The 111,611-nt window shown below is 38.7% G+C and overlaps 5 protein-coding genes across 9 annotated transcripts; 3 read left to right on the top strand and 2 right to left on the bottom strand.

The window, feature by feature from the left end:
* Window positions 1-3,137: 3,137 nt before the first annotated feature.
* On the bottom strand, window positions 3,138-32,455 carry scml2 (Scm polycomb group protein like 2). Of its 2 annotated transcripts, none has more exons than XM_042492433.1 (14): window positions 32,388-32,455; window positions 26,550-26,638; window positions 26,185-26,250; window positions 24,502-24,572; window positions 23,407-23,641; window positions 22,628-22,716; window positions 21,919-22,162; window positions 9,665-9,981; window positions 9,221-9,350; window positions 8,869-9,075; window positions 7,588-7,761; window positions 6,522-6,737; window positions 5,730-5,884; window positions 3,138-5,178 (listed from the first exon to the last, which is right to left on the bottom strand). In XM_042492433.1, exons 2-14 carry the CDS (start codon window positions 26,569-26,571, stop codon window positions 5,053-5,055), a joined length of 2,052 nt encoding a protein of 683 aa, XP_042348367.1. In that variant the 5' UTR covers window positions 26,572-26,638; window positions 32,388-32,455; the 3' UTR covers window positions 3,138-5,052. The 2 variants fall into 2 exon arrangements, with proteins under 2 accessions (XP_042348367.1, XP_042348378.1); XM_042492444.1 differs by having other exon boundaries at window positions 9,221-9,347.
* Window positions 32,456-36,269: 3,814 nt separating this feature from the next.
* On the top strand, window positions 36,270-72,111 carry cdkl5 (cyclin-dependent kinase-like 5). 4 transcript variants are annotated; one of them, XM_042483502.1, is made up of 21 exons: window positions 36,270-36,354; window positions 38,927-39,265; window positions 43,726-43,760; window positions 53,381-53,426; window positions 53,510-53,646; window positions 54,732-54,852; window positions 55,014-55,073; window positions 55,997-56,087; window positions 57,508-57,610; window positions 58,926-59,012; window positions 59,468-59,548; window positions 59,675-59,850; window positions 60,883-61,727; window positions 62,519-62,859; window positions 64,485-64,586; window positions 64,924-65,029; window positions 65,378-65,519; window positions 66,879-66,984; window positions 67,246-67,407; window positions 70,236-70,496; window positions 71,260-72,111. In XM_042483502.1, the coding sequence occupies exons 2-21, from the start codon at window positions 39,229-39,231 to the stop codon at window positions 71,701-71,703; spliced, it is 3,483 nt and encodes a 1,160-aa protein (XP_042339436.1). In that variant the 5' UTR covers window positions 36,270-36,354; window positions 38,927-39,228; the 3' UTR covers window positions 71,704-72,111. The 4 variants fall into 4 exon arrangements, with proteins under 4 accessions (XP_042339436.1, XP_042339379.1, XP_042339500.1 ...); XM_042483445.1 differs by having other exon boundaries at window positions 36,270-36,516; XM_042483566.1 differs by lacking the exon at window positions 64,485-64,586 and having other exon boundaries at window positions 36,270-36,516.
* Window positions 72,112-77,293: 5,182 nt separating this feature from the next.
* On the bottom strand, window positions 77,294-83,114 carry rs1a (retinoschisin 1a). Its single transcript, XM_042485327.1, has 6 exons — window positions 83,057-83,114; window positions 82,676-82,701; window positions 82,371-82,497; window positions 79,111-79,252; window positions 77,588-77,783; window positions 77,294-77,477 (listed from the first exon to the last, which is right to left on the bottom strand). The coding sequence occupies exons 1-6, from the start codon at window positions 83,109-83,111 to the stop codon at window positions 77,325-77,327; spliced, it is 699 nt and encodes a 232-aa protein (XP_042341261.1). The 5' UTR covers window positions 83,112-83,114; the 3' UTR covers window positions 77,294-77,324.
* Window positions 83,115-87,657: 4,543 nt separating this feature from the next.
* On the top strand, window positions 87,658-100,214 carry ppef1 (protein phosphatase, EF-hand calcium binding domain 1). The gene is made up of 18 exons (XM_042487525.1): window positions 87,658-87,798; window positions 89,147-89,179; window positions 89,434-89,561; window positions 89,816-89,876; window positions 92,273-92,436; window positions 92,535-92,649; window positions 94,324-94,370; window positions 95,119-95,285; window positions 95,381-95,417; window positions 95,570-95,719; window positions 97,209-97,360; window positions 97,453-97,684; window positions 97,776-97,961; window positions 98,041-98,183; window positions 99,259-99,365; window positions 99,451-99,614; window positions 99,817-99,901; window positions 99,988-100,214. The coding sequence occupies exons 1-18, from the start codon at window positions 87,744-87,746 to the stop codon at window positions 100,212-100,214; spliced, it is 2,253 nt and encodes a 750-aa protein (XP_042343459.1). The 5' UTR covers window positions 87,658-87,743.
* A 3,298-nt stretch (window positions 100,215-103,512) lies between these two features.
* On the top strand, window positions 103,513-109,532 carry LOC121943891 (signal peptide, CUB and EGF-like domain-containing protein 2). Its single transcript, XM_042487492.1, has 7 exons — window positions 103,513-104,447; window positions 105,393-105,545; window positions 107,318-107,440; window positions 107,558-107,686; window positions 108,219-108,434; window positions 109,136-109,252; window positions 109,378-109,532. The coding sequence occupies exons 1-7, from the start codon at window positions 103,796-103,798 to the stop codon at window positions 109,530-109,532; spliced, it is 1,545 nt and encodes a 514-aa protein (XP_042343426.1). The 5' UTR covers window positions 103,513-103,795.
* Window positions 109,533-111,611: the final 2,079 nt, after the last annotated feature.

Below are 111,611 nucleotides of genomic sequence, written 5' to 3'. Positions count from 1 at the left end.
AAAGAAAAAAGTTTTTTTTTTCAAAGTTTACATGATTATTTCCAAGCCTTTGTATATTTTGGAGCTGTGCAACACCTTCAGTCTTGTATTTATTTTTTTCGGGGTGGGGGGGTGAAAACATTGTGAAAATTCCATTATTATTATTCTATATCTAATTCATTTTAACAGCTCATCAGGCTGCTTAGTAACTGTGCATAGAAAAAAAGCCAATAAATGTGATTGCGTTGAAACGGAAGGCCTTTTGTGTGAAGCTTCATTTTCTCCCCATCAGAACAAAGTGCACTGAGAGGATCTCTCCACGAGATGGCGGTGTTTGAATGTTGTCCAGTTTCAATCTCACCTGTATTTCTCCTTGAGCTGAAGCTACTTTTTTGATTATATCTACAAAGGATTTAACAGCGTCCAACTCAGGTTCATTCTGGTTGAACTGACAGATACTGCAGACAGAAAAACATTCACCGAGTTGAGTTAGACTGAAGAGGGAGCTGAGACTTAGACTACTTGACTCTAAAATCTTAAAATGAGAGAGCAGCAACATTTAGATGAAAACTATTGAGGTGGTGAAATCTGAAAATATATAACAGCAGGCTTTACATAATCTCACGTCTCAAATATCTGGTGGGAAGTAACCAAGTAATGTACTTAGGTGCAAATTTGAGATCTTACATAAGTATTTTTAATCTCATGCTCTTTCTACTTCACACTTTTTTTACACCACTACAATTATTTGATAACTTCAGTTACTGGTTATTTTACAGATTGAGATTTTTGCACACAATCCATATGAAAATATACAAGCGTAGCTGAAATGATTATTGATTCAAAAGTTAACTCGCAACTATTTTTGATAACATTTAAGTGATTTTTTTTAGTGATTTCAATGCAAAAACATTTATTATAAGGACATGCTGCATTTTTCTTTTATTTGGCTGTTTTCAATTTTACTTTCTTTTTTTTTTAAACTACATTGAGCATTTTTTACTTGTAATGCTTAAATGTATTTTCCTGATCATAGGACTAATGACATACATCTACTTGAGTTATATTTTCAATGCAGGACTTTTACTAGCAACATAGTATTTTCACAGTGTGATATAAGTGCTTTTACTTGAGTAAAGACACTAAATACTTTCTCCATCACTGCTTACTTTGGCTGTGCATTATAAGGCCTTGGTCTGTGTGTCAACTGTGCAGAAAAAGTCGAAATGAAACATCCTTTTAATGCTTATCAGACACCATACAAGTCTTGCAAGTGACTTGCATTTTCCAGGTAATCGTTTTACAGCTTTATAACATATTATTATATTTCTATAGTTTGCTCTAAAGTTTCACACTATTTGATGACACCTGAGCTGATGCTACCTTTAGCAACCCCTCCCCGCAGGACGACAATGACCTAAGATTATCACTCCTGTTTTGTCTTGCTTTTAATTTGCAAAATAACATTTGTCTAAGAAATAACGAAGTTAACAAACTTTTGATTGCTTCTAAATCGGCTATGATAATGTTACACAGTGGGTGTTTTCAAGGTCTGTCAGCCGTAAACAGTCTCCAAAAGACCGATGAGCAGACTAATGCTAACTAACTAACTAACTAACTAACTAGTGTCCATGTTCAAGAGGTCTGCTGTGTGTAAGTTTGACTTACTCGGGGATGAGGACAGATGTCTCTGAAACCTCTTCACTCTCCGTTTATTTACGTGAACACGCCGGAATACACTGCAGCCTCATCAGTCAGGTGCGTCTCTACAAGGGACCCGACCGTCAGTTCAGCTCATGACTAAAGTTCCTGTTGCCTCAACATGCAGGCTGACATTATTAACTCAGTAACAGTGCTGGAGTGACTGGTTACATGTTGTTAGTTACAGTGATTAAATTACAAAATAAATGTAATTGTAATCTGTTACAGTTCATTTGAAAATGTGTAAATAATTTTATTATTTTTTATTTTATTTTATTTTTTATTTTTTGGCATGTGCTGAGCAAAGCCCTTGAGACAAATTTGAGTGCAACATTCATGCACTGTTTTTAGGTCTTTTCAGCTTCATTGCGCTGTTTGAAACATTTGTTAGAAAAGTAATTACATTTTTTTTTAATTTTAACAGGACAACTAGTAATCTGCAATCTCTTATATTTCAAAAGTAACCTTCCCAACACTGGTGATATGCAATAGTGTTTGATATTGGAATGATTGCATTACTTTAGAAAAATAAACATTAAACTCAGTTCTGATTCAGTTCTAGATTAAAGATTAAATTCTAGATTAAATAGAGCCCCTGGCAGGAGGCTGGTTTCCTAAACAGACTATTTATTTACTGTTGTTTATCAGACAAATAATTGTAAGCATCTGGTGGGGTAATGTGGTGGCACTAGCTCGCTTCACAACCAGAAATGTGCCCCAGGACAAAGAGTATATATATGGGACATTTACCATTCCTGAAGAATCTGCAAGATGAGTCATAATCAGCCTGTTTATTCTGAGTGCTGCTGTAGAGCTATTTGAACTGGCTGATCTTTTCAACAATGATCCCTATTGGACTGTCACTTTCACTAAGTAAGACATCCATGATCCTTTGACCCCTTCAACCCCCATACCCTCCAGACACACACACACACACACACACACACATTCACCCATTCACACAAACAGAGCTGAACAAAATTAAAAGGACGTGAACCTCTGCCAGTGCTCTTTTTCCCTATTTATGTGTTCATTTATTTTACTCATTCTTTATTTTTTCTCTTCTTGTCTTCCAATTATGTTTTTAGTATGGGAATATATTTGACTCACTCAGCCAGGAGCTCATAACTTGGGGTCAGGACCCTCTGAGGAGTAACATGAAAAAGTGTGTTTTGAGATGATTAACAAGACAGGGCAGAAAAATGCCTTTATGCTACATTACTTCCTACTAAACTTTGCCTTTTCTCTATGAATTCCTGATTTTTTTCCTATTCTGACTTCTAAACATAAAACCAGTTATAAAATCCTCTTTGGGTGATTTGGTCATAACTCATAAACAAATGCAACTAATGATGATGGATGGACATTCCTTTGTTTCCAGGGGTCCAAAGTAAGTGGGCAAAAACTGTGCCAGAGGCTACCATGGCAACCTTGTGGTCAAGTCTCAAACACCTTGATTATGTAAACAAATGTTTAATTGTGTGAATGCATATCAAACATATTCAACAAACATTTCTTTGTTGAACAAACAGTAAAAAGTTGTATACATACACAGAGCGATAGATGACAAGGCATAAAAAATATACATAGTTGGTTATTGTGCAGTCCCTCTATGTCGTAGTAGCCTAATGAGCACAACATGCTAATGATGTAAAACATCTTCTACAAAAGAACTCCCTACTAAAACCTGAGTTTCACATTAAAGCGAGACGGTTTCAAGTTCAACTTGTTACCACTACAGGAGAGCAACAGTGTGAAATGCAACTACAACACACATGATTTGGTTTGAAAATGGTTCTGAAATGTTCAGAAAATGAGTATTTCTGCCATTGAAAAAACAGATAAATACTCTAAGACGTGTGAATAATTAGTCAGACACAGCATCATCCTGTAGGTAGTTATTTGATGGTGCACACATAAACTATTCCAGGCAGAAAAAAAAATGATTACACTTACGCTTGATACAGGTTGATACACTTTGTTACAGTACAAAATCATATCAAAAGACAACCTTTTGGTTCAACTTTATACAAAACAGCTTCCCCATTGTGTACTCTCTCAGGAGCACTTTAATGTTCTGTACAACACTCAACTAAACAGCTACTGACCTTGTCTTTATTTTCAATGTCAATACTTACAGTATACCAGTCATTTTATGTGTATATCTCGTGTGTGTGACTGTCCGAGCAATGTCCGTGCTCAAGTTGATTCTCTTCAGCTTGAATATCTTCCAGCACACGAAACAGACACAAATAAAACATAAATAACTCTTCAGTAACCCATCTTTAAGGTTTTCCTCCAAAGTAAGATATCCATCCTTTGAGTTGTTGTTAAGTTGATATTTGTCAGAAAAAATACTAAAGTGTTTGAATCATCCACGTAATGATTGACTTCAAGGAACAATACAAATTCTCCAACTTTGTGAAATGAAATCCTTAAACACTTCTCATTTACGTCACTGTGGCACTCCTGTTTAGTACCTGTTAGTAATAACGCTCATGACTTCATACATTCATCAACTTGCATAAACTAAAATTTGACAGCCTGTAACAGACACAGTCCTTCAGAAACTTTTATTGCATTGTTAGAAATGATGCAGTGAGGAGCTCACTGCCAGTACCTGAACTAACTTCCTTAACTTTTGGAGAGAAATTCTGACAGAGGAAAAAATACTTAAGCAGCCTGCTATCTGAAGAAATAAAGCTGCAAAGCCTACAGCATGTGTCTGGTTAATTAAAAGTTTGATAAATGATGGCCTCCAGTTGTTCATAATAAGGAAAAGAAAGACAGGAAAATGAACACAACATATGCCTGTGCTCAGATATCTGATACTAATTACTCTTATGCAAATGATGGATTCATTAACTTCGGATCTGTTTTACTGTTAAAGTTAAGTGTGGTCTGTATATTAAAAAATAAATGTCTTCAGATCAGGGCCGTAGCCAAGGTTTTAAAAATACTGAGGTCATAAGTCCCCTGGGGCACACCACAAAACCTCAAAACTCACCAAAAACCAGTAAGAAGACCTCAAAATATTATTCAACTGCTTTACGATACTTTCTGTTGTTTCTATTTCCCAGATGGTCTTGATGCTTTTTCTAAATCTTACAAGAATAAAATTCAATGTAGGCTATTTATTTGCTGTTCAAAAAGAGTAAAAATTTAAACAACTTGATTCTTAAAATACTGAAATTATGTGGAAGTTTGTATATGTTGACTCCCTGTGAGTTGCTAAAACCCCAGATTCCCAAAAAATAAATAAATACGGAGGACCTGACCTCAGTGTCCTCAGTGGTAGCTACGACCCCGTTCAGGTGGATTTACACTGCACCTCATCCCTGTAGAACGATATTCAGAGAGTGTCTTCATCCTCTACTGTTTGGTCTGTTTCAGCTTCTCGATGTGATGACAGAGTTTGAGCGCCGGGCCCAGCTTCAGTCCCATGTATTTCATAATGACATCACTACGCAGCAGCATCAGAGCTTTGCCATCAATCTCCTGCAGAGAGAGGAGCACGTTACAAACACTTCCTCTCAGAACAATTCGATCAGAATGACGATGACTTGATTAGGGCGTCGACACGCGGAAATTCCGGTCTGATATTCTCCAGAGCATAGAAATTAAAAGCTCAGGGAGAGTTTATTTTACAAAGTGACAGCGTGATACAGAACAGTGACTGAAAACCACTGTAGACTGTTGGTCAAAGACATACTATGAAGTATTTTCCCAAAAAAAACAAAAATATATATTTGTGTGAACAAAGGGTATTTTTCTGCAGAGACTCTACCCTTTTGCTTGTTTTTTTTTTTTTAATTTCCTTTTATTGTCTGTGTTTGGGGTATTTATGGGCCTGTACACCCACAGCACTCAGGTGAGGTCGGGGCTTTATAAAAAGGTAGAGACCAGGTGCCAGACCGTAAGCAGCACGTGTCCACATCGACGCGGCAGCAAAAGAATGCAAATATTTTAACATCACTTTCGCTGGCGAATGTGTCAACTTTAAACAAAAGAAAGAAGACAGTTCACAATAAGCTCAATACAATACTCACATGTTTCCTAAACAGTTCGACATGCGGGCCGAGAGTTTGTGGATCAGCTTCTTGGACAAACCGCATGACCTCATCAACTGACCAGGCTGAAGCATCGTTTCCTGAACCCTCCTTGTCCTGTTTCACGTGGTCTGGGCCTGTTGTTGAGCTCGCTGCTGTAAAGTGTGAGAGACAAGAAAAATAAAATCGTACTTACAAATTTTTTCTCGTTAAATGAGGACAAAACTAAGGTCGCATTCGGGATTTCAGCTTGTTTTCAGAAACAAAACTTGGAGCTGTCTTTAGCTTCTGCACCAGAAGACCTTAGACTGGAGACGATGTTGATCACTTTCAAATCCAGGCCAAAGACCTACCTGTTCAACATTTCTTTTTTAATCAATTTTATATCAGATTTGCTGTATTGTTTTTATGCTATGTCCTTTTGCTTATTCACCTTGTTTTGTTTTACTCTGTGTGCTTTTGGTTGCATTTTTAAAAATTGTTTTGATCATTTGTCTTTTGTGCTTTTACCTGTGTAATATGTAAAGAACTTTAAGTTTGGATGTGAAATGGTGGTTTTGGGTTAAAAATGTCTTAAAGTTGAAAAATTTAGGCCAAATTAAACTGAAGGAGTGGGGGATCCCATGTTAATTAATTAAAAGTACTACTATTGATCCCTATTATCCCTTATTTAGACATAATTTAAAATAATACAATTTCAGGATACAAACTTAAGGATATTTGCCAATGTAGAAAGTAATATTTCTTGACGAATAAATGAAATTAAATCTGTATATGTGTGTTTAACCCTACCTTCCACTCGTCTGGGTGGACACACCGGGCTGAGTTCTGTCGGGTTGGAGCTCACGCGTCGTAGGGGTGGCGGCGTGTTTGCGTGTCCAGAGTAATATGGCCGCTCCTTCTTTGCTGCTCTGTAGTCTGAAGCAGCGTGAGGGGGGCGCGTGCTGGGAGCAGGATCCTTTTTGGAATCGTCCTTGGACAGGCCGTTCTCAGTGTGGGACAGTGGTTCTGTTTGAAGAGAGGGTGAGAGAGATACTGTCAGGACCATGAGAACACACACATAAAACAAGAACTGCAGCACAGTTCTGGACTACGCACACAGCCATAAAGTGACTGACTGAATAAGGAAAGACTTAGGAGGAGATTTACTCAAAAAGGAAAGAGGTCATATGATGGCGGTAAACAGTAAACATAAAAGACATTACTGACAAACTCCTGATGCTGTGCTATCAGAGTGTGAGTGTGTATAGATGGTTACTGAGTAGCGGGTGGCACCATGCACGGTAGCCTCAGCCACCAGTGTGTAAATGTGCATGTGAATGGGTGAATGCCACATATAATGTGCAAGCGCTTTGAGTGGTTGAAAGACTCGAAAAGCGCTATACAGATGTAGTCCATTATCTGCTGATGAATCCAAACACCAAATCTCTGCCTTCAAAGTTTTAAAATAATTCATGTTACAACTTTTTTTTGCATCTTTGGTCTGAATTTAAAAATTGACTGGCTGAACATATATTAATAAATAATATTAATATAAAGGCTGGCAGCATGCATGCTTGATTGACTGGGGTCTCAACCCATCACAGTCAGCCATGATGATTGCTGCTTACTTTTGCTACCTCCGCCCCCATCAGGCTTCCATCTGTTTAGGTAAACAGTAAACAACACTCCAACGTTTAACATTACAGAAACTACAGTACATCCAGGGGTTTCCTACAGTTTATGGGTCACTGATTTGTTTGGAACAAATGTATAAATAGGATAAACACTATTAGCAATGACACTGGATTTGTTTAATGAATAGTGACCTCTAATATTTTTCTCCTGTTACAATTACTCCGTTGACACATTGTCCCACCTGACTTGGTCCTGTTGTAGAAGCGTGTGTTGTTGTTGAAGGAGCTGAACGGCTGCGAGCTGAACAGACTGTCGCTCTCTAGATGTTGGCACATGTTCTCCAGGAACCGCAGCACAGAAGACGCACTGGAGGCGGAGGGCAGCTTCACGTAGCGGATACCATGCTCTGACCGTACTGGGGGGTACAACACAAACGAGCTATTAGTCTGTGAGCTGTATGTTCACACACACACACACACACACACACACACACACACACACAGTATGCATTCACAGCTTAAGAAAAACAGCAGATGGTTTAGGGGTACCACCCTCCCTTTATAAGCACAAACCCACCTTTTCACCCTATCACACACTGCGCTACATCCCCCCACCCAAGCCAAGCCTTCACAAATCCACAAATTAACCCCCCCTCCTCCTCACCCAAACTCACCCACAGACCTTCCCACCCCCAGGGGAGACCCAATCCCAGCATCCCAAACCAGGTTAGACGCACATGTCATATCTGATTACAGACACAGTGCTCACATCAGTTGCTGCCACAGGCACTGTCTTTTATTCCTCCTCTCTTTCACTGCAAACACACACACACACACACACACACACATGCAACATGCATGACCCATGAGTGTGTGCTTAAACCAATTTCACCTGGCTGATTGCTTATCTGGGCTTTATGGCATTTGAAATACTTGAAAATTTATCCAGTACTGCTTTTCAAGAAGCGACCTTTGAAGCAATAGTTCAACATTTGCTTCCCTTCCAAGAGATTAGGAGATAGACTTTCTGGTTTGTGAGGCAAATATGAGGCTACTAGCAGCTGGTTAGCCTAGCTTGGCATGAAGACTGGGACCAGGTGAAAACAGCTGGTCTAGCTTTGTCCAAAAGTAACAAAATCTGCCCTCCAGCAACTCTAAAGCTGGCTGAAGCGACATATATACTTCTGCTCGATTTATCTGTTAACCATGTGAGTTATAATAAAGCTAAATTTTGTACTTTTGTTGCTATTTAGCCATGTTTTACATGTGCTAGTTGAATCAAACTCCACTGCACTTCATAGAAACTCTACACAGTCGCACAAAAGCCCCAGCGCCAACTCTCAAGTAGTTTAGTTTTCTAGGGAGAAATATCCAATATCTATAATTATTTTAATAATATATTTGAAAATATTTTACAGAATGATTTTCACACATTTTTCCAGGTCATTTCCTTGTTTTTTATTGTTTGTTTTTGCTTTTCTTCCCTATTTGTTTTTATTTCAGTTTACGTTCACTGCAGTTACCTCTGATAACCTCTCCTCCTGTGTGGGACTGGCTCTGTAGGAACGACAGCATCACAGACGGCTGGTACGTACAGTCCACGCAGGCCTGCACAGCCTGCTGAAGCACTGCGTTGACTGGAGCCGGACCGAAGTGGTCTGGGAGCTGCTGCACTAGTTTTCTGTCGAGATGTGGGCCATAGTTACCGTGCTTGTTCACATAGACACACACTGGAATGACACAAAGAGAGGATGGAGAAAATTAACCGAAAACAAACACTGTTGCATTCTTTCTGTTCTGATCTTTGACGCTGAAACCAACCATATATCCTCGACTGCACATTCAGGCATCAGTTGTATCTGTTAACCAATTTACCTGTGCAAACTACATTTGAGCTGTTGCTATGGTTGCTGTCAGCTGAGACGTGTCCGGAGCTCAGTCTGGTCTCTGGAGGTGGAACTGTGACGGCAGGTGTCCCCAGTGACTGCACCACCCGAGGCTTCTTCTGGAGCATGAAAACAAACAAACCCTTTATCATTAACTCTCTGTAACCTACAGAGGCTGTTGGTTAATGATTTAGTAAAGGCGGACTTTAACTCTTTCACTGCTACACATGAACTGCACTACAGCACATGCAGCAGTTTTTACAGCAACTCTGTTCTCCTCATTTAATGCAAATAAACATCCTCAATGTCTGCTTTTTCTTAAACGGTCCACCTCTGACCTTTTCTCCTCTTTATCAAAATCACTTCTGCCATAATAAAATGACAGGGTCACTGGACCGCAGCGTAACAGATTACAACTCTTGTGACATCTCACCTTGCTCCTAGGCTTAGGCCCTCTCTTCTTGTGTGGTCTGGGGGCCAGTTGAGTCTCAGTGCTCGTTCTGGCGGGGCTCTGTGATGCTCCATTTACTGCTGCTGCCGCTGCAGCCTCTGCCGCTGCCTTCAACAAAGCAATCGTCTGGGATTTTGGACGACGACCTCGGACACCCTTGCGCACAGGGAGGGGTGGCAAGGGGTTGGGCAGTCGATATGAGGTCTGCATGGAGGAGGAGGAGTTGGAAGAGGAGCGACGGGTAGTGAGGGAGGCTGAGGAGGAAGACACAGGAGCAAGGAGTGCACCAGGGAGAGTAACTGTGGAAAAAAAGGGATATGGGAGGAAGAAAAAGAGAGACAGAAAGAAAAGGATAAGGAAGATTAAAAAATACATTCATTTTTTATTCTCATGTTGGGTTACTTTGCACCAAAGATGATCAGAGAGGCAGATAACAAGACATTCATTTGGTTATTTTTAAGTGAATAAATCTGTAGCAGAAAATGTCATCGTGCAAGCACACAAACTAAGCTTTGCCCCGTCCACACACAGAGGCTTCAAACAAAGACATGTGCACAGAATCAACTTTGCTGTGCGTCCTTGAGGGGAGGCATGGTCTGCATAATTAGAAATGTCACATTTTAACCCTAACGACAGTGTTTGCCCAGTTTTTCCATAAAGGAAGGAGGATTTCGGGAAGAAAGACAAAAGACAGAGGGGAAAAAGAACCACTGAGAGATCCTGCAGAGGAGATTTGTTTTGATTTTGCAGAGTCCCCTGAGATTGGCAGGTCCTTTGTGTTTCGCCCCTCCCTCTGCTGAAATCAGAGTCACAAGTCACGAACCCCCAGAGACCTGCCTGCTCGATGATTCCTAAAACCTTCTGCTTCCAGCAACATGACAAAAATAGTGATTATGGTGATCTGACTTTAACTGTTTTCTCTTCACTACTCTAGATAGTGGATTCTTGAGGCTGATGTCAAATTTGGATTTAAAGCTTATACTTTTCTTTTTAACATAAACACTTAGCATACCCTAATATCTTAAAAGACTATTTTGAATTTGGTTATGAAAGACCTTTGATTGCGGCATGTACTGACTGGGGAAAGAAATAATAATATTAAGTGTAACTAAATATTTTTAATAAATAACCATTTTGTGGATATTTTTAAAGAAATAATGAAATACAATTAAATATATTATAATAATAATAATAATAATAATAATAATAATAATAATAATAATAAGAAGAAGAAGAAGAAGAAGAAGAAGAAGAAGAAGAAGAAGAAGAAGAAGAAGAAGTATTATTATTATTATTATTATTAGCTACACTTAAAATTAACATACAACATGTACATATATACACATACATATACAACATACAAAACACTGTCCCATCCTGGGACATCTCTTGGTGGTCTAGGGGTTTTGGGACACTGATTGTGTAATCATAATTTCCCAGGTTTAAATCTGGCTTTTCTGTGTGCCATTCCTCCCTCCACTGCTGTCCACTATACAAATAAAAGAATGGAAAAATGACCCCCCAAAAATTCAGCAATCTTCTTGATGGGTCTCTGTGGATCACAGACACCCCTAACTTTTAAGTCTTTCCTCAAAAAAATATAATTACAAATTGCCAATCAGCTTAGGTGTTGGAATATAAAGAAAGCGACAATAAAGTGAGAAAAAAAAGAAAATGGCTTTTGTAAGAAAGAAAAAAAAACACATAAAGCAGTTGCACCACCACCCCCTTCTGTCTTCATTAGCCCTGAGTGTGACTCTGTGATATGATCGCATAATTATCACAGTGGATGTGTGAAAGAAAGAAAGGCCAAATGAGAGAGAAAGAACAAGAGGGAAAGAGAAAGATAAGCATCTCCAATTTCAAAATAAACGTATTTCTTAGTGAGAGGGAACTGAGAGAGCATGTGGAGGCTCTCATGGGGCCGAGGCTTTCATTAGAGGCTCCTTGACTGAGGCGATATGCAGAGACTATGGAAGGTTTACAGTATTCTCTGAGGGGCCAGCCTGGGCACCCTGAAAGCTGCTTAATTGGGAAATGAGTCAAAGTAGGCGTAGAATAGAGCAGTGTTTTGTTTCAGAGGGCGAGGTCTCTCTCGCTCACCAGGGGCGGTCACACAAAGCGTGTTCACAGAGGAGCAGAAATACCAACCTGTGCGCACAGTGGCACGCTTATTCACGGTGAGCTAGAAGCCATAAGCCCTACAAAGGCAGATCAAAATTTGTTTGCAGGGTACCAATCAGTATCAGCAGGTTTAAAGTCACCAAGGGAAATCTAAGTTGGGGGGCCCTCGCTGATCTCCTCCTGCTGTAAAAAAGAAAAATCTAATCCATTCACATTATGTGACAGCCACCAAAGCAACACGTGCCATTTCCATATTGGTGATTAATGTCACCAGTTTATCATCTCATGCATTTTTAAAATAGTCTAATCACCTTTGCATTTTTTACTACAACTTTCAAGAAGATCGGCTTATGAATGCATTTCATTTCACACTGTCTGACAGTATCACATATATTCTGTATCCATTTGTTCAAGCTCTTCATTGAAGCAACTCTGAGAGAAATAGTCAAACCCAAGTCTCTCTTTTTTAATCAAATGGATATACTACATGTTTTCTGCATCATTTTATAAACCGTTTCCCCAAAATATAGCCTACATTTGGTATCCATGTAAACTTCTTCCACTTTCATTTCAGTTAAAACACTGTTGGACTGTACAGTTTCTGGCTGCACTTCATGAATGACCAACAACTGGAAGGCTGCTTATTAAAGTTTAGATTCTTAACTACAAGTTATGTACATTCTATCACTATTATTAATATATCTGCCTATTACTTTCTTGATTAAAATAAATAAAAAATAAATAAAATTTGGGATCACGATTTCCTAGAGCCAAAATTTCCAATTGCTCAGCCGTTCCCAGAGCGTCCAAGGGGGCTGCTTTGTCCCACCCTTCAGTATGAAATATGGACACCAAAGAAAACCATTGATGTCTGTATGAGATGCCCCGTGATGATCACCTAACTCCAATATAAACACATCGGCAGCAATACTTGATACTGAGACCAACTGATATAGCATAAAGACAAAGAGAGTCCGCGTGAAGAAGGATAATGGTATGGTCGATGCATCAAACAAAACAAAACTGTCAAATGTGAAAATAAAAGTAAATTTTGTTATGAATATATATATATAATGTTTTATATATATATATATATATTATACACATTTATATATATATAATGTTATGAAGTTTACATATGACCTTCATGCACCGTGACAGCTTTACATTACAAATGTACTTATTTGAACTCAAATCATGATCCTTTCTCTAAACCTAACTGCGACCGTTTGGAAATTTATCACATATAACAATGTGTTTAAGCTGTGTGGCCTGTGTGCCACTATGAGATGCCAAGGGGCGAGAAAATTTGGGGTATATGTCGACCTGGGATGAGAACAGGTTGTATGGCATGTCTTAAGTTATGCCCTAGAATCAATAGTGTCTATATTCAATACTTTATATGGATTTTTTTCCCTCCTGTTCTTGGCAGCTGTTGGTTTCCATTCATTTCTGTACTGTGTCAAAATCACTAGTATCATATGGCTGCCTGGTGTGCCAGAAAAGGTGCAGCATGTTTAGATGTGATATAAAACGTGTTTTGCAGTTAACTGGCTAAAATAAGCAAAATCAAGAGGATAAACAAGAGTATGACATTGTACAAATCAAAATCTGCCAAATTCAGATAAAAAATTTTCTTAGTTCTAACAAGAAGCTACAAAACATTTTTAGCATGGCATCCCCAGCATGCACACAGTGAAACAAAACAGACATATGGTACTGATCATGACTATGTAATTCCAAGTCGACCCGTTGACCTGTGTAAGCCGCAGCCCGAGGAAACGTGTGCATTTGCGAGTGTCTGTGAGAGTGTGTGAGTGTACGTGCACGTATGAGAACCAGGTCGCTGAGAAGTGTGTCTGCTGTCTGGGGGGTGGGGGAGGGGCTTCACAGAGTTGCCCCTCATCTAATTACAACCAGCCCCCCCCCTACACTCTCATGCATGCTGAGCACCCTCACAGCAAACAGTCCGTTCATGCACACACACACACACACACACACACACACACACAGACAGACAGACAGGTTCCTTGAAGCAGTATGAAACTATAACGAACTGCAGATTCAGGTGTGTGTGTGTGTGTGTGTGTGTGTGTGTGTGTGTGTGTGTGTGTGTGTGTGTGTGTGTGCAGAGAAGGGGAAGTCACTTAAATAGCTTCAAGGCAGAGAGTATAAACACAGCAATGTCTTCCTGTACACACTTTTCAGCACGACACACCAGCCTTTAAATAAAATCACTACCGCTCTACTGACTTTCGCAGATGTCCACCTCTGAACTGACAGTATAAGTTCACGTGAGAAAAAAAAAACGAGTACATAGAATGAGTTTCCTGAAAATACTTGATATCCACTAATCCGTGCCCAAGCCTTTTGCAAACTAATTCCCGATGCTTTATAACAAAAACACATGATCAAAAACACATGGAGCTCCAAACTTTATCACAACCAGCAATACTGTCTAATCTGCAGTTTGCAGTAGCAAAAGCAACTAGTCTCTTACTGTGTATTTGACTGAATGCAAGTCAAAAGTCTTCGTGCTAAACAAAGAAAACAGTGTTAAACTGCAGCTTTAATCATTAACACCAGAGCGGGAACCTGCTTCAAATCTGAGACAACGTGCAGTTTTAATCTCAACAGCAGATTTAACTTTCACTTCCCTCTTTTTAAGTTTTACCAAGACAATAACACAAAGGCAAGTATCATTTTTTTAGTAAATAATTGCAGCCATGCAGGAACAGAATTGTTCAATCTAAACAAGCAACATTTTTCCAAAACCACCACCACTACTACCACTTCCTGAATTAGTCATTGAATAAATAATCTGAATGAGTGCAGTATTGATAGATGTTGATTTGATACATTTTAGGGAAGTTTTGGTGGAAAGAAATCTCTCATATTAAAAAACAAATGTACATAGATACTTCTACAGAAAATCTAGTCTCATGGAATGTGTTGTTGCTACATAAATGTACCAACAATTTATTTCAATATACTGCATCTGGCAGATCTTCTCATAAAGCATCCTTAAAAAGTAGAATCCAGGTAAAATACTGAAAAAATGAAGTGTGAAACTTTCGTTAAATTTATGAAAAAGAGAGAAAAAAACAACAACTTGGTAAATGTTTGAAACTCACCAGAAAATCTTGACCAAAAAAAGCAAAACTTCGCTGCTTCAGCTGTGGCTTTTGTAGTAGTATCAGTAGTATTAATAGTAGTAGTGGAGGCAGCACTAGTGACATGAGAGCCCGTAACAATCCTAGTCACTGAGTACAGCTGCTAACTGGTTCTCTCTTATTAGAAGCAACTCTTTCTCTTTCTCTTTCAGCTGTTGTTGTGTTTCCCCTCTAACTTCCTCTTTAAAAATCTCCTCATCTGCACTTCATTGTCTGTTTTCTGTTTCTCTATCAGCTGCTTTCTCAGTTGTCTCTGCCCCGTCTCTATTTTCCGGTAGTAGTCCACAACAAAGCCCACGCTGCTGCTTCTGCTGCTGGATGAAGCCGCTGCAAAGCTTCCCTCCCAATGAATGGGCAGGGAGGAGGAGGAGGAGGAGGGGGGTGTTTAGATTTGCATAGTGACTGGGGAGGGGTAGAGTGAAGGAAAGAAGAGTGGGTGGGTGGGTGTGGTGGGGGTTGTGGGAGGCAGAGGGAGGGAGTTGAGCTCTTTATTCATGTTATCTGTAGGCCATATCGACAGTCTACTACATTTTTCAAAATTATCATGTGTATAGATTTATTGCTGCCTTTTAGTATAACTTTATAGCTCTTTTATTTTGAAACCAACAACCCGTAGTACATTTTGGCCATCATAGACTTACAAAAAAAGCCAGAAATTCTCAGTAGATCTCCTGAAAAGAGTGGACTTTAATATTCACTATAAATGCAGGAGTAGTGTCCAATAACTGTATATCTATAAGACATGTCTCTCTAAGACACACACACACACACACACACCACACACACACACACACACACACACACACACACACACACATACATGCACAGCCCACAAGGAGGTGCCCCCTCAGTGTAACCCTAGCCTATTCAGACATTCTCTGATGAATGATGGCCAGGTCCAGCGTCAGGAAACAGTTACCCAGTCGGATATCAGCCGGACTCTGGAACAATGTGGAGCAGAGAAGTCAGAGGAAGCCTGCATGGGAAAAGTCCCTTCAGTCACAGATATCTGCTTCTGACCACACCAATGGGAGCAAAAACTTTGCTGATTCAAGAAAGAAACTATTTTAAATAAGCGTGTGCAGCATGGTGTTTCTTAGAGAGACATGTCTTATAGATATACAGTTATTGGACACTACTCCTGCATTTATAGTGAATATTAAAGTCCACTCTTTTCAGGAGATCTACTGAGAATTTCTGGCTTTTTTTGTAAGTCTATGATGGCCAAAATGTACTAAGGGTTGTTGGTTTCAAAATAAAAGAGCTATAAAGTTATACTAAAAGGCAGCAATAAATCTATACACATGATAATTTTGAAAAATGTAATTTTGAACTGTATGTGGATGTAGTTCTGTGTATGGATATTTGGATGTATTTTCTTTTCTTTTTGATGTGTTTTAACAGCCTCCCGTGGACAGGTGTTGCAAATTAGCAAAAAATAAAATAAAAATAAAATAAAATAAAAATGCATTGGTTTCTGTTTACATGAATCAGTTATTTAGAAAATTAAATGCATTTCCTCAAGGTCATTTTTGCTTAAATATAGAAAAAAAAACAACTACCATGTGTCTGTATCTGCTAAAATACAGACATGCTTTATTATTCTATGCATTATTCAGAATGCACTATTCTGCATTCTGACCCAGTTTATTAACAACAAGCACAGACAAAGATGTATCAAAAAAAATGTAAAATAAAGAAACAAAAAAACTGTTTTGCATGATACTGTACAAAAAAGGGGAAATAATTAGACACCCAATCTTGGCATCCTCTGTAGCAGGGTCACAACAGGACAATTTTGATGAAAGCTAATTAGAATTGTTAAATACGATCGCAATTACAGAGTCTCTCACTCCTTCTCTCACATATACAGCTAATTATCAGCTCATTAACACCTCAGCCAAGTCATACTTATTCACTTACTCCCATACAAACATAGCTGGCTGGTAATTGGTAATTGTCCTGCTTTTTCCCTCCAAACTGCACTCGCACACAACCAGCACGGGACCTGGTTTCACAAAGATAGACTTTGGCTTGAATTGAACTAGTCAGACTTCAGACAGATTTCTCAACAAATCCTCTGAACAAAGCTACCTAGTTCAAAACTGCAGTCAGACTAATTTTCTATAAAATTTGGGTAAATTAAGCCTAAATCAAACGGAAAAAAAACATGGCTGACCAGATCAAACCTCTCTGCTCCTTTTAATCCAGCAGAAAATCATTGTCTTCTGGAAGATTTCCACAATTGTAAGGACATTTCACTGAGAAAAATCAGTGAAGAGTAAAACAATACAAAAACTTTCAGTGGCACAATCCCTCACTGCACTGCAGACCTGCGGGAGAGCTGAGCTGCTGCAGCTTCCTAATGTCGCAGGATGCAGTGCTTCTCCTAACCCATCACTCAGGCTCAGGACAGTTTCTTAAGAACAGGTTACTGTGCTCTTTCCTTCCTTACCACTACGGCACAATTTTGTCACACAACAACATATTATGAGCCATGTCTTCGTTTTTGGTTTTTGTAATTTGGTGCCACTTGCCAGAATGGGTCACTGGTTCTTGCCTTGGAAACCTAGGTCCGACTGGGGATAGGGGTAGCTAATTTCTTTAAGCTGTAAAGGGATATTTCACCCAAAATCAAAAATACATATAGCAATATTCATTAAGCCTCATTCCCACTGCACAAAAAACCTGCTAACACAATAGGTAGTGACACCTGGGTCAAATAACTCTGCAGTAGACACAATATTTATCGCCTCTGGCTCCAGTCGACTTTGATGGGAACACAACACCCAGGTGAACGCAGTAATTTCAGCTCCTTAACTGGCCAGATACAATTACATGCCACCAGTTATTACTGTCATTTCCTCCTAAGCTGCGCTCAAACACTATTCCAAGTTAGTCACTTATTAAGGGAGACTTAATAAGTAAAGAGATTATGACCTGGTTACTCATGATAATCATGATAATCCACAGCAGTGACATGTAGGGATCTATCTTCTTACTATCAAACTACACCCATCAACAAAATCACTGCACAGAGGGAAACATGCATCACCTCACATTCCCACTGACAGTCATTATTCACCATAAAGCACACTCCTCCTCCCCTTCTCTTGCCAGAGTCCCTTCCTCCAACAGATTGGCATTTAGAAAAGGAGCAGCTTGGCTGCATGGCGCTGTGCAGGATTTAGCCAAGTTTCTGTGAGTAAAAGTTCCTGATAAGCGCCTGTACAATGGTTAGCAGGATGCTAGTTCATCTTTTACTATGTTTATATATGAAAACATCATCCTCCTCACCTTCTCTCTCTCACTAGAGTCCTCTGATTTGTAAACTCTGCAAATAGAAAGGGAGTCTAGCTAAATGGCACTGTCCAGCATTTAGCTGGTGTCCATGCTTCTCCATCTTTTACTTGATGTTCAATGTAGGGGTCGACTCATAGTGATTTTTCAGGGCCCATACCGATACTGATTATTAGTAATTAATGAGACTGATAACTGATATTTGGAGCCGATGTGCACTTACAGTGAAAATGAAAATCTTTCTGTCAATATTCAGAATTTGTAATATAACAAACTCCAACACAAAATTTTATTTAAATGTCTTTAGTAAATGTTTATTAAAAACTGAAAAGCACAGCAAGTTCCCTGCATTTTTTTAATCAAGTCAAGTAAAAATTTAAATAAAAATGAATAAATAAAAATATATCCTTACAGTTTTACAAAGTAAAAGTTTATCCCATGCTGACACTTCTTTTTTGCATTAATTAATTAATTAATTCTATTGGCGATCATTAAAATAAAATGTCAATACAGATAATCAGCAAAATGCCAAATTCTGGCCCCAATAATCGTCCAGGCCGATAATCTGTCGACCCCGAGTTTAATGATGTTAACATTTGAAAACTTGAACTTAGTTAGCCAGCAGCTAGCCAGCAAGAAGTCGCCAGGAGGAGATTTTTCAGACTGGCAAGCTGATTTCATCATCCTGATGATACAGCCACACGCCACCACAGTCCAAAACCAACCACAAAAAGCACCACCAGTTCTGGCAAAATAGATACAAAAGCCTAATTTTAGCAAAAGTTTAGGGGAGCTGACAGAAAGCCAGCTGGAGATGACTTTATATAGATTGAAAAATAGCACTACAGCTGAGTGGAAAAATATGTAGTTTTGATTTTGGGGTGAACTATCCCTTTAAAATCAGTCAGTCTTTATTTTTGTGAAGCAGTCATTAGACTAATCCAAGAGCAAAATGAAACTTGCCTAACACTATAAACCGGCCCCCAGTGAGCTCTAGAGGCGGATATAAAGATGTCACATCATGACAGCTCCCTTTACACACAGGAATTAGCATTTTGTTGGCCAGACCGTCTTGTATGCAGCTACATCTGAAGCAGACATTAACATCTCTCTGGTGTACCGGTACATAAACACGGGGTGGAGGCTGAAGACTTGCCCGAGGACTGACGACACGTAACTACTGCCATCCATCAACAAAGTGGAGGAAACCCAAACACACACACTCACACACACACACATTCAGAGCCATGTGTTTCCTGAGCACTGGACACCAACATCGGGGTAAAGGATATGGAAGCTTGGGCGCTAATGTAACGTAACAGCAAACATGAGGATGATTGATATTTACTGCACCTGCTAAACCCCTTTCAAAGGTTCAGAATCCACAGATTCCCTCCAAAGCCATTTTTCAAAGTGATTTTGATGGATGACAAACGTCGACATATCTGCTGAAGAAACTAAACAGCTAAACCTTGAACATTAAGCTTCAGCATTAGTGCTAATCACATGGTGACATACTCCTGAAACTGCTGAGTGTAATTGCCATATAATTACATCCTGATTGATAATTACAGTACAATAGTTCAATACTGCCTTCACACATTAATAATATCAACTGAGGCTCCAATTTGGGCAGACACGTACAGGGAATGTTTTGCATAAGTGAGGCTGAGGGCTCCTGCATGGGGACCGCAGAAAAATTAAGAGTATATAAAATAACAGAGATGAAAGTGGTTAACAGTTTTTGTTATCTGAGAGGACTCCAGACAATTTTGCACATTTTATACATTGTGATATATGGCAAGAAACTGCCTTTAAAAAAATGCTCAAACCAGTTATTTTACAAGCATTTGAACAGCTGATATTCTAAATATTCCTTGCCAAATGTCAGAGTGGGTTGAAATGGCAAAAGCAGAGGTTAAATCTGCACATTAGTTATAATATTCATAAAAGTATTTGAGTCACCAACCACATTTAACATAAACAAATAGTAATCGAAATGCTACAACGAAATAGGAAAACTGAAAAGTTTCTGATTCATTATTCCATTTAGGATGATGGCATCACCAGCATGTCGTCTGTGCCTAAACCTAAACACGTTAATCACAGTGCTATTGAAACATTAGGTTTCAAAGCAAGAGCAAATGTAAAATATCCGTAGTTTGCAGAAACATACAATGCCAACATTTTTTCTGATGACTGGGTTTAACTTCAATCTGTACTGCATCTTACATACGTATTTTCTTGGGAAAAAACAGCTTTTTGGATGCAAAACGGGTGATATAAGACTTCCTTTATGTAGACCGAGACGTTTCTCAGTTAAATTAGATGACACCAGCAAAGGCAAAACTATTCAGAGGTTTATTATAACCTGATTTTCTTTGTTTCTGGGCATACATGAATAAATGTGTATCTCTGTGAGAAAATCTGTGATTGTTGTTTTGCTCCAACTGCCAAGCTGCTTTGCCACATCTTTCAAACGGACAGCATGGAGCCAAAAACAGCCCAAACAATCACACATTAAAAAAACAGCCTGTGGTTATGTAAAGCAGTGGATTAATATATGAGAAAAAGATAAGAAAGTGGAATCTATTTAAGCCGGCGTGCTGAATCTTCAGGGAACTCTGCAGAATGAATGTGGAGGTCAGAGCTGCGGGTCACAAACGCACCAACAAAGACAACCGAACCAACACACAGCGGAGGAAAACTAAACATATAGACGAGATTCACAAATAAAAATCAGATTTCATAATTAGCAAACTGACTTGGTTAATCTTCATTTCTTCAGCATTTTTAACCCACGGTGGATTTGCCACATATTTATCGATAAAGGAGGCTAAATCTGATCAACTGTTTGAGACACACTGTGATGTAAAGACTCAGAAGCTCTGAGCGAGGCCTCTCTGTTTCGATAATGGTTCGAGGCTGCGGCCGAGAACTATGACAACTGGTATCAGGGATGACTAAGGAGAAGTGACAGCTCCCAACAATCGACATCTAAAGTGGACTCTACAGGTATGAGCTGAACTGTCCGCCGCAGAGTTCACAGTTTACAGCTTGTAATGATGAAACAGACAACAGAGTTTGCACTCTGCTGCTCTCTAGTGGTGAAAACTGGATGATGTTACATAAGATCTGAAATAAAACACCTGTTCACCACCAACACACAGACAACTAAAGAAGTCAGCGTGATAAACTAGCTTAATATTGGCCTGAGTGTCATACATGAGCATCTTTTGACTGTTAGGATGATAACCATAAAGATATCTGAGGGATTAAACAACCTGTTCTGGATTTTATGATTTTTCTTCTTTTTTTATTTGCAAATAATATTAAACATTATTATGTTTTATCTCATTTGAACATGAGTTATGTTTTCACATAACACACCCCATTGTTATAAATATGGATCTTAACATTAATTAAAAATGTTTTAAATCAAGAAAAAGATCCAAACTATAATCACATAATCTGCTATATAGTGGAGACCTGTGGTATCAGTGTAACTTTTATTGTATGTTGTCTGTTTGTTGTTATTGTGACACAGAAATTGATCAAAACATAAAAATCACAATTTCCAGAAGGCTAACTCCCCATAATGCACAGAGAGGAAATCACAAAAATGAAATGAGCACTTACAGAAGTTTCCAGGCGGCTGTAAGCTGTGTTTTGTCAGGGCACACCAGCCGACGGGGAAGATGTCTCTGGAGTCGAAGGGGCACCAGTAGTCAAAGGCGCCTCGCCAGCCGTCAAACATGACGAATATTTCCTGACCTCTGACCTCTCCCACTGTGGCAGGGCAAATCAGGTAGGGGTTCTTCCTGTCCACTGCCTCCAGCTTCATACCAGCCTGGAAGTAGTTTTTTGGTGGGGTGGGTGGTTCCTAAACACACACGCACAAACATATGCATAAGCACGCAAATTCAAACAGTACAATCACAGAATCTCTGTTTTTTTTTTAAGTATTTGTAGATGTTAACTAATAATTAAACACAATTCGTATTGAACAAAAACATCTGAACAAAAGCTACTTTTCTGTGTATTTACTGGCATGCATGACGGCGACATATAAGTGGCTCCCCCTTGTGAATGTGCTGATTACTGCAATGATGACATTAACAAAAAGAAAACTAGTTACTTTTAATATATTTAAATCAAGATTTATAGTTGTATTAATTAATTAGAATCACATCTGAAGAAACAATTCAAATAGTTGACACACACACACACACACACACACACACACACACACACACACACACACACACATATATATGGAATGGGTGACTTCAATACAAAAAAAAAATCGTAATACTGGCCTTCGGTAGCTTCTTGTAGTTGTCATTACCTTTTTAAAAGCAGAGGCAGGGGCCATCTCTGCTCCACTCAGCGTCCGCAGGAGGAACATGGGCCACGAAGAGGCATTCATCCTGAAACCTGAACACAGGATCAGATTTTTAAAATTGAAGACAGAGGTGATGGTGGTGTCTGTCAATGAGCACAACTTGCTATGTCTACTGGACTGAACTACCCATACTGTGGCTCAAGAGGTCCAGCAGGTCGTCCACTAATAGGAACGTTGGCGGTTCAATCCCCGGCTGCTCCAGTCTGCATGTTGAAGTGCCCTTGAGCAAGACACTGAATTCAAATTTTTTTTTACCTGTGTATGCATCTTTCAATTGCTGCGCTCTCTATGTATTTAGCAGGGATCTTTACTTACTTTTCTTCATTTTTATTTCTTTCGAAAGTGTTGGTGTATTTTTATCAGAGTTGACTGGAATTTGTGCACATTCATATAAGAGGGGGGATGTTCTGTGTCTTAATGGGAAGCTAAGCATCTTATTTATCCTATTTCTGCTTCACTTCTCTTCTCATTCTGGTATTTTCTCTGGACGATACAAAAAAACTTTTATACAACAGAGACTTTAAGAATGTTTTGTCTCAGTTTGATTTCAGCAAGGTTTTTGTATAACCATGTCTGATGCCTTGCCATAAAATGCGGAAAGGCAGTTCCAGAAACTGTGGTTCTTGGTCTTTATACACAACCATTAACTAAGAGCAAGATATTTATTTCTCCTATCAAAAAAAGAGACAAATATCTTTGTCTACCACTTCAGAGACACTCACCGAGTGGTGGCTGCAGCATGTCTCCGTTTCTCTCGCAGGTTCCTATTGGCTGGATCTCTAACGAGTCGACCAGTCTCCAGAAGTCATTGGTGTTGTCACTTCCATCCAAACGCAGGCGCAGACGAGTACCCATCATGCCCATCACCGTTGCGATGCACACAGAGTTAGAGTTGCGAGGGTCCCGTGCCTCCAGTTTCATACCCGCTTTAAAGTCATTGGAGGGGGGGACTCTGGACTGCAGAGGGACACACAGGGACATTCAGTCACTGTCATATAATGTGAGGACACTTATGACATTAAAATTTACTCCAATATGATCAAATATTAAAGGAGACATGAGGGATCGGATTTAAGACAGCACAGTTAACACATTTCGCTCGACGTCAGCTCCCTGATTGATATAATCTGACAGGTTAGAGTACCATGCACACTGAGACTTCAACTTAATTTACAATGAATAAAGACTAGCTGGAGACATCTTCAGCTGCTGCACTCAGTCCATTTGTCCCTACTAAAGACTTAAAAAGGGTTCAAAGATATAAACTTTCATTTAAAAAAAAAATCTAAATTATTTTCTTTCTTTTTTTAAAAAAAGCTGGGCGTTAACAGGAGTAAATACACAGTTTGTCTGGGTATAATTTCAGCCATGGCTTTACAGTACAACTTTATTACGCCATACTTAAAAATAATGGCCATGCTGATCATAATGAAAAAATGTCACTCACTACAATTGTGTGTCTCATTGATGTGTTTTTAGTTTTTGGACAACAAAGAAGCCATGTGGCACAGAGGAGTAAGCTGTATACAAAGCTGTATATCAGGCTGTAGCTCCGCAGACAACAGTTTTTAACAGATGGGTGTATTTGTTGTTGCTTTTGGTCTTTGTTGACACAAAGAAAGATAAAGAATATCACCAGACCTACTGTATCAGCACACCTTTCACTTAACATAAAAAAATCAGAAATGGCATGCTTACTCTCAATCATGGCAGACTGTAACATTATTACCAATATCAAAAATACACAAATTTAAAGAAAACAATATAAGGAGAATAAATAAAATGATGGTTTAAAAAGCATCCTGATGATGAGTTACCTGTTTGAAGCAAGTAGGCGAAGCTGCAGTGGAGGATGTTTCCCTCAAATAGTCTTCCCAACTGAACGGTTCTTTCAACAACAAAAAAAAAGACAGAAACAAAACCCTAATTAGCATCACTAGAAGATTGTTGTGAGAAATTATCCATTAAAACCTTTATTTAAGGCCTGGGAAATCAATAAACAAATACATTAAAAACAATCAACAAGCAAATAAATAAGAGTTAAAAAGAAATAGAGAAATAATAGAAATAGAAATAAAATCATATAAAGCAACAAACAATAATACCAATGTAAATAGCTAAGAATAAAAATAAAGGATAACAAACATATTATGGTGTAGAAGAATAATTAAAATCATTTACACTCAATTAAAACAAGATCTGAAATAGGGCATTTGAACAGCCGTAATGGTGGAAGAGAGTCCAAGTTTAGGTTCCTTTGAAGATTATTCAAAGGATTGTGTTTCAGTTCCTGTTCCTGTTTCAGTTCTGATTTGGGGAATGTGGAATGCGTGAAATATACAGTGGAAGCATCTGTTTCAAAGCTTTATCGATGACTAAAAACCAATGCCGATCCCGCCTCACAGCCAAATGTAGCCGGCCGACCTTTTGATAAAGGTGGCAGTGGTAGGTGCTGTAAGGGTCAGCGGTTATGAACCTGAGGGCTCAATGGTTTACAGCATCCAGTGACTTTAATGTAGAGGTAGCAGCTTTCCCATATATGACTCTTCTGTATTGAAATAAACATTTTATTATGCATACTCTTATCATGATGGCTCACCAGTATGGAGACATAAAATACAATGTTTTTCAGTGTATACATTAATTCATAATGCAAAATAACAAAAATACTTGAACTTAGGGTTTATGTTCAATACATGTTCACTTTGTCAATTAAAAAAATATATTGTTGATAGCTAACTGATGAGGTGGTGATAATATTGTGCATTCCTATTTTTTTAATATATATTTAAATTAATTAATTAATTTTTTTATATAAATGGTTGTTTCATTAACTTGTATGAGAGAATTTTCTCCTCATTTAAAAATAGAGTAATAAATGGTTGAATGCCTTTAAAACAGTGCAGTTTTTAGGGATCATTAACATGCTCATGATTTGGGGTTTTTTATCATACTTTCATGCTGTCCTGCCTATATTAGTGAAATTTTTGCAAAATTATACAAAATTCTTCTGATGTGGATTTTTTTTCCCGTTGGTGTCATGTATTTTTTGCACGTTAGCTAATCAATCATTTTTCATGTAATATAGCTTTTATTTTTATAAACTTATGTGTAGGCTGCCACCAAAATCTCAGTATTTCACTACACTCAGACTTTTTTAAAAAAAAATATCATATATAGCAGACCTGTTTAGATATAAAATGAATTGCATCTTAAAAGAAAAATGACCCATTTTATGGTTGTTCATACCACAGTTGCTAAATCTGCACAGATATGATTGTTTGTAGAAGATGATGGTGATCTTAGTAAAAATTTGAGGGAACTGCTCATCAAGAGCTGCTTAAACCCTCTGAAGGCAGATCTTAACATGTGCCAGAAAAGCATCAGAAGTTACTGAAAATAGACAAAATATCACAAAAGCTATTGACTCAAAAAGCTTCAGACGACTAATGAAAGGATCAACAATGGAGAGAAAAAAGCCAGAGATCAGAGTTGCCAACCATTAGATTTGTCGAGCGGAGATCCTGCTGTGATGCTGCTCCGCCGCTCCTTCTCGTCTTTTTGATCTGAAATCAAAAGATGATTGAACTTCTCATCAGGAAGTGGGAGCTACTGATATACAGACTGTAATTACTGTGAGAATGAACACATAAAACATTCGATTGGAATAGTTCTGAGAAAAAAATGAACACCAAAAATTCAAATGATGTGTGAGGAAGCGTCACTGAGCATTTTGATGTTTCCGTGTTTGTTTTGTGATCAAATGGTGTTGAAGCCTATGAGTGCATTAGAGAATCAGTCTGTAAATGTGTAACTGTGACAGTACAGATTTAAAGAAAAAACAGCCCTGTGAAGGCCGACCTACCTCTGTGTGGTGTTCGACCCATGATGACCAAAGATAAACGTGCTGCTGCAGAGGAGCTGAAGTCACACAGGCTGTTACCCACAGAGACTCTGCAGAGGAGACAAATACAAAAGCTTAAAATGCAAGAATGCAAAGACCTATAATGTACGCTGGGAGATGGTGATCAATTCATACGAGCATGTTTTTGAACTGGTTTCTTGTGATATTTCTCGGCATTAAATGTAAAAAGATGACAGGACGATTAGGTTTAATGCTGTGATTGTTTTGACATGACTCTTTGATAAAACCACTCCATCAAAATTAAGAGGCTATAAACTTAAAACGAAAAATTAATTCCACTTTTTTCCACTATTTTGCACCAGTTTCAGCACTGGCTTAGGACAGGGGTATCCAAACTTTTTGTTAAAATGGGTACCAGATTAGATATTGTGAAAACACTTAAATTAAATTCAATGTCAGGATAAAGGCTAACGCCAACGTCAGTTTTGATCTAAAATATTCATGACAGATGATGTTGGTATTTTGTTGGTTTTAAATTGTTTTGTTAAGTTACCAAAATCCTTCAAACATCTAATGCCAACGTTATCTTGGCGATGAATGGCATTTAGTCGTAAGCAATTTTTGGAAGGTTACTTTTGAAATATAATAGGTTTCAGATTTCTAGTTACCCTGTTAGAAATGTAATAAGGTTTGTGATTATTTTAATAACTTCTTCAAAGTTATGTAACATATCACATTTGATTACTTTTTGAGTAACAAATGTTTTAAACAGGGCAATTAAGCTGAAAAAACCTTAAAACATAAGTGCATAAATGTTGTGGCTTTGCTGACCTGCCACATTGTCCAAAAATATGCCAAAAGAAGGCATTCCTACATGGCAGAAAGATGTAATGCAACAGAATTCATGTTTAATTCAACATATAAAGATTTTTTTTCATATGTAAGCTCTTTGTAATCACCAACATTTTGATTAAAAACTGTACTTTAATGACATGTTTTTTCTCAGTAACTATATCTGAATAAAATTGCATTTGTTTTGTATTTTAATTACTGTGACTAGTTACATGTAACCATATACTTCCCCAACACTGGTCGCAAGGTAACGAGAACAAAACCCAAAATCTATATAATGTTATTATTCACATGATATTCAATTCTAACGTCTGTAGACATTTAAAATATCGTCAACCTGATTTTCATTACATTTAACATCTGTCTGACATAACAGTCCACCGTCTTTCTGACCTCATATTTATCTCCAGTGCTACTTCAGCTCTTTGCTGTGGTCATCTCTGCTCTAGCAGGAAATGTCCGTTGCAACATAATCATTCATATGTTTATCTACCGTGTGTTTATGAAAAACACATTAGTTCCTCTTGTGTAGTTCCTGCTTGATGCATATCTAAAAACTGTATGATAGTGCTGCCACCCTGACAGAGATAAAATGCAAGGTGAACTATTGTGTCGCAGGCACATAATTTGAGCAACAAGCTGTGGAATATTTAAAATCAGTCAGGGCCAGAATTGGCCACCAATATGTATTACTATCACTAACCCTTGCAATGACCACACACTGTGTTGCTTCTGTTCATTAGAGCACCAAATATGCATAAATGCATGACTGCAAGCAGTCTCCAAAAAGCACCATTTGTTCCTATTTCAGTAACAGTGCCCAGCTCTAATGAAAATTAGCTTTAAAAATAAAAAGAAACTTTATACATGTATTTATAATGCGTTTCAAAAAATTTTGTCTGAGGTAGAAACGAATTGACTATGGGCATTGCTAATTTCACATTTAAAGCCAATATTCCATCTACATACTTTATTTTGCTGCAGGTTTCATGCTGTGTTTGTCTCAGGAAAATTGTTAATATTTTTCTGATTGCATTATCATAATCCTGTTGTATCTAATCTGTTGTCAACAACTTGGTTATGAACGGATAATGCTCTATAATTTACTTTAACTTTGTACATCAGAAATACAGCAGTCATAAAGGTGTGTTAAAACTCAATAAAAACAGATTATCCTATTAACCCACTCCTTCCCAAAGACTATATTTAGTGTGATAAAGAAAAATGCCACAACATTTGTTCTGATTGGTCTAAACTCTTGAAATCTGGTATGAACATACTTTGGGCGAGTATCTAACACTACAAATTTGAAATGTTTATATCACATGAAAAATCACACTTTTATCGATACAGGTCTTTTAGAAAAATTTGAAAAAAATGCTTACATTGTTTATTAAAGGCCTTCCATATTTTTTAACTGCTTATGTGTTATGCTGCTTGTTATGAGTGCATTCCAAAAACTTGATTGTGGTCCTTGCAGTTTTTGAGATATAGCATTTTTTTTAAATCATAATATATTTAGTCTTAAACATACTGTTTTGGGATATAGTAAAATAAATATTTTTTTAAAAAAACAGTCCCAGGTGTCCAAATACTGAATATAAGAATGCATCTAAACAACAGAAAAACTCACATTTCAGCCAAACGGTTTGACTAATTTTACAGATTTCTTCAGATTTAATATTGTGCTTGACCCAGAGATCACTTTCACCAACAGAAATTAAAAATTAAGGTATGAGCACAAATGAGTTTAAAAATAATATTCACACAATAATTAACATGTGCCCCCGTGCTGATTTGGTTTATTTGAAATAGCAAGTGTATAAAAATGTTATTTCTTAAGTCCATATAAACTCCTTTGGCCGAAAAAAAAAAGGATTTACTTTGCAATTTTGCAACACTACTAACATTTACTCCTGATGCACTGCACAAATGAATGAAGTGAAGTGAAATGGTTACCACAGTGTTTATGCTGAAAATCTGCCTCAGACATCCACGTTTACAGAAGCTCTGAGGATAGGCCCACACCCTGCAAAGTCCGGACATAGTGGTAGGTCAAAATGAAGGCCAAAAATAATCCAAGGTACCAGAGAATTAAAAAAAAAAAAAGTGATTAAATCCAGAAATTCAAAGTTTAAAATCCCCCCAGAAGCCGGACAATGTCTCCTTTTCCTTGTGCTTAAAAATCGTAGCATCTGCAATGTATTGTGGCTGCCCCTCCCTCTGAAGACCCCTCTGTCTCTGCAGTGAATCCCATTGAGCCCAAAGAAGCCATAAAGATTCCAAGCTGCCATAAAAAGCCATTAAGACGTGTGGATGCTGGACGTCTGCTGGCCGACATGAAAAGGATTCCAGCCCTGCTCTTCGCTCAGCTGCAGACTGGGTCAGTGTTTGCACTGGTCTGCCTGTCTCGCTCAAGAGGGTCAGACAAAAAACGCCCGGCACACCAGGAAGCACTTCATTTTTACAACCTCCATTTGCACTAAAGCAGCCACTTATCTGGGATTAGTGTAATGTGCACAAACCTTTAACAGTGAGAAGATCTGAAAAATGACCTGAGACCTGCTTTCAGGAGAGGCTGTAACTTTTTCTTGACAGGAGGAGCTGTCAGAGTAATTTTCTCATGTGAAAAAAGGGTAAAAGTTTTTACTTTACTCAAATATATTGTGTTATAATGTTGCCACATTTGAAACAATAATATAATTCACATAATTCATACTGCAGTGCATTGTGAAGCATTTTACTTTTTGATGTTCACATAAACATTTTATCATTTCACTGTTTCACTTCACATAAATTTCATCTGAAGGTGCATAATTTTCAGAGTAGGTGATTTCTCAGAATAATACAATACTGGGGCTTTAACTACTGATTAGTTTAATGATCAAACTAATGATCAGGCAAATACCCATACAGGTAAATAATAAATTAATTCTATAAAATGTCAGAAATTTGTGAATAATGTTGAGCCTGAGGTAACAGATTTAAAATCCTTGTCTCAAGTACAGAAAAATAAAAAATATTACATTTACAGTAAAATAAAACACAGGAAAATCAGCAAATCATAGCATTTAGATTCTGTTCATTTCCATGTTGCATCAATTTGATAACTTAAAAACAAAATCAAGTATTTAAAAGAAAAAGCAGCAAGTCCTAATATTTGAGAAGCTGGAAGCATCGGTGTTTTTTGCATGATAAATGACTCAAACAATTATAAAATAGTTGCCTGTTAATTTTCTAATCAATTGACAAATAATTTCAGCTGGACTTGAATATTCTCATATGGTTTGTCTCCAAAAACCTCAATCTGTAAAGTGACTTAAGTTACTAAATAATGGTATTGGATTAAAAACTATAATATTTCCCACAGAAATGTAGTAAAATATAAGTAAAAAGTGCATGAGAAAAGTTAAAGTACCTCGAATATAAATTTATATAATTTATCTGCCACATCTGTGCTCATTCTAGCCTATCCAACGTGAGGATTTGCTGATTTTGTTCATTTTATGTGACTGAATATCTGAGTTTTGAACACTTCTGCATGTCACATTTGGCTCTGGGAAATTGCAAAAACATTTTATAGAAAAACAAATTTAACTGTGAAGATAAATTGGAGGATTAATCAGTGATGAAAACAATAGTTGCAGGCAGCAAGAAGCAAATCACTTCAACTGAGAAACTGGAACTTGGTAAAATATGACATTCTTACTCAAGGGTGGAGATTTCGTTTGGACATTGGGGGGGACGCATATGAGGATTTGTGGGGTCCTCTGCCAGAAAATGTTAAGCAACAAACACTTCATTTCTTGCATTCTGATGATATATTATGCACCAATTTGTGCCTTTTTGGCATCGATTTACGGTGTTAATAATTTTGTCAAAATAAAAATCCTCTGCTAAGTTAGTGTTTTCATTGTGGGAGAAAAATCTAAATGTTTTGGACAATGAGGGGAGCATGTCTCCACTGAAATACACCTGTGGTCAACAACAACAAATGTCTACTTTACAATGATTTAAAGAGGAAACTGGCACATTCCCACAGTTAAGCAGTAATGTTTGGCATTAAATAGGCCTAACTAAAATGACAATCCATTTTGCTGCATTATTAGGCTAATCAACCAATAATTTTTTCAGCTCTGTTTGTTACTGTATCACTGCTGCAATTCATTTTAATCATAAAGACTTAGCCTAATAAAATATTGATAGAGCAAATCTTTCTGTGGTGCAGGAGAGCAAATACAAAACTGATCTCAACCTTCAAATCCAGAGTCAAAATCATCCTCACTGCCTCGTTGTGTTGTCTGTCAGTTTGGAGACAGCAGGGTGAAAGGATCACATTACCGCCGAGAGGCTGAGCAGTGTGAGCCGTTGCAGGGCGTCACCTCCAGCCTGCAAACTTGGGTTATGGTTTCATATCACAGAAAAAAACTTAGTCATTAAAGAAAAAAATCATCAAAGCTGTTTTTTGATATAGACATTTACTAGGTTGCACCACACCTTCGTGGCATCAGGTCGCACGTGTGCTTGAAAACATATTTCCTCTCTTTCATTTCCAGTATTTCGGTTCAGAGGGAAATCACTGAATCAGCAGAAGATGAAATTAAATTGGAAGAAAAGTCTGTGACGCATTTTCATCTGGTCACAGTTTGTGGGCGGGACAGTGATCATTATAAACACTGCTAACGTTACATTGCAAAAAACAGCGCGATGCTACGAGGCTGCAGGAGCACAAACGTGTTCTTAGGTGCAGTTTAAGCCTCTGCAGGAATCCAGAAAAACAAAAAGCAAATGGAAATCCTCAGAGTTTAATGTGGCTACTGTACGCACCAAGCTCTCCGCCTGCACAGAATACAGTATAAACACGCTCTGCTATCTCAGCCTGCGGGGACAAACTGCAGGAAACATCAGCGCTTTTCATCGCAAACAAGAGAGAAAGCCGTCACCGACAGCACACGAGAGTAATAATGAGACATGAGCCGTACTAACCGTTTGAAGCAGGTATTTTGATGGGAGATTCCTCACTTTCTATCAGATGCAAGCCGCCATATTCGCTGCAGCTCCGCGCATGTCCACCACGCAGTGCTGTAATTCACATTTTTCCACTGGAGGTGAAAAAAAAAAAACACAGGCAGGAGAGGGAAATTATTAATTAGTCGTTTTATTGAGGCGGATATTGTTTCCGGTTGGGTTCTGATAATAAACTGCATGTCGTATACAAACGAAAACACGAACATCGATTGGATTTCCTGTTTTGGTTTTTTATTCAGGAGGTGGGGAGACAGAGGAGATAGGTATGCAGACACTGGAAGGTCAGATTTATGTGAGTGGCTGCTAATGAAGAACAAATGGTCACCAAATAAATAAAAGTTAAAAAAAAGAAATAAAATAAAACAGACCATTTCCAAAATGCATTAGTAAATTAAATCTTTGTAATAATACAATCAATTAGCCTGTAGGGGGAGATTACTGTTAGATTGACAGTTTATTAATGCTGAAATTCTTTTTTTTTTAAATTAAACACCGCAAATACTTGTCTGTCATTCAATATTTAACTTGAAGAAGCCTATTATCAGAAAACTGTACCTAAGAAAGCTACCAAAAGTAAAAGTACTCATGCAGAAAAAAACATGAATTAATAGATTATTAATATTGACCCATTTACATGCAATCTTTTGCAACTGGTGGAGGTGGAGTTACAGTACAGTAGTGTCATATCTCATAAAAAAAACTTAATACTATGTGTGGTATTATTTAATGGTGGGTGAGCAACATTTTTTGCATATTTATAATGTTTGTTGATTAAATAACATCTTTTTTTAAGAAATATGGGTTGTTTTTTTTTACATCTTTCAACATCAGATAAAAAGACTTACTTACAGTAACTTAGGTCTGGCTCATTTACTTTTTCACTGCCAGTTCAGTGAGCACTGTGCCTATCAAATAATAAATTATAATAAAATACAAACAGTATTGGGGAAGCTATTTGAAAGTATGGCTTTGCAAGCTGCCAATTACTTTAATTACAGTGGAAGAAGTTGAACTACAATATAGTTTCGTTACTGACAGCTACTGTATCAAATTGACAATGCACATGTGATACAAGATTATAACAAAATATAATACAAAAAAGCCATAACCTAGCAAAAAAATGCCAATCATTTGGGTTTATTGCAAAAAGTGTCCAGTTAAACTGATAGTGTCTTTTGTGTGTAAAATCTTAATTTATAAAGTAATAAGTAGGATAATATAGAGCAGTAAAAGTATTTCCCTCTGTAATATAGAAAAGCATGCAATCAATACCTAAAATTTCTCTTATGTACAGTACTTGAGAACATACTTAATTACTTAACACAACTGTTGATTATTGCCAAGAGGTACTGTGACAGAAGAGTCTGTCCATACTCAAAAACTCCTAAAGGCTTGAAATAAAGAACCTCCCCCAAATGTACCAGTTGTGAAACTGTCACTGACAAACTGTGAAATACTTTCTTTTGAAACTTGATCTGTAAATATTCAAATCTCTCAAGAAACAAATGTGGCACAAATGTAGGTGAGAAAGTTTTTCTTTGGCAAGGAGTCGGACCAAATGTTCTACATTTTATGAGTGCAGCTCTGAACTAAAACTGTGGAGTTAAATGAAAAATGTCACTCTGTATCTGACAGTCATACCTCACAGTAATGAGTCAAGCTACACTTATACTGAACTCAGTTACAAATTTATGTACTTGTACCTTAACTTGAATATTTCATGGTACTTTTTATGTATTCTCCACTGTAATATTTCCACATTCTTTTGATGGTTACTTACTTAAGCCCATATGATTTTAAAATACCATGAATGATAAACAGATTGTGATGCTTTCCTGAAGGTTAATTTTTTTTTTTTTTATCACTTTCAACCAGCCACAGCATGTAAAATCTGCTTATTCGTCAGTAATATGTTCCAGCAAATAACATTATAAAAGGGGTCAAAATGCATTATGTGAAGGCTATTTTTATTTGGAAGAGACCATTTTTCTCATTATTAAGTACTAATGATACAAGACCTCAAGCCTATGCAATCAGTGTTGGGGAAACTACATTAAACTGTAGTTTAACAAACTACCAGATACTTCACAATGAAAAAAGTGAAATTACATCTTAACTATTCTAAAAAAAGAGGCTTGTCAAAGAAAATAAGTTTAAAAAAAAGTAGTTTAAATACATCCAGACTACATCACAGCAAATGATCACAATCTGAGTCCGGAAGGATTTAAGTACCAGTTTTGTTCCAGCTGTCATCACACTGGTGAACAAAATTGCACTAAACTGCACAACATCATTTTAGAGGCTGTATTTATGTTTTATTTATTTATAGTTTTTAGATTATTTTTATTTTAGGGTTAGGTTTTGTGGGCTAGTGTTTTTCATAGTATTTGTTACATATTTAACATTTTGATCAGCACTGGGGCATTTTAATTGTTTAATTGTTTTATCTTTTCTCTTACTGTCATGTTTTATATTGTCTGTGTTAATGCCTTCTACTTTATACTGATGTTTGAATGTAGTTATTTTGTTTCCCAACTCCTGCAAGTTGTAGGCTAGTTCAATTAATACTTTAACTATGTAGTTAACTGCTCACCAGCACCAGATGTAATGAAGTATTTCTTTATGTTGTGGTGTCAGAAATGATCCTTCACCGCCGACTGTTGGACAGGGATAACAAAACAATAAGTAGTTACAGGGGCATGTCTAGGGAGTGGCCTGGGGGGGCATGGGCCCCCCTAAAATCTGATTAGCCATCTCAGGTGCTGCATTATGATTGGCTATCTGCCCAGTCAACTGAATTTTCGTGTATAGGCACAATTCAGTGTTTTGCATGACTCATTTTACATACAAATAAATTGATACAAAAGTTTTTTCACATAGGCTAATTTATTTTAATTTTCTTTGTACTTTTTACTCGCCATCCTACTATTTACTTTTGGGAACAATTTCTCAAATTAAGTATGGAAGCTTTATTTTACATTTATGTGGTGTCACTCTGTCGTGTTGTAATTGGAAGGTATATTTATCTTTTTAGCTAAATTATAAACAGGAATGTAAGACACTGCAATGTTAGTAGTTTCAGTAGATGGGTAGTGGAAACAAAAATTGTAAATTAAAGCTATGCTAAGCGATCGTACTTCACGCCACCCCTGCATAATTCAGTGCCCCAGACCACCCCGGTAAAATAAAGGCCAGGAGATGCCACTGAGTAGTTAGACTGTCTTCTAAAAATGCTTCTCTAATTCACATCTGCTTAAAAGCGTCATTATATTGACATTCAATTTTTACAACTTTACCATACAGTTGTTGCAGTGAGAACATTGAGCCAAAAGGATGACGTGGAGGTCAAGCCCAGAACACATGGTGTCTGGGAGGAAGGTGCTGCACTTTATGTACAAAATATCTATAACACCTGCTCATTGTGAAACACACCGACCCAGTGTCTGAGCATCCATGAATTCACACTGATTTCGCCAATTAGTGCAGTCATGAAAGGGAGGTGTAGGTGGGATAGAGTGGAGAGGAGCTGCAGGAAGATTTTTAACCAGTGACACAACATGGATTGACCAAAAGGAGGAATCATGCAACACGACCATCACACACTGACAGTGTGAAATCTGTAGAGGGAGATGAGTACCAAGCATATGTAAAGATTGATGAGATTATGGGCTGCATTTTCATCCCAAAGTTTTATCTTATCACAGCTCATACTGGATGTAAAACCACTGCTGGAACGCGCAGACGTCCGTGTTTCTATTGGCTGTCGACGGCGTCGCTCAGAGGAATGACGATTTTTTTTGCTGGTATAACCAGCTGATGCTGAAGCTATGAACACGGAGCCTCTGAAGAACTGTTGACGGTACATGGAAATCCCGTCATCGGCGTTATGCCTGCGGAATCGGTGTTATCTCCATCCAGAGATTGAGTGAGTAGGATATTTGATCGTGTCACGACGCACAGGCCCTGGGCTTTTTTTCACCCCTCCTGTCGCTCCACATGATGTTTCTTCGTCTTCTCACATCATCATTTTCATGGGCATGATGCTTGAGCTCTCTCACCTCACACAGGCGACACATCACATCTGCAGGTAAAAAGGGGATCATCGGGCAAAGAATGGACGTGCTGCGACTGATTGTTTTTTTTAATGGGGTGTTTTTTGCGTGCGTAAAATGCTGTCTAATTATGGGTTTGTGGTTAAACGCTGTTTGCGGGTGCTGTTGTGCAACACTGTCGTGAACATGGGTCCGTGAACTACGTTATAATGCATGCACTGGTTGCTGTGTAGGCTGAGAAACGCGTGGACAGCGACGGAATGGTGGTGCGCTCCGCAACGCAGCGATGAGAGAGACGCAGTTTCGATGCAGAGAGATCAGCATTACTATCCTCTCTCCCTCTCACCTCATATACACACGCGCACACACAAATACTCTCGTGCACGCGGACGCACGCACCAGCCTATTAAATTCACACTCCAAAACTCTCTCATTCCCTTTCTTTGCATGCAGACACCAACAGGCGATTGCTGCGAGATTAATGCTCGAGTCCGTCCTATCAATATTTTCTGTACTTGCCTGACGTTTGCAGCGTATTTCCATTTACCAGCTGTCTGCCTGATGGCTGCAAGGAGCAGCAGCAGCTTATCAATAAACCGACTCTGTGCTGAACCCGTTTTTTAGGAACATTTTTCCTCGAGTACAGGAAATAATGCCTGATGTTGGCTGCTCCACTCTCAGGGTTTTAGGGTATATTTGTGTATTCAGGCAAGATACAGTATAGATCGAATCACTCCCCTGTGGCAACACCATATCCTTAAATGACTAGCCATGGATGGCCTCAACATCCACCTTATCACTTCCTTTGGAAGCTGTGTGGAGTGTAGGCTACACTGCATAGGAAAACGCCCACACAGGCACATGAGCCAAATCAACATTAAAGTGTTTTTTTTTTTTCTCACAGCTGAATAAATCAAGTGTTAAACAAATGAAGTTGGGCTGATACTGTGAGAAGCTTTGATGGTTTTAGTCCAACAGCATTCGCATCACAAAAAGAGGCATTTAATAATCGTGGTCAGTTTTTGGCTGTGTGACAGAAGGAGATCTAAGCCTTTGGATAATGTTTTTTTTCCCTTCATAAACAAGTTACTTTATATTAATAGTGTATACACCTAGAATTGGGTGCAAAGGAAAGTACATGCTTATTATCAGCACAGGAAGAATGAGTTGTGAGACTGTTAAATCATCACACATTTTAACTCATTCACTTCAACATCTTGAATGTGGAAGCAACAGAGCTATAATTACAACGAGGGATTGGACTTGAGAACCGGTTCCAGTTGAGTACCGCTTCCAAATTGTTGGGCTGATTAGAATTGTATGCCTTTTATCAATTCCTTGTATCAGTGCTTGTGTTTTTCCCAGTTGCACATTGCAAAACAATGACGTAAACTTATGCATCCGTTGCAGGCTGATTGAAACTTGCAAAAGACATCTCATGAAGACAGACGACAGCAGTGCTGCTATAATGTCTGTAAGATGATAATTTCAAGTGATGCTGGAAACACACCAGCAATATGCTGAAACATCTTTTTACCCAACATGGGCTTGTGTTTGACACTCGATGCACGAGTGCCACTGCTTCCCAGCATGTCTGTTACTCAGGGTAAATATCCTGTTATAAATAAAATTAACCCCAAACAGGCAGGCTCAGCAGATATTTTCATGGACTAAGAAAACCTAATGATAAATAGTGCTGTACAAATATTTTCTCATTTCATCTACACTGTCTTCCCAGAGAGAGGGGATGATATGCAGCAAAGGGCCAGAGGTTGTAGTCAAACTGCTGCAACAAGGACATAGCCTTTGTACATGGGGCGCCTGCTCGACTACCTTAGCTACTGGGTGCCTCCTGTACCACAATGCAAATATCAGACAGTTTTTTGAGACATTTTACTAAAGGACGCCAAAGGTCTCAAAAGCATGGATTTTTGACCAAAATTGTGTTAACCCATCTTGCTGATGATATTTTTGTGAATATTTAAAAATCTGACCGCCTATTTATGTACTAGATTATATGGGAGTACATCCAATAGTTGTAAAAAATCAGAGGATAACCAGCAGGATTCATCCTCTAGTGATCCTCTGGGTGGTGCTCCACCTGACCAACAATGACAGAACGATGCATACAGTAATACTGCTACTAGTCAGTATACATTCACTGTAGTCAATCAACCTTGCAGCCTCCTCCAGATTGAATGCATGGCTGACAGGATACAATGAGTGTGTGGAAGTCATGCTTAAGTCATCCATGATTTAAATGTGTCCTCAAGGAAATGCTGCCTTCCTGTACATGCACATGCCCTAGTTAGCCACCATCTGTGTCAGGAATACCACCAGCATGCTACTGCCTGTGCAAGGCATGATGGGAAGTTGGACCTTGGTGTTACCCCCTGAAAGCATATTATAACACCTTTCTTCTCTGTTCTGTCTCTGGTCCTGCAGGTAACCGTGTGGCGGCTTGGATGTAAGTGCGAGACGGATACTTCAAGAATGGAATAAAAGGAGCGTGGAGACGTCTGGAACAACTTGAGTCAGATCCATAAATAAAAGACATTTTTAAAAAAAGGCTGGAAAAGAGCTGTGGAGTGAGGAAGAGAGAAGTACAAGAGGTTGTGAAGATGGGGTGTGGTCAGACGACCTTTCTCCTGGACTCTACAGTTCACTCCTCAAAGCTGGAGTCTCCTCGCTAAAACCCCGAGCAGCTTGTTTCACCTGCTGGAGGAGCCCCCACCCTCGGTGATGTGATGAATAAGTTTGAAGTCCTTGGCATTGTGGGAGAAGGTGGGTGGTTTTTTTTACACAGCAGGTTTTACTGCATGTTCGTAGAACGTGAGGACTGTATGTACTTGTTGTCAACCTGCAACTCTGATCCTGGAGATCAGACGACTGTTGTTTTTCATGGGGATTTGGGTATTTTAGCAGCCTAAGGTGCAGTTTAAGTTGCACAGCAGCTGCACATTGCAGTTGTCAGGTCTTTTATCTCCAACATGTCCTTGGGATTTTAGAGGGGCTTGTGAGGCTGAGAGGTTGCAGAAGTTTCTCAGAGAGCACCATCCTTCGAGACTCTCCTCACAAGGAAAACTAAAGCATTATTCATTTGTTTACCATGTATTCTCAAATAGTTTCAGGGGCCTTTATTTACCTCGACTGCCGAGAGCACCAGGCCTTCATATGAAACAGGTCTTTATTCTTATAATTCCATGATTCATATCTTATTATCAGATTTTAGTAAGAAGGCTCCCTGTTTTTAATTAATTTGCTGTTCATGCAAAACATCCTCCATGTTTATGTTGTTGTACTGATAGTGTATGTTCCCACAGCACTAATTTAATCATTGCATTAACAGTCATGTCATAAACACCCCTCTGCACTAAGTTTCTCTTCTCTAACAAATACTGTTTTTATTCTGTAATTATTCCCATTTGCTTTCATTTTAAAATGTTTTAACCCACTGTTAAGTTACAGCAAAATTCACTTCCTGAATTGTTGTTTCACATTAAATGCTTCAGATGCCAATATCCATACCTGTACTAGTATACTTACAAGTGTATTTTTTTAGTCTGCATGAAGTTTTGTGTTTAACAGACCAGCAGCGTGGAAGCAACTGGAGTTAATCAGTGAATTAAAGTAATTGTGTTTAAAAAAAAAAGAGAAAGCTGCTCAGCTGAAAATATGATGCTGAAAATATGATGAATTTACAATGTGATCAGAATACTATCAGAGTACAGGTAATTCCTACACCCCTAAATGTTTGTTAAGCAGCCATCATTTTTTCATGTTGGCACCACCGCTGGCTATTATTTGAGAGTATTGTGAATTCTGCCTTTTGTTTGAGAGTACGATTTATGTTTGCTTCAAAAAGACCACTATTGGCCATGTGAATTATGCCCCTTGTCTGTCCGGAGCTGACAGGAGTTATCTGAAATGAAAAGGCAATGCAGAGATGCCTTAAGGCCATGCTCAGACAGACCGCATTTTAACAGCTAAGGATGGCTTTTTGTAATGATTTTTTAATGAGTGTGAAGTGTTTTGCTTGCTGCTTTTGCGTTGCTAAGCGCCTCGTTTTTTTGCAAGAGCACCCTGAACGACTCAGAGTTGTAAAAACTTCAACCCAAAGTGAAAAAAGCATCCAACTTTTTTTCATTGTCCATCATTGTTCATCTCATTTGCCAATCAGATGAATTGAGAGGTGGGCCTTCTAGTCAATGACAACTAGTCGTAGCGTAGTCATTGTGTTCAGCTAACATCAGCTCATCTCAACATCGCCTTACAAGGCAAGCTGCAAGATATATCTGAACAAATCGTCAGCTCAGCTACAAATGACAGCAGATTTTCAAACTGTCTCTGAGGGTCTCAATTACCCACACAAATCTCCTTATTCTATGACCAACATACTATTTGGGAACAGCCTCTTACCCTCAGGAAGAGCCAGAGAAAGTGTCTTTGCCTGTCCATTGTTTATGCAGATATTAAGGTACGGATCTGTGAGTTTACCTCACAACAGAATAGCAGTAAACAAAGAACAGGTGATCCTCTGGTTTTCTAGCAACAATAATTAAAAAGAAAGAAAAAACGCATCAGGCTGTCAAAAGCAATCCGTCTAATCGGGGCAGACTTTAAAAAAAAAAAAAAAGCATTGCAGTGTGCCTTGAGTTTTTCTGATCTGGACTTAAACCTGCATTATTTCTGGTGGCCATCAGGGAGCGACTCCACTGCTTACAAAAATACGTCAGATTCTATGTATGTCAATGAGAAGATGATCCCACTTCTCACTCGATTTATTACCCCAGTGAACAATTTCCTTCAAAATGTATAATCTCAATCACCAGTTTTAAGTCTTCTTCAATACAGCATGATGTTCATTTTGTAAATATTGTTGAATTACACTTGGAGCTTCTGAGGTAATTCAGCGCAGTAAATTATATTCCCATTTAGAGTAAAACAGACAATAAAGGAAGGTATGCTTTGGGGTGTGTCTACCTTGAGATTTACAATTTACATTTTTACTTGTACTTTTCCTTTCAATACTTAAGTACAATTAGATCAACTAAGACTTTAACTTAAGTAAAATTCAAATGTATAACTTTAACTTCTACTAAAGTAATTATCTGGTAAGATATCAATGAGGTCCTTCATCCACCACTGCTGACAAAAATCATTCCCTGACTAAATATTTCTGCCTAAACATAAACATTAACCCATAGCGTTGGCTGTTTATACAGTTTTAGTATTCGTAGATCACATGTTTTTGTTTTTTTTTAAAGTTTTATACCAATATTTTTTTCAGCCTCTATACATATCTTAAAAACATTTTTAAGCTATAGTCAAAGAAATTCCTTCTCCCTGTGACACTGTTTCAGAAAAATATCATAATTTAAAATAATCGTTTATTGTATACATTTCTGTGTCAATTTTTTTTTTGTAAGTATAAAAAGTTTGGTCACTGGCTCCAATGACAACATTGATGGCTGGTCAAAAAATGAAATAAATGAGGATAAAACGAAAAGTCGAGCTGTGAATGACTCTTGCGTATTTGGCACACAAAGATCCTTCATATCAAACCAGGCAGGAATGATTTCTTTCAGTCAGCAGCGTCATTTGTAGCTTGTTTCAGTGAGTTGCACTGACACGCTTCCCCAGCTTCACTCTGATGTGATAAGACAGAATAACCGAGTGTTTATTGTTCTGTTGATAATTCTCGCTAACTATGATCTACATCAATGCTTGTCAGAACGTATTAATCAAAAAGTTAGACACACAAAGAATTGTTATTTAAATGAGGATAGATTTAAAACCACAGCAGCGACATTTTTCTCGTCTTAAAGTTACAATGTATATAATTATATTTTGCTTATTGCATCTTTCAAATAGTGGAGTTTGTAAGATTTAGGTTGTTTCAGTGGCATCCAGTGGTGAGGACTGCAAATAGCAACCAGTTTAAACTTTTCCTTTTATAAATTCCTTCAGTGTTCATCGTTCCAGCGGTTTTTATTTGAAGTCGAATTATCCGCAGAGGTCTCTTCCTCTCCAAAACAAATTGATCAAGTGATTTTAATCAGTAAAAACAGTAAAAAAATTAAATAAATAAAGCAGTTTTATGTTAAAAATCAGTTTTTCTCTGGCGCCTTTCAGCATCTCACAGATGGGCCACTGGTCTAGCACTTTTTCCTCTGATAACGTTAAGGTCCGTATGTTCAAGAGGTTTTAAATGGCAAACTAATTATCTGTAGCGGTCTCTTCCTCTCCAAAATGGACTTGGTAATTTAAACCAGTAATAATAATGAATAAAGCAGTTTCAAGGAAAAAAAAAATCAGCGTTTTTACAACGCTCTGATTATTACAGTGGCTGACACGAGAATGCAAAAATACGAATATCGCTCTCTGGAGCTAGTGTTTGATTTACCCATACTAAGAAAACTGTAGAGACATGGTGGTGCAACATGGCAAACTTCATGTACAAGGACCCGCTCCCTATGTAGATATAAATGACTCATTCTAAGATATTGAAAACACAACGATTCTTCTTCGAGTGATTATACACTAAAGAAGACTTACTTATTATAGTGTATTAGATTTGTACCAATATAAACATAAATCCTACACACTGGACCTTTAAAGGTAGTCATTGTTATCACTATAAATTCACATTTTAATGTTTTATTTTAGTGTATTGTCAGTGTTTTAACATAGAAAGAATGCATGCTCCTGGATAATTTAACTGTTGTTTTATTCATGTGGTACAATTTGTTTGTTCTTGCCTCGTTCCCCAGCCGAATTAAACATTTAAACTGGAACAGGCACAATTGGGAGTTATTATGCTGTATGTGTGATTTGAATGGCAACAAAAAGCAATTTGGAAATAAAACTATTAACTTCAACCAATGCAAGTCTGACTAAGAGCCATAGACCTGACATCTGAAATATGGATGATCTACCGAACAGAACACGCCGTGCTAAGCAAAGGCAGAAACTCTGCGTGTGTGTGTATGTGTGTGTGTGTGTGTGTGTGTGTGTGTGTTGTCCAAGGTATAGTGTGTGTAGAGTGTGTGGGAGAGTACGTATGCCTCCGCCTCACCTATTAACTGTTGTTTCTGTGGTGGTTCTCACCTGCTGCTCTTGTTTTTTAAGAACCTGTTTGAAAGAGGTTCAGGAGGCCAAAACATTAATTAAGATGTTCAAACTTAAACACATGTCTCATCTTTTATTGATCTTTGTTTCTCTCTCTTTATTTCTCTGTCCAGGAGCATATGGAGTGGTGCTTAAGTGCAGACATAAGGTAAGACAGCATTTCTCATTTCTGTAGGTCTCACTGTCATTTGTATTTGGGTTCACATTATTATGTCTTTTTGCATTTTGAGATTTTAAAAACCGACATTAATGAAGATTCAAATGTTAATATTTGGGCAATAACACTAGAGCTGCAATGATAATAGAGTAATGGGTTGATTGAAAGAAAATTTATAGGTAACTATATTAAGGTGTTTCATAAACTAACCAATTAATAGAAAAAAATATTCTGCAGAATAATCAAGATTAAAAAATTGTTGCCACCATTATTGAAGCAAACCTTTTTTTCTTTCAATGAGTCACATCTTGAAATACTTCAGTGTTTCCGAGCCGCGTACGGCCCACGAAACCATTTGATCCGGCTAAACAATTCTAAAAATAAACATATAAACTTATAAACTCAGGGAAAAAATGTGACAGCAATTACTTTTCTGAGACAACTCTGACGGCTTTGCGTGTCCGAGTCAGGTTCAGGGTCAGTGAACACAACACGTGAGGTTACGTGCCATCGCGCGATAACTTTGGGGATTGATTGGCAAGTGACATGTGTCATGGCGAGTACCAAGAAAAGGAAAGTGGACGCGTTTTTCAGGAAAAATGGACAAACGATTATTTCATTGTCGAAGTAAAAGGCAAACTTTGGCTAGTTTGTGGCGCCGGAAAACATGAAAAAAGGCCAGTCTCGAGCGCCGTTACAGCTTGAAATATGCTAAACTGGACGAGTTGAAAGGATAAATGCGTTTTGATAAAATGATAAAATCTTCGTCGGAGTTGGGGTGCCCAACAATCAGCTTTCAAGAGACTGACAGATAAAATGTTTGGAGGACAAGTTTTGTGGTGAGTAAATTAGTAGCTAAGAAGCTCAAACCTTGTGAAGGAGTGTTATTTACTTGTATTAATGGAGAAACCGTGATAACTGGTTTTTCATACTATCAAAATCTATAATTTTGCATCATATGTGTTCATAAATTCAGTATGCACCTCGGAGGACTTAATAAAAATTGCAATGGCCCTTGATAGGAAAAAGGTTGCCCACACCTGCCCTAAAGTCACCAGTTGCACATGGTGTGCAAACATCAGTCACGTGGCACTGACCTGCTCTCTCACGTGCTCTCTATAGTATGTCACATTGTATGCATGAATCTGAAAGGCTGGTATATGATGTGAGTTCGGCTGGTGGCTCTTAAAAAGTCTTTAAATTCATGCCATTTTGTGCTTGGTATGCATGAAAGCGAGGCCTGCTGGTGTGACTTATCCAGCAGTGCCTACCATACGTGACTGAATGGTTCCCAGTTCATGTGTTGCTGTTGTTATTTTTTTTTAGTTTATCAACCTGTGGTGTCCTGAGTTGCAAATGCTAAAGTTGGTATGTGTCTTTTAAAAAATGTAACTCTGAAAAAAGCTTTTGAAAAGGCTGGTAATCACCAAAAGCCAAAAAAAGCCAAATTCGGGTCAGAGTAAGAAAACCGGCTGAGTCAAATACGAGTCAAAGTTAAAGATAATGAATACAGACTGTAGGGCTGAATGATTAATCAAATTCAGATCAACACTACAATATAATAGAAAGCAATTTTCAAATAGCAAAAGCTGCTTTTTTTAATGCTACACGATCTAACCAATCAGAGGGTCGGAAACACCTGGCCTCGTGTGCTTAATTTGCATACACGCCACCCTACGCTGCACATGACCAACACATTTTCACTACCAACTCGTCAAATAACGACCCTTGGTAGGAGGCCCTACATGTTGAATTGCGACTCTCGAAGTATCTCTCTAGCATCACCTTTGCATGCTAAGGGGCAACATGTCAGTTTTCACTTAAAAAAATGCACTTTTGAAGGTGAGATTAGACTTTTCAAAATAAATTTACAATTTAGGTTTACTTCATTTTAGGTTTAGAAAAAAAAAGAATGGTTTGGACCAAAATAAGTATTATTGTAACATTATGTGAAGTCATGGGACATAAATAAGTCAACTTTTACTTTTAGTTTCGTCACTGTTGTCTCTCCCCTCCAAACTCTCCTCATATCAGCAGCAACTACATAGAGATGAAACATCAAGAAGTAATTAAAGCAAATAAATGAATCTTTCCCTCCTAAAGCTCTTCACTTCAGATGTGACTGCATGGAAACTTGCCACAGACACCAAAACTATTGGATACTCAGAAATACAGGGGGCTTCCCATGTAGGTTTAATCAGCATTATGTGACCTCATTTGGTGAGGACTCAAATTCAACAGACGTTCATTTGTATGTAAAAATCCATCACTCCAGCTTTAAATCCATCAACATTGTCATGAATGAAACACAAAATGGATGTCCCAGCTTGATCAGACAGGAATGGGGTTAATGGCAGATTACTGCAACTATTATTAGCACCTGCATTCAAGGCTTCATTAATAAAGTAATGTTGAGTTTAATCTGAATTAAAGAAGCTGTTACTGCAAAGGTGACCCCTATAGAGTCAGTCACACTACCTGTAAAAACTCATCTGTGTGCAGAATGCAACATGTTCTGCTTTGACTGCACAGAATTACATATTTTTTGGTCTAATTTTGTATCATTCCTTTTGTCAGCGCATTTATGAACATAATATATTTGTGAAAAGCACCTCACTCCACACGTAGAGCTGGAGAGGACTACTGTGGGAGGAGTGACAGTCGCAGCCGAGTCAACAAGTAGAGGGAAAGACATTTTTTAAATGTTTAATGCAGCTGCCATCCTATTGTGTTTCTCAAAGAGGATTTAGCATAAGAAATAGTAGTTTTAGGTCATCATTATTGTTTATTGCACTCAGTTTTCGGTGTAAATGCAGTATGTGTTGAATTGAGTTCAAAGATGTGCTTGATAGCAAACAAATCTATGCTGCTGATGCATACATCGTATGACAGATAAAAGGGGAATTAGACTAAACTGGGCTGACTCATTATGAAGTACTGTAAGTGCTGGATGTCTGCCCTGTGGTCCATTTTCCCATACATGCAATTTGTGCATGTTTTTTTCATTTTAGGCCCTACATATGTCCTTCGACCAAGTTCCCTCACCGCTGTGCTTCATGAAAATTTAAAGTGAGCCATAAATTATATACATTCAGTGAAACTCTAAATATGCAAACGCTTGCATTCTGCAAACATGAACGAAATGACATGGTAAGCAGAACATGATGGTTAGAGAGGAAGCTGCCACAGAGGCAGATAAGAAAAGGACAATCTGTATTACAGAACGTGGTAAAATGCAGAAATCAACAGTTAGTGAATGTGGAACTTTGTTGTCACATTTCTCTCGCCTCATCTTCCAAAGATGTCTGTTTGTTGTGTTGGGAACATTCAAGTGTTTGTGCTCTGATTAGTCTTTGTTTAAAGCTGCATTTGTGAGACAAATGTTTCTTAAGAAATACTAATTTACAAAGAAACATATATATATATATATATATATATATATATATATGTGTATATAAGAAGTGAGAAATTGTGTATTCTGTGCCTGAATGACATGTTTTAATGCTTGCATACCAAAGTCAATAAATTTGAGGTCATTTAATCAGCACTGAAACAGCAAGACCTCTATTTAATGGCGGAAAGGGACATTTTTTCCTCTTTCTTCCCTTGAGCATATCAGTTTTTCAATTCAGTTTTATTGATAAAGCCCATTATCAAAAATTACAATTTACCTCAGAGGGCTTTACAGAAGACAACATCCCTCTATCTGGAGACTCTCAAAACGACTAAGGGAAAACATAACGGGGAAAAGAAATGGTAGAAACCTCAGGAAGAGCGACTGAGGAGGGATCCCTCTTTTAGGACAGACCGTGCAATAGATGTCGTAAAAAACAATTAAATTAGAATAAAAAAGGATGTATTATTGTTGGTGCCATTGCCTCAAAGACAATCAATCACTTTACATTTTCATCAGGGTCCAGCAACTGCTACAGCTGCTTTGGTTGTTCGCCTGTCTGCCATTTCCACTACTGTGGGTTATATCTGACAACCTTGAGACCTCCAAAGTAGGGAAGACTTATTTTCTGGAGTCCTCGACTCCCCCAAAAGATTGAGTTTCAGAGACTTTGTGTCCTGCATTCTGGTGACTTTTAAAGAATATAAATAACTGGACTGCAGCAGCATTTTTATGTTGAATAAATCATTTTTATGTTACATTTAATTTGGTTTAGTTTTTGGCCCATGACCCTTGTAATCCAGCAGAGTGCCAGTAGGAGGGAGGGAGAGCGGGCTGTAGGCTTGGCCTGAGTCAGGGACCTACAGCTGGCTGTCCTCCCTTGTCAACACACCCCTGGGTCTTGGATGCCTAAGCTGGGCAGAACAGGAGGCTCACGGTCTCTGAAAGACAGATGGGTACCCTGCCATTGGGCAGGAAGGCAAGCTGGGTCCCCCAACCCCAGAGGCACCCCTCAATCCCTGCTAGAGTGTCCTGTTGGTGTTATGCACAGTTCACGTGGTCAGCATGGACAAAAGGTGTCCACCAGCAGCCACGCCCAACTCATGTGGGCCTGATGGGTGCCCCTCTCCGGCTCCAGAGGATTGGAGAAGGAGGGAGAGATCGGGAAAAGACAGCTGGTAGGAAACGGTGCACTTTTAGAATCAGAGGGCTAATGCTCGCGGTTTAGTCCCAGAAAAAGGTTGTGATAATGAAAAGGAAAAGGGGGCTGTAGATTTGTCAGAAATATGGGAGAAACCTGAGAGATGTTGATGCAAAACATGAGTTTCCCAGGAAAAACAGAAGAGTAGTAACCACAAAAAACTTACACTGATGCTCTTTGGAAACTAGAGATAGCTACCGGGGAAAAGAAAAGTGCTCTCCTCTTCCTGTTTTGGTTACGTGGCGTTTGACACTGTTCATTTTCCTGGTAGATCTTACCCGGTGGCTGACAGAATTGCAAAGTGAAAGCGAGGCTTACGGGGAACCAGTATGAACGCTGATGGTGTCATTACACTGTAGCCATTACATTGTGCAATCAACATTTAGTTCATTATGATTTGTTAAAGTAAAAAAATGTCTTTTTCCTTTTTAATACTTTTTCTATCTTAAACTCCTTTCCTTATTGGATAACACATTTGATACCCAGCAAATTTCCATTCAATAGAAAATTAGATACTAGCTGCCACGTTGCGGTAATACTGAATCCTTTCTGTTGCACTAAGTTACAAATAAGTGACATGTGACATGTTTCCCTCTTATATAACAGTAGTTGGCTTTTCATTTTCACATGTAGAGCCAGAGACCATGGCAATAAAAGCTTTTTAGCTTTGCTGCGAGAGAGCAGTTATTTTTACTTTTCTCAGTTGGAAGCAGGGCAAAAGAGAAAAGGGTGGCAGAGAGAGAGAGAGAGAGTGTGTGTGTGTGTGTGCGTGCGTGCGTGCGTGCGTGTGTGTGTGTGTGTGTGATGGAGAAGAGAAGATGCAGAGGGAGGTATTGAACATGGAGACTATGCTGATGGTAAATGGGTCACCCTGTTAGGAGTCGGCAGCGGACCTGTGTACTGTTGAAGGATATCAAAGGCAGCCGGCTAAAACCCAGCCAGGTGACTCAGACGAGACTCTTAACTGTACTACCAAGACACAAGATGCATTATAAATTTGCGTTCCTGTATGAATTATGTATACTTTACAGTACAGTATGTGTTCGATGGAACATTTAATTAGTCGAGCGAATGTGTGCCCGCGTTTGTGTGCGATGTTCTGCCACTTTATGGAAGTGTTGTGTTAGCGTATGTGGGTGTTTGTATGTGGAGGCTTATGTGTTATCTTGAATTTGTGTGCTGGGAGTGACAATAGCACAACCTACACACTGGCCAGTGTTCCCTGGTGCCTATACATTATGTCTGTGCTGTATTGTTGTGCTGCAGGGATGTTAATTAATTACCGGTGGTTGGTCTACAGAAACTTCATCAGCGACTCTTTAATTGATTAATTGCCTTTGCAGTTTGTAGAAGCATTGCGTGTTCTTGATTTTAAAGTTTTAAATCTTTGTTAGCAGAACACTTTTTAGTTTCTATTGGTAAAACAATGTCGGCAGTTTAAAGACATCAAATTGGGCTTTAGTCACTTTTGATTGATAAAGTGATACAAATACATATGATACAGATAGTTTACTCTGCAGAGTTCTTTTACTGGTCAAGTAAAACTGCACTGTGCACACATTTGCAAAAGAAAATGCAAAAGGTTTCAAATGTAAGTCTTTCCAGCTACTACCACCAGGCCACCCTTGAAGTCAAGGCCAAAAAAACACTTATAAAAACTCCTTTATTCCAGCTGCTATAAACATCTTAGATCTTAGATTACAATATTATATTGTAATAAAAAAACGGTCTAAATGATTGTATTAGGTATTTACTCTGGGTTTTTTAGGAAAACATGCTGTATGTTACGTATTGTCTGTTTATTGTTTGTTTTGCACTGTATGTTGAGCCACGTTTAAGATGATTTTCTGTCATGACAGATAATAAAGTTTTCTGAATCTGAACTGGTTGAACTGCCCATTAAAGCCCATTAAACCATTTCCCCATCAGGCATAATAATTACGGCCTCTATCTAATAGAAATGTATTGATATGAAAACATAAGTGCAGCAACATCCCCACTTTTGCATTTACCACAGCACAGTAAAACGTTCATGGCAGCTGTGAAACGTTCAAGCTTTTCTCTTCTGTGTAACGTGACAATCATCGGCTGCTTGTGTCATCAGCAGAAAATTAGCCTGAGGTTATTTTTAGGTGTGCTGACTTAACAGTGACTCAAAAGGCAAAATCAGAGGAGGTCAAAGACGCCACGCACGAGCACAAACATCATCAGCACATTGTAAGGTGCTGCCACAGAGCTGAAAAATGTCACATGTGCTGTATGTGTGTTTCTTACTCTGCCTGGTAAACACTGTCAGATCTCCCACTTTGCTGTTCAGATGTACTTCTCTTTACTGGAAGTTGTAACTTTACTCTCAGGATTAAGTGTTGTTAGAGCTGTAAATCCATGTTGTTTTATTTTGCTCGTTTCTCATGTGAACGTCTCTAAAGAGACAATGTTGAATTTAAAAATGCGTGTTCAGTTAAACAATTGTGTTTGTGTGAGCAGGAGCGCTGGCAGTGGCGTGCAGCTCCTTCACCGCGTGGCCTCTACTCGACACTGAGGCCGACTCTGTTGTCTGACCCTCCGTAAACAAAAGGACAATAGAGCAACACGAGAGTAGCAGAAGACACAGGGAGACTGGCCTGTATGCCGTAATTCTTTTCGACCGTGTCATCACCCACTCCAACCTCGGGGTCCAACATAGAGACCGAATTGACGGGTTTCCCATTTAACCCTTTGAAACCTGAATAGACATCAGTTTTCTTGTGCTGCATTCAGATGCCTATTACAAGCACACAAACCTTTGAAATGTGAACAAATTGGTTTGATTTCTTTCAAAAATATGGGAAAACAGACAAACAGCAACTTGGAATGAAATGTCATGCCAAGTCGAAGGTGACAAAGTGAAAGGTGACTACAAAATAACGTGAAAATTAGCTAAAAATGAGAGAGAGAGATCAAGAAAACTTTATTTAGATTTTATTATAATTTTACAATTGAAATTAGGTTACAGAAAAAAAACATATTTATTTTTATTTAGCACTCTTCACTGGTTATTTTCCTGTTTTTGTTCTTTTACTTTTTTGTAGTTACAAGAAAATTTAAGTCAATTTGCTTGTAACTTTCTAGCTAATTTCTTGCTTTGGGTCATTTCTTGTTAAGTTTCTTATAGCTTCCTTTCATGTTTTGAAAAGAAATCAAGACAGTTTGCTCAGTTTTTAAAGGGTTAATGAGCAGTGTGGGCAAATATGTTCACATTTTGCAGAATACAGAAATTAATACAACTAGCCCGAAACAATAAATTTACTCTTTAGGTATGTGTGTACATCTGACAGCTTTAAACTTGATGCATGGGATTTCAGTAAGAAATTGCACCTGTTGGCAGCTAACTTTAACAAAGACTAAAATAATTAATTGTTATTGCAGGTGGTATTAGAAAAGGGGCAGATCAGAAACATAGGGGCTCCGCTCAATGTTAGAAGCATGAATTGTGTGTTCCTTGCTGTTGTCTTTTCCCTCCGTAGATCTGGCCAGGTGTGCTGCATCACCTAAGGAGGTGCACTGCACCTGGCTGAGGAGGGAGGGGCTTAAGAAGCTTTGACAGCAGCAGAGAGAAGAGAGAGGCTTCTGTTGTTTTGACTGCTGGTCTTGCTGCCTCTCTGCCCTTTTATTGTCGTTTGCATGTTTTGGTTAACAAATCCCATCATTTTAAATGTTTTAAAGGCATCTTATGGGATTATTTTGGGTCAACGGTGAAGTGTTGGGGAGTGGGGCATAACATTGGCCCACAAAATACAGACAACCCCAATCATGAGTCCTAAAACCCGGCAGTTGATTAACATTTCAGCACCTCTGGTTCCCTCGTCTCAAAGTCAGTAGGTTTTTTGAATGGGGTTTTAGTTATGATCTACACTGCAGCCAGCCACCAGGGGGTGATTGAGATGTTTTTGCTTCACTTTTGGGAAGATGTCATGCCATCCATCTTTATATACAGTCTATAATAAATATCATCAGTGTTCGGGGCCCTGAACAGACTGCTAGTTGTATGTACTCAGAGACATCACATTGAAATGTTAATTGCCATCAGTTAAAAATGAGAAGCTCCTTCCCTTTCGTTGCTGTAGTTTTGATAACATTTCCCTTTTTGCTGAAGCTTCTCACTGAGCTTAAACACAGTCCAGTGGGGCAATCATTAAAGCCTTAAAACCTGCTTTAAATCTTATTTTAAGTAATGGGAAGCTCATATAGCCTCGTATAGCCTGATAATTCTTTATATATTCATCTGAAACAAGTGTGTTGAAAGCATGATATCTATATAGTTGTGTTCACAGTGTTTTGCCCAGTTTCTTGATTCCAGCATGTGGCCAGTAGAAATTAATCCAATAAAACCTGGTCAAAACCTATATGAAGACTTTTGCGAGATTCCTTTTTAAAATGATAATGACCTTTGAAAAGCTGCAGCAAAATCACAAGTTTTCCGTAATACTGCTGCATGCACAATTTCACTATCAGAAACAAAATCTACACTTGTTATGTTTTCCAGTAAAACTGTCTAATGTACGTTTGGTGTCTAAGCCGTAGCCTTCCAGCTGCTGCACAGCCTTTCAAACAAAACTACTGTAAATCTCTAAATGTGCAGACACACAGGCTTATAAAATTTGTCAGGGTCAATCTTGCAAACCTGCAAAAAACTGAAGGAGACCTACTGTACGATGCATATTAACTATGCCGAGGATGAGCTGTTTTTTGTGTGCAAATGCCCTGTGGTCAAATGATTGAAATGAGAGCACGCAGCATGACTCCATGTTGGCACTGCAGGCAACTTGGGCACACATTTTTATTTTATGTTAAGAGTGGGCAGGAAACAAATTTAAATATCATTTCTCTTATTTCACCTTTAGATCTACTAATAGTTTTTGTTTTCTTACACCCAATTTTAATGTTTTATGTATCTTTTTTATCCGTCTCACTGTCTTTGTTTATCTCAATGAGTTGTTTTCTTTCGTTTTAACTCACATCCTCCTTCCCTCACAGGAAACCAATGAGCTGGTGGCCATTAAGAAGTTCAAAGACAGCGAGGGTGAGTGACGGAGCGAGGGAGTAATGAAGGAAGAAAAAAAGAGAGACAGCTGTATCATTTCTGCCTCTTTAATTTCTGCACAGAAAATGAGGAGGTCAAAGAGACGACCCTTCGGGAGCTAAAGATGCTTCGGACACTGAAGCAGGACAACATTGTGGAGCTGAAGGAGGCTTTTCGCAGGAGGGGGAAACTCTACCTTGTCTTTGAATATGTCGAGAGGGTCAGCTCATTATTTCATGCTATGCACACATTATTTCTTACATGGCAATTCTCCGCTCTGCTGTATCTAGACTCCCAAGTTTCAGGATGTCGAGGCTGCTTGGTAAAGCATAAAAAAAGCCATCACCATGGCAACATATGAACTATGCTGTTGGTGAATAATGGTATTCCCCACTGTGTTGCCAGGGTATCCAGCCAAGTGTTTATTTCATGACAGGTTTTATTTTCATACTGTATTCCGGTCGTTTTATCCTGGTGTCCCCTTTCACTCTCTGGTCGGGGTAAAAAAAAAAAAAAAAAAACAATAGGAGAGAGGAATCCCCATCCAAGTATATTTATTATATTTATTTCTAAGAATACTTAATCTTTTCAGTATCCTTTATTTTAGAAATATTACTATTAGTAGAATATGTAAAAGTGCATATGTAGGCAATTATGTGTGAATCTGTGTGTGCAAGTGTGTTGCATGAACAGTTTTTATTCCTCTCATTATTTTATTTTAAAGAAATACTTCACCTGCAAAGTGACCATTTCTGTATCAGTTACTCACTCCATTTGTTAGTTGTTTTTTTTTTTTTTTGCATGTCTCTGTGGTGAACAGACAATCCAAAAAAGACATTTTTCATGACTTTTTCATGAATAAAAGTCATTTGGGTTTAACTACAGCAAAACTATATCAAAACTTACAGACTGTTAAACAACTCGTGCAGTATAATCCAAGTCTCATTTATTCAGTTGTATGCTCAGTACTTCCCAAACACCTGCATTTTTCCCAAAACCTTTCTATTGAAAACACTTCCAGCATGCTCAGTGCTGAGGAGTAACTAACTGCCTGTAATTAAATTACAAAATACATATAATTGTAATTAGTTACAGTTACTGAGAAAAAAAAAATAGAATTAAATAATGGGATTTCTTTATTGGCAGTGCACTGGTGCATATAACACATTTCAAATTGCAGTGCTCTTTAATTGATGTAGAACTGTTCATTTTGCAGGTGAAGTATTCATTTAAAGTACATTTTCACTAAGCTAATCAGTCACACCTGCAGCTACACATCCCAGCTCTTTATCGTGTGGTGTGCAGAACATGTTGGAGCTTTTGGAGGAACTGCCCAATGGTGCGCCGCCTGATAAAGTCCGCAGCTACATCTACCAGCTCATCAAAGCCATCAACTGGTGTCACACGAATGAGATAGTACACAGAGGTGAGGAGTTTATCTTTATTTCTTAATTAATGTCACTGCCGCAAAAATATTAATCTCACTTAGCCTTGTGTTTCAAAATCATGTTTTTCTTATGTAAAATAAGTGTTTTTATATTCTGGTTCATAAAAGTGTGTTGCCTTTTGTGTGTGTCTCTCTTTCAGATATCAAGCCGGAGAACCTCCTCATCAGCTCGGAGGATGTGCTAAAACTCTGTGACTTTGGTGAGTCTTTGGTTGTCTCTGTCTGATCTTTACAGCATATATATTGTCACGCTGAGTTGTTGAGATTTATGTGTGCAAAGCAGTAAAACCTCACTCTCCCGTGCAAGTTCTCCTTGTCAAATAAAGATAACTGCCTGTAAAATCAAGGTATTTGTTTATCAGACCAGGTCAGCTTTTACTGGTGATTTAAAAGACATTTTGCTGCATGTGCAGAGTCATAGAAATACTGTCAAATTATCTTTGATTTCTGTCATTCTATCTGTGATTTTAGTTTGGTTCCTTGAGCTTTGTGAAAAATTCGACCATTAATTTGTCACCATATAAAATGTAGGATCAATTCTGCCACTGGGAAGCAGCCAACCAGCCTCTATAAAACCCACTCTGCTGGTTGTTATCACAATTTATCTGCCAAAGCTATATTTCAATAAAGTCAGGTTAATGTCAGGCACCTGTTTTCCCTGTAAATACTAATAAATTATATTGATCAGTTGAGGTTTTTTTTATTTTATAGATTCCCAGGTGTGTATTCTACATTTGTTTGAGTCTTTGTTAAATCACACGGTCAGTTAACTTTGCATAATTGGCTAATGCAATCCTACTGAGTCAGCTGGGGTGAGATTTGTTTGTTATTCACTGTTGGAGCTGGCATTCTGTTTATTGTGATTTTTCATGCTTAAAATGGACTCTCTGTACACCAGTTATCTAAAGCGCGGTCTCAGCCCGCCTGCAGTGACATAACTAATTAGAGTCTGGTCACATGGGATCATGGCCATGTTGCCACTAAAGCTGTCCAAATAGTTTGACTGTTGATTACTTCATTATTTCTACATTTATATTTATCCCTGAGTACTGGATGTCTGAAATATATACTGTAAGTGTCAGTGTCTATGTGATTTATTCATTTCCATGTTTCTGTGGTTCAGGTTTTGCTCGTAACCTGTCAGAGGGAACAGATGCCAACTACACCGAGTATGTGGCTACAAGGTGGTACCGCTCGCCTGAGCTGCTGCTGGGGTGAGTCTGTCTCTGTGTGTGTGTGTGTGTGTGTGTGTGTGTGTGTGCGTGTGCGTGTCTGTGTCTGTGTCTGTGTGTGTGTGTGTGTGTGTAGGGGACGACATGAGAAACGGGTAAAGAGAAAAGGACCTCATTCTGTTGCCTTTGACAAATTATTCTCAGTATTTTGTCTTGTGATAGCACTAGGTTTTGTGGCAATTGTATCAGACAAAGACACACTGATCCATCACTTTCCCTCCTGATAACATTTCCAATACCTCAGTTCAGGATATCTGTCGTTAGGGACTACCAATCCGATACCAGTGCTCTCATTTTCTCAAAATCTGTCAAACTCACTGCAAAAAAAGTCAGTAGGAAAATTTTATGTAACTTGAGGCCAAGGGTTGCTTTGGACAGTGGAGGAAGAAGTACTAAAATAGTACTCATGCAATGTAAAAATATTCTTACAGATAAAAGTCTTCTATTTAAAATCATACTCATAAAGTATTAGTATCATAAAAGAATTTCTGCTAAATTTCAGAATAATGTAAATTATTAGATTATATTTATTGATTTATTAATGTGTACATCACTTTAAAGGTAAAGTGTGTAGCATACAGGGGCATCTGTTGAAGGAAATGGTATATACTATTTAGACCATTTTGATTTTGAATAGTATATATGATTATTCTGAGGATTGTTTATATGAAAAAGTTTCATGAAGTCTAAAGGACAAAAAATAATGTGAAAGTTAAGACAGTGTTTAAAAAAGCACATAACCCATCTCTTTATACACTGTATCTCGCTAAGCTCTGTAATATTGTATTTTATTAATTTAGTTTTAGTTCTTATTATTTCAGAGCTATATTATATTTAAGTGTCTTTGTTAAGTCCCACAAAACATTATGTGTTCACCTTTTTTCATCAGACCACAGGGGAAACAGGTTGTACTCTTTCCCCAAAAAGAGGTGATGATTCACCGGCTTCAGCATTATGACATAAGCCATCGTGCACACACAGTGTACCCCCAGACCAAATCTCTGTTTCGAGGTTGTTTTTGTGTCTTATGTTGTTTTTGCTGCATTGAATGTCCATTCTAGCTCGGAGACAACTGAACGTCATCTAGCCTCACTGCTGTAGCCTGATTTAGTAAATGCCTTGGAACATTTATTGAGACAGCGTTTGAATGCCGCCCACTCAAATACTCTCTCCCTCCAACACCACCGCTCCTCTGCTTCTCTGCTGCCAGATCTCTCACCATTTCTCACCAGACTCCTCAGCTCTGCTCCCTTAGAAATGACCATCCTCTTTATCAAAAACGCAGCATCCTTGCTTTTGTTTGCACCACCACGACCACTAATAGCATCATTTTCATCACCATCATTCTCATAATCATCTCTGAATAATATTTTGTGTCTTTCTCTCTCTCTGTCCACCTCAGGGCTCCCTATGGAAAGGCGGTGGACATGTGGTCGGTGGGGTGTATCCTCGGGGAGCTGAGTGATGGACAGCCCTTGTTTCCAGGGGAAAGTGAGATAGATCAGGTCTGTGACCACACAAGTTGTCCATGATTAATTGTTTTGAGTAATTTGTCAAATAAAAATAACAGGTATTCGAGCATACTAGCTTCTTCACTGTTAGGATTTGCAGCCTGGATTTATCTCATATCTCTAGAACAGAGTTTTTTTAACTGTTGGCAAAATAAATGTTCCCTCTGTACCTGACAAAGAGGCAATTTGGGCTTGAAATATTTTTTTTAGTTTGTAACAAAATAGACATTTTCAAAGGGAGTGATTATTGGTGTTGATAGACGAAAGTCACAGTTGCAATTTTTTGGACTCAATACCTGGAGAAGACAGATGTGTTTGTCTTTTCTACAGTAATAGTTTGGATTAGACACAACAAGCAATTGGAAGAGCACACAATAGGCTCTTGGATCTGGCCAACAGCATTTGTAATTTTCTGAGATTTTATAGATTAAATAAGCCCATTAAATTTATTTATATTTATATGCAAGTTTGTCCCAGAGGCCTTAAAGGGACAGTTCACCCCCAAATCAAAAATACATTTTTGCTATTGAACAATCTAGATAGTTATGAGCTTGACTTTTATTGTTATTGGTTTGCCTTCTCTTAAATATAGTAAAACTAAATGGCACTCAGCTTTGTGTGCTTAAAGTGGTCATGATCTCTGGAAAGAGACACCGCTGTTGAGTTTTTGAAAATTTTTTTGGCACTTTGAGCACCGCAAGCCGAGTACCATCTAGTTCCATTATATTGGAGGGAAGGCAAACATCCCGACGGCTGATATCTCAAACACTCTGCAACTCACACCATAATTTAAACTGATAAAAAGCACTATAGGTAAATGGGAAATCTGTATTTTCCATTTGACGGTGAAAAGTCCCTTTAACAACTTGTACGACACAAAAAAGTCTTGTCTGCCAAACAATAATCGACTAACTGAAAAATTACCAAATGGGTGGATGTGTGCCAAATCATATTTATAAGCTGATATGTCAGTAGTTTGTTTACAGTTTGTTGTGTTGCCCCTAGGTGGATAAGAACAAAAACAGGCAATAGAGGTTTAAACAAAAGAAGGGTCAGCATGTTGACATGCAGCTCGTAGCAGCGATTGTGATCTCCTAAATGTGATTGAAACAAAAAAAAAGGTTAAAAAAATTACAGTCGGTCCAAAGGACAACACTAATATCCCTATAACACATGTCCTATTTTGGGCCCTAAAGTTGAGATTGATGGTTCATGGTTGACCTTGGAAACATCACAAGGGGTGACTTGTTGGTGAACACATGCTGCTGTCGCAATATTAACTGTGATGCTTCATTTTATTTACCTCCAGCTCTTCACCATTCAGAAGGTTTTGGGGCCACTTCCTGCAGAGCAGATGAAACTCTTCTACAACAACCCTCGCTTTCATGGAATCAGGGTAGGAAATGTTTCTCTTTTATCCTTTCTATCGTCTTCTTCTTTCTCCTCCTCCTCCTCCTCCCCCTCTCTGTTTTTACCTCCTTTCCTTTGCTCTCCAGCTCTGTCTCCTTCTCTCTCTCTCTCGTGGCAGTGTTCCCAGCACCATGACTGAGTGGATTGCTATGACTCATGAGATAGGTGGTTGGTGTTCAGTTTAGCAGCAAGAGAAAATGTCCCAGAAGGCCGAACAAGACTTTGTGTGTGTTTGTGTGTGTTTTGTAGTTTGTTTAGTGTGATCCAGCGATAGATATCTATTTTATTTGAACTGAGAGCTACATTTTTTTTGGCAGGAACATCTACTGTATGTTGGAAATCTTAATAGTAATCTTAAATGTACAGAAAAGTTCAGTTTTGACGCTGGTTTGATGTGTGTTTGTATATCTGTGTGTGTTTGTGTGTGTTACTGTGTGCCAGTTTCCCTCAGTTACACATCCTCAGACTTTGGAGAGACGGTACCAGGGCATCTTGAGTGGCTTGATGTTGGATCTGATGAAGGTAAAAGTACTCTAACTTTAAATTTACATTTTTGAATTTACATGTGCATGATGTCCTATCCATCCTTAATTTATCTTTGTCTATAATTACTCTTTGCATTGATAAACGTGCACGTCTTCCCATCAGAACCTGTTGCTGCTAAACGCGACTGAGCGTTACCTGACGGAGCAGAGTTTGAATCATCCGGTCTTCCAGCCTCTGAGGCAGGCAGAGAGAGAGAGGCCTCCTCCTGCGTCTCCAAACCCGCCGCGCTCCTCCAAGAGAAAAACACACCATCATGGAGAGAACACTGTTCCCACAAGGTCATACTCCTGTCTACTTCCTGTCAAAGTTTCTACCTGAAGTCATCTAACAAAGACCTATTTTAAATTCTGCATAAGCTGGGCATGCATTGTATGATTTTAGCCTATTTTTGACCCAGTTTTTGAGCTGCACACTTCATTTTTTAGAGTTATGTGTCACTTGCTATGCAATTTCGGATCTAGGACCAATCACGACCCGATCAACTGCTTTTGGATGGCCGTTTTATTTCAGAAATTATGGTCGACTGTCATCAAGATCTTTACAATTACAATCACAATTAAAGCAGAGTTACGAGTTGATTCAACATCGAGACAGACTTGTACTGCACAAAGCCGCAATCACAGTTATACTGCAGAGATAATCAATACAACAGTCAGTATAATAGTGAGCAAAAAAGGGCAATGTAATTGCACAAGGAGATAATAAGAAAAAATAATCAATGATAATGACAAAAAGTATAAAATAAAAATAACGGCAATGTTTTGCACAAGGATAAAAGTTAAGTAAAATAATGATAATAGCAAATATTTTAAAAAAGGATAAATAAGATAAAATTGCCATATTAAAAACAAGATCAGTTAAAAAGTACCAAAGCTGGGCGGGGGGTACAATTAAAAAAAAAAAAAAAAATCTTGATGCATACATGCAGCACAGTTTAACAAATATTTACAAGATATGCTGCCACAATTTTTCGTAAATACACAAAAACAATGTAAGTTTAAGGTGGCACTTGATTCAATAAAACATCATAGTTTTTGTTCTGATTTTTATTTTAGAGAATAAACCAAAGAAATTTGCTGTAATGGCTCCAATCACTGCCTCTTGACACAAGCACTGTGTCCTGAGAGAGGACGTCCTATCCAAGGGTAGATTTCTGCCAATTTAAGAGCTTTTTTCGGAGAGACCGTTTGAACGGTGGAGGGATTGTTTGAATAAGAGCTGAGGGAATAATTTTAGTGCAGGTTTTTGCAAAATTCACAGAGATTAGAAGATGAGCTCTCATATAATCTAAGTGTTATCTGTCCCTCCAGGAGTCATACTAAGAGCTCGAGCCGTCGCTCCAACAGCAAAGAATGTTCCAGCCTCCCTCGCCATGGCGACCTCCATCACCTAAGCAACAAGAGTTTCCTCAATGGTAACAAACCGGCTCCGTCCAGTTTAAGTCCGACACTCCACCCCAAGGGTCAGTACATGTCCCAGACCCTCAATCGTTCTGCCTCATCCAACAAAGACCTGGCTAACAACAACCTGCCGCACCTCCTCAGTCCCAAAGAAGCCAAAGGCAAGACAGAGTTTGATTTCAGCTTGGGACCGTCCCCAAAGCTGCCCGACCAGGGACACGGGGCAAAGTACGGTCACAGCAAAACCAGCTCCTCTCGCTCTCAGCAGCAGCAGCAGCAGCAGCAGCAACAGCAGGCCGGCCGCCACACCTTCCTGGAAGGTAAAACCAACACGCTGCAGTCTGGAGGAGAGAAACAACATGGCCGACACACCCACAGCATGGCGGACTCTGCCCACGGATCCATGTCCTCCTCCTCTAAGAGCTCAGCCTCCTATCTCAGCCTGTCCAAGAGCCACAGCGCGCTGAGTGATGCCAAATCTGTAGGGAACCTCAGCGATGGTCGACTCCACCCAGACGACCCAAATTCTAACACGTCTGCAGGGGTGGGACCCGGGGCCCGCTTTTTCCCCGCCAGCTGTTTAGACCTCAACACCCCCTCAGGTCCCCAGGGGCCACCTGGTAGCCCCTCTGCTCGACACAGCGATAGATCTGGGCACAGCCCTGCCTCTCGTAGCAGCGGCAATGTCCGCATGGAGAGCAGCACACTGGACTCCTCATCCAGACACAAATCCAGACATAAAGCTTTGGCACCAGGTGGGTTTGAGAGTCAAATTTGTATTCAAGAGCAACTTTCCACTGAATTATGGCCTCAAGCTACAACCAGGCTTTATTCAATGTTATCCAAGGTCTTAAAAATGATTTATATTTAATGCAAAGCAATATTAGGCTTGAGCAGCATCCAGTTTTTCATACTTTATCTACCTGACATTTCGCTGATATGCTACATGTTAGGATTTGTGTAAAAAACAACATAAAAGCGGAGCTACTTGTGATAGAAGTCACTGCAGCATGTATGACATTGTCAAGGGTTGGACGACATGTCAAAATCCACCACTACCCACCTCCCAAAGTTTTGCTGGGAGATGTGTTTAAGCAGCAAGGTTGCTCCATTCCACAAACTGCCTTAGTTTTTTTCTGTCTAAAACTTCAAAATGATCAATCAATCCTGATTAAATACAAATATATAAATGCAATCCTTCTGAATTCAAATTTCTCTCTCTCACCAAAATAAGACCAACTTAATTGCCTTGTTAACTCATCATAAATATGTCATTTAGATTCTACAGACACAAAAAAAAACTTGTGAAAACAATCTTGGTTAGTCTTTCCACTATTCAAACTAATAGCTTGGTTGATTAAACCCTTAATTCATCAAGTTAGATGTGAAAATATGCTGTTTCCCTGAAGTCTCTGAAAATGTCGCATCAGCATTAGTCTCACAGTTTATAGATTGAATTATTGATCAAAAAGAAATGTATAGTAATCGATAATGAAAATAATCATAACTTAAAGCTGTAATGACTGATCTTGTCGCTCTTCTTCAGAGGAGGCTGGTGCTCCAGAGCTCTTAGACCCGGGAGGAGCAGGGATGCCCTCCACTCACACTCTGCCTTCCCCTCACGAGTCTTATCACTACGGTCTGGGCTACACCTCCCCCTTCTCCTCTCAACAACGGCCTCAGCGCCACTCCATGTATGTGAGGAGGGAGCGCCACCGACCACATGGGATTGAAGGTGGGATGGCGGGTCTGCCTCCACCGGGGCAGGCGATACCAACACGTGCCAGCAGCCTGCAGCTCCTCTCCCCCCAACTGCAGCACCGGACCACCCTCACCGGACACTCAGTGAGCTCATCGAGAGAGGACTGCACTGATGACATGACGAGGGTTAGTGGCAGACAGTCCTGTGAGTGTGTTGGTAGTTAAAGGAAACATTCATCCTGAAATACTGACACTAACACTGTAAAAGAGTCCATCAGGATAATTTTTTCTAGATTTCTGGGGTAAAAGACTACTTGTAGGCATTGCATGTTCTATTATAGCTACAATACTGGGCCAAAATAGTGTTATTTCTCGAAAAAATAAGAAATAAAAAAAATCACCAGCCAGCTAGTCAGGATACATATACACATAATGCTGGGTTCCTTTTGTCTTTTGTTTTACGAGTAATTAATGAACTACTAAAATTCAACATGGCTCATCCTTAATAAAAAAACACATGATGTGTGACACTGGAAACTCTGAGGTCTATAGTCATGTAATAACATAAAGTGTCCCTTTGAGAATAATTATGGTGGTTTTAGTCTGAATTCAGATTTTTTTATATAACTGTTTCAAGGCAAAAAGAAAAATAGATGAATTAAAATAAAGTAAATGGCATTTAGTATAATGTCAACCAGAATTGCATATCTGCTATTTTGGAAAGGGGCTTAAACAACATTTAGCCCTAAATGTATAGGAAATAAAAGAGTAGTCGTTGTAGCGATCTTTTGATTTTGTTGGGTTTTTTCTTTTTAATTTAGAAATAGAGGGTTAAAGCGTAGTAGATAAAGAAAAAAAAGGAAAAAAAAATTTCACTGTTTTTTTGGTGACCAGGACATAGCATGAAAGAAGACCTCATCATACCCAAGTTTTAGGCAGCCACATGGACAAGCACAGTACCTCATAGGCTACCAAGTCTAACCTGAAGAAATTAAAGAAATCAATCGCTAACCTCCCAAACTCAGTAAAACAGGAGAAAAGGGTTAACTAAATTGGCAGCATACCGCTACTAATTCTAGCAAAACAAACCAGGTTACAATAAATATTTTGCTGCCTGGGTGGCTGGATGGGAAAGGAGGAAGAACTTATACCTTTGTCTCCAGCTGCCGCCATGTTGGCTCCTTATGCATATCAGCCAATCACCTGCAGCAGCTAGTAGCTGTGTCCACCACTGACCGCCTTGTCCCGGACCACAATTATTTGCATATTCACACACTGAAACCTGGCACACTATATTTGCACACACTTACAGGTAGAAAACAACAGCTGCATAATAAATGTGATCACAGCCATAACGAGAGGCAATAAATATTCAGATGACAGTGTGGCCAGCAGGACGGCACTGCCAACTATTATTTATTTCCTTTATTATTGGACTTCATTTCTCTGCCAATTGCACAGTCGCCATAAGAGTCCATCATACAACGCATCCACAAGAAGCTCTCCACCTGCAACAAAACACTTAAGCACCATGTTAATGCTGCTTACTAGGAGGACGCAGGGGAAAAAACGGGGACGTACACATAAAAATAATACATTTCCTGATATGCTTTCAAGCACACGCTCAAGATATCAAACAGTATTAGTGTCTAAGGGTGAATGTTTTCTTTAACAGGCATATTGAAAAGGTACGTGTGTTTCCCGAACTGGTGCGTGTGTGCAGGGACTGTCACTGTCTCACATTTTCACTGCCACTGCTTCATGCTGCTTTCCAGTCTGCTTTGACCTGCACCTGTCCATCTTCTCAACAGAGTGAGCAGTCACCTAAAGACATGAGCCACCCTTGTGCCCCCATCAAAGACTCTACGAGGGACAACACAGCTGCTTTTCATACACAACGCTCTAAAAACGAGGTCCGACTCCCCTGACTCCTCCCTACCTCCAGCAGAACACAGACAGTAGCTCTTCTGACCGCTGGTTTCCATAGCTTTTTCTGTCTCTACTCAGGTCAACAGCTTCACTGCACGTTGTCGCTGGTATAAATGTAACCTCACTGAAAAGCTCTAAGATTGTCCCGGTTGTCTTGTGCTGTGAGCCAGCAGAGGATGTGATAGCTAACAATAAGAACTGAAGTGAGATTAAATGACATGATCGATCACAAATATGACGATACTGAGGAACTGTGTGTGCTCCTGTGTCCATGTGTGTATTTGTGCGTTTGTGTGTCCACATGATGTGTGTATTTCTTAGGTTGGCATGTATCACGACCCTCATGTTGAGGATGGAAGCTCCTCCAAGGAGAACCGGATGATATTCACTGAGTCCATGCCCCGGAGAGTTGGCAGCTTCTACCGAGGTGAGGAGCAGGAATCACCAGCGATAAACTTTATCTCTCATTTTGTGGTTTTTTTTTTTTTTATTTTTAGAATTATTTATATATATATATATTACAAATATACAGAAAAACTCACAATTAAAAGATGCAAAGATATCAACTTCAGCTTTCATAGACAAGACTGACAAATATATTGGATTTGTTGGAAATGTGAGTACAGCAAAGAAAGAAAAATATTATGCAATAACTTTGAAAATACATGAAACATCACAGATCAATCACAGCCACAGCATATTGTCTTTACTTCTCAGTGAAATTTGCACAGATATACATGTTAAATTATGTTCTCTCCTCATTGCGTTTTCTCAGTCCCCTCCCCCAGACCAGACAACTCCTCTTTCCATGACGGTGTCGGCCAGGGTCGAGGACCAGTTGGACCGGTTGGACCTGTTGTACCCGGAGACCCCGTTGCCATGGTCAACCACTCCAAACGCCAGACGGCTTTTGACTGGTAAGAGGTTATTTTTTAAAATAAAGCAGATGTACATTCTAAACTGTGTCAAAGTAACTGAAGTTTGACTTAAAGGTCCAGTGTGTAGTAATCACGCGTATCTATTGGTAGAAAATGATATTAATAAATATATTTTCTTAAGTGTATAATCACAGAAAAAAATATACATCTGGCTCTAGAAAAGGCCATTTGTGTTTTCATACTGCCCCTCTACAAATTCAATTTTGCTAGATTTTGAAATCCTTTTTTTAAAGCTTTCGATAATGGCAAATTAATTTTGTTTAAAAAAAAATAGCAGTCTTTATTGTGTCAGCTTTGAAAAAAAATTATATATTTGGTCACATATCTGACCCAGACACATCACAAGGCGCAGAAACAGAATGAAAAAGAGATATCAATGCACAGAACTGTAACAAGCGGCAGTTAAAATAACCGATAACTTTTTGACTGTTTGAGCGCAGCCTGGATGTTTTGAAAAGCTGTTAAGCATGGTCAGAACTGCATCACTTGAGAAGATTTTTATTGATTTGGGAAAGGTGTGATTTTGTGTGTCGCTATACTGATCCATACATTCTGCTCATCAATATTGTGCATGTGTAACTAAACAGATGAGAAGGACGCAAAATGGTTAATTCATTAGCATATTTATTATATGCTAACATATTAATAATTTTGTTTTCATATCGGTAGCTTTTTTTTTTTTACGGGTAGGTCTGATTTTTGCATGCTGGGCCACTTGAGGGTTGCCTCTGGACCGGATGCGACCTGTGGGCTGCTAATTGAATAGGCTTGTCCTACACGATGGCACATGGGGGAAATGTCTGTAGGTTGCTATCTGCAGCCTTAACACTAGATGCTACTAAATCCTACGTACTGCTCCTTTAAAATGAAGCGTCAACATATAATGATGCAAAGCTATATTCACATTAAAGATGCTTTTCTATAGCATTTTAAATACAACATGCTCAGACATTAAATGATGCAGGAAAATGAGTGTTTCTTGAGCTACCTTCCGTATTTTCCTCACTTTCACATGAAGTTTGTCAAACATAAATTAAGATCCATTATTGTACAAGGTTACTATCACAGTCTCTAAATGACTGAGATGAAATGGATGAAAACATGTTGTCAAGTACAGTAAGTGACATTGACATTTATTTGAAAGAAAAAAAAAAGTTTCTTCCTTGTGTTGAAAAAGAAGCATTATGTATTTTTTCTAACTGTTTCTGTATCTATTAATGACTTTTCTTATTCAGGTTGTGCTATAGCATGAGACACACCTGACAAGTCACCATTTAATCCTGAGCTTGTTAATACTAACATGAGTCATATGAACATTTTTACACATTTGTCACATAGGACTGCCACAGAAGCGATGGTCATGAATCCTCCAGAGCCTGCCAAAGAGAAGGAAAAACAAGGCTTCTTTAGAGCCATTAAAAAGAAAAAGAAGAAGACACAAATAGTAAGATAATTTTATTCATTTCATCCAGCAAGCATATAAATATCGTGATGTTTTCCTTGTCTATAAAATGCATCATAGTGTGCTGATTAATCGGCTTTTCATTTGAAAATAACCAGTATTTCTGTTTTACTAACTACTTAACCTAACTGTAAGAATAAGCACTGTGGTATTTAGATGGTTGATCAGGTGCTGCAGTTGTTTTTCTGTTTGTTGTCAGAGATTTGTGTTGAGAGTTGTGGCTGTGCGTCTTCTGCCCCACAGACGGACATGGAGGACGGGAGGAACCCCAGCATCAAGAAAAGCCTTTTCCCCCTCTTTAGCTCTAAGAATAGCTTAAAGCACAACTCAGCTGTCAAAGTCCTACCTGTAGTCGCCTCGCCCATGGTACAACACCAGCCTACCGCGCCCTACCCTGCCTCACCAGTAATCTAACCTCAACACTACGGCTGCATGTGTACTCACACCGCACTCACCAGAACGAGCTGGTTTGAAATCCTCTCAAGCGCTTCATGATTGACTGATCCAGAAATATTTTCAATTGAAAGGATTTCAAATAGTCTAAAACCGCACGGTGTCTGTGCATCCATTATGTCTTTGCTACAGTGTGTGTCAAACACAGTCACCTTGTAGTCACATTGCATTGTGGGACATGTGTGCTGTTTGTGAGGCCAACACTTCTGCACGTCGAGACTCATACTTTCAAAACATCATTGTATCATATTGAACATATTTATAAGCACATGTTCACATTTATGGACTCTGGACTGTTATTTGCTTCCTTGCTGTGAGTTCAGTGAGAAAGCTGATTCCACTCCGTCTGTCAGTTTAACCCAGTCTTACAACTTATAAAATACCAATGCTTGGTCAGCGGTCAGCTGCCATCTGCGTTAGATACTTTAACCCTTTAAACCCGGAACAAATCGGCTTAAATTCTTTTGGAAGCATGGTAAAAACAAAGAAAGGTTCCACAAATTGGTAGATCGGGAAGATCATTTTTCAAATTAATTGTTTAAGTGAAAAAAAAGATCTTTACGGGGGATCAAGATATCAACAACAAAAAAATTAAAATACAAATTATAGGAGAAATGCATCTGTAGGCTAATTTAATTTAAATAAAATGTTAGACTCTACATTGTATGCAGTTATAACTTAAATGTTAAATATTGTTAAGCCAGAGCGTTAACATCTGTCTCTGCGTTTGCCAAATAGCAATTTGTTTGATATCCATAGTACCAGATATATGAGACAGGGGTCAAAGGTCAGGGTGCAGTGTTATGAAGAAGTTCTGATTGTGTGCATACTTTATGCAACAGTACATACTTTGTAAAAGCAGCTAAGTACCCGCTAAATGTAAAAAGAAGAAGCATGTGAATCAGAACGCACCCAAAACCTTTTTTGCCATTCTATAGACTATAGTATGGTAGTATGGGTAATGAAAAGCACAGCAACTTTTATCGCACTTCCCAAGTTCATTTTGAATAGAGACTGCTGGTTTTACAAGTGGAAGCTGTGCATTCTTTGTGAAAAAAGAAGTTTGTTTTGAGAAGACACAAAGCATTTAAGTGTCATGTAATGCAGAGCAGCTGGACCTAAATGCAGGAGACGGCAGTCAACAGGAACTCAAAAAGATCACTTTATTCCAGGGACACAATAACTGAACATCACATGAGCAAATCAAGGAAACAAAGACTTAACTGAAAACCAGGACTTAAATACAAACTACACTGTGATGGGATAAAGTGCAGGTGGAGCGAGGGGCTGAGAAGCTCAGGTGAGGGGAATTAGGTGATGAAGCAGAATAACTGAGGAGGGAAGGACTAACAAGGCTGATGCAGGGCAGGTTCGTAGATGGTGTAAAGGAGGGAGCAGCAGCACAGGAACACAAAGGGGGGAAACACAACACTAAATCTCGAAACCAGACAAACTCAATCATCTTAATAACTAACTGACCAAATGAAAACAAAGACAGACTAACTAATGAAGACTTAAATGAGTCTTTAACAGACACTCAGTCCAGTCTTCTCAAAAGTCTGAAGGAGTCAGGGCACAGCAGACTGTGACAGTAACAACTGTAAAATGCCGTTCCTGAACATCCAGACGTTTTCACTCCCATTTTTATTTGATGATTTAGGTCTGAGAATGTGTTGGTCCATTAAATCAAAGGTTCCTAACTGGGTGTCACAGTCCAAAAGTGGGTTACTGGTCCATTCTGAATGGACAGCAAGTGACACATGGATGTATCAAGTTTGTAAAAAAACTAAACACTTTATTTTAAAGTACAATGAATTTCTGGCACAGAGCTTTTATGTTGAAGTGCCATTTCTGTTTATTCTTGCAATATGTTTTATTTCTTTGAGTTTAAGCTAATGTGTTGTCACATGTTAACAAAATTGAATATTTGGAAAGTTATCGAACGTGTGGACCTTGAACCAGTGACTGAACTATAAAATTTCACCTCTTTGTTAACTCCCCATTCCTTTCCATCCTTTGGGTTCGGACCCAGAGCTATAACAGATAAACGTTTGAGACTTCAGTTTTGGCACACTGATTTTATTTGACATACATGTGTAATTCTTTTTATTCTCGCAAAAAGGGGAGTAGTGTACAGATGCAGAGACTTGCACAAAAGTAAAATAGAAGTAACAAACATAAAAATAAATATATTATTATAATTCAGAGCACCAATATTTCTATTTTGACTGGTGAAGCATTAATAGCACCAGTTTGGCGGACTACAAACCAACTGCATGAGTGAAATCATCTTATGTGATGCAACTCAGCAAATCATTCAAAACATATAGAGAGACAGTTAAAAAAGTACTTTCCATCCAACTAATTTCCACCCCCCCTCTCATAAATTAACAAATCACCTGCTGGATGTAGCTATCAATCTATTGGAAAAAAAAACAAAAAAAAAACAGATTAATTGATAATTAGAATGATCATTACTTGCAACCCAACTCTGCATTATAGTCTGAGAAATCACAGTCAAACACAAACTTTCGGAAAACTTTTTTTCTGTATCAAGTCATAACTAATCGTCATCACCACCTCCTTGTGTTTTGTCTGCTGCTGCCAGAGGCGTGCATGAAGAAAAGCTCACCGGGATTTGAGATGTGATTTGAGTGAGATGTGTAGTGTGATGAAGTTGAGTGTGGTGACCTCGCCGCAGGAAGAATAACATTATCGTAAAGTCAGTATTTTGCATAACTGCTAATAATGTCCCTGTGTTTTTGCTTCTGAAATGTCAGGTTCCTGGTAACGGACAAGAACACCTGTCCCTTCAGAGGAGCTCCAAGTCGTCCTCTCACCATGGCAGCCGACGGAAAAACCGTGAGCGATCCCGAGACCGGGACCGGGAACAGAGTCGGGATCGAGACCGAGACAGAGAGAGGGAGAGGGAACGGGAGAGAGAAAGAGAGAGAGAAAGGGAGAGAGAGAGGGAAAGAGGGAGGGAGAGAGACAGAGTGAATGACTGGCCACCAGACAAACCAGTGGACTCACACTCACAGGTATGTAGCTGACACACTGGAGACTTTAATATGGATTTGCTGAAACATCATCACCAAAACTACCTATTTAGTTATTTCAATGAAAAAAAACTATATGTACATTGTGATATAAAAGTTCTATGCCAGCCTCAGTAAATGTCTATTTTCTGGTTAACTTTTCACAAATATAATATCTGCAGAGGTAATGTGCACAACTTATATTTACAACATGGTAGAGGTTGTTTTTTTTTTAAGACAACTTTTTAAAGGTGTTTTCATTCAGATATCTTGAGGTCACAGATCAGATGAAAATGGCCATGCCAGTTGTTACCCCACTAAAATGTAGCCTAACTTTGGAGCATGATTTGGCCCCTTTTCCAGTAATCAGTGCCAGCATGGTGTGCACCAATAGATGCCTTATGTTGTGTAGTTGCACATGACACCTTCATGCTTTCTTAAGAAATGAGTGCACCACAGTCTCTTCAAGACAGGAAAGTCAGCCTAGAATTATGCATCTAATAATAAAAAATCAAGCAATCAAAAAAAAACATAATAATCCTTCTTGCCCTCTGCTGGCATTCAAGAGAGAGAAGTGGCCTCGCTGACGCACCAAATCTTAACATTCTGCATTTGCTGTTATGAGTTAGGCTACGTCTTCAGTAGGACAGTGTAGGACAGTGTTGAAAAATGTTTGCACTTTTGTACGATTTATGGACAATAAGAAAAATATAAAGGTCTGCTCCTTTAGACCATCTATTGACTTTATCTCTTTCTCTCCTTAAAGAGTCAGCCACTCAAGTCGCTCCGCAGGCTCCTCCACCTCTCTCCTTCTTCCTCAAACCAAGGACAGCCTCCTCCTCCTCCTCCTCCAGACCTGCGCTTCCAAGCCCCCCTCCCCAACCCTCCTCAGCCCTCCTCTAAAGCGGGCTACCCCGAGGGTCGAGGGCACGCCGAGAGCAGGGGGCACGCTGAGAGCAGGGGGCACGCTGAGAGCAGGGGGCACTCTGGAGTGAGCAGCTCTGCCCAGGCGAAGAGCCGCAAGGCCAGCTACCCCCTCCCCGGACAGATCGAGTCCAGCTGGCACGTCTCCGCTTTGCAGCGGGCGGAGGGTGCTCAGTTCACCCCCGAACAACTGGGCATCAAACCGGGGCAGAACGGACCCACCTTTACCCGAGCCTCTCGCACCAGAATGCCAAACCTCAACGACCTAAAGGAGACCGCGCTGTAACCCCCCGACCCCAAACCACACCACCTCTATGTCTCCATCCTGGAAGCATCTGCCAGAGGCAGACATCATGGTACTGTAGTAAAAGTTTACATGAAAGTCTATTTTACTGGATCCAGTCCTCATTCAGAAACATAGTTATTGTCGATGCTCATGTCTCTGAAATCTACAAAGACTAGACACTGCAAGGGCAAACACCAGTAACAGTGTTGTTTAGGGATTTAAAGACAGGGAAGTGCCAACTCCCTCTGGGAAGCCAGCACTGTATCAGTTGTATTATTCTCTCTCTACATAACAAGGCTAGAACATCAGAGTAAAGCTGATCTTTCCTGTCAAGGAGACACTGCCCACGTGGCCTCTTTGCTGCCATCTTCTGCTCACAGGACACTACAGCAAAGCAACACATCAGACAGCCGCCGTCACACCGGTGGCCAATAAACTCTAATGTTTTTCAAGCTCTGATATTTGATAAGAACAAAGAAAAAAAAGGATTTCTATCAACATTATTTATTAAATATTTATTTGTTTTAAATTCAAGGATATAAGCTATAAATGACACAGTATGTAGGCTATATGGGAATATTATAAGGTAATATAGAATTAAATGTGTAATTGCAAGAGCTTTAGTTTCGACTCAAAGAAATGCATAGATATTTATGTGTTGATAATACAATATGTCAAAAGGAATATTTAATAATGGTGAATGTCCTTTTTTGTTCAATTTGATATGTTATTAACAGATTTTCACGTTATATCATGTTTTTTTTTCACCCTTTTTATTTATTTCTTTTTTTTTTCATTCAAATGTAAAGAAATCTTGATGAATACTTGTTGCCCAAAGTGGAAAAAAAATCTCAGACATTTTATCAAGTGCAAACTTGCCCATCACTCTTATGACATCAGTTATGAAGTTTTGTGACAAGTCGGGCTATTTGTCAACAGGATTTGGTAGCAGATCAGCCGGAGTGAGACTGTTAGGCTCTGTGCTTTACATACAGTTATTGTCAGTTCACTCTTTGGTGTCACCGTTTTGAAATAAGCCCTGTTTTCAGTCACTCAGTTCATCAGCGACAACATCTTTCCAGCTCTCTGCTGCCATGTTGGTTTTGTCTATAGCCTTAAAAGCAAGAAATGGACATCAAGACTTTGATTGGTGGTGAAAACTTATCCTCTTGAAATGAGGTGTGATTAACTCATACAAGTGTGCAAGATAGTAGGACAGCACTCTGCAAAAAGGCATACCTCACCTACAACCTTTAAGATCTGAAAGGTGAAGTCTGGTGTATTTTATATTTACTTATTGTCAACAAATCTCATGAAAAGACCAACAATGAATTTAACAAGTGTGTGTGTCCAGAATCTGATATAGCTTTTTCCTCTGTGCCATTAGGTTTTGTCAAAAAACAAAGCCGCTCAGACCAAAAGAAAATTGTGCAAGCAGCTTAATATGTTTATTTTAAGGCAGGCACCTTAGATAGAGGAAGTCAGTTGCAGATGGTGCAAACATGCACAGGACTTTCACACAGCAAATCAGTGTTTGTAGCCCAGTGTCAAAGTTGGCTTCTTTTAATAACAACATTACATGGCATGCTACTATGCGTAGCATGTTACGCCGGCTACATATGTGATGTCTGTCACGTGACACAGGTGACGTTTTGTCAGTAAAGAAAGCACTTAAAGCCATGACATTTTTTCCCTATACCTTACCACCTAGTTTTCTTAACCACAAAGCTTTATAGCAGAATGGCACCCTTTTCATAACATTAAGGACATGTTTGAAACTGTGACTGTAAGAATGGTAATATATATCATTTTGGGGATGGTCATATGTTCCTAACTGCTAATTTCTCTGATGTTTAAACTGAAGTTTAAACATAGAAAAGTCTACTAGTCATAAAGTAAAAAAAAAAAAAAAAACTTTGCTCGATTTTGATAGTTTTCAAAGTTTAATCTATAAGGTTAAATGTTGTCTAAAAAAAAAATCCATTATCCCATTTTTCAAAACCTAGTATTATTTTAAATGCTTCTGGCATTTTGCACATCAAATTGTGAACATGACAAAGACTCTCCAGATAAAGGTTAATGAAAAATATTTGCTAAAAGCTTTGTTCTTAATCAGCTAGTATATTTGGTGCCAACTAGTGAGGGTACAGCAATGTTTAATCAACTAGTGGACTGACTGCACACAGCTCATGTGTTGTTTTAAATGTTAGTGGAAATTATTATCCCGTTATCTCAGCATTAGAGAGGGTTGCCAATAACTATAAAAACACATTAGTGAGCCACACTTGCACTGGATGACATGTTCCTTCATGAACATGTGTACTGTAATTTATTTTAAATCTATCCCGTATACCCACATACGCCCTGCTACTGTGGTGTACTGTGTACTATGGTGTCCAGCCAGCTGAGGAAAAACGTGGCCTTTTTTAAATACAGAAGTGAACAAAGATTTTTATTAGGAGCCAGTGGCCTTAACAGGCTGAAGAAGACAAAAAGTAGTAACTGAGCCTCGTAAAAGTAAAAATATTTAACCTGGCTTAATTTTTAACCTGGCTTAACACTCAAATACATACTGACACGTTGCTGGTAGATTACTTGTTTGTAACATTAATGCTGTATTTTATTTTGTTGTCTCACGACTGCTGTTTTGTATTTTGGCATCTAGTAAGCCTTTAAACACATTAATCTCTCGCTCCAACAGAATTCCTGGATTGTATTTCAGGTATCAAAAACAACACGCCCCCACCAACACAACCCCTTGTGCTGTTTTGGGCCTGCAAACACAGTAGGGTTGTTATGTTGTTGGGCATGTTTTCTTTCATGGGATTTGTTGACAATAAGAAAGATATAACATAACACCAGACTTCTCCTTCGGTGTGTGTTTACATTTCTCTGTGTGCATTTTAAAAGCTTGTGTTCTCAAAGTTTTTGCAAATGCCTTTTGTAAATGTGAATTTGGTTTTCCTATATTCGCATTACAACTTTTATTTTTAATATTAATATTCATGATCAGGGATGATTTTACTTAACTAGGTTATTCATAGAAGCATTTACTAGTTGTCTACTGACCTGTGGATGATAAAAAAATATATAGGACAAAACACTATTAGTGGCCTAAAATATACAGCTTAGTTTTTCTTTCAGTCTTCCCTTTATCCTTTGTTCCTTCCTCTTCATCTGTGGTTTTAAAGCTAAAGTAAAGAGCTTTTATATCACAGAAGGAGGGAACAATGGAAATAAGGCAGGATGCATTTGTGCAAAATTCAAGACATCTGTGGACTAAAGAGAGAGTTTTAGAGGATCTCATGTTTCATTTTGCAAAGGATGAAAACACACAAGCAAAAAATGAAAACACAAAACGACTACATGGCTGATTGAAAGCAATAACATTCAGAAGGAGACTCAGCCTGATGCAGGTTGTAAGAGCCAAATCAGTCGCGAGTTAAACAGGAGCCAAATATAGCACAGAGAAGGATTTCCATTAGGAGATTGTGATTAAAGCAAGAGAAGTGTCCACGTATACTATCAAGACATCGCTCTGCAATACATTTTTTATTTCCAATTTGTCCTTGAGCACGACCCAGGGCAGGTAAAACTGCCGTGTGTTGTGTTTCACTGAATAATCCTGATTGCTAATGATTGTAAATGACTGCTGATGTGGGTTTGTCTATATCATTAACGGGACAGAGTGATGACAAAGCTTGCCTTGCCAGTGACCCGAAGCCTTATATTAGCTCACTGACTCAACACTTCAGATGCAGACGGAGGCTTCAACCCCCAGCAAGTCACACAACAACTGAGATGAGAAGAAGAATTTTTGTTCACAAATATGAATGTGTTTCCTAAAACATCTTTTCTTTTTCATTAAGCTGTTTCCCACTTCTTACAGGGTGTAAATAGAAATAATAGAGTGTATCTATACTGACCATTCTACTTTAAAAATGTTAGGGTCTCACAATAAAAGCCAACTGTACATTTTTGAACGGCTCACATGTTTGTTTTTGTAAACACGGACAGACACAACATGAGAACAGACATCACATAATACAAGTGTTCGTTTAATCAAGGAAATAGTTTAAAGATACAATAAAGATCACACTTCAGAGGGACTCTGAAAAGCACCATGGGAAATTAAAATGTTACAGAAAGAAAGGAGTTAACCACAGAACAAAACCACATCTGAATGTTAGTGACACCACTTTGTAAAAATTTGCCTGAGGTAAAAAAAAAAAAGTATATATATGTGTGTGTGTGTGTGGTTACAGACAAAAAAAAAGAGAAACTGGAAATGAAGCAAATTTCAAGAAAAAATCTGACATTATTTCACATTTTTCTTATTATTAACAACTCTCATAAAAGGACCAAAATAAACAATGTGATGGTCATTTTCTTAATATTTTATGTGTTTTTGTTCATACAATAAAGGTGACCTTTTCTATGGGTCACAATTACATATTTTTATATTTTAAGAATGGTAAAACTTAGTTTGGTTTGGATAGTCTGCCTACAGATTTAGTATTTTGTAACATTTCAGCAATTCATCTGTTTGCTCTGTCTATAGATTTTTATCATTAAGTATCCTATGTGACAATTTACCACATGTTATTAGAAAGATTTATTTTAACTTGTACTGTTCACAAATAACCTGAAGATTATATTTTGAATATCTTGAGAGTGAAGTGAAACAGTTGAATCTCAACTAATAAACTGTTGAAATGTTACATGATAAACTAAAAAAAGACTGAGTGAATTCCTTAAACAGCTGGGCACTGTAGTTTTCAGCAAACGTTACTCGAACAGGAGTGAGTAACACACTTGTTAGGGACTATTTTCTGCTGGGGATGAATACATACATGATACATACTGAACCATGAAATATTTAGAGCCAAAGGATAGTGTAAATATTCTTGACTATAAATATACACCAGTGCCCATGTTATTTGTTATAAAGTAACATGTCATATATATACAGCAGTGTGGCTCGCTGGTGTGTTTTCAATAGTTTGGGAAAAAAATAACAATAAATATATTAAAATAAAGGAATACCAGGTTTTGGCAACACTTCAGTTCATTGTTGGTTTAAGTCTTTTCATGGGATTTGACATGTAGAATATAACCCGTGTTATCCTTTACAGAAAATAAGGAGGAAGCTGGCTGAAAGGTCCCGATTTATTGTTAAAATCAGGAGAAGAATTTCACAGGAGGACACACACATTTTTGGATGCAACCTCCATAGCAACGCTGCTTCTCCCTCTCAATGCCTAATTATTGCATTGAATTTATGCCATTTCATTGCAAATGGAACAATCTATTGAGAAAGCATCAAACTAAAGCCCCCAGTGTGAGACTGGTTTAACACAGACAATGAAAATCAGAGTGAATGAAAGCTTGTTGACCACATCAAACAAACATTCTCATGAAATCACTTAAGTCAAACTGTTTTGATCATATACTAAAAAAAATATATATATATATATTTGGATGTATTTTGTGGTTTTATAGATGTAGTTGAAAGGGACCAAATCTGTGGATATAATAACAGAACACACACTCTGACGATGGGGTGATTTAGATGAAGTTTTGGTGGGAGAATGCCTCAGGGACAGCAGGGGAGGAAAGGTTCAGATGCATTTGTTCATGCAGAGCAGCAGCTCCAGGCGTAGAGCGATGCGTGTGTGCCATCCGAGGGGTAGGATGCGGATGTAGCGTGCCACGATGGGTGGCCGCAGGAGGTTCTGCACAGATGAGGAGCGGTCAGAGTTTCCATAAAACACCTAATAGAAGGAGCCAAAGGTCAGGATAGATTAATATAGACATTAATACTAACTGAAACATTGTTGTCTTTTTCAATAAAGTGATTACAGTTTGACTGTGTTTAGCTGACCCTGTTGTTTCCAGTCTGGTCTTTGTAATAGATCCAGTTGAGTTTTTCATCTGTGCGGTACTGAATGCTGTATTTGGTGATCCACTCCTCCGCATCACAGCGGCCCTGAGTGAGTATCCCAGACACCACCATCACCTCCTTCAGGTCGATCTGCACCCACTGATTGTTGTCCTGGAACTTAGATAACCAGGCACACCTGCAGCAGAAACACAAACACAGGATGTGATGCAGCAGTGACACATGGACTCGTGGTTCAGTTTGACCTAATACCTGCTGCTATTTCAGAGAGCAGATAAAGATGCATAGCTGGTTTTAGGCCTTTTACAAAGCAGACATTGTGTCTACACATGGTAGAGAAAGCAAAGGTTGTACCAATAACATTAACAATGGCACTCTTGTGTTAAAGCCCCTTTGGGCTGAGTTTAAGAAAACAATACAATTCATATTTGATTAAAAAAAACCCTCTCACATAGAAAACATACATGGAATGAAATTATGTGGACAGATACAACAGAATAAAGTGAACCTTTTAAACATACAGTGTGCGGCAGCCTTGAGGTAAGTGTTAAGAACATGGATAACAACAATAGAACATATTCTTGAAACAGAAAAATTTACTTTCTCAATTAGAGACTAATTTAAGAAACAGAGTAAATTATATCCCAAACGAAACTCTTTGAGACAGGTGTGTATTACTGAAATGTTAAAATGCTAATATGTTAATATTCTGAAATGTTATCGGACAAAATGGATCAAATCATGACAGTGAAACAAGTCACAGACATCACTTTCGCCACATAAGTCTTTGGGAAAAAGCATTTCTGGGACAAAATTGCATCATGTCATGGAAGTTGTATGTCCAGAGTTGCAAAGTTTGGTTTTTTCACGTGTTTTTGAAGGAAATTAAACCAATTTTGTGAGGTTTCAGAGGTTTAATTATTCATGAAATGCACCCAACTGCAGCAAATAAAAACTGATGTCAATCTAGGCGTTAAAGGGTTCAAGCAGCTGTTTATGGCATTCAGAGCATATATATGATTCAGAATTAGAGCCAGGATTGTCTACACATCAGATAGTGGTTTGCTGCTATATTAATGCTCTGAATGTCGTGTCAAGCGCCTTCAATATTGGAAGGGAAAAAAAAAACATGCAAAAACAGATCAGAGTCTTCAGCACTGAGAATAACAGCTCCTCTGCAGTTTTATTTAGCAGATCTATTCTTGCATTGCCTGTCTTATTTATATCTAAATATTTTTAAGTAAGAGCATATTGGTGCGTCACCTTTACCAAATGCACTTTACATAATGAGAGATGGGTTACATCTCTCTCTTTGACTGCATTTTTTCTAATTCTGTGAGACATACATCACAGATGGCAGACACCCAGACATTTGTTTATTGGGGTTAGAACAGTCGACCATCTCTGGCAAAAATATCAGCATTCATTGCAGCTATATAACTGCTATTTTTGCTGACAATCTGGAAATACACTTTTATCAAGTCTGTATGTTGGCCTGGACCTACCCGAAGCCCTGGCTGTTGAGCCGAGCCTTGCTCGGGAGCCACGAGGAGAACCAGCCGGTGTACTGGTCCTGGTTGGAGCAGGTGATCTGGTCTGGACTCACCGATCCGGCCTCAAAGCCCAGCGGCTTGTGGTACGGACACTCTGCAAGAAGATCAGAGACAAATTTAGAAAACAGAGGTTTTAATTTAAATCTCCTTTGTTAATATGTTTGTTTTTAAAGACCTCCTGGCTGCATGGATTTCAAGGTCACCACCCCGACAGCGGAAAACACAAACATGTCTGCCAGGAGTTAAGCAGTAAAAACACTGAAATGTGACCAGCAATATAACCTTTTCTAGGTGCTTAATTCTCCATCTCTTCATCCTTTCCGTCCATCTCCATCCTCACACCCTCCCGCCCCCAAAGCCTCCAAAGCTCCCGCTTTTAGCAGACCCAGTGTGACCCATATCCCATCCTAAAAGCCTGCAGTTTAATTCTCCACAGTGAGAGATCAGCGATGTCCATTAGGGCGGCAGGTGGACAGATGGCCATGTCCCACTCTCCACAGCTTTGTTGCTCCCATATTTGATCTGTCAATCTGCCCTCTCACTTCCACTAAAACCACATGAGAGCAAAGTCCTTTGTTGACTTTATAAATACATTATAAATACATGAACGGAGAGAGCTACGCACAAGTTTTTCAGCCTCAAGATTCAGGTATAACATCAGCTGTGGATGTGCTTTTGTTTACTACTGGCTGAAGCGTATCTGGCACAGGGTCACATCCTGTCTAATCCCAGTATTACAACGCATACAGCAGTAGCAGCGCCTGTGTGAGTCAGGAGATAAGTGTTTACATAACAGTAATGCGAGTGACTCTATAGTCCTCCCTAATGTATTCCAAGAGTGGAATAAAACACATTCAGACAGCTGAGTTAATATCAAAACCCCAAAAGGTGAGACACAATACAACTGAGGTGGAATAAAGTCTGAGGCCGTGCAGGAAAGCCTGTCCCACTCATCATTTATCATCACAGGTCTATGTCGTGGTAATGACTAGTTTCTGTGATTGTGCAATCTATTACAAACCCTGTAATCTGAGCATCCTGTTCTGAGATAATGAATATCTACTGAACTTCTTTTTCTCCTCTCCGTCATCCGTTGCCATGTGATTTGTGGCTCAGCTGACACACAGTGAGTCACCGAGGAAAACCCTTTCACTGTACATCAGCTCTGTCTTTCTCTTCTCTTCATGATCTTCATGTCTCCAGCCCAGTAAGGCTGCTGTCAGTTGTTTTTTGTGCATTTGCTGCTTTGAAGAGATAGATCTCAAAAGTGCAGATTTCACAGAGATTTGGTGGAAACCCCAGGCTGAGTCCTTAAAGTGATTTGAAAAATGGAGATTTCCATCTGCTACTGAACATGACGTGATGTGATCGAAAGCTCCACACAAGCTACTAATGGAATTTTTTGATCATTCAAGCTTGAGAATGAATGAAAACAATCTGCCACATGTAACCCATGATTCTCTATATTGTGTGAGTTTTGATGCAGATTAATATCCACATGCAGACCACATTTTCTTATTATTGAAATAGTACATTTAGAGGATTGTGCAGCCTTAGTGGACGCTTTTCTGCTTGTTTTCATGGCTCCATCTGCATCATCCTCTGCGAGGATGTCCAATGGAGCATGTCCACCCTGTGGCGTCAAATCTGGAGTCTTATGCACTCATGCATGTACATGGACATAATATAGAGATTCCCCTTCTCTCTGCCTGTGTCTCTATAACACAGACATTAGAACTCCCTCTCTATCCACATTGAGGAGCTTGAATGATTTGTCATTTTGTTTGTTTTTTAAGCAAAATGCCCCAAATGTAATGGTTTAAGCCTCTCAAATATGAAGATTTACATTGTGCTGATTTACATTAAAATTACTTTCTTTGGATATCATCAACAAAATGATTAATCCATGAATGGAAATTTTTTTTGGCAGGTTGAAGGTGCTGTATGTGATAGTCAGAGCAGATAGGAGTCAAAGTCTGAGCCACCATTTTTTTGCCTATGGCTCTTAACATGTAGGTGGCTGAGCTAACTTGATACAACAGTTTCTATGGTATCTAACCAATTAGTGCCCTGCAGTTAAGTTCAATTTGTTTCACAATTGTTTCACGATCCCGAACATTAGTCTCCTGGAGAAAAGTTCTACGTTTGTTTGACCCATGCACTACCCCGAGCAACCCCATTATGTGGAGTTTTGCATTTTAACTACTTACTTCTTTATTCCTGTCAGCGCATTGGTCACATGATTACAGACTTCTTGATTATATAGATTACATGCAAATTACAGGCTCATGATTATGTGGTATATATAACTAATTTTAGTGCATTTCTTTTCGTAGGTACAACAGTGCATTAGAACAGCCTGAACAGCACAATCAGTGTGCAACAGTGCTGACAAAGCTAACAGTGTTAACTTATCAGGTAACCGGACGGTGGGCACTACGCTTCTGTGACAATGCTGTTCCCAAATATTGTTCAGGACAGCGCTATCAGTGGTAATTGCTGTATGAGCAAAGTGCAGAGGTAATTAGCTAGCGAGCATGAAACACACAGGGACTTATAAATGGTGATATCCACACACGGTTAAAACCTCTACCACAACAAAAAACAGAGAAGCTCGGATAACAACACACACAGAGGTAGCATGACTGCATTCTCTGCCCAGAATGCCATTACTCTATTATATCTTTACAGCAAGTCATTTTTGCTTTGTAATGTTCTGTCTAATGTCACTTTTTTTTTGATTGACAATAAAATTAATCAGTAGTTGCAGACATACTGCGCTGTACACTAGATTTCCAGCAGGTTGAAGAGTCCCACATGAAGCATTTGATTCTAGTTCTCGTCCACTCTCTCAGTGAGCTTGCGTGTTGGCAAGTTCATTATCTGAATCTAACTCTGACATCATAATTTAGTCCTGGTTACTGGTACTATTATTAGATTAATGATTCAATTTGATCCTCAAATCCAAATAAGTTGCTCAATTAGTGGGTCAATTATAAAATGATCTGTGTTCAGTATGAAGTTCAGTGCACAAGTGATGTGAAAGCCATTATGAGTGAACAAAAGATACTAAGTGCAATAAATATAAAACATTCTTTTTTTCCACAAATTAAGGGTCTATTTTTCCATGTATTTTTAATTACATCACGAAAAAATGTGTGTGTTGTTTTTTTTTTTTCTTCAGAGAGCAAACTGTCTTATGTAGTTTTTACCTGGCATGCAGTCCACTCCTCTCACCATGGAGGAGCCGGTCCCGATAGAGGACATCTCAGTCGGGGACTCTCCTCCTTCACAGTCACATTTGCAAGACCTGCTGGTCCATGCCTCAGACACTCCCGCCTCATGTAAACACACACAAATCACATTAATAGATGCAAAATAGTATCATCACAAAAACAAAAAATACAGATGGTTTGCAAAAAAAAAAAAAAAGAATCAAAATGTGCTTTCTTTTTAAACTAAACTGCATTTCATTCAAAAACTGCTGATTTTAATGCTTTTTGAGGCTTCTTCATACCTCTTGAGCATGGCTGCTGATGAACACTGTTAAGGTAGATGGACAGAAGCACAGAGCAGGAAAAAAAGAGTGTTAGGACACAATTGTCACCCAAAATCTATGCATCAGCCTGTCAATATAACCACAGTAAGAAAACGTAAATAAACACAATGCAAACATAAAGAATCAAATATGGTGTCACCAAAGAAAAATCTTGGATGATAATCTGAAGGATAACTGATGAAATCTGATGTATTTGTCAAAGTCTCAGATAGGAATCTGTTTGTCCTTCAGAGTTTTAAAGGTTTCATTCAACATGTTTGAGGAACTCATTCTGATGTAACAATTATCAATCATAATTATGTGTTCAGCAGCACAAGGTGAAAAAGACTGAAATCGTACCGTTAGCTCCCAGAAGGAGCAGGGCCAGCAGGAAACGCCGCACGTAGAGAGTCATCTTCCAACCTGCTCCAAACCAGACGACACCGACTATAGAGTGAGCAACCAAGCCAGCAGCGATAGACAGGCTGGATTACAATAATCTCCACCGGACACTAATGGCCTTACCTAATGCCATCCTTATCTGACAAAGCCCCTCCTACAGCTGTTCACCCACCACCATCAACACCATCAGTGACCACCACGCCGTATGGAGAGCACTGCACAGCAGCAGGGGTCAAGTCAAAAATCCTGCAGAAAAAAAAAAAAGCTCAAGGGGGGTCAATTGGATATGTTACATGGTGTGGGTGTGTGCGTGTGTGTGTGTGTGTGTGTGTGTGTGTGTGTGTGTGTTTGTGTGTGTGTGCAAGAGAGTGAGAGAGAAGGATCTGGAGGCGGTGATGGCTAATGCTGGGCCTTGTGATCCATATGATTGACCAGAAGGTCGACTTTTGTGTGACTGTAAATGGGTCTTCCCGTATTTGCTTCGTTTGTTATTTGCATTATCCTGTTAATTTTAATACAGAAAGAAAGAAAGAAAGAAAGAAAGAAAGAAAGAAAGAAAGAAAGAGTATACGAGAAGGTACATATTTTTAGATTTTTACATACCCCTTATTTTCTGTTTCTTGTAATTTTTTATGCTTATATATGAGAGCGACTGTAAGATCCCAGTTTTCTCTAGGGATCAATAAAGCATTTCCTTATTTATGTAAAAAGCATATCCTCTGATACACTTATCTTATATACTAAATTTCAAAACAAATGCAAACATTTGGAACCTTAAAGGGGAAGAAGGTGATATTTTTATCTTGTGTGCACAAGATGAATAACTTTTTCCAACAAGATAAAAACTTGTGTGCACACATGATTTTAAAAAAATCACCCTTTTAGGAAGCACAGCCCAAAAATAAAATAAAATAAGATAAATCTATAATTTTGCTTATATGTGAGTTTGATGAGAATTTTGTGATGAATAAAAAAAGCCTGAATTTGGGAAGTGTTTTATTCCAGAAAAACAAAATACATAACAATCAGGTTTTTACATCTTTATTATCTCAAGGTAGTCAAAAGTTAAACAAGTGCAAAGCTGTCTTAGGTTAAAGGGTTCAAACTGATCATGACTTTTGTGTCTCCTGCGGACAATCAGGCCAAAGATGTCTGAATTCACAGCAAGGGTTTCAAAGCTGCTGGGTGAAGGTAAATTAATCCTAATTAAGCAAAGCTGTCTCCAATTTGTGTTCATTAAGACAACCTTTTCCCTCCTCAGACACTCTTGTCTGTCCTGCTCTTGTTCCTGGTGACCGTCTGAAGACGTTGCTGTTGTTTTCATCAGCTGATTTCTCTCTGCGATTGTGTTTTTGAAAAAACTGATAAAGAAGAATGAAGGCTCCTATCCGAGCAACACGCAGGATTCCTCCACATACAAAGACGAGGTTTCGAGATCACTCCACTCTGATCTACAGAGCTCATAAAGAGGTCAGAGCTACAGCAGATATGTGGTGTTTGAAACTTTAAAAACATATTATATATATGCAACTTCTTATCTCTCCTGCAGGCCAGTGCAGCTGGGATGAGGAGTCCAGACTTCCTGGCCAGTTGGCACAGTTTTCCAAAGCCAGTCCTGCTCAGACTGGTGAGCTCTGAGGCGTCCCGTCTGTCACAAACCAACAGACTGAAAGTGATCACTCTGCGGGAGATCAGTGCTGCTGTCACAATTGTACGACAGCAGATTTGTACGAGAGCTGCGGCATGAGGAGCTGGAAATGTTCATTAATTTTTAATAACTTTTATCATTAAAGAGATTATTGAAATGTTTAATCTGTTGCATTTTTTAATGCAAGTTTTGGATGCTGATTGTAGGTCAGTAAGTAAAATAACATAAGTAGTGTTCCAGTTGTACAAATGTCAGTGATGTGAAGATTTAGGAGGGTGTAGGAGCAGATTTTCAGTTTTAGATGCAAATTCCTGGTGTGCTTTTGTTTTCTCTGGCTGCATTTCTCAGATTTAGTGCACTTGGAAAGCTGATATAATTTGCTTTTAGTGATATAAAATGCTTTAGTGGGACATTCCTTGGCTATTTTTGACCTTTTGGACAGATTAGAAAGTGAACTCTTACTTTAGGTTGGATCCAATAACGTCTACTCTGCATTCAAACATACAACTGACAAAAAAGGAGTGTGCAGAATTTTAACATGAGGCAGCCCAATGAGCAATGCAACATTAAAATATCAATGTCTTATGTCTGTCTTTGGATCTTTAGATTTGTCTTAAGATGTTAAGATTTTGGTTATTTAAAGTTGGCAAGAGAATGTTTGGACATCTAGTCTGAGCCAAGATTAAAGAGTAAACAAAATCTGTATTTATGACTAACAAAGTAAAAGGGAATATTCAGTGCTTTTGTGAAATATTTCTGTGTTTTTATGTACTTTTATTGAATGATTATTTTAAAATATGTTCTATAATTGGGCTATATAAAACAGATAAATCCTGGTCTATAACAGTGGTCTATTGCTCAGTGGGAGGGGAGCCTGACCACTTGCCTTAAAAGTCCAGGACTTCGTGGCATCTAAGAGGTTGAAAAATCAAAACTTTTCCCATGTACCAAACAGGTAGACCTAAGGTGGTCAACATCACATCTGGAGTGAGTGATTTGTTTGTTCTGGGCTGCTGTCACACAACATAGCAGACTCCAACCCCCTATCAGGCTGCTAGGAATATTTCACCCACAGTATGGCCATTTGTGTACCAGTTACTCATCACGTGTTACCTTGAGTTTTGATGAAATCTTATGTTGAAGAACAGCCTGAATAAGGCAAACACTTCATAAATTATAAATAAACAGGACTGCATTTAAAACATAATTTTACAAACTTGTGCAGTAGGCCTAAAATCCAAGTCTAACGTATCCTGCCATGTGCTCAGTAGCCTACCTCCTAAAAACATGCATTTATACTAGGTATGTTTTATCGTTTTCAGCAAAAAAGCATGTGTTTTGGAAGAACTGAACGTCCCGTGGTGCTCATTTGACTTCATTTCATGTTATTTACTTTTTTTTTTTTTTTGCAAGAAAAACCAAGTTTACGAATTCAGGGTAACAAACAAAGTGTTTCCGGATGGAGTAGCCTCTGTTTTAAAAGGCTGTTCACACACCTGAAAAGGGTTTAAGAAATACTTAACAACTTGTTAGAATTGGCCTGATGGTGGTGCCAAAGTGAAGGTCATGAAATCGTTAATATTAATTATGAGAACCACAAACTTTCATGACCAGCAGTTTTCATATCAACATCTTGTCAAGGACCAAAGTGCGCTCTCCATGTAAAGCCCAAAATAACATTTCGTTAGACGCATGGGCCACAGAGGTGATTTGCACGAGTGAAGTGAGTCATGTTGGTTATCACCTGGGGAATATTTCGCAGGTATTTCAAGGAGGAACAGGAGAGAGGAGGTGGAGCAGCTGGTCCTCCATTCTGTGTTGTGGTTTCTGCCTCCGCCTCCTCTGTGCGCTCCTCTCTCCTCCTGTTGCAGCAGCAGTTCCTGCAGCGTTTCAACACTCTGCTAATGGTAATATTACCTTTTTAAACGCAACAGTTATTCAGAGGGCGTGTAGCAAAACCGTTCATCTACAGTTTCGACGCAAGTTTTTTCTCATGTGTGTATCACATGGATTGTGTCTCTCATTCATGATCGCCTATAAGCTGCAGGTAGGAACAAAAATAATGTTGCTGTGATGATTTACATGCACTGGATGCGTTGAAATACCCTGCACGCTGAGGTGTGATGCTGTGTGAAAATGTAAGATAGTAATGCGCAGTAATCAACATTTTCCTTTGAGTGTTGTATTTTCCATGAAATTCATTGAGTGTTGAAGCGTGATAAGCTGCTATGCATTTGTTCAGTGTTATTCTCAGGGTTCCCTTATTGTGGGATATGTTTGGTGAGTTTTTATACTGAAGCCTATTTCTCATGCACATTTTGAAACCGTTGGAAAAAGCTGGAACAAAAGCCATTGTGACTTTAACCATTTTTCTTGTAATATAGATCATTTCAGGTGTAAAAATCAAAAAAGAATTGCTTATTGACATGCATGGTTACGATTCAATTTTGACCCCTACAGAACAAATGGGTCAGTGAGTTAGTGAACCCTGCTCCTGTGAAGTGACAAAGGGTGAAGTGTTTCCTGGACTTTAGGGACTGTTTGCTATTTATGAGTGAGGAGTGGGTGGTGAATAAAGGGGAAGGCATGTCAAATATTTTTTAAGCACTGGGGCTGACTTTTGTGTGTGTGTGTGTGTGTGTGTGTGTGTGTGTGTGTGACCACTAATAGAAGTTCCCTTTTGTATAGTGAAGGATGGCAGTCCCCTGTTATTGTACATTTAGTGTGATTATGTATATATATATATATATATATATATATATATATATATATATATGTCCTGTGATTAATAAAGTACAGTCCCTGAGAGTCATCAGATGAACTTAACCCATCTCTCCCTGTCACACCTCTGAGTGATGCAGCATGTCAACAGTAATGTTCTCACTATGTTCTCACTCTTCAGGTCTCATGGCAGTAGTTGCATGCCACCCACCAGATGTGACCCAGCTTCGGAAAAACTGACTGATGTGACCCCCTGGGACCTCCTTGTTGGTCATAATGGGATGTGGCACCTCCGTTGCTATGGAGACACATGTGAAAAGCGTGGAGACAGGTAAAGATGTATGGTGGGTGGCTGTCACCACAGTCCAGGACTGTTCTTTGTCCTGTCAGCTGGAAAATTTAGACATTGGGACATGCTGCTTCTGGGGAAAGGTGTGAAAAATTATTGGCATCAAATTTGAGCTGACGTGTTGGTACACCTGGTCTGTGGATAGATCAGCTGACCAAAAATAGGCCCTAAGTGTTGGATACTAATTTGAGTGTGAGCTCAGAAATAACTTAAATGAGGTGTTTAGGATGAATGGTAAAAGGGAACATAGTGTAACTCAGATATTTGTGTTCTCACACAAATGCACATATTCTAAATATTGAAGGGGGCGTGTCCCCTGCGCCCCCCTGAAATCTTAACGGAAAATGAATGTGCAACTGTTTTGATATTTGATTAATAATTTCAGTCATTCTTTAAGTCAAATAACCAAACATTTCTGTTTGCAGCTTCTCAAATACAAAGACTTACCACCTTTCTTTGTATATTTTTAATTTTTATAACAAAATTAAAGATTTGAAGACATCATCTAGGACTCAGTGATGGGCAGTGATACATTTTATTGACTAAACAATTCATCAATTGAAAGAGAGTAATCTGAATGATTGAAGCATAAAGAAAGTCTTCCTTGGCAACATGGCTTCGCATGGCAATATTTTGAATCTTATTGTGATAGGTATTAAATTACCAGATTTTTGCCGGTACACAGCTGTATTAAAAACTAGAGATGATTGCAATTACAGATATCTGTCTGTGGTCTTCTCATTTCTTCTAATTTTTTCCCATTTTTGTTGCTTAAGTACTTTTCTTGTTCTGTTTTCCGTCTCGTCCGTGAAGCATTATGTAACATTATCTTGCAAGTGTTTCTGAAACAGTATATTATTTGCAGTATTCATGGCAGTAGCATCATGGTTTAATATTTTTTACATCTCACTGTCACATTTTGTTGTATGAATCCGATGATAATATGTTTTTGCAGTAGTGTATTTTTGTCAGACTTGTTGCACACACATGCATGCATGCACGCTCACACACATACACACACACACACACACACACACACACACACACACACACCCCCCAGATGTTTGACAGATGGTTTTCTTTCTTCACAGTCTGTCTTCTCTCTTTAATGAGTGCTGTTTCTCCTGAAAGCTCATTTAATTTGCTTAGTTTTTCCAGTCCCACTGTTGCTCACAGCCTCCCCCGTGTCTTGTTATTTCTGTGTGCGTGTGTGTGTGTGTGTGTGTGTGTGTGTGTGTGTGTGTGTGTTTGTGTATGTGTGTTGCCCTACACATGATTTTATTCAGTTACCAGTTTCTTACGCTGAATTGTATTTTTTTTCTTTTCACAGATGACACGGTTAAGACTCCCAGCCCCGCTCTGAGTAAGATGCTGCTCATCTCTTAGTCTGTATTATACGTTACGTGTGCATGCATCTGTGTGTATGTGTGTGTATGTGTGTGTGTGTGTGTGTGTGCACGCGTGCATTTTTTGTACTGTAGTTGAAAAGCATCATGCTGTGCTAGAATACTGAATTAGAGTTCACATGTCACATTCATGCACTGTACGTATGTGACTCTAGGTATTCAAACACGTCTCCCATTTAATAAAATATAACAGCATGTATTATTGTTTTAGCTATGAAAGCAGCTGTTTTGATCCAGCGATGGTACCGGCGCTACATGGCCCGTCTGGAGATGAGGCGCAGGTACACCTGGAACATCTTTCAGTCCATCGAATACGCCGGGGAACAGGACCAGCTACAGGTGATGCTGCTTAAAAAACACTCAAGTTCACATGTATGCTAATTTTCAGAGGCGTCATAAATCTCAAAGGAGCAGTTTGTAAAAATTAGAGGGATTTACAGGCATCTAGTGGTGAGGATAGCAAATTGGCAGTTGTAGGCGATTATACACTGAAAAAACATACCACTTGTTATATTATATTCCATTTCTGCCAGTATATCCTAATAAATCCTGGATCTTTAAACACCTTTTTGCTTTGTTTTTTCTTTCCTCAGCTCTCCAGTTTCTTTAGTTTCATGCTCGACAACTTCACTCAGCTGAATGGAAATGGGCCAGGTAGGAGCTATAACACTCTTTTATCCACAGATTACTAGATAGTATTATGTGTAATGAAACCTCTGATTTCTTGTTATTTAGAAAAGTTGGTGGTAAAGTTGATTTCATTTTAGAGTAAAACATTTCTCACAGTGCTGAGGCAACTTCTTTAAAATTGTAGTTTACCAAACTGCTAAACTTTAATAACAGAAATCTTGGTTGCAAATCAGAAGGGATTTTAGACAGACAGCAGGTTATTATCAAATGACAGCTTTGGCCAATTAGCTGTAAAGTATTTTATGGCAAAATATCATGAAAATATTGATGATGATTTGTATGTAGTTAAATTGCAACCTGACCACTGCTAATTGTACTATAACTAATATTTGAACTACATGTTGTGACTTTCCAACACGGAAATGCAGTACTACAAATGTATTTATTTTATTATTTTGCAGCTTCAGGTCTGCTTGTGTCTCTGACACACTGAAACTTAAATTTGTGAGGTTATTTTGACCCATATTCCTTTTTTAAAAAAAGGGGGGAAAAAAGCTTTAAATATAATTTTTAGAATTATTTGATGCTGGGATGCTATTATGTGAAACTGAAAGATAAAAGGAGGATGTTTTTCAATATTTTTACACACATAGCAAAATAAGGCACTTTAATATTACAGTTATTTTAACCTGTATATTTGTCATCAGTTGGAGTTTAATGGTTGCTGGATTGTTGGAAGATTTTATATATATATATATGTCTTTTTTATCTTCATCAAATTAACACCACTTTCGTTAGTCATGCTGTATTTTGGTCTACATTAGAAAACCCATTGCGTATATCCCGTTGCTTAGCAACTACTGTGAATGTGGAGGCCAACGTGTTGGTGTGTTGCTCCGACACAGCTGTGGCTTAAGTATGTATTGACCCTCTCATCCAGCTAAAATGCATAACGCTCCATTGATGAGCTAATCCTTAGGTAAGCCCTTATTGCTCAACATGTGCTGTACATCCTCTATGTGGGTTTTACACTGAGTCAACAAAAGTGATGCAAAGAGGCCAGACTCTGTTGTCTGTGTTTATTACATACAGCATCTGTGCTTGTGTGCGTGTCTGTGACAGAATAAAGGACATTTAATAGACACAAAATAAACACAAAAGGGGAAATGGACAAAAGACTTACAAAAGAGAAATAGGCCTGGAGGTAGATGTCTGTTCATTCCTTGTTTGTTTGCATAAATTAGAGGTTTCATTTGCATATTGGAGTGGTTTTTTAATACAACAGTGAGGTCACACAGAGCTCGATGAGCTGCTGTGTCAAGCTGTTTAGTACAGGGAATTACAAATAACAATTTGTTCATGGGATTTTACATCAGTTGGCAAACCCTCCCTTTTTTATTCAAAAATTTTTACATCATCCATTTTACTTAAAGACACAATATGTTTGCTGCTGAAAGAAATATTCTAATATTAATACATAAAGGCATACTTCATTCATTAAATGACCAGTTGTGTATCAATTACTCACCGTGTGTGATCTGAATTCACTAGGAAAACTTTGTATTTTCTGTGGCCTCCAGGGTGAAGATAAATTCCCAAACATTCTTCATGCACTGAAATAAAGCCATGCATGAGAATGTTTATACTAAGTAATAACGTTTTTGAGAAAATGCATGTGTTTGGGAAGCACTGAGCATGCGACTGGATACAGGAGACTTAGATTACACTGCACCAGTTTTGTGAGATTTTGTAATCGGTTGTTTTGATGTAGTTTTTCTGTTGTTAAACATTGCCCCCATTTACTTTGATTTATTAAGAATGTGCCGTCAAGCTAAAATATTACAGATATGGCTGCTGCCACCTTGCGCTGGTGATGTCATTTGAGGCCACAGTCTGCACACTAGTCACCTCTGCTGTATCAAGTTCCTGCCCATTCCCCAGATGGCAAGATATTTGGGCTTGTTTGACCCCCCAATTTGGGGAGCTGTTCATCTTTATAATACAGTTCATGCCCTCCAACAACAACACATTTTCTTTTTTAGTGACGTCAGCTGTTGAAGTTTAGCCGATTTTGGGCGGCAGAAGGCTTTAAACGTTTTCCACATATGCATTGGTACTCCACAAGACTTGATGTATAAAATTAGTTTCTATTTTAAGTTAAAGTAAAGTAAAGATCCACGACGGATCAAAACACTGCAGTAATTTAAGTTATTATAGAACATAAAACAGTGTGGATTCCACTTGGTGCTGGTTGTACCTGAACTATCCGGGTTGTGCAAAGACTGTAAGGTGATATGAATTAGTCTGCCATCAGAGATTTTGTTATTCCGTCATATCATCCAAGGAATCTAATATCTGGATGTACAGGACTGTTTTATGACAGTGACACTATAATCACGGCTCCTCACACTCTCCTCCAGACTTGATCTCCCAGCTGCTGGACCCGTTGGTGGACCCCTGGTTAGACAGAGAGACCGGCTACAACTTGATCCCTGTTCCAGAGTCGTACACCGGACCCCGACTGTCGTTTCCCCTCTCTGTCTCTGATACGAATGTTCTCCTCGGTGCATTTAAAGAGCAGCAGGTACGGTAATATGGGCCTTTCTGTCTTTTTTACTTATAATTGTCTTAGATTATATTTTGGATGCTGTTAGGAACTTCTGTGCTTTTTCTTCCACACAGACTCTGCATGCCAGATACGTCCTGCAGCTGCTGTACGAGACCAAAAAGCTCCTCAAACAGATGCCGAACATCATCCATCTGTCAACAACCTACACCAAAGAGATCACTATATGTGGTGGGTGACCATAAACTCCCTTTCACTTCAAGATTATAATTCTTGTCATTTTTAATTGCATTTATACAGGTGGTAGTCCATTCTTATAGATATTTGTAATGGACAGAATGACCTATTCCACCTGACATAATGACCTACTCTACATTTTAGCACTCATAACAAACGTGTCAGTGTTACTAGGGTGATTTGCAGCTGCGATGGGCTGCTGCTTCTCCACCTGCTACATCAGTACAGTGGGCCACTGAATAAATAAATGACCTGCTTACTGTTAAATGATCACTGATGTCTGTTAATTCAAGTAAATTTTTTTTTATCAGGCCCATTATCACAAATCACAATTTGCCTCAGAGGGATTTACAGCATACGACATCCCTCTGTCCTTAGACCCTCACATTGACTAAGGAAAAACTCCCCTTTAACCCTGCTTTTATGTGGGGGAGGGTAGAAACCTCAGGAAGAGCGACTGAGGGGGGATCCCTCTTCCAGGACGGACAGACGTGCAATAGATGTCGGAAAAAACAATGACATTACAGTAGATGACATAATGACATATAGGAAAGAGAAAGACAGAGACAACAAAAGAGGAAGGAAGAGAGAGGGAGAGAGGGGGAGAGTTGCACAGCAACAATAATGGTACCAATAACATAGCAAATAACAAAAGTAATAGACATAAAATTAATAAATATAATTTGTGATAGTATGTGATTTTATATGAAAATACTGTAAGTGGCGATAACAGTCACATGTGTATATTAATAAAAGAGGCATGACTAATAATAATAGCAGGTGTGTGATGGTAGATGGCAGATGGTGTCGAGTAGGATCACGGCATCAGTGCAACCAAGGCCCAGGACACAGGTGTAGCCACAGGCAGGACCACAGCAACAGCACAGGCAGGACCATAGCAACAGCACAACCAAAACCACGATTCAAGCTTTAGCCAGAGGTTACAGCATCAGTGCAGCCACAACACGAGCACAGCCGAAGGCAAGATCACAGCATCAGCATAGCCATCACCATGATCCAGGCACAGCCAAGATCAGGGAAAACTATGAAACAAGGGAGCACAAATGCTCCGGAGAAGAAGGCGAGTTATTGTTATGGAGTAAAAGGACATGAGCGTTTGCAGATGAAGAGCATGAGAGAAGGAGAAAGGAGCTCACTGTATCATAGAAAGTGCCCCAGCAGACTAAACCTATTTCAGCCTAATTAGAGGCTGGTCCAAGGCAAGCCTAAGCAGCCCAAATTGTAAGCTTTATCAAAGAAGAAAGTCTTAAGTCTATCTTAAAAGTGGAGACTGTGTCTGGATCCCGTACCGAAACTGGAAGATGGTTCCATAAAAGAGGAGCATGGTAACTGAAGGCTCTGGCCCCCATCGTGCTTTTAACAAATGTGTTTTAAATACAGCTGACTGTATCTTAATGGCACTGTTCCAAGAATGGAGGTCCTGTTTATTTGCACACTGATCAGGTACTTGACGCCTCCTCTACGGCTGCCTCCTCCTGCAGATTCGCATATCATTAAACTCAAGAATACTTGTTGGGACGAAAACAGAAAACACACACCAGTTGGTGGTTGTTTTCATATCGTCAGGGGATTTTAGACCTCCTCTGTATACCAGGGTTTAATTAGACTGAAATAAGAGATTTTACTGTAATTTTCCTTGTGGTGCAGGTGATCTGCACGGACGGCTTGATGACTTACTTCTCATATTTTATAAGGTAAAGCTATATATTATTTATTATGCAACAAATTTCTTCAGAAGCATTCACAACCTATCTTATAGAAAATGTTTTATGCTGATACACCTGTTTTCATACAAATATACAAAAGATTTAATGGTCCAGTGTGTAGGGTTTCGGGGTGTCTCTTACCTTGGAATGAGACATTTATCAATATATACCACTCCAGAGTCTGCCATTTTGTTCTACGGTAACCTACAATGGACAAACCAAACACTGGCTCTAGATAGGACCGATGTTGTATTTGCATCTGCTATCTGCTAAGTTCTACATGCTTGGCACACTTGATACGTTTTTGTCCCGTAAACTTACCAATAGATGCCACTTTGCATGGAATAATGCAAATGGTTTTTATTTAATTATTATATTTTTTTTTTTTTAAACAGTATGGCATCACCATGGTAAAATTTCATCATGCATGTTTTGTTTTACTGTCCTGCCACTCTGTTGAACTGTTTTTTTCAGAGCCTCCCAGAAGGTGTTGCCTGTCTTCCGGCCCAAGTCTACTTGATTACATGTGAACGCACTGGACCCTTAAATCTTTTTTTATTTGTATAAAAACAGATGTATCTGCATAAAGAAATCTTTCAGAAAGGTTGTGAATGATTCAACTTCAAATGTTCATGACAGTTAAAGCCATATCAAACTTAGCTGAAGCATGCTCTTAAGACTTCCCTCAAATCTGATTTTAAGTTTGTTGATTTCATTTCATGTTTCTGTTGTGAAGAATGGCCTTCCCTCTGCGGAGACGCCATATGTGTTCAATGGGGACTTTGTGGACCGTGGGAAAAAGTCAGTTGAAGTGGTCATCCTCCTCTTTGCCTACCTGCTGCTTTACCCTGACTACATGCACCTTAACCGAGGAAACCATGAAGACCACATAATGAACCTCAGGTGGGTTCGAGTGAAGAGTAGAAATGAAAGATTTATCCATCTGAGTTTACCACAAACACAAAGGTAGTAAAGTTTTTTTTATATTGTTGTTTCAGATATGGGTTCACAAAAGAGGTCATGCAGAAGTACAAGGTATCGTAGTCCAGAAACACGTTATTCTGATTTTATTATGTGCAGAACTCAGATGCAGGTTCTACCATGTCACTGGTGGTGGAGCCGGGTGGATTAATAATCTGGATGAGTGACCCAGAGTTGTGACATCAGTTCCTTTTCTTTGCACACAGACTCATGGCCGAGAGATCCTCCAGCTGTTTCAGGATGTTTTCAGCCTTCTGCCTGTTGCAACGGTCATTGACGGAAAGATCCTGATTGTTCATGGAGGGATATCAGACCAGACCGACCTGGACTTCCTTTGCTCCATAGAGAGGCACAAGGTCAGTGAAAACAAGCAGACTTTCATCCTCCATCTGGACTCTTTCAACCGCAATAATCAATTTCGACTACTAGAAGTCAGAAAAACATTTTATAAATGCTGACAAATCACAGCCACTACACATTAATGTAAACATGTCACCAAACAGTTCTATATGTTTATATCCAACAGACAATACCCATGCTAAATACCTTAGAGTAATTGTTTTAGTTATTTTCTACTTTATGGTTGTTTTAGTCTCTTGAATAACTGGCCCAAGATACATGATTATTCATCAAACAGAAAAATTACAAATAATATGGGTTTTTCTCATTGGATTATAATAGAATGCATGTGCTCTGATCGCCTACAGGTATTAAAAGTAATTGTTAGCTCATAATAGTCCATTTGCCAGCCTATAGAGCCCCATTGTGAACCCACAAATGTTGAGTACCCAAGAGTTTTACATTATAAATGCATAGTATGTGTCCTCAACATTAGGAAACTGCCGGATGCTAACTTGCATATGTTGAGGAATTTGCATAATATACCTAATTTCCATAAATGTGCATTATATCATATATTGACGGTATTTCAGTCTCTGCTTGGCCAATTAAGACATTGTTTTGGGCATTTTTGAGGATGATAAATCCATGTCTGAGATTTTCAAATTCAAAATGTATGTTTTAAACTGGAAGTCTGCATATTTTAACTGCATTTGGGCTGATTTTGAATTAATTTTTATTCAATTTAGACGTTTACGAGGACATTGAATTGACTGGGTAACTTACTCTGTATATTCAATATATTTGAAATAATTGAAATTACTTCAAATTAGTTATAGATAGTACTATATTTATAAACACATGAATAGAACAATGGATAAAGTTAACATTTGAATTCACGGGCCATCACACTGAGTTGATACACAGTTGGTAAATGTTGGTAAGAACAGCAGGTAGCATGGTAAAGGAACTAAAATAAAGTCATGTTTAACAGGTGGGACACACAAGTCCTAAAACAGTTTGTTTTTTTAAAAAAAACTAAATTACATCCAAAATTATTAGAACAGAGAATTATATAAACACTAGTTACATGTGTTATAACAACTGATCGGAAATTGATTCATTATCCTCAAAGAAACCCCAAAACCAACCAGATTATACCCAAATTGGCCAAGCAGTGGCTGAAATACTATCAGTATACGTGATTATGCACATTTATACAAACTAGGTAAATTATGCAAAATGCCAAATATATGCAAGTTAGCATCCGACAGTTTTCTAATGTTAGGGACCTATACTATGCATTTATAACATAAACTTTGGGGTATTCAACATTTCTAGGTTTACTTTGATGGCAAGTAGACTAATAATAGAGGTCTGTTTTATACAGGTGGCAGTCCATTCTGATAGATATTTTTGCATATGTTAGTATGACCTCTGATTTTGGAAAAGCAAACATCTCTGTCCTCACTTTATTTCTGTCTTTTCTTCTCTCTTTTCTTCTAGGTGAAATCTGCCCTGAGGTTTCCCAGGCACAGTTTGGAGCAGCTGGACATCGGCCAGTCCTGCAGACAAATGAAAAGAATGAGATCGACCACGAGTTCTTGTCCCAGCAGCAGTCGAAGCCACAGCAAGAACCAAAGAACGCCGACCCTGAGGTCTGACAGCGGATGTTATTATTAAGCTCCTTGCACAATTAGATTCTTGTTTAATTAAAGCAACTCTGTCTCTTCTTCTCCTCTTTCTGTAGAAAGAGGCGATGCCGTCAGGACAGCGCCACCTCCACTTCTTCCTCCTCCTCCTCATCGTCCTCGTCCTCTTCGCTCTGCTCTCCTCGAACTCCATCGTGCCTCTCGCCGCGTCCATGCCCATCTTCTCCCAGCATGCCTTACACCATCAATGCCCTCCAAGTGCCTTTCCTGGACTCTCTGTCCTCTCTTCCCCCTCCTTCACCTCCACAACAGGAGCGGGAATGGAAACAGGTCAAATGCATCGATTTAGTGTAGAAAACATTGATATTGCTCAGCTCTGCCCTGTAGTGTCGTATTTTATCTGCTTTCCTCTCTGCTGCAGATAGTGGATATATTGTGGAGTGACCCCAAAACACAAGAAGGCTGCAGTCCCAACACATTCAGAGGAGGAGGCTGCTACTTCGGCCCTGACGTGACCCAGAGACTGCTCCACCATCACGGACTCCAGCTGCTCATCAGATCCCATGAGTGCAAACAGGAGGGATATGAGCTCTGTCATGGTGGACAGGTAGACGGGATGCAATAAAATAATTCCCCAAAAGTCTAAAATGTTTGAGTTTGGAGACATAATTTTGTTTGTTCTACAGGTGATCACCATTTTCTCAGCGTCAAACTATTACGAGGAAGGAAGCAACCGTGGTGCCTACATCAAAGTGGGCCGAGAACTGGTTCCCCGCTTCTACCAGTACCAAGTCAGCCGCACAACACGCAAACTCACCCTGACTCAGAGGTACAGATGCCATCTGGTGTGTTTGTGTTTGTTCAAAGTGGCTTTTAAACATTTCAGTCCTGGTTGATTTGGTGACACTATAAAAGAAGTCGGGTAATATTTGGCCTTTTTCCATCATTCAATGAGCAACCGTGATCTGATCTGACAGTAGGGCACAGTGAAAGTTGGTTACCTTGCTAACGTCTACCAGACTCTACATTTTGCAAATCCTTTAAAAAGACTAAAGTCTGACGCACTCTCACATTTAAAGACAATGTGACTTTTAAGTCACACACTGTATGATTTTGCAGAAACTGGGGATCCTAAAGGGTCACTACTTGCAAGACAACAACTAGATTCCTCTTCGTATTATTTCCCATCCTGCTCCTGGTGGAAAATCTCACCCCAAACTTTCTTTAAGAAAAATGAAATATGAACAATTCCTGATGTGTCCACAAAAACCTAGAAACACAAGACAAAGGTGTCATATGTCAACAGTGTTCTTATCATTTCAGCATCTACATATTCCATAAAGATAAACTGTATTTACATACAACCTTGACATTTTGGATTTTCTCCCCTTAATCCAGCATTATTTCCAGGAATGTCAACCCCGACACCAATTTCAAAAAACTGCAAATATACTTTCATAAATAGGACAATGCTTTACCGATGGGCCATAGACTCAGCCACCTTTGTGTTACCTCATTTAGGGCTAGATAGTGATTAAATAGACACCTATTGAAATTAAAAAATCCTCAAAATTATTACTTTAAAATAAGGGAGGCTTAAACACAGCTGAAAGTATCAGTGCTGAAATGATTATTAGTTTAATGGATTAGTTCATTCAAACAAAAAAAGACCTTTGCATTTGTCTTTTTGGGGGTTTTGGACTGCTGAACGGTCAGAACAAGAAATCTGAAGTTTCAACTATGGCCTCTGTATAGTTGCGATGGGCATTTTTCACTATTTTGATATGTATTTTAACAGTTTACAGAACAAATAATTGACAGATTAATTAACAATGACATGTTTTTTTAAGAAAGCTTAGTGTTAGTAAATCACCTGTCACCTGTGTTTACATGTGTGTCTGTAGAGTCCGAGTTGCTGAAGGCTCTGCCCTCAAGGCCCTGAAGGAGAAGCTGTTCTCCCATCGCTCTGAGCTGCTGGCGGGTCTCCAGCAGTACGACCAGAACAACACTGGTGCGCTGTGTTCACATTGCTCATAAACATGTATAAACCATGTTGACATGTATAGTTTCTACATGAAAGCATATCTCTCTTTCAGGTAATGTGTCAGTCAGTGAGTGGGCTCAGGTGCTGGAGTCTGTACTGAGGCTGGATCTGCCCTGGAGGACACTTCGTCCGCACTTAGCCCGTCTGGCACCAGATGGCAGTGTGGAGTATCAGTCCAGCTTCGAGGATATGGAACCAGGACTTCCTCTGCCTCAGGTAAGGCATATAGACTGTATATAAAGTCTTTATGTATATATATATATATATATATATATATATATATATATATATATATATATATATATAAAGAGAGAGAGAGAGAGAGAGAGAGAGAGAGTCTTTATATACAGTCTTGATTATACACGGCCAGTGGTTATTATATAGTCTGCTGTATAATTTTCCCTTTTTCTCTTTTTAGGTGACTCCAAACTTGGCTGAAACTCTGTTCAGATACAGGACAGACATCGAGATTATATTCAACATTATAGACAAAGACCATTCAGGTAAAAAATGTTGAATTACTTTGAAGACAGTGTGTCATTTATTCAAAATGTAGTCTTTAATGCTCTGCATGTGTTGTCATGACTAGGTCTGATCTCCATTGAGGAGTTTCGTCACACCTGGCGTCTCTTCAGCGCCCACCTGGGGGTCGACATTGACGACAGAGCCATTGATGACCTCGCCCGAAGTATCGACTTCAACAAGGACGGCAGCATAGACTTTACAGAGTTCCTAGAGGCCTTCAGAGTAGTTCACAATCTGGACAACAAGGATCAGCAACTTAATGGAAAGCTGGACAAAGAGAAGTATTTGTGAAGGGAGGAATCTGAATGCTGCAGTGCGGAAATCCTGCATAATCAACAGACTAACAGAGGAATCAATGTAGGAAAACAGGGAAAAGATGAAATATTTTAGTATTTCTTAACACTTGAACACTTAAATCTAGTAGTTATTGGTGATATACCCTCTAATTGTTGCATTTTCTCATTTGTTTGTGTACTTTAGCCATGCTATAGCAGCCATTCCCAGAAGATGAGTCTTTTAAGACTTTGTTGATCCACTGACTTTTCATCTAGCACCACCAGCAGGCCAAAGTTTTTAGTGCAGTGAAATATGTGTTCATATGCTACTTCACTCTGTAATTACCAGCTGTGGTGAGAGCTGTTAAACAGGCCCAGGCATCCTGTCAGTCTGAGTAAATGATGGGTTCAGATTTTAATGAACTTGTGCAGCAGCGGCACACACTCGTGCACACACACACACACACAAACACACATGCTGTCTAGTTGAGGCTTCAGAGGTGATGGGTGAGACACAAACAGGGAGGCGTGGAGACTAATACTTTTTAAACTGATTGACAAAAAGGACAAAAAGACAAAAAAACCAAATAAAACCACTCACTTTAAAGCAAGAAGAAACAGCTTCTCCCCCGATACCTCCTCATCCATCTGTCAGAGTATTTTGTACCATCTTACTCCTCCTTCCTTCCTTCCTTCCTCCTGCCCATCCTGTAGTAATCCCAGACCACATCTCCCCTCCCCTCAGTGTCCAGCCTCTCATATACTTCCCACTTTCACTCTCAAAGCACTTTTCTTTAGCCTCCCATCACATCTGGGAGTTCAGATGGGGCTCCTGGCAGCACTGGTCGCTCTGCTCTGCATCTACGCTCCAGGTACTTCTTCAACTTCATTTTCATACTTGTGTTGTTAAAAGGACGGCATTCACTGTGAAACTGTTCTGCAGTGTGTGGAGCCAAGGGATGCAGCGGTTTAAAACACCTGGAGAACGGGCAGACGTTTTTCCGTTACAGTGGACTACTGGTGATCTTCCGCTGTCGTCCTGGTTACAAACTCCATGGATACAAAACCAACAGCTGTGTGTCTGGACACTGGTCCCGGGACATCCCAGTCTGTGTCGGTAAGGAGTAAACCTTTCTATATAAATGTCTGTTTTCTGTTTTTGCCAGCTGATGCATTTGGAAGATAACATTGTCTTAACTTTTGTTCAAATATTACTTTACTTTTATCAGGGCGTTAACCCTACACGGTACGCATTGTGATGCTGATTGGTAAAAAAAATTAAAAATGTTTGCAATGTTTTTTGTTTTTTTTGTTAGAAAAGACATAAAGTTTACATAATTTTAAAACTTTTTTTTATGTTTTTTTTTTTTGGTGTACTGTACCATGATGGTAAGAAATGGAAAAAAGAAAATAATTTCAAAAATCTTAATAGAATTATATACAATAGTGTATGGGAAATATTCAAAATTATTAAACATATGTAGATTAATTTGCAGAGATAGAAAGAAAATTATGACTGTTATATATGACTGCTATAAACCTAAAAACACAATATCAAAAACTGTCATGGTGGGATTCCATAATGGTACGATGTTTCAAGGCAGCATTTGCATTTTAGTAATTTTCTGTCAATTAATTTTCAAATAAAGCACATCAAACAATTAAAAATTAAACTTCACCAACCTATTATTGTGATTTTTTTTTCAAGATTTTAAAATGACAGAAAAAGACATTCCCAGACCTTTTTTGCAGAGAGTTAATGGAGCTGAACCATGCGAGGAAGGCCCCGAAAAAAGGGACTCAACATGGCCTCCAGAAAGTCATGTTATAATATATATACAGTGTTACTGGTTTCCTTAGGGCCCTGGCTCTTTTTTAAAGAACTGCAACAGAATTGAGTATAAACAGCAAAAGAATGGGTATGTTACCTGGAGGCAACACAGTACCACAGAGGTAGTTGAGAGGAGACAACAACAAAGTCCCTGGTCAGACTCAAACTTTTAATCACTTTCCATGATAATCTCCCATCTTTCAGGTTCTGGCTGTTTTAACCCGGGGCCACTCACCCATGGGACGAGCAGCATGAATAAGGACGGCTCCTGGGCAGTGTTCAGCTGTAATAGTGGCTTTCGGCTACATGGGCCCTCAATGTTATACTGTAAGGGCCACACCTGGAATAGTACAAAGCCTGTATGCAAAGGTGAGCATAAATAAAATCAGCTATTAACGCAATAGTTTGATATGTTAGAAAAGACGCCTATTGGCTCTTCTGTTACTTTGCTTAGCATTAAGACTGGGAAAGCGGGAAACAGCGAGCCTGTCTCTGTTAGAGAGAATAAAATCTGCCTTAAAATTAAAGTAGCCGACAAATTGAGTAAAGGGTAAAAAATTTGTCAAATTAGTTAAAAAATGTCCCATTTGACCAAAAACTGATTTCTCCAACAGCCCAGTATCCGAAGAACAAACGCCTATTGCTCCAAACTCCCATTTCTCTGAAAATCCACACCCCATGCTGCATTTAGTTTTGTTTACCAGCAGGGTTTGAGGCACTGATCCGAGGTGCTTTAACGGACCCTTTGCAGGTTTGCAACTTCTTGTCATAGCCAAGTGGTATTTGTGCCTAAACCTAACCACAAATTCACCACAGCGTTATTGACAAATGTAACCGGGGTTACAGAACCCTACAACATTTTTTCTGGCAACAGGGTTGTTTGTATTTTCTAAGAAATGGGACTTTGGAGCAATGGGGATTTGTTTTGAGGATAACAGGATATCAGAGAAATGGCTTATGGTCCACGTAGTCATTTTTCAAATTAACAGGGCTTCAGCATTTTGGGCTGCTGTAACAATTGGACAGACCCCACATATTTCCTGCGAAAATGAAAGAGTGGTATTAATTTTTTCATCCAACTCTTGCCAAGAGAGTGAATAAGAGTTCCCAAAATTGAGAACTATTCCTTTAAATGTGATCTCATATCTGTCTTTGTATCACATTGTGCTAATTCTCTCATATTCATTGATTCCAAACAGCAATAGGTAGACAACAGTTCATTACTGCACTGTAACCGAACTCTTTTCTCCATAGAGTCCGACATGATGAGTTCGGTCTCAGATGTCCATGTGCAGAAACCAGACATACACCAGGACCTCCAGGCTGCTGTAGTTCTGAAGACACAGCAACAATCCCACTACGACACCCTCACTAATACTGCCTCCAAAGAAGCCAACCTGAAATTTAACTTGTTGTCTCACACTCAATCCCAAATGTCCAACACAGACAGGATTAAAGTGACCAACACAAAAGTCCATCTGCAGCAGTTTCCCAATTTAAAAGTCAAAGATGGAGTCCAAACTCATCGTGAGGCTCAACTTCAGGAGGTGAAAGAAGCTCAAGGACCAGAAACAGAAACTGGAAAGTATGGCTTGGAGGCAAAAACTTCCCAGAAAGAAGCAGAAAAAGCAGAAGTAAAATCACATCTATCAACTACTGTGTCATCTACCTCATCATTACTGTCAGGAGCAGAGCGATCAACATCTTCACCACCATCACTGTCTAAAGCCCAAACACCAGCTATCACTGCTGTCACAAATACTGTGATGTTTGCACCGACTTCACCACTGTTCAACACAAATTCTCCTCCTCTTGTGCTTGGAGAACCTGCCACATCCCAGGATGATGTGACTTCATCTGAAATAGTAACAGGCTCATCACAAACTGCACATGACGACCAGCAGGCTAAAAATGATTTCAAGTATCCTCCTTTGTCTCAGCCTGGGACTGTAGATCAAGAGGATCCCACTGAGACTTCAATATACACTTTGTCTACTTCTGTTTCTTCCATTTCAACCAGTTCTTCCTCCATGTCATCTCCTGCACCATCCTTATCATCCTCCTTTTCTGCCCCAACTACCTCAAGTCCCAGCTCTACCCAGTCCAATAATGTTCCTCCAAACACCGTCACCACAGAGCCGAGATCTCACCGCACCGATCACCACAACCTCACATCAAACGCCACCTCCGAACCACCTCTGCTGTCTCTGAGACTCAGCAGACGACCCGTGTGCACTTACCCACCTGTTCCTACTCATGGGACCTTCTACTTTCGTAATGTTGAGAATCCAGGGCCCAGAGAGTACAGACATTACATACAGTATGCTTGCTACCCCGGTTATACGCTGGCTCATGGAGACATACACAGCTACTGCCAGCAGGGGGGCAACTGGAGCGGAGTCACACCTGTGTGTCTGGGTAGGTGCTGTCGCTGCTTCATAACATTATCTGATTAATTTGAAAATACTGACAAGGAAAAAGAAAATACGTGCTGATGGTAGAGAAAAGGGATGGTGCCAATAATATATACCTCAGTACTAGTCTTTTCTTTATTAAACTGTTGTTTTGTTGTTTATATAATAGAGCTTTCCTGTTGGAATGCAATTTTATTTTATTTTTTTTAATATTATCATTGGCTCCAGGAGCTGCTAACTTACCTAGAGTAAGTCTCACTTTTTTTAAGTTTCCCGTCCTACGATATTTTGAACCTTTAAAGAGATTAAATTAGCACGAAGAATCAAAAAATGGATATCAGCCAAACATAAGTGACGCCCTGTCAGTGATTTTGGTGTAAAATCATCCCACAAAACCTGTAAACTTTCAAGGTTGGGAAACTTTGCAATCTTAGAGGGTAATGAGCTTATCACAGTCACTAATAGCAAAAAAAGCATTATAAACGTGTGTAAAACAAACATCAATAAATTATCATTTAAAAAGTATATGTATAGTGAAGAAAACATTTAAACACAGTTTAAGTGGCCTGTGTGGTAATGATGTGTTCAATCAGCATCTTGATTAGCGACACCTGTCAGGTGGATGGATTATCCTGGAAAAGGAGAAGTGCTCATTAACAAAAGATTTCTGCTTTTTTTGTCAAACAAAATTTGACATAATTATATCTATTAAGTTCATTAAAAGTCTTAAACCTGTGAAAAATGGGAGCAAAAACAAGTGTTGCACATCAAGTTTTGTTCAGAGTATTATATCAAAATTTCTATGAAATATGAATTTAAAAATATTACAGTACATATGCAGCGTGCATGTTAATATTAAATGTACTGAGGGTGCATGAAAACAGCCATTTAAAAAGATCATTTATCAATTCTTGCTGTTTTCAGTTGTCACATTACTGTTTGTTGCTAGAGTTGACACCATGCTCAGTTAACAACGGAGGCTGTTCCCAGCTGTGCTCCCACTCCCAGCACCACAACCAGAGCTCCAACCAGACCCAAACCAGAACTCAGTGCCACTGCAGAACCGGATTCACTCTGCTGGATGACGGGCGAACGTGTCGAGGTGAACATATTGTTGTTTTATTTCTTGTAACATTCTTCCTGAATCCTCTGTGGACACCCTTGGCTCTTCCTAATAACGATGCAGCGTGCACTGAGACGTGTTACAGCACAACAGGGAATCTCCTTCACATGCTTGATGTGTTTGATGTTTCACAGCACAGACGAGTGTACACGTGAACTGTGAAATTTATGGCAGCACTATTACCTTGTAGCACTAACATTTACTTCATATATTGTGTCAAAGTTGCACTTGCCTTCTCGCAGACAGCCTATCATTTTTGAGAGCCATCAGTGGGTAGTGTTGATATTATTTTTGAAAAGTGTTATTATCAGTGTGCATTTTGACAGATAGTCCTGTCCAGACATTGTGGTCTGACTGATTATAGTTTAGCTTCAGCCTGAAAATTCCTCTGCAATGAAATAAGGCTTGTAAACATTCCTGTCTGACAGACAGCTCAAGAAAAACGAGCATATATTTTGGTCCTCACTTCACAAAATTTTATTCTTTTTGGACTAGACTTTGTCCACATGGTCTTTTTTTGTATAGAGATGTGTGAGAAAATGGAAAGATCTTGAACCATAAACACAGAAAATCAATGGTGAATAGACAGTAACATGTACTTGAGCACAATTTGAGGTACTTTTACTTTTCTTGAGTACTTCTATGTTATTCTTCTTCATGCTTCTGCTTCACTACATTTAAGAAAAAAATATTATAGGCTACTATTACTCCACTACATTTAGCTGACAGCTGGAGTGATTACAAAATTTTACCAGCACAAAAAAGTAAAAATAGAAATTAAATTACCAGCACTTCCTGTGATCCAAAATTAATGTGTTTCAGTTCTCTGTCAAAAAAGGCTATTTGACAGTAATATAAAGCTATGAAAATATTCTAAATATAGCATACATTTGGACCGATACTGATTTTGTAATTTTTTAGGTGGGCCTCTTTTAGGTGGCTAAAAACAAACCAATTGAGGCAGCATTTGCTCAGTGCTGTTTTATTGTATGCACTTGACATGGGGGTTTTTACCCGGAAGTTATCGTAAACAAACATTGTGATTCAGTCTATGGTGCAGTTGTAACATCCTATATTTACTCAATTTCCTTACGGCTCCTTTAACATTAGAGTATCAGATAATGGACTGTACATTCCTCTGTGTGTTGAACATTTTGATACTTTCACAGTTTTTATAGCATGTCTACCTGCTTCCTATTAAAAAGACATCTGACTTTTCAATGTTGAATCTAAGACTTTAATTTATTAAAGAGTTTGTTTTTTTTTCTCAATGCAATATTAATATATTTACTTAAATAGAGGCTATGAGTGCTTCTTCCACAGCTGCAGAAGAGGCAGGTATATTTAGAAACGTCAGGATGGGTGAAATGGTCTCATAGAAGGCAGGAAAAAACAAAGGCTGATATACAAGCCTGGAAGAATCCTCATGGCACATCCTTGTTTCCTGTCTTTAAAGAAAAGGAAGTTAAAAAACATCTGCGTTATGGTTTGCTCATTACGGGCGAAAACAGTGAGCTAACATGGAGACACATCAACATGGTTTCAGACTTCAGTTTGATTCAGAGCGACAGGGGAGATCACCACCTTTCATCTGCCGCCCGTCTCTTTCATGTCAGTCCAGTGCAGGCTGTGTGTTTTTGTCAGATTGATTGTGCACAAGCGAGTGTGTGTTTTGTTGAATCTGTGTCCATCCCGGTGCACAAAATATTTTGTCTTTATGTGTGTAATAATTATTGTTTGCATTTGAGCAGATTTAGACGAGTGTATGGAGGGGCAGCACCAGTGTCAGCAGAGATGCATCAACACATTTGGTTCCTTTAAGTGCAGCTGTGATGACGGCTATAAACCATCTCATGACCAGACCTCCTGCACAGGTGTGTGTGTGTGTGTGTGTGTGTGTGTGTGTGTGTGTGTATTTATACATTTGTCTCTGTTCATGTTATTTGTGTCCATGAGCAAGTGTTTTTCTTCATTGCTCCCTATCTTTCCAGATGTGGATGAGTGTCTGCTGTCTGCAGCTGTTACAGGCTGTGTGTTTGGTTGTGTTAACACTCCTGGGAGCTTCTACTGTCATTGTCCTGCTGGCTACAGCCTTCAAACTGCAGACACCCAATGCCAAGGTTAGAGGACACTTGCTTAACGGTAATAATAATAATAATAATAAACTTTATTTGTATAGCACAGTTCATGCAAGAAATGCAGCCCAATGTGCTTTACAACAAAGAAATTACATGCACCAAATGCTTCAGGTGAAAGGACAAAGAAGATATAAAGACATAATAAAACCTGCATGTAAAAATAAGATCAGATCAGAATAGAATACATATAATGCATCTTCACAGAGCTAAAACTCACTTGATAATACTAGTGAAAGTAAGATAAAAAATAAAATTCATAGAATGCATAACATAAGATGGAAAATAAAATCCATTGCAATAATGTTGATAAAAATAAAGTTAAAATTGAGTGTATAAAATTTGTAAAATTAGGGAAAATACAACATTTTAAAGAGTTGCAGCAGTGCTTAAGTGCAAAGCAAAATACAAAGCAGTACCGTGACCCATGTCATGCTTGATTTGGACCAGAATGTAAAGTTAAATCCTGTTTTTAAACCAAATTATTTACACATACTGCAAAACATTTTTTGTCCAGATATAGATGAGTGTGCTGTTAATCAGGGGCTTGGGCCGTGTACGGAGAAGTGCCACAACTCACCAGGATCCTACCGATGCTCCTGCTCGTACGGACACATCTTAGCTGGAGACGGGCGCAGCTGCATCGCCGAGTGTCCACCTGGATACAGGAAGCAACCAACAAAAACAGCACCTGGGAACTCAACTTCACAAGCTCTTAGGGAGGAGTGTGTAGGTAGGAGCAAATCTACAAGCTATGTCAAGATCAGGAATCTCAAAACTGTCTGAAGAATTGTTACCAGAAGTGGTCAGTGTCTTGTAAATATTTAGGGTTTTTAACTGATGACCGCCTGTGTTTTAAAGGAGCATATCCGGCCTGTTGTGAACAAGCTAAAGCTTTTGGTTGGATTTCATTTCGGAAACAAGTCTTGCTTTTCTTTTTATGTGAGACAGAAACTGGTGGAGTCTACATTTTTACCTGTAATTGAATATGGTGATGTACTGTATACGAATGCCCCCACTCTGGATAGTGTTTATGTCTTGTATTAACAGTGAATTGGCCTACTTTGTAGCAGTCACTGGTATGTTTAACAGCGTAAAAAAAAAAAAAAAAAGTGCAGAATGACTGTAAGCTTCAGCGCATAGTGACCTTGAATGAGTTTAAAACCATGGTCAGATCTGTTGAGTTGAGGATATGTGTGTGTAACTTGACTCACCAGATGACGAATTGTCGTTCTGTGTGATTTTATGTGAATTTTACTTGTTTTTGAAACTCTGTGTTGCTGCTATTCTTGGCCATGTGTCCCTTGTAAAAGAGATCTTTGATCTCAGTTTGACAAACTTGGTTAAATGAAGGCTAAATAATAATTTTATAAAAAGTTATTCCATGCATTTTTCCAAAGAAATCATCGGCTTATTTCTTATGTGTCCACACAGATGTAAACGAGTGCCAGGAGGAAACGTGTGAGTGGCAGTGCGCCAACCTGCCAGGCTCTCACCGCTGCATCTGCCCCCGAGGATACACACTCCACAGAGATGGCCGACGCTGCAAAGGTCATTTTAGTCATGCACACTTATAATGAGTGAAATTCGTATAAATGGCTCTGTTAACTCTGAGTGTGTGTGTACTGAGTGAGTTTAACAAAGCTCCTTTTCATTTCTCTCTCTCTTTCCTCCAGACATTAACGAGTGCAGTTTGAAGAATGGAGGGTGTTCTCACCTGTGTGTGAACCAGAAAGGTGGTTATAAATGTGCCTGTCCAGCCTCCCATCGCCTCTCCCCCTACAGCTGGAAGAAATGTGTACCGAGGACAACAGCAAACTCTGCTGGCTGAGCTGGAGAGCACCTCAGTCAGGCAAAACAGTAGTCCTGGTGATGGAGTCTCTACTGGGTCTTTTCCCTCATCACTGTTGGAAGAGACAAGAAATAACGAACGAGGTACAAGGTAGATTTATTTGTTCATTCAAAAAATAAAATTACAATTTATGTAAATCTTTTACATATTTTGGAGTCCAATGAGGAGTTTAAACAAGCATCATTACCAGTTTAACTGACACTGTGCATCATCCTTTTATTTTTATTAACATTTTGTGTTATGTGTATACATGTTTGGGGGGGCATATGAACATTTAAAATCCAGTATTTCCTCAGACCTCTTAAATGGTGCTTAGTTCACGGATGTCCCACGGGTCCCAGAAAATTAATAAAAAAGATCAAAACAGCATAACCCTCTCATACTCTTATACATTGAAATTTTAATATTTGATTTATACTACCTCTGTGTATGTTGTAATCCGATTCTAGGTAGGCGTATCACATTCATTTCTGTTTTTAAATCACCAAAATGTTGCGTGAATTTACTCAAGTATTCAGTACAGTCACAATGCACCAAATGTATGCACGCTGAATATTTCTGTTTTACGAAATAGCTCACATAGCTTTCCCTTCTCCATAAAGTAAAACTTATATTTCAGAGGAAAATATTGAATTTCTAAACTTTTATCTAATGACTAGTTATTTTTATTTATTTTTCAGAGTATACCTATAATTGGGATTTTAATTCATAATATTTTTTCTGTTTTCTCTAATGCATCATGAAAACTGATTTGTGATTAAATGTTTTTGCAGTGGTTTCAGGAAACTTCTGCTTGCACGATCAGAAGTCATTCCGTTTTTATTTTTTTTAATGTTCATTTTTTCATCCCTTCTCAAATTACAGATCTAATGAGATTCTTTCTAATATCTCACAACACTTTTCACCTCACATGATGTCATGGCCCACCTCTCCGTACTGTTTCAACAGGAAATCTCACCTTAAGTTTGATTTCACTACTATAAATGAGGAAAACACAACAACTGTGCAAAATAATAATGCCATGGTCATAAGGTCTTGGTGCACTTGGCTCTCAGGCCCTGATTTACATCATGTTCAGGACAGGTTTTTAAAGTTTTTAGATTTCTCAGAACTCCTCAACTTTTCTCTGATACACAAAGACATATGTATATTAATAGTTTTTTCCAGACGCTTTTTGAGCAGATGTACGGGAAATCAACATTAAATTAACATTGAATAATTTATTCAGAATATCATAAGCCAACACAGAAAACAAGGTGATGATTTCTGCTGTTAGTAAAAAAAAGCATACGTAGCAAACAGTAAAAAGAAATATGACAGCTCAACATCGTTGGTCAAATAATTTATTATTGAATGAACATATTTTGAAAATGTCCCAACTAACATTTTCTAATGGAAAGAGCGGACTGTTAAAATAATCAAACATGTCTCTTAAATGTTTAATAGGAAACCTGTTTCATGTATTATAATAATAAAATAATTATATACATTTGTATGATTTTCTCTACTTTTGTTAAATTAGCTTTAAGTAAAGCAATAAAATATATCGACACACCTGTTTCTTGCTATTTTCCTTTCACAATCAAAGCACTGAGATCAAAACTTTTTTTCCCTTTGTGCAAAAAAATAACCCCCCCCCAAAAAAACAGTCCAGTATGTGATAACGTTCATCTCAGACTTACAAAAACCCTGTTCAACATACCAAAGACCTTTCTGATAATTTCCGGCTGTACCATTTAATTCTTTATGAACACACCATGCATATACTGAACATATACACACTATATTATTTAAAAATACTATGTATTAAAGCGGAATTAAACTTATGTTCACTGTATGTCAATTAACAAACTGTAAAAATGTTGAGGTCCATGCTAAATGTTGACTCACATTATCAGACAGATGAATTAATTTGCATTCATTGTAATAAAGACACAACACATACACAAAGACAAAAACATCCTGGCATTCAAACTATGATTCTTGTTCCCGCAGACACGTTAATAGAAGACTAGAACAAGGAAGTTTCAGCGTCATGAACACTGAATTATAAAGAGC

The sequence above is a fragment of the Plectropomus leopardus genome, chromosome 1 (genome assembly GCF_008729295.1).
Source record: "Plectropomus leopardus isolate mb chromosome 1, YSFRI_Pleo_2.0, whole genome shotgun sequence".
In the NCBI taxonomy this organism is placed as follows: Eukaryota; Metazoa; Chordata; class Actinopteri; order Perciformes; family Serranidae; genus Plectropomus; species Plectropomus leopardus.
The sequence above is the reverse complement of the archived record's forward strand: the minus strand, read 5'-3'. Positions and strand labels throughout refer to the sequence as shown.

What these genes read in the sequence shown, in the direction of transcription:
- scml2 (XM_042492433.1), bottom strand. Translation starts at nt 26,571, where the DNA reads ATGGGTCGAACACCACACAGAG. An exon ending in CGCCTACTTGCTTCAAACAG is followed by an intron (nt 23,642 to 24,501) that starts GTAACTCATCAT and finishes GTCCCTCTGCAG; the next exon opens with TCCAGAGTCCCCCCCTCCAA. An exon ending in TCGAACTGTTTAGGAAACAT is followed by an intron (nt 5,179 to 5,729) that starts GTGAGTATTGTA and finishes CTCTCTCTGCAG; the next exon opens with GAGATTGATGGCAAAGCTCT.
- LOC121943891 (XM_042487492.1), top strand. Translation starts at nt 103,796, where the DNA reads ATGTTTGCACCGACTTCACCACTGTTCAACACAAATTCTCCTCCTCTT. An exon ending in AGTCACACCTGTGTGTCTGG is followed by an intron (nt 104,448 to 105,392) that starts GTAGGTGCTGTC and finishes GTTTGTTGCTAG; the next exon opens with AGTTGACACCATGCTCAGTT. An exon ending in TGACGGGCGAACGTGTCGAG is followed by an intron (nt 105,546 to 107,317) that starts GTGAACATATTG and finishes GCATTTGAGCAG; the next exon opens with ATTTAGACGAGTGTATGGAG.
- rs1a (XM_042485327.1), bottom strand. Translation starts at nt 83,111, where the DNA reads ATGACTCTCTACGTGCGGCGTTTCCTGCTGGCCCTGCTCCTTCTGGGA. An exon ending in GCTCCTTCTGGGAGCTAACG is followed by an intron (nt 82,702 to 83,056) that starts GTACGATTTCAG and finishes CTACCTTAACAG; the next exon opens with TGTTCATCAGCAGCCATGCT. An exon ending in AGGAGTGGACTGCATGCCAG is followed by an intron (nt 79,253 to 82,370) that starts GTAAAAACTACA and finishes ATCTTCTTGCAG; the next exon opens with AGTGTCCGTACCACAAGCCG.
- cdkl5 (XM_042483502.1), top strand. Translation starts at nt 39,229, where the DNA reads ATGAATAAGTTTGAAGTCCTTGGCATTGTGGGAGAAG. An exon ending in TGCTTAAGTGCAGACATAAG is followed by an intron (nt 43,761 to 53,380) that starts GTAAGACAGCAT and finishes CTTCCCTCACAG; the next exon opens with GAAACCAATGAGCTGGTGGC. An exon ending in GAATGAGATAGTACACAGAG is followed by an intron (nt 54,853 to 55,013) that starts GTGAGGAGTTTA and finishes TCTCTCTTTCAG; the next exon opens with ATATCAAGCCGGAGAACCTC.
- ppef1 (XM_042487525.1), top strand. Translation starts at nt 87,744, where the DNA reads ATGGGATGTGGCACCTCCGTTGCTATGGAGACACATGTGAAAAGCGTG. An exon ending in GACTCCCAGCCCCGCTCTGA is followed by an intron (nt 89,180 to 89,433) that starts GTAAGATGCTGC and finishes TTATTGTTTTAG; the next exon opens with CTATGAAAGCAGCTGTTTTG. An exon ending in GTGCATTTAAAGAGCAGCAG is followed by an intron (nt 92,437 to 92,534) that starts GTACGGTAATAT and finishes TCTTCCACACAG; the next exon opens with ACTCTGCATGCCAGATACGT.